Source organism: Chanodichthys erythropterus, chromosome 13, assembly GCF_024489055.1.
Source record: "Chanodichthys erythropterus isolate Z2021 chromosome 13, ASM2448905v1, whole genome shotgun sequence".
Taxonomy (NCBI): Eukaryota; Metazoa; Chordata; class Actinopteri; order Cypriniformes; family Xenocyprididae; genus Chanodichthys; species Chanodichthys erythropterus.
In genome coordinates this window covers 13,848,543-13,969,810 of record NC_090233.1, presented here as the reverse complement: position 1 = coordinate 13,969,810, position 121,268 = coordinate 13,848,543, and the positions used below count along the sequence as shown (strand labels likewise).

The following is a 121,268-nucleotide window of genomic DNA, read 5'->3' as shown; positions in this document are numbered from 1 at the left end:
GAGTGCCTTGACACAAGGAATGCGACAGCTGAAACCCATGTGTTGCATACGTCTGTGCGTGGTGGTTCTTGAAGCACTGACTCCAGCTGCAGTCCACTCTTTGTGAATCTCCCCCACATTTTTGAATGGGTTTTGTTTCACAATCCTCTCCAGTGTGCGGTTATCCCTATTGCTTGTACAATTTTTTCTACCACATCTTTTCCTTCCCTTCACCTCTCTATTAATGTGCTTGGACACAGAGCTCTGTGAACAGCCAGCCTCTTTTGCAATGACCTTTTGTGTCTTGCCCTCCTTGTGCAAGGTGTCAATGGCCATCTTTTGGACAACTGTCAAGTCAACAGTCTTCCCCATGATTGTGTAGCCTACAGAACTAGACTGAGAGACCATTTAAAGGCCTTTGCAGGTGTTTTGAGTTAATTAGCTGATTAGAGTGTGGCACCAGGTGTCTTCAATATTGAACCTTTTCACAATATTCTAATTTTCTGAGATACTGAATTTGGGATTTTCCTTAGTTGTCAGTTATAATCATCAAAATTAAAAGAAATAAACATTTGAAATATATCAGTCTGTGTGTAATGAATGAATATAATATACAAGTTTCACTTTTTGATGATATTCTAATTATATGACCAGCACCTTTATGATTCCAGACTTTATTGGTTGATTGGCAAGATTGTGATTCCTATTTCATTACAATGCAAACTTAGTGGACATTACACACATTCCATGCCAGATATTTATGGAATGAAACGTGCATGTCTGACAGTTTTTGATTGAATTAATCATTTTGCATATGATGGCTCACTCAATGAAAGAATGTTTGGAAGTTGTGAAGAGTTTGACAGTTTCACTGAGAATCAACTCATCAGTTTTGATCAACAAGCCCTGTGTGCATTAACTTAACACAAGTTCTTAAGTGAATCTGACTTAACCTTTTTAATTGACTGTTACCTATTTCTGATGAACCTTCACATTCTTCACATATGGAGAAAACAAGGATATGTCCACTCGGTATTTAGAAACGACGTGGTTGTTTTACAGACATAAAAGTGAGTTTGTGTGACCTTCAGTCTTCAAAGCTGCTTCTGATGTACGTAGACAAACAACATGAAGCCGCATTCTGCACGTATCCCGTCCACACACGGTCAATCACAGGAAACGCTGCTCTGTCTGTCTGTCTGAATGCGGCTTCCAGCGCGGTGCCACTTGTTTCCATGTCATCAGCAAACAACACATTAAACAAAGGGAAAGTGTCTGCGCGAGGTCCTAGATTTCCTTATGGCCCTCAGAGGATCCGGGGAAGGACGTGAGCGACAGGCAGGAATTTACTCCTGATGTGTCTGTTTAGACTGAGGTCACACTGAGCCTGTTTACTGATGCTGATTTATGATTTACTCACTATAAGACTGAGAACTCATGTATGTTAACGCAGTTTTCTTGACCCATGAGGTCATCGCATGCTGTGGCAAGGAATAAACTTGAGTTATATGTACATGTTAGAGACAAAAGACGTGTTGATTTTCAGTTTTTCAGTAAGGTAGTAACAAAAAAAAAAAAAAAAACATTGTTGAGGCTAAATTCCCCGTGAAAACCATTTGAATAATTACGTTTCATTGTTTAAAATGTTCAATAATTATATATCTTGCTTCATGAAAAGTATTTGCAAAATAGTGATGCATTTTCTTTCATTTAGCACTAATCTATGCAGTGGCAATGGATACATTTGAGTTGCAAAACCCTGAAATTATCAAATACTGTATATTTTTGAGACAAAAGATTGTTGATTTTCAGTCTCACTGATGTTGGAGCAGTTTTTAGTAAGGATGCATAAATAAAGACACCTTCAAAAACATCCAACGGTGCCCCAAAACACTCTTTTATTTGTTTTCACCATAATGTTTCATTGTTTAAAATGTTCAATCATTTTATATCTTGCGTTATGAAAGGTATTTGCAAATGGTGACACATTTTGTCCATCAGAACTAATAATAAGCTGCATCTTTCATGCAGTATGTTGTTGTGGACACACACACACACACACACACACACACACACACACACACACACACACACACACACACACACACACTTCGTTCCTGGATGTTTTCAGGTATCCGTCTATGAGGATGTGACATTCCACACATAACCTGCTGTGCTGTAAAAATGCCTACAGACATTTGTTCAGGACACATCCTCCTGTTCTCCTGTTTTCCTCCTCAGAGTATATACCGGATACCTGTGGAGAAGTGTTGTTCAGCTCACGGGAAGCATGCGAATGAAGTGTGAGGAGCCTGTGATGATTTCAGCAGCCTCTGCTGTCCTCTACGACAGATGTGTTCAAGCTTTGGAGGTAAACAACTGGATCCTGTGTTTTCAAAACCCACGTGTGTTCAGGTTGAGTCTAGAGAAACCCTGTAGTAGTAGCAGGAGGCATCATGAGCACGTTTTGTGTTGTTTGGACAACTTGGGTCTCATTATCATCAGGAACTTCTGCAGTTCTGTGAGCAGATTTGTCCACTAGAGAGCAGCGCTGACACCAGAGCAGCAGTTATTATTGTTCACTAAAACTAAAACCATTAAAAAAATCATTACTTGAAATAGAGTTAACTTTAACTGAAGTAAAACAAAGTTTCAGCTACTTACATCATTTCTCATTTTCATTTAGTTTATTTTGATGCACCAAAAGAACAAACTAAAACTGAATTAAAATAATAAAAACAACATTAATCCAAGTATATATATATATACGGAAGAGGATTAGGGCCAAGCAATAATAAAAAAATAAAAACATCTCGAGATTAAAGTTGTTAAATTTAGAGAAAAAACTCGAAATAAAATGTTGAGAATAAACTCGTTAAATTACGAGAAAAAACTCGTTAAATTTTGAGAAAAATGTCGAGATAAAATGTTGAGAATAAAGTCATTAAATTACGAGAAAAAGTTGTTAAATTATGAAAACAAATTTGTTAAATTATGAGAAAAATGTAATGAAATTTTGAGAAAAAAGTCGAGATAAAATGTTGAGAATAAACTCGTTAAATTACGAGAAAAAAGTTGTTAAATTACGAGAACAAATTAGTTAAATTATGAGAAAAAATGTCGTTAAATTTAGAGAAAAAAGTCGAGACAAAATGTTGAGAATAAACTCGTTAAATTACGAGAAAAAACTAGTTAAATTTAGAGAAAAATGTCGAGATAAAATGTTGAGAATAAAAAAGTCGTTAATTACGAGAACAAATTTGTTAAATTATGACTTTTTTCTCGTAATTTAATGGCTTTATTCTCATAATTTAATGAGTTTATTCTCAACATTTTATCTCGACTTTTTTCTGGAAATTTAACAACATTTTTCTCATAATTTAACAACTTTTTTTCTCGTAATTTAATGACTTTATTCTCAACATTATATCTCGACTTTTTTCTCTAAATTTAACGACATTTTTTCTCATAATTTAACGAATTTGTTCGCGAAATTTAACAACTTTTTTCTCGTAATTTAATGACTTTATTCTCAACATTATATCTCGACTTTTTTCTCTAAATTTAACGACATTTTTTCTCATAATTTAACGAATTTGTTCTCGAAATTTAACAACTTTAATCTCGAGATGGTTTTATTTTTTTATTATTGCTTGGCCCTAATCCTCTTCCGTATATAAATATATATATATATATATATATATATATATATATATATATATATATATATATATATATATATATATATATATATATATATATATATATATACATATATACAGTCAAACCAAAATTTATTCAGACACCTTGAACATTTCATTAATTAACACAGTTTATTAGTTTAAAAAATGGTAATAAAATATGACAAGATCTCAGAGTTAAACTGTGTCAGAAAAAAATAATCTTAATTATGTCAGATAACACTTAAACAAGACATGGTCAGGTCAAAGTGTCTGAATTATTTTCGGTTCCAAATTTTTATCAATTTTACTGGTAGTCCACTGTATGAATAATTTTTGGGGTATAATATGTCACAGTTTACTTTATTTTGCGATCCTCACTTACATAAATGAACTATAGTGTCCTGCACCCACTAGTAAAAATATATCATATATATATATATAAAATATTAAATATGTATCTACTTAAATTATTTAGTTTTTATTAATATTTTATAATTTATTTTTATTAAAATGTATTATTTTTAAGCATGATTATTTTAAAAACAAGTTGAAATATTGCAAACGAATGGCTTCAACAAAAGCATATGCCATTGATAAACAGCCTCAGAGCTCACAGGGCCGCCTTTAAAGGTTTATAAGTGGTGAATGCTCAATTTCCTTATGGAGTTTTTACTTCTGGAACCAACTGTTATGCTGTATAGAGTAGGCCTATTTCGTGACAGCTTCAAACACGACTCATAATCAAGGAATGGGACTATCCGTTTTATAACTATCAAACCATAGAGATGTTTTTCAAGAACTTGTGAAGGTAATACTTGAATAAAGTCTGGATCGTGTGTTTGACCACTCAGAGAAAAGGGCATTTCTGAATGTCAGCTTGACAAAAATGTATGTAAAGGTTTTTAAAAAACGTTTAAAAGTCTGAAGGTTCTATAGTTTGAAGGGAGTTACGTTTTCTATAGGTTCTATAAAGGCAGCGATAACGAGTATATAAAAGAGAAAAAGCAAAGGAAACTAGGGTTTGTTGTCACGTGTTTTTACTTCAGCTCATCAATAGCTTTTTCAACAATTGCAAACACTTCATCCACTGGCAGCTCAGAGTTTATCTGGAGGAGGAGAGAGAAATCATTCATTGGGTTAAAGAGAGAACAGTTCAGCACTGAGAACTGCTGTGAATCATATTTCCATTAGTATTTCGAGTCTCTCTCACCTTCCTGACGATGCCGCGATTCTCGTAGTAAGCGATGACGGGCTCGGTGGCTTTGTAATACAGATCCAGACGCTTCTTGATGGTCTCCTCGTTGTCGTCGGCGCGGCCGCTGGTCTCTCCGCGCTTCACCAGCCTCGCCACCATGGTCTCGGCCTTTGCGTCAATGTACAGCAGCAGAGCTGGAGCACCGATCTGACCGGGAGAGACGGACACGGCAATATGAGCGTCTTCACATGCAGTCAGATTACACTCAATCTGTGGGTCAATCTCAGGACTGAGAGAACTAACAACATAACAAAACAAAATTGAACACTTGATATGGACACAAATGTGAAATAAAATTTCAATTTTTAAACATTTGTTTTTTGCCTGAAATTTCCATCATTCTTTAATGGGTGTATAGAATCGAATTAGATATAAATGTAGAAATTAGAATCTGAGTTTAGTTTTATATGCATTAAAGTTTGGGGTCAGTCAGAAGGCTGCATTTATTTAATCAAAAATACAGTAAAGTCAGAATTGCATGATATAAAGTCAGAATTGTGAGATATAAAGTCAGAATTGCGATATAAAGTCAGAATTGCGAGATATAAAGTCAGAATTGCGAGATATAAAGTCAATTGCATGATATAAAGTCAGAATTGTGAGATATAAAGTCAGAATTGCGAGTTATAAAGTCAGAATTGTGAGATATAAAGTCAGAATTGCGATATAAAGTCAGAATTGCGAGATATAAAGTCAGAATTGCGTGATATAAAGTCAGAATTGCGAGATATAAAGTCAGAATTGCGTGATATAAAGTCAGAATTGCGAGATATAAAGTCAGAATTGCGTGATATGAAGTCAGAATTGCGATATAAAGTCAGAATTGTGATATAAAGTCAGAATTGCGAGATATAAAGTCAGAATTGCAAGATATAAAGTCAGAATTGTGGTGTATAGAATCGAATTAGATATAAATGTAGAAATTAGAATCGGAGTTTAGTTTTATGTGCATTAAAGATTGGGGTCAGTCAGAAGGCTACATTTATTTGATCAAAAATACAGTAAAGTCAGAATTGCGTGATATAAAGTCAGAATTACGGGATATAAAGTCAGAATTACAAAATATAAAGTCAGAATTGCGAGTTATAAAGTCAGAATTGCGAAATATAAAGTCAGAATTGTGAGATATAAAGTCAGAATTGCAAGATATAAAGTCATAATTGCGATATAAAGTCATAATTGCAAGATATAAAGTCATAATTGCAAGATATAAAGTCAGAATTGCGATATAAAGTCATAATTGCAAGAAATAAAGTCAGAATTGCAAGATATAAAGTCATAATTGTGTGATATAAAGTCAGAATTGCGATATAAAGTCAGAATTGCGAGATATAAAGTCAGAATTGGGATATAAAGTCAGAATTGCGAGATATAAAGTCAGAATTGCTATATATAATGTCAGAATTGCGATATAAAGTCAGAATTGCAAGATATAAAGTCAGAATTGGGATATAAAGTCAGAATTGTGAGATATAAAGTCAGAATTGCGTGATATAAAGTCAGAATTGCTATATATAATGTCAGAATTGCGATATAAAGTCAGAATTGGGATATAAAGTCAGAATTGTGAGATATAAAGTCAGAATTGCGTGATATAAAGTCAGAATTGGGATATAAAGTCAGAATTGGGATATAAAGTCAGAATTGCGATATAAAGTCAGAATTGCGAGATATAAAGTCAGAATTGCGATATAAAGTCAGAATTGGGATATAAAGTCAGAATTGGGATATAAAGTCAGAATTGCTGGACATAAAGTCAGAATTGGGATATAAAGTCAGAACTGCGAGATATAAAAACAGAATTGCGATATAAAGTCAGAATTGCGAGATATAAAGTCAGAATTGCGAGATATAAAGTCAGAATTGGGATATAAAGTCAGAATTGCGATATAAAGTCAGAATTGCGAGATATAAAGTCAGAATTGCGAGATATAAAGTCAGAATTGGGATATAAAGTCAGAATTGCGAGATATAAAGTCAGAATTGGGATATAAAGTCAGAATTGTGAGATATAAACTCAGAATTGCGATATAAAGTCAGAATTGCGATATAAAGTCAGAATTTGGATATAAAGTCAGAATTGCGAGATATAAAGTCAGAATTGCGATATAAAGTCAGAATTGGGAGATATAAAAACAGAATTGCGATATAAAGTCAGAATTGCGAGATATAAAGTCAGAATTGGGATATAAAGTCAAAATTGCTATATAAAGTCAGAATTGGAATATAAAGTCAGAATTGGGATATAAAGCCAGAATTGCGATATAAAGCCAGAATTGGGATATAAAGTCAGAATTGCTGGACATAAAGTCAGAATTGGGATATAAAGTCAGAATTGCGAGATATAAAAACAGAATTGCGATATAAAGTCAGAATTGCGATATAAAGTCAGAATTGCGAGATATAAAGTCAGAATTGCGAGATATAAAGTCAGAATTGGGATATAAAGTCAGAATTGCTATATAAAGTCAGAATTGGAATATAAAGTCAGAATTGGGATATAAAGTCAGAATTGCTATATATAATGTCAGAATTGCGATATAAAGTCAGAATTGGGATATAAAGTCAGAATTGTGAGATATAAAGTCAGAATTGCGTGATATAAAGTCAGAATTGGGATATAAAGTCAGAATTGGGATATAAAGTCAGAATTGCGATATAAAGTCAGAATTGCGAGATATAAAGTCAGAATTAAGATATAAAGTCAGAATTGGGATATAAAGTCAGAATTGGGATATAAAGTCAGAATTGCTGGACATAAAGTCAGAATTGGGATATAAAGTCAGAACTGCGAGATATAAAAACAGAATTGCGATATAAAGTCAGAATTGCGAGATATAAAGTCAGAATTGCGAGATATAAAGTCAGAATTGGGATATAAAGTCAGAATTGCGATATAAAGTCAGAATTGCGAGATATAAAGTCAGAATTGCGAGATATAAAGTCAGAATTGGGATATAAAGTCAGAATTGCGAGATATAAAGTCAGAATTGGGATATAAAGTCAGAATTGTGAGATATAAACTCAGAATTGCGATATAAAGTCAGAATTGCGATATAAAGTCAGAATTTGGATATAAAGTCAGAATTGCGAGATATAAAGTCAGAATTGCGATATAAAGTCAGAATTGGGAGATATAAAAACAGAATTGCGATATAAAGTCAGAATTGCGAGATATAAAGTCAGAATTGGGATATAAAGTCAAAATTGCTATATAAAGTCAGAATTGGAATATAAAGTCAGAATTGGGATATAAAGCCAGAATTGCGATATAAAGCCAGAATTGGGATATAAAGTCAGAATTGCTGGACATAAAGTCAGAATTGGGATATAAAGTCAGAATTGCGAGATATAAAAACAGAATTGCGATATAAAGTCAGAATTGCGATATAAAGTCAGAATTGCGAGATATAAAGTCAGAATTGCGAGATATAAAGTCAGAATTGGGATATAAAGTCAGAATTGCTATATAAAGTCAGAATTGGAATATAAAGTCAGAATTGGGATATAAAGCCAGAATTGCGATATAAAGCCAGAATTGGGATATAAAGTCAGAATTGCGACATATAAAGTCAGAATAGCGAGATATAAAGTCAGAATTGCGATATAAAGTCAGAATTGGGATATAAAGTCAGAATTGCTGGACATAAAGTCAGAATTGGGATATAAAGTCAGAATTGCAAGATATAAAAACAGAATTGCGATATAAAGTCAGAATTGCGATATAAAGTCAGAATTGCGAGATATAAAGTCAGAATTGGGATATAAAGTCAGAATTGCGATATAAAGTCAGAATTGCGAGATAAAGTCAGAATTGGGATATAAAGTCAGAATTGCGAGATATAAAGTCAGAATTGGGATATAAAGTCAGAATTGTGAGATATAAACTCAGAATTGCGATATAAACTCAGAATTGCGATATAAAGCCAGAATTGGGATATAAAGTCAGAATTGCGAGATATAAAGTCAGAATTGGGATATAAAGTCAGAATTGTGAGATATAAACTCAGAATTGCGATATAAACTCAGAATTGCGATATAAAGCCAGAATTGGGATATAAAGTCAGAATTGCGAGATATAAAGTCAGAATTGCGAGATATAAAGTCAGAATTGTGATATAAAGTCAGAATTGGGATATAAAGTCAGAATTGCGAGATATAAAGTCAGAATTGTGATATAAAGTCAGAATTGGGATATAAAGTCAGAATTGGGATATAAAGTCAGAATTGTGAGATATAAACTCAGAATTGCGATATAAAGTCAGAATTGCGATATAAAGTCAGAATTTGGATATAAAGTCAGAATTGCGAGATATAAAGTCAGAATTGCGATATAAAGTCAGAATTGGGAGATATAAAAACAGAATTGCGATATAAAGTCAGAATTGCGAGATATAAAGTCAGAATTGGGATATAAAGTCAAAATTGCTATATAAAGTCAGAATTGGAATATAAAGTCAGAATTGGGATATAAAGCCAGAATTGCGATATAAAGCCAGAATTGGGATATAAAGTCAGAATTGCTGGACATAAAGTCAGAATTGGGATATAAAGTCAGAATTGCGAGATATAAAAACAGAATTGCGATATAAAGTCAGAATTGCGATATAAAGTCAGAATTGCGAGATATAAAGTCAGAATTGCGAGATATAAAGTCAGAATTGGGATATAAAGTCAGAATTGCTATATAAAGTCAGAATTGGAATATAAAGTCAGAATTGGGATATAAAGCCAGAATTGCGATATAAAGCCAGAATTGGGATATAAAGTCAGAATTGCGACATATAAAGTCAGAATAGCGAGATATAAAGTCAGAATTGCGATATAAAGTCAGAATTGGGATATAAAGTCAGAATTGCTGGACATAAAGTCAGAATTGGGATATAAAGTCAGAATTGCGAGATATAAAAACAGAATTGCGATATAAAGTCAGAATAGCGAGATATAAAGTCAGAATTGCGAGATATAAAGTCAGAATTGGGATATAAAGTCAGAATTGCGATATAAAGTCAGAATTGCGAGATAAAGTCAGAATTGGGATATAAAGTCAGAATTGCGAGATATAAAGTCAGAATTGGGATATAAAGTCAGAATTGTGAGATATAAACTCAGAATTGCGATATAAACTCAGAATTGCGATATAAAGCCAGAATTGGGATATAAAGTCAGAATTGCGAGATATAAAGTCAGAATTGCGAGATATAAAGTCAGAATTGTGATATAAAGTCAGAATTGGGATATAAAGTCAGAATTGCGATATAAAGTCAGAATTGCGAGATATAAAGTCAGAATTGGGATATAAAGTCAGAATTGGGATATAAAGTCAGAATTGGGATATAAAGTCTGAATTGCGAGATATAAAGTCAGAATTGGGATATAAAGTCAGAATTGTGAGATATAAACTCAGAATTGCGATATAAACTCAGAATTGCGATATAAAGCCAGAATTGGGATATAAAGTCAGAATTGCGAGATATAAAGTCAGAATTGGGATATAAAGTCAGAATTGTGAGATATAAACTCAGAATTGCGATATAAACTCAGAATTGCGATATAAAGCCAGAATTGGGATATAAAGTCAGAATTGCGAGATATAAAGTCAGAATTGGGATATAAAGTCAGAATTGTGAGATATAAATCAGAATTGCGATATAAACTCAGAATTGCGATATAAAGCCAGAATTGGGATATAAAGTCAGAATTGCGAGATATAAAGTCAGAATTGCGAGATATAAAGTCAGAATTGTGATATAAAGTCAGAATTGGGATATAAAGTCAGAATTGCGATATAAAGTCAGAATTGCGAGATATAAAGTCAGAATTGGGATATAAAGTCAGAATTGGGATATAAAGTCAGAATTGGGATATAAAGTCTGAATTGTGAGACATAAAGTCAGAATTATGAGTTTTAATGTCAGAATTGCGAGATATAAAGTCAAAATTCCAAAACAAAAAAAGAAAAGAAAAAGGTTTGGTTTAACCCTGTTATGCAGTGAAATTTCTGCTATATTCAATGATATTTTGTGGTTTATTACAATACACAACAAAACTGATTGATAATAGAATTTACTTAGTTATCGATTCAAATTCAAAGTTCCAAACCTAAAATAATGTAGCGCTTTAGGTTTGGGTTTTAATTACTGTCTAATGTGAATATCTGAATGTTAATGTGTCTCTCCACACTGACATCAAAATGACACTCGTCCCTGAGATTGACCTGTATGAATAAATTAGTTTGTGTGCTGTTGTTCTTCTACCTTCTTCTCAAACTCCTCTCCCTGTTTGACTTCACGAGGGTAGCCGTCGATCAGGTAACCCTTCGAGACATCAGCCTTGGCGATCATGGCGTCTTTAATCATGTCCAGAACTGTGTCCTGCGGGAACCAGAATATCGTCAGAATGTGTCAGTGTTCGTTGATCAGCATCAGAACAGATCTGGACTGACCAGAGGCACGAGTTCTCCCTTCTGCATGATGGCCTGCAGCTGTTTGCCCCTCTCTGAGCCGGATGCCACCTCTGCACGCAGCAGGTCACCTGAGGACAGGTGAGTGTAGCCGTACTTCGCCACGATCTTCTCACACTGTGTGCCCTTTCCTGAGCCGGGACCGCCTGATGAGAGGACACTGGTTGTTTGCTAATGTAACACTGGTTTGATTATTTTTATTAAATATTTTAAAATATTTAAAATGTTTTTTGGGTCTCTTCTGCTCTCCAAGACTGCCTTTATTTAATCAAAAATACAGTAAAAATGGTGAAATATTATTATGGTTTAAATCAGCTGTTTTCTATGTGAATATATAGTAAAGTGTAATTTATTCCTGTGATCAAAGCTGAATTTTCAGCATCATTACTCCAGTCTTCAGTGTCACATGATCCTTCAGAAATCATTCTGATATGATGATTTGATGCTCAAGAAACATTTATGATTATTATCAATGTTATTATCATGTTTTTGTGGAAACTGTGATACATTAGCATTAAAAGGTCTGGGGTCAGTAAGATATAAGAAAAAGAAAGAAAGAAATGAATACTTTTATTCAGTGAGAATGCATTAAACTGGTCAAAAGTGACAGTAAAGACATTTATAATGTTACAAAAGACTCTATTTCAAATAAATGCTGTTCTTTTTAACTTTTGTTCATCAAAGAATCCTGAAAAATAAAGGGGCGGTTTCCCGGACAGGGTTTAAATTAAGACGGGATAGGCCTTAATCCAGAATAGTTAATCGTGGCTTAAAAAATGGCTTTCTGAAACACAGATTAAGTTAAACTAAAACCTGGTATTAGTTTATTACTAAAACCTGGACTATGGAGTCTTGAATTAAACTAAATCTGAATTAGAGAGGTTGCCTGTAAAACATGGAATGAACCAAGAAAAGCTTAAAATTGCATGGAACTGAGAAGCAAATCCACGGAAAACAATGGCAGCAAAAAAGACTCCAATATAAAAACTTAGCTAAACAAGAGACATTTATTTTAAAGCAAGCAAAATGCATCATACATCAGCTGTGAAAAAAAAAAGAAATGCCTGGAAATCTGTTTGTAATGAATAGATGCATTTTATATATTTAATAATCATATGATTATTAATGCTTTTGTTTTGTCCTTTACATTGCATCAAAATAAACATAACTATTTACACATGTGATGATCAGTGTTGGCAGTCTAGAAATGATACTGGTTTGACCCAAAGCACTATCATAGTGGTTGCTTCATCATATTTATTTATTTATTTTATTTAAAAAAACACACATTTTTTGTTAGCAGGTCCTCAACCCAAGCACAAGCTCTACACTTCACCACAATGGTAATCTCCAAAAAACATTAACATAACAAAAACATTTACATAATAGAACATTAAACAGTAAGAAGTCTCTCCATATTCTCATCTTTCTAAAAAATGCATAAAATAACACTTTTTCAACATTTACTCTCCCACTTCAGCTCGGTGCAAAGCATGATGGGAAGTGAAAGTCCTGTTTGATTGAGTTACTTGACTGAAAAATGTTACTTCAAAATCATTTCAAAATGTAATTTCATTACCATATTAAGCATTTCAAGTCAATTTAACATGAAGCAATCACATTTGAACCAGAAACAATGGTGTTAAATCAAAATAAATTGTTTAAATAAAGTGAACAGCACCATATATATATACATACATATACATACATACATACATATACATACAGTGTATATAAATATCGATATATATCCAAGTAATACATGCGTCTTCTTTGAACCACAACGTCAATCTGAAGTTAAACCTCCTCCTGGTAGGTTTAATTTAAGCCTCAGTTTAGTCCTGGAGTAGCTCTAGTCTTCCTCCAGGAAATCAGCTTATTAAATTCTGGACTATTTTAAACCATGACAGAGAAAGCAGATTTAAAGGGCATTTTATTCTAGGACTAGGCTTAATCTCTGTCCGGGAAATGTATCACAGTTTCCACAAAAATATCACTGTTTTCAACAATGATAATAATCATAAATGAGCAGCAAATCATCATATTAGAATGATTTCTGAAGGATCATGTGACACTGAAGACTGGAGAAATGATGCTGAAAATTCAGCTTTGATCACTGGATATAAATTACACTTTACTATATATTCACATAGAAAATAGCTGTTTTAAATTGTAATAATATTCCACTATTTTTACTGTATTTCTAATCAAATAAATGTAACTTTGGTGAGCAGCAGAAGAGAATTCTTTTAAAAACATTACGAAATCTTAATTATTCCAAATGTTTGAACAGTAGCATTACAAAAATCACGGAGAGCTGCATGTTTACTACAGTTTTCATGTGACATTTGCACTTCATCAGCAAACAAATAGAATAGAAAAGCAGTGCATTATTTGAAACTTACAGTTATAAATTCAAGCACACTGAAAAAATAAAGTGGGTTATACTTTACAAAGTCACAAAATGTAAAGTAACTCGACTTACCCACGACAAAGACGATCTTAGCATTTTTAATTTTATCTGTGAAATAACAAAAACATTCATATTAGTCAAAATGTAACATCTGAATCAACTATTATTATTATTATTATGTGAAATTAAAGATAATTTGCTCTCTGAGATCTCAGTCCTATCAAACTCGCTTGGGTTCTGAAGTTTCATGTTTTGCTTCAGATATTCTGGCCAAATACTTTACCATCTGGCCTCACCACAGCGACTGCTGATTTACTCAAGCACCCTGACCCCATTTCTGACCAGAGACTTTCTTGTGCTGTTTCCTGCAGTGAGATCCGAATGCTTGTGGTCGCCATGGCAACTGTTGCCAACATCTCACATTGACTGGAGAGCTTCATAAAAGGTTTGATCCTGAACTATTAATGTAAACATGATGACATGTGAGCATTGCTGCGGCCCATACAATATATTCCTGTTTATTTATTTATTATTATTTTCCTAACGACATATGAAGTCACGTTTACCGTTGCTCGTCACGCGATGCCGTCATTACAGTAAATGAGAGATGACAGTTGTTTTTACAGTTTAGCTCCAACAAAGTTGAGTTCTGAAAGTTACAAAATGCTTACATTACATTCCCATTAAAGGGATAGTTCACCCAAAAAAAATGACAATTCTGTCATTTTCTCACCCTCAAGTAGTTATAATCCTGTATTACATTTTTGACGCTGTACTTTTAGCTGTTCACATCCACGGATTTGGACAATGAACACGTTTCTCTTGCACTATTAACTCCAAAATAAATCTGCATTGGTCACGTGGTACAAGTCATAACTAAAGTTGTAACTATAGTTTTGTAATCACGTGAATGCTTTTTAAAATTTCGCTCATTCAAATGATCACTTATGCTGTGATTCATATATTGCTGACAAAATCACGCAAAATTTCACTAATGTGACCGCACCTGATGTTATTATTATTACAATTTTATCGGTCACTCTTAAACTGTTTCAAACGTGAGTTCAATGTGTATTTTCTTCCTCGTTCTCATTACTTTCTTAATTATTACTACTACATAATATCAATGCCTACTGTAAGAGCCTTTTGCAGTTCAATGAATGTCCACATGAGGTCATCAGAGACCATAAAATGTTGATGAATGATGACGTTGATTCGTGTGGTCATACTGACCATCTGTTTATTATTCGTTGGCATCTATTCATCAGTTCGAGATATTTCTGTTTGACAATGAGTTAAATTCCCTCAGTGATCGGTGTGTAAGTGTGTGTAAAGGTCAGTGCTGCTGTTCGTCTCCATCTGCCTGTAGGAGACTCGTGTTTGGCTCGTCCTGCAGGAACAGAATTGTGTTTCCTCACACGTCCAGCTCCAGTCTGCTTTAACAATCTCTCTCTGCCATTTACTTCAGTTTCATTCATGTAAATAATCTTTCAAAACATAAAATATTGTAGATGAAAGAATTTCTGCTCACCTGCCATGGTTATCTGTTATGGGAGAGATTATCCTGCAATAAAAAAAGACAAAGATTAGTCCAAACAGAGGCTATTGTTGATTTGATGTCCTGTCACTCATTCTCAAGAACAGATCGGAGCGTTCAAAATCATTTCTGATGTGAAAGAGCTTTTTTATGCTGCCGTGCCTTCAATGCTGCACTAACTTCCCGCTCTAGTAGGGATAAACAATAATACTACAGAACATTGTTTTGGTTGTGCTTCGGCTCTGTCAGCTCCTCTGCGCGGAAGAATGTACGGTGTTACACGTGACTGGGATACGACACATCTAATGGACACAAGCAGATGGACACAAACACAACATTTTGATTTGTTTTTACAGCCGGAGGTTTTGAATGGTGCGTGGTCAATTCTTCTCCTTCATTACAGATTTTCAGCTTCACGCGACCTACAGCATATCACGTGACCCGCGCGTTTGTATACAGTTTCCCGCGAAATACGCCCCGACAGCTCTAAAATATAAATCATTATTATAGGTTTATGAAGGTGTATTTGAAGACATGATTTGGAATATGGACTTTTTTATATATCATTTTGCTATTTTTATTAAGTGTAGCGTCTCATTTCATCTGCTCAGATCGTCTGATGATCATCACGTACAGATAAGAACAGCACAAGCTTTCACACATTTTACCACATTTGACTCGTCATTAGTGCTTCTGCTGATACAGCAGCACATGTGCTCAAGCGTTGACATGCAACGGGTTGTTTTTACAGTTTAGCTCCAACAAAGTTCTGAAAGTTACAAAATGCTTACATTACATTCCCATTAAAGGGATAGTTCACCCAAAAAAAATGACAATTCTGTCATTTTCTCACCCTCAAGTAGTTATAATCCTGTATACATTTATTTTTTTTTCTGCTGTACACAAAGGAAAATATTTGGAAGAATGTTTGTAACCCAGCAGATCTCACCCCCCATTTACTACCGTAGTATTATTATTATTATTTTTATTTTTTTTTTTCTTTCTTAATGGTAGTCAATGGGGATCTACTTGGTTACAAACATTCCAAATATCTTCCTTTGTGTACAGCAGGAAAAAAATAAATAAATTTATAGTAAATAATGACAAAATTTTCATTTTCATCAAGTTTTAAAAGCGTTATTTCTGAATGTTCTCTGAACGTTTAAAACTTCCAGTTTTAGTTATACAAACTTTAAATGAACTTTGCATTTTGCAAAATTGGGAATGTTACTTTTGAATGTTCTTTGAACGCTCTGAAACAAGTAGTAACATTAAAAAAAAAAAAAAAATTAGACAAACGTCCAACTAAAATGTTTCAGGGAAAAAAAGCATTCCATGAATTATATATAGATAGTGTTTTTGTGCTAATGTTTGGTGAACATTATTACAGACCAGATAACTTTGAACAAATGTTCTATTAACGTTACTGGAAGAACGTTTGTTCATAACTTTGAGGGAACCTTTGCAGAACGTTCCCTGTTATCTGGGTACGTATCTTCACATCAAACACTAGATTAAAACCACAATGTGTACATTTCCGCCGCTAGAGGTCGCTTATTCAAAACAAAGGCGTAGCTTGATGATGCCTTGATTTCGCGGAAACATGGAAGGTGTTGTCTTAACGTCTACAGCTGTTGAAAAGGAATCGGGATGGGACTCGGGCAGAAATCATGTTCATGGATGAGATTATTAACGTTTCTGTAGTATGAAGCAGGGTGTGACTGAAAGCCGTCAGAGCGATTGCTAATGATAGACGAGCGTGACACATGGCTCGAGACTAGCGGAACTTTTATTATGCAGCAGAAGCCGCTTTGCTTCTTCCAGTCAAGCGTACGTGGGGTAAAACAATGCTGTTTTATCATATTAGATACATTTGTTTGTTCAAAGTTGTCTACTCTGTGTTCGATCGGCAGCTGCTATGAGACACTTGTTGCACTGCGGTAAGCTAGATCGATATTAATCATGGTAAAACATGGTATTCGCAGTAAATCAAGAAAACTAAATTTAAACAATAAGACTGTGTTGAGCTATACTAGTTTTCTGACGATAAATGTATCCAAACAGTTGCTCACCTGTCTAATAAAACACAATATACTAAAGTGTTTTTGGTGTTTTCATGGTTTCTACAAAAAAACGAAAATCGAGGGTAACGCAGGTATGATGTCTTTGATAGGCGATGCCTGGATACGCTTATTTCTCTGGATTTAAACATTCTTGGAAACATTTGAGATAACATAAGTACACAAGTCAGCAAAATATATAGCATTGTTCAAGTGGTTTTTGGTTATTTTAAGAGGCATTATGAGAAGGTTGTGGACACTTATAAATGAACCGACGAGCCTCACAGCTGTGAAGTATGTGAGTTGTCACTTTGACGGGTCACGCCTCAGCCCAAAACCAGAACAGGAACCCTGTGCTCATAGATATAGAGCCATTACTGCCTGACACTATAAACAGCATAAAGTTGACTGGAATTCAAAACTCTCAAACGCTTTATTTATTTACATTTATTTATATCCCCAGTTATTGCCGCAAAGGTATTTTTTGGTCTCAAGAGTGAGTTGTAGTCAGTGACATGTTCATGCATGTCATTCTACTTCATCACAACCACAGCATGCATATAGACTTAGAACTGCTGTGCATGTTATAAACTGCATAAGTCAGTTGAAGTCTAGGTTAGTGACACTCAGACGACACACCCACCACAACGACTGTCTCTCTCCAGACAGGACTTATGAAAGCATAAAGACTCTAAACACTCAAGCAGAGAGAGTAGGTTATAAAGATTGTATCTTACTGTTCTGTGAGCTCTGCAGCAAGGATGAAATACTGAAATGTCTTGCCACGTCTGGATGGCAAGTGTAAACAGATTCCCTTTTTCTTGTGACGGCACAGTTGGTCATGTGATCTGCATATGCAAATGATGTGTTCTCAAAGACGGGTACTTCTGGTATTTGGTTTAAGTTTGAAACCGCAGTACTACATTATGTTTCCTTATGAAGATGAGTATTTGAGAGCAGATCGTCTTGTATTCATGCCAGAGATCTCTGTTCACTGTTGGAGCATTTGCTGTGGCTTTGAGCCAATTGTATCTAAGGTTTTACAGACTGATTTTCCTATTACAAGAGTTAGGGTTAGTCAAACAAAGGTGACTGTAATGTGCTCAGCTCTGTTGTTAGCTCTGACCTTCAACCTCAACATAGTTTAAATGCAACATTGGCACAAAATATGATCATTAATTTGTTTTTTTATTATTATTATTATTATGATGATGTGTCATGTCTTACCAGGCACATTCCCAACAAACAAAAATATGTTTTTGCATGCTGAAGCACGTGTCAAAACACGTCAAAGACATCCGGCGGCAACAGCCTATTAACATTCTGGAAGAACGATTGTTTCTAACTTTGAGGGAACCTTGACAGAATGTTAGCCAAGTTCTGAGAATGTTCCCTGTTAGCTGGGATTATGCAAGGTATAAAAAAAAATTATTCAAATCTTAAAATTACTTAGTTATTAAGAGACTTATTGGCTCAAACACATTTCAAAGCATATGCTTACAAAATGTAGGTTGTGGCTGACTAAATGAACCTAGAACTAAAACTGAGCTGAAGCCACAAGTCTGGTCATGTTTCCTTTCAAATATTGAAATTTTGAAACATTTTCTAACACCATGTCACTCCCATCTGCTCCATTGTCTAGTGTCGATTTTGCCAAGCCAACATAATAACTATGGCATGCATTGAAACCAAGTGACAGTATCAAATTCATAGGGTACAAAGGTCTGAGTTTCCACTGATCAGGCAGCTTTGCCATCAGGAAAAGACTAGGTTTCTGAAAAGCATTGTATTCCACTTCAGCTGTTGGTTTGCAACTGTCCAATTGTAAATGCATTTGGTTGTTCAAGATACTTTTGCAGATTTGCTGCGCAGTGTAGCACATATCTGCGTTTTGTGCAGTGAAGTTTTATGTAATGCATGCACTGATCTTTCTCCAGTGTCTTTGGCTCTGCAGTCAGATGGTTTATGAGGCGGGTGACCCTGTGTCATGGTAAAGGTCACCCAAAGGCCTGAATCAGCACTGGACGCTTTAGGACTCCCGCTCTGGCCAATTATGGTGATTTGGTAGGGACTCTATGCCATGTGAGACTGCTGTTCTTGTGTTTACTGGACACTAACTGGGCTGGTATGTATGGCCTACATGTGTGTAATATATGACGTTGTAGATTTGACCAATTAAAAAAGCCAAAAGCTCAGATTCTTATTTCTACTGACATAAAGCATCATGATGGAAAGCATTAGCTGAGAATCATAGCCACTTGAAATGGCCTGTGTTCATTCTTGTATTATTTAGAGTTCAGACTTATAAAGTACAGTACAGTATGTGGGTCATTCTCAGGAAACTGTGCCATTTGTGCCCCATTTATGTCCCAATGACTTACTGCTTGTGTAATTAACGGGATACTGAACAGTCATTATTTGAAAGATTTGAAAGTTTAGTGTGTCATGCAAAAGACGTTTACAAACAAAGCAGTCATTTTAGCTTTAAATATTTGTTTTACATTGGAATATCAGCCAATATGTCCACATTTATCTGCTTCTTAAGCATTTGGTAAGGGGAGCATAAATGACATAAAAAATAAGCAAAAAAGATTTCTGCTTATTTTCTAAGACACATTTGCACCACTTTCTATCTTCGTCAAGCCACTGTAACTATGGTATTTATGCAGAAACAATGTCAAAAAGTAATGCTAAAGATGCAATTAGGTGTCACTGTGTGTAACAAAATCATTAGAATGGACTTAGATTATATAACATTATGTAAAGTGATTATGTAACACTTTAGTTTTTGGTTACTAGACAGCATAACTGCAGTTTCATGTCAGCGTCTATCAGACACGAGGGCACAAATGCAATTTGAGGTGCACAGAGCTGTTTGTAATAGTTTCTATTAAAAGCCGGTGTAAATATGAGCCCGTGTCTCAGCAGCTGCTGCTCGGTGTTTCCCATCACCAGCGTTTAGTCCTGCCACAAATGAAGTGTGCATTATAGATTTCAATTCAGATTTCAGTCATGCCATTAAACTTTGTGCATTTTAAGTAATTGTTTTAAACTTATTTATGGCATTGTCATTGTAGTGCACACATTTTACCACTATTTTCCCCTCTAAAAATCGTTGATGTACAGTAAGTGACATAATTGCACCTTTTCTACTGAATATCTAACCATGTTCTCAGTTTTTACTCAATTTGTGTTGTTTACTGCATTTTCCAAGTTATTGAAAGAAAAATGATCAAACCAATAATTCAATTTAATAGAAGTAAATGAATGAACAAAGTAACATTTACTCCTACATTATAATATAATATAAAATGAAAAGTTCATTTAAATATTGTAAATAAATTTAATTTTATATATATATATATATATATATATATATATATATATATATATATATATAATGTTTTTTTTTTTTTTTTTTTAGCTGTAGAAACATGATGGTTGCAAAATGTGGTTTAAAAAATGGCAAATGTCATATCAAATAAATATAAAATTACATAGTAACATATAAAATTTTCTGCTTTCAAGTCATATTTTGAATCTTGTTCAAAATGTGGAAAATTTTATTAATGTGTTTCTGTGGAAAAACTAAAATTTTAGGAATGCTTCCACCAGACTAGATTAAATTTCATGCGTGACCTCATAAATCAAAATTTAGAAGAAGCTGCATGTGTTTTAATAAGACTCAGCATCAGGTGACGCATCTGTGACACCTTGTACTCGCAGCACAGTTACTAGAGGGTGACATTGATACGGGGAACCTCGATACTGTCCTGTCATCTAGATTCATAACCCACCCGCTCAACTAACTAACCAACCTAAAAAAAGATGTTCCTTTGCAGCAGCTGTCCAACACACTCTTAAAAATGAAGGCTACAAAAGGGGATTTTTTTAAATGACTCAAACAATTTTGGGAATGTTTCAGTGATCAGTTCTTAAAAGAACCATTCTTTCATAGTGTACAGAAAATTTCTCCACTATAAAGAACCTTTTGTGCATTGAAAAGATTCCATGGAACTTCAAGGTTCTTTATTGGACCTTCAAAGCCAATAAAGAACCTTTACGTTTAAGAGTGTACAATTACCAGAGCCGAGAGCTCTTTATATTCCCAAACCCGATAGACCTCCGGAAAACCGCAGGATGTTGGCCATTCCCGCTGTTGCCATAGCGACCCTGTGCCGCTGTAGCTTTAAGAGAGCAGCTCTGTTTGTTTGACGTAAACGAGGCTGTGTTTACGAGGGAGAACATGCTACTGATTCCATCAGTGTGTTTATTCCTCAGCGGAAGTGGCTTCGGCTCATTACTGCTCTCATGATCTCAAGCATCAGAAGCAGAGCTGAATTTGTCCGTTTGACATTGCAGCTGTCAAAACACAGAACTGACTCTGATTCTCATGCAACAGGGATCTGAATAAGCACAGCAAGACTTTAAAGAGCTTAACTCTCTCTCTCTCACACACACACACACACACACATTAAGGCCAATCTCCTTTTTCTCATTGCACTTCCTCTACTGACCTGTCTCTCTCTCTCAGAGGGTGTCCAGTGAAGCTGAAAGTGTCCGGCTCCTGTCTGTATGCGTGACCCGCTGCACAGCAGCCCTCCCTCTGCCCACCACCGCTTTATATAGAGCTCTGACAGCTCCGGCTGACGCACGGCACCCTGGGAAGTCTTTGGGCTGCTTGGAGGGACTGGAGGAATGCAGTGGTGGATCAGGATTGGTTACTTCTCTCTTCCTGGTGTTAATTCCAGGTTTAACATTCTCAAGATTTTCACAACAGTTTGGTGGATTTCAGACTGAGGAGGTTTGTTGAAAAAAAAAAAAATTTTTTATTTATTTATTTTTTTTTTTGTTTGTCGGAGGGAGAAAATATGTCTATCATAAGAACACACTGGTCAAGCTCAGGCTAGTTTAACCTAATAATCCTGACCAAATAGTTCACGTATAAAAGCTCATAAAGCCCATTACTAGCTAGGGAAGAACAAAAAGCTATAGAAATTGAATAGGTATATACAATCTATTTAAAAATTAAACATTTTCTTACAGTAGCGCGTGGAACACGACAGGGCTGCCCGCTCTCCCTTTGCTATTTACCCTGGCTATTGATTGTCAATTGCTTTACGGTCTGCTTTGTCATTTAAAGGAATTTTTCGCTCGGATATTGAAATTAAATTGACGATTTGTTGTTATACGTTTGTAACCCGATCACAGCTGCTCCTTCAGTTTTATCTAAGTTGAACAAATTTGGCTCCTTTTCCAGTTATAAAATACATTTTCAAAAGATTGAGTGTTACCCTGTAAATGCTTTGACCCTGATGTTCCATTTAGGTTGAGTAGGTCTGGTTTTAAATATCTTGGGATTAATGTCACTAGATCTCTATCTTCTCTCCTTTCTGCCAATTATACCCCTTTGTTGGCTCAAACTAAGTCTTATTTTCAAAGGTGTCGCAATCTTCCCTTAACTTTAATTGGAAGAATCAACATAGTGAAGATGAATGTCCTTCCTACATTTCTCTTCTTATTTCAGTGTATTCTGTTGTTTTTGCCTAACAGTTTATTGACCATCCTTTTCTATGGAATGGTAAAGTGCCCAGAATTCGTAAAGCAGTACTCCAAAACTGCAAACTTAGTGGTGGGCTATCTTTACCTAACTTTAAGTTCTATTTCTGGTCAACTAATATTCATAAGATGACATATGTTCAACTCATCTAATGCTCCCTGGTGCAGACTGGAGGCAAAATCATGTTTCTCCACTTCTTTACAGGCCTTACTCACTGCCTCCTTGCCTATTAACCCTTCTAACTTTACAGATAATTTAGTAGTCATTTCTACTTTTAGGATATGGTCCCAATTTAGGCGATATTTTAAAGGTGCCCTAGAATGCTTTTTCACAAGATGTAATATAAGTCTAAGGTGTCCCCTGAATGTGTCTGTGAAGTTTCAGCTCAAAATACCCCATAGATTTTGATTTTTTTTTAATTCATTTTTTTAACTGCCTATTTTGGGGCATCATTATAAATGCGCCGATTCAGTGCATGTCCCCTTTAAATTCTCGCGCTCCCTGCCCCTGAGCTCGTTATAAACAAAGTTCACACAGCTAATATAACCCTCAAAATGGATCTTTACAAAATGTTCGTCATGCAGCATGTCTAATCACGTAAGTACAGTATTTATTTGGATGTTTACATTTGATTCTGAATGAGTTTGATAGTGCTCCGTGGCTAAAGCTAACATTACTCACTGTTGGAGAGATTTATAAAGAATAAAGTTGTGTTTATGAATTATACAGACTGCAAGTGTTTAAAAATGAAAATAGCAACGGCTCTCTTGTCTCCATGAATACAGTAAGAAACGATGGTAACTTTAACCACATTTAACAGTACATTAGCAACATGCTAACGAAACATTTAGAAAGACAATTTACAAATATCACAAAAAATATCATGATATCATGGATCATGTCAGTTATTATTGCTCCATCTGCCATTTTTCGCTATTGTTCTTGCTTGCTTACCTAGTCTGATGATTCAGCTGTGCACAGATCCAGACGTTAATACTGGCTTGTCTAATGCCTTGATCATGGGCTGGCATATGCAAATATTGGGGGTGTACATATTAATGATCCCGACTGTTACGTAATGTTGAGATTCGCCTGTTCCTCAGAGGTCTTTTAAACAAATGAGATTTATATAAGAAGGAGGAAACAATGGAGTTTGAGACTCACTGTATGTCATTTCCATGTACTGAACTCTTGTTATTCAACTATGCCGAGGTAAATTAAATTTTCAATTCTATGGCACCTTTAAGTTTATCTCTGCCTCCCCTTCAATGCCATTATTTATGAATCACTCATTTCCCCCATCAATCACAGACTCTGTTTTTCTGATGTGGCGTGATAAAGGATTAAGATATTTCAGAGATTTATATAAGGATGGTACCTTCTGCAGTTTTGCTGTATTGTCTACTGAATTTGAACTGCCATCGTCCCACCTCTTTCGCTACTTTCAGGCTAGGCACGGATCGGCTTCTTCACTTCCAAACTTCCTTGTTTACCACCTGAGCTGGTTTGGGAAGACTTTCTTGGTATTGATTCTTTTCAAAAGTCACTTATCTCCAGGATCTATTGTCAGCTTATAGATTTAGAGGACTGCACTATTATAAAAGCTAAAAGTGCCTGGGAACATGAATTAAACATGAACATGAACATGAACATGGGGGAAGAGTTTGCGGACGATTGTTGGACAAGTGAGTTACACAAGTTCAATATGTACTCGGCTTGCTATCATACAGTTTAAAATATTACATAGGGTTCATTACTCCGAAGCTCGGCTTCCTGCAATTTACTCTAATGTTGATGACAGTTGTGACAGATGTCACGTCACCCTGTAATCTGAGTCATATGGGTTTTTTTCTGTCCAAAGCTTTTTAATTATTGGAACAACTATTTTGAGACTATGTCTAAAATATTTAAAACCAAGGTTGATGTCTGCCCTAATACTGCAATCTTTGGGGTTCCTAAAGTTTGGACTCGGTTTACATTTAAACAGTTAGATGTACTTGCTTTTACATCTCTATTGGCTAGACGATGGATTTTGTTTCTTTGGAGGTCCACCAAGCCACTGGGTTTTTCAAAGTGGCTTGCAGATGTTATGTATTTTTTGAAGCTGGAAAAGATGAGATGCTCTCGGTATCCCCGTTATGGGTGCTTTGATGATAAATGGCAACCTTTTATAACATATTTTCACTCTCTTCAAATTTTACCCGTTGACTGAATTTTTTATGTCACTGCCATTCCTCCTCCCCGGGTTTTTTTTTTTTTTTTTCCCTTGTGTTGTTTTTCCTTGTTGTCAACGTTTAAAAATGTGGAATGTCCTCATTATGTCTTTTTTTCCACTGAATAAAAAAATTTTGAACATAAAATATAAACATTTTCATTTTCAATATAAATCGACACAACAGGGTGGACATGTTATGTTGAAAACAAGGAAATGTTGAAAATGAGGAAAATAAAAAAAGGTTATAACTGATTCTTACTTTGTTCTTGCAGTTGCTTTCCCTCCAAGGAAATAATGTCACTTCTAACAAGTCATGTGATTTGCATATGCTTACGATTTTAAAGGGTAAGTAACACCAATGTAACAGGGTGGACTGGAGTTTAAGGGACATAAACTAATAGTTTTCAGGTACAGAAATGGAATAAATTAGGCTAATCAAATGTAAAATAACACTGCATAGTCTCCACAGTGTACATTAAACATAGAATGATCCTTATTAAAGTTACTAACATTATTCATTCAAGAGCAGGGAGTGTTTTTTACCATTAAGGAGGTTTGTTGGAAAAAAATATTAAAATTCATTTTTTAATCTTGTAAAGGGGGGAAAATGAAAATATTAAAATTAAATTTAATAATTTTTTTGTCTTGTCAGAGGGAGAAAATGTGTCTATCATAAGAACACTCTGGTCAAGCTCAGGCTAGTTTAAACTTTATTTAACAGTATGCAAATTAGTAACATAAAGATGAAATGATAAAGTTCTTTGGCGTAGGCCCCGACCACAGTCCAAATTTGAAGGCTTGCAGATACTTGCAGTTCCTGCCTGAAGATGGAGGCAGGGGTGGAGCCTTTACCCAAAAGAACTGAGAAAGCTGGAAAAGATGAGATGCTCTCGGTATCCCCGTTATGGGTGCTTTGATGATAAATGGCAACCTTTTATAACATATTTTCACTCTCTTCAAATTTTACCTGTTGACTGAATTCCTTTATGTCACTGCCATTCCTCCTCCCAGGGTTTTTTTTTTTTTTTTTGTTTTCCTTGTTGTAAACGTTTAAAAATGTGGAATGTCCTTGTTATGTCAGTTGTTTCAGTTATGTCTTTTTTTCCACTCAATAAATTTTTTTGAACATAACAAAAAATAAACATTTTCATTTTCAATATAAATCGACACAACAGGGTGGACATGTTATGTTAAATGCTCTTCTGAAAATGAGGAAAATAAAAAAAGTTTATAGTTGATTCTTACTTTGTTCTTGCAGTTGCTTTCCCTCCAAGGAAATAATGTCACTTCTAGCAAGTCATGTGATTTGCATATGCTTACAATTTTAAAGGGTAAGTAACACCAATGTAACAGGGTGGACTGGAGTTTAAGGGACATAAACTAATAGTTTTCAGGTACAGAAATGGAATAAATTACACTAATCAAATGTAAAATAACACTGCATATTCTCCACAGTGTACATTAAACATAGAAATATCCTTATTAAAGTTATTAACGTTATTCATTCAAGAGCAGGGAGTGTTTTTTACCATTAAAAACGCAGAAGGCATTAGTTCACATGTGGTCGAAGATGTTTGTCCACCCTGTTACATGACATTTTTACGATGCCGTGTGTAACAGGGTGGATGTTTCAAGATAAATCCCATCACAAGCTAGGAAAGAACAACATGTTATAGAATTTTAATAGATATATAAAATCTATTATTTTAACAATAAACATTTTCATGTCTAGTATAAATCGACACAACAGGGTGGACATGTTATGTTATACACTCTTCTAAAAATGAGGAAAAGAGAAAAGTTTATAATTGATTCTTACTTTGTTGCTTTCCCTTCAAGGAAATAATGTCACTTCTAGCAAGCATGTGCATGTGATTTGCATATGCTTACGATTTTAAAGGGTAAATAACACCAATGTAACAGGGTGGACTGGAGTTTGAGGGACATAAACTAATTTAATGGTTTCAGGAATAGAAATGGAATAAATGAGGCTAATCTCAAGTGAAATAACACTGCATAGTCTTCACTGTGTACATTAAACAAAGATAGATCCTTATTAAAGTTACTAAAGTCATTCAGTTAAGAGCAGGGACTGTTTTTAACATTAAAAATGCAGATGGCAGCAGATATATTAGGCTGCTGTCACTTTAAGACTGAATGCACGGATCCAATATACTGTTACACATATGTTGTCTTTCTCGACTGTTTACATTCACTCAAGCCATAACCGACTGTGTTTACTAGGACTCTCGCAGAGATGTTGCTTCTTTCATCTTGATGTTAATTACAGGTTTAACATTCCCAAGATTTTCACAACAGTTTGGTGGATTTCAGATTAAGGAGGTTTGTTGAAAAAAAAATATTAAAATTCATTTTTTAGTCTTGTTCAGAGGGAGAAAATGAAAATATTAAAATTAAATTTAATTATTTTTTTGTCTTGTCGAAGGGAGAAAATGTGTCTATCATAAGCTTTATTTAACAGTATGCAAATTAGTAACATAAAGATGAAATGATAAAGTTCTTTGGCGTAGGCCCCGACCACAGTCCAAATTTGAAGGCTTGCAGATACTTGCAGTTCCTGCCTGAAGATGGATGCAGGGGCAGACATTGACATCATTAAACAGAGGGAATCATTAGATCGTTGCCTAAAGTGTTGTGAGGAATGCTGTGTAGGCATTGAAAGATTGTCACGATAGGCTGTGGTACGAGAAGCTGCATAGGCTGTGTATGCTGCCATGATAGACCGAGGCATAAGAATGGCTGCATAGGCCATGAAGAAGTCTGCATAGGCATTGAAAGAGGTCTATGTTAGGTTGTGTTGTGGAAAAGACTGTGTTTGTGCGTGATTAAGTTATCTTGTGTGTTGCGGAAGAGGAGGGGAGTAATGTATAATGTGATTTAGGCCTGAGGTTCAGTATATAGAGTCACGTTAGACTGATGAGCATGAAGACCACATGTGAGACCCTCAGCCCATAGAGTTAGAAGGGGCGCTCAGGCCCTGAGTGGGGTAGGAGTGGAAATTAAAGCAATTCAATTTTTTAGAAGCATATGAAAATGAATTTTTGAGCCACATTTTGCTCAGGCAGTTCTCTTGATTTTCTCATGAGTTTCCTGGACTTGCATGTGGAGCTGAGAATTTTAGTTGAATGGATTATTTCAAAAAAAGTAAACATAGTTTTAGCATGAAATTATATCTTAACTTCTGTTGTTTATAGATTCGTAACATGGTTTTGTATGTTTGAACATTTTATGCTAAAAAAATGTCTGACAAAAATATGCTCTTTTAGAGTGAAATATGCTCTAATAGCGTAGTCTCAAAGGATAGCCACAAGCAATATATATATATTGCATATCACATCTTCCTCTTCACAATACCCCACAGATTTTCTATGGGGTTAAGGTCAGGCAAGTTTGCTGGCCAATTAAGAACAGGGATACCATGGTCCTTAAACCAGGTACTGGTAGCTTTGGCACTGTGTGCAGGTGCCAAGTCCTGTTGGAAAATGAAATCTGCATCTCTATAAAGTTGGTCAGCAGCAGGAAGCATGAAGTGCTCTAAAACTTCCTGGTATACGGCTGCGTTGACCTTGGACCTCAGAAAACACAGTGAACCAACACCAGCAGATGACATGGCACCCCAAACCATCACTGACTGTGGAAACTTTACACTGGACCTCAAGCAACATGGTTTGTGTGCCTCTCCTCTCTTCCTCCAGACTCTGGGACCCTGATTTCCAAAGGAAATGCAAAATTTACTTTCATCAGAGAACATAACTTTGGACCACTCAGCAGCAGTCCAGTCCTTTTTGTCTTTAGACGCTTCTGACGCTGTCTGTTGTTCAAGAGTGGCTTGACACAAGGAATGCGACAGCTGAAACCCATGTCTTGCATACGTCTGTGCGTGGTGGTTCTTGAAGCACTGACTCCAGCTGCAGTCCACTCTTTGTGAATCTCCCCCACATTTTTGAATGGGTTTTGTTTCACAATCCTCTCCAGGGTGCGGTTATCCCTATCGCTTGTACACTTTTTTTCTACCACATCTTGTCCTTCCCTTCGCCTCTCTATTAATGTGCTTGGACACAGAGCTCTGTGAACAGCCAGCCTCTTTTGCAATGACCTTTTGTGTCTTGCCCTCCTTGTGCAAGGTGTCAATGATCGTCTTTTGGACAAATGTCAAGTCAGCAGTCTTCCCCATGAATGTGTAGCCTACAGAACTAGACTGAGAGACCATTTAAAGGCCTTTGCAGGTGTTTTGAGTTAATTAGCTGATTAGAGTGTGGCACCAGGTGTCTTCAATATTGAACCTTTTCACAATATTCTAATTTTCTGAGATACTGAATTTGGGATTTTCCTTAGTTGTCAGTTATAATCATCAAAATTAAAAGAAATAAATATTTGAAATATATCAGTCTGGGTGTAATGAATGAATATAATGTATATGTATATATAGTGGAATTCAGTCAGAGATATCTTACAATTTCAATAGGAAGAAGTTAATCAGAGATGCTTGAATTAGAATTATACTTACAAACACAATCAATTTCTAATGTAAATCCATTGAAATGACTAGACAGAATTTAGATATCTTTGAATTAGTTGTAAAATCGCAGTATTAATATCTTTCAAAACTTAATCATGACTTGTAAAGTCGATGACAGTAAATGAAAGTGACAGTGTAATGAAATAAGAAGTGAGAGTCTCAAAGAAATCTGAACTCAAGCAGTCAAAGGACATGCATTTGAAACACACGTTAATAACAGGACCATTTCTCTTTTTATCTTTTCCAGTCAAGTCAGATCTCAGGATAATGCTGGTTGGTGAAACTGGATCTGGAAAGAGTTCATCAGGAAACACCATCCTGGGAGAAAAGGTGTTTGAAGAAAAAAATTCTTCTGAATCTGTGACTAATAAATGCCAGAAACATCAGAGGAAGGTTGAAGGTAGAAGCATCTCAGTGATTGACACTCCAGGAATATTTGATAAATCAGTGAAAAACAGCTGAAGGATGAGATTAAGAAATGTGTCGAAATGTCTGTTCCTGGTCCTCATGCATTTCTGCTGGTCATCAGACTGGACATGAGATTCACAGACGAGGAGAAAAAAACAATGAAATGGATTCAGGAGAACTTTGGAGAAAAAGCTGCTGATAACTCCATCATTCTGTTCACTAGAGGAGCTCAGGAAGATAAATCTGTAGAGGAGTTTATCGCTGAAAACAGGCAGATTAAAGAGCTTGTTAGACAGTGTAAATCCAGGTATCATGTTTTCAATAACACAGATGAAAATCCATCACAGGTGTATGAACTGTTGGATAAGATAGACACATTGGTTATGGAGAATGGAGGAGAACATTATACAAATGAGATGTACAAGGAAGTTGAGGAGAGGAAGAGAAAGTCAAAAGTGATATATTATTATGCATTTGTAGTAATATCATTAGTACTAATTAGAATTTTTCAGGAGTTACAACTACTCGGGTTACTATAATGAAGTAGTTTTTTTCCGGGTACTTGTTATTTTTTTTGAGTACATTTTTAACCTTCTACTGCACACATGTTGATGGCACATGAACAAAAAAAATCAAAATTGTTGCCCCTCCCCCCCCACCCCAAAATATTTTGCAACAATTATATAGAATCATAGAGAAAATTATCATAAGACGATGCTCAGAGAGCAATGCAAAATCACATTTAAAAAAAAAAAGTCAGGAAATCATTAAGTAAAAAGGGAAAAAGCATTGAAACGCATTGATATGTTGGATTTAAACGTGCATATGTTTCTATCATGTAGTGTGTCATGTCATATAATGTGCTTCATGTATAGATTTCACTCCGTATGAAACTTCAAAAAACAGTTCTTCTCTGCTGTGAAATAGAGCAGGTTTTTGTTCTTCAAATGCTTCAGGAAATCTTATTGGCTGTAAGTGAAATTCACCAGAAAGTCTTTCTACAACCAAAGGTGGATCTTTAATTTATTTACAAACAGTGGTGTAGTCCTAATAAAAGAAGTGGTGTACTATTACCCTTTTACTTTTATTATGTTTTCTTTATCTTTCTATCGTTGTTAAATTTTTATGTGTTCTGATGTCATTGAATATATTCTTGATCATATTGTGTATTTTATACAAAGTTGTATGTCATTAATGTCATCTCCTACTGTTCATAAGCATAATAATACATTTTTTTTAAAAAAATTCACACTTTTTCCTGGAGTTTAAAGCACTTGTGAGACATCACTGTCGTTGTCAGAGCGCAATCAGACCTCACTAACCGGATGCTGAACGCAGGTGGACTTAGAGGTGTATTAGAGGTAAAAAATGATATAAATACTTCACGAGTTCAGTTTCTCACACAAACTGATGATTTCATGTCTTAGGACATCAATGTGTCGTCACGAGCCACAGGGTTAAATTTGGATTTGTCTGTGCATGTTTTATTTACTCTTTTAGACGAAGTTCCCATTGACACGCATTATACGACTGACAGACCACAGCGGTTGCAGTTAAAAATCATCATTTGTGTTCTACTGAAGAAACAAAGTCACCTACATCTTGGATGCCCTGGAGGTAAGCAGATAAATATCAAATTCATTTTTGGGTGAACTATCCCTTTAAGGACTAGTGTAAATTATACACCATCAGAGTTGCAATTTTATTTCATTTTCACAATTATTATCAACAACTTTAAAGCTGAACGCATAAATTCAGTAATTATAATCTAAGCAATATTCTGGAATGTGTCATTCTGAACTTTTGATGTCTTGGGTTTAGGAAAACAGTGTGATCAAAATAGACTATTATTGTAGGTGATCCAAGATCTGGTCTTCAGACTAATTTTATATTTCTTCCCTCACTCCAGAACCAGAAGCTTCTGTATTGTGTTGGAGTTCACAGGTGCTACACGTTAGATCACAATATGAACATGTACTCTGAATTTTATTCTTAATATTTTTCATGGAGCTACTATTCTGACAACCCAAAACTTCTGATTCAATTAGTGATGATGATGAACTGAAAAGATTATAGACCACTTCCTACAACATAATAGCAATGCCATTAATAAAAGGTATAGCATAATTAATTTATTATTCAGGATTTGCTAATTTCACTGAGTTATCTTTTCTCGCATGTAAGAGAACAATTTCATCAAACTCCAAATTAAGCAAAGTAGAAATCATACTAAATATCATGACATTGAACACAAAATAAAAACAAAACACAATAGAAACGTGTCTCTTAAATGAGTCAAAACTCACCAAAACACACCACTGATTTGATTTTATTGTTATTTTCATAGCAATAGCCTGCAGATTAATTGAAATCACCACCTGTTAAATAAAACATTACGAAATTAGAAATAAATTAATTAAAATAAACTTTAAAAGATTACAAAAATAAGGATAAATGATTCACAGATAACACATCTCATAGCCGCCTTAGCAGCTAGCAACAACAGTCATTTAAAATGCAGAAATTAAATATTATAATCATTAAAGATTATTCGATGTTTAAAAAATAGATGGCTAAAAAATAGAGGAACGAGGAGGCTTTCCCGAGGAGTCATGAGCGAGGATACACAGGTGCATCCTTTGCAGAAGTCTTTCTCGTCGAGAAACCTGACGCACGTATACATTCTCCTCCCCCTTCATATCTGTCACAATAATTTAAATGTATTCTTTACTTTTGTAGTTTAAATAAATATTTAAATGGGGCATCATTTAAAATAACCAAACTTTAACAACATGTTGGTAGATCCCTCGAGTCGACGCTAAAGGGAGCGAGGATATATCATTACACTTGATTCAATTCCTCCATCCTCGAGTCTTTTCCTTGCATCCTTCCCTCACATTCTGAAGGGGTGGAGCTGAGATGCGAGGAAAGGAAACGAGGAAAGGAAACAAGCATGCACAAATAAGAATCGAGAAGCACCTCTTGTTTTTGACCTTGTCTCCTTGTTCCTTGCCTGTGTTCCTTATCTGTTTGCTGGTGTTTGACCTCTGCCTGTACGAATACTCTCTCCTGTATTTAAAGCCTGCATGTGGATCTCCAACTCCGTAGCCCCGTCTTGTATGTTACATACACAAATGATTACGATCAATCAATGCATTTATTTCCATTCAAAGGGATGGAAACCAACTTAATAACTTAAACTATTCCTAATCCTATGGCTCCCTCTAGTGGGCAACATTAATATCACAGCCTTCATCTTTCAGTTGCTGATACACCCTGTTTAGAACTTGCTGTTCTCCTCCTGAGCATCAGAAATTCATACATCTATTATAATTGCCCCTCTTTTTTGGTCAGAAGTTGTAACAAATTAAACTATCATTTTTACCATCACCTTTTTTACCATTTCTAGCATCACCTTTTGTTAAAACTTTCTGTAATATCTTATTTGCCTAAATAGATCAACTATACATGAAACATTTACATGTGACATGTATCGGGCATCTTGTAAGGCGACGTGCCTAGTTCAGACGGTTCAACCGGTTCTGCCCTTCGGTTCAACCGTCCGACACTTCAAAGGCCCCGTCCCTTTAGGGCACTTTGAAGCAGGCTGCTTTCACATTGGGACGCACCTAAAAAGTGCTGAACAAAATCATCTATGCTGCTAGATCTGATAACAATGAAAATGATTTCTTTCTGTAGGCCTGTGCCCTCTCTTTTGTGTCAGAATCAAATATAGGTAGTGTTGGGTCCGAGTCGAGTCCAAGTCCTTAACTAATCAAGTCTGAGTCCAGTCCGGTCGAGTCCGTCCGAGTCCAAAATGATTTGAAATTGCACAGACCCTCCCCTCTTAGTTACTTTTGCTATATCTGACAAGCCATGCCGCTCTCGTGCCACACATCATGTTCTCACGCAGTGAAAAATGCATTGTAAAGCAAAGAGGACACTGACAACGCACCAACAGACAAGAATGAAAAAGTCTTAGCTTTCAAATTTTGTCATTTTTAAGAGATTCAAACAATGCTGTTTTGTGGCAATTTAATATGTAGCATCTCAGTTCAAGCAGCACGTGAACTGATCATCTCTTCTAGTTATAGCACGAATTTAACATCAGAACTGCAAAAACTGACGTTAATCTGTTAACTGGTTTGGTTTGTCAGGCAAAATGCATTGTGACTGGTCAGTTCGCCTGTCAATCAAACTCCAGTGAAAGGTCAATTGTAAACTCAATACTGAGCTCTTAAATTAATATTTTAACCAAAACAATTGCAATGTACAGTTGCAGTCATACGTTTACCTAATGTACACTTTGCAGAATCTGCATGGTAAATGCTCAAGAAGGCAAAAAACCGTTTTTAAATGGTTAGTTAACCCAGAAATTAAATTTCTGTCATTAATTGCTCACTCATTTGTCGTTCCAAACCTGTAAGACCTTCATTCATTTACGGAAATCAAATGAAGATGAAATCTGAGATTCAGTGCAACTACTACTTTCAAGCCCCAAAAGGTAGTAAAGACATCCTTAAAGTAATCCATGTGACTCCAGTGATTTAACCTTATGAAGTGTGTTTTGTTTGCGCAAAAAAAACCCTTAATTTACCACTTTATTTACAAAATAATATTATCCAAAGCATGTTCACACAACAATGTCAGCTCTCGCATGAACACAAAACCCATGTGTCATGATGCTCTTGTGAATGCATGTTGTAGATCAATATTTTTTTGTACATAAAGTGGTAAATTATATTCTTTTTTTGTGCAAACAAAGCACACTTCATAAAATAATAACAGAGGTTAAACCACCGGAGTCACATTGAGTACTTTAATGATGTCTTCCCTACTTTTCTGGACCTTGAAAGTGGTAGTTGCGTTGGATCTCTATAGAGGTACAGAAACCTCTTGGATTTCATTAAAAATAACTTCATTTGTGTTCAGAATGACCTTATGGGTTGCGAACGACACAAAGGTGAGTGCTAAAGAGGCAGGCTATATGTAAAAGTATGATCGTATTAGAATGATTTCTGAAGGATCATGTGACACAATGATGCTGAAAATTCAGCTTTGATCACAGGAATAAATGACACTTTGCTATATATTCACATAAAACAGCTGATTTAAATTGTAATAATATTTGACTGTTTTTACAGTATTTTTATCAAATAAATGCAGCCTTGATGAGCAGAAGAGACTCTTTTAGAAACATTAAATATTTTACAGAACTCTCTTACATTGTTAGTCATGTCCCCAAATTACGGTGTTAGACATGTTATTATAATGTGTATTAACAACTATATGTATTTATATTAAAATACACTTAGGCTACTAGGTTTACACTGTAATGATTGTTCCTTTATTCCCTGTGGCATTTGCAGTGCATGTTGGATTGTAATCACACTAAAGATGGTTTTTAAAATGTGTTTTAGGAGAGAAGTGCCTCGTGTCCTGTATTTCCACACCAACATTTCTCAAGAAGAAGACGAGTGCTTAATATAATTCATCAACATTTTATTAAAAGCAAGGGATTCATTCCCATGTCCATTGAACAGAAAATAAATATAAAACAGTTATGTACATTGGGGCAGTGGCTTTCACACCCATTCACACATCATTACAGCACATGGAAGGCAAATCATAACATAGGGAGGGAATCATTCGGATGCACTTTATCTTACAGTACGTGTACTTAGTGTATTTACCTAAGAAAGCACTGAGTAATCTAAGGTAACTACATGGTTTAAGGTTAGGTTCAGGGTTAGTACCTAGTTATTACCCAGTTATTGCAATAATAAGTACATAGTATGTATGGCAGGACTGTGAAATAAAGTGCTACCGATAATTCAGGGCTAGGAAATATTCTGTTAAGCCATGACAAATTAAATATATATTTTTAATAATTTACTATTCTGTATTTAACATCATCATGTCATCATCAGATCATTATGAATCTAGTACATACTTCTAATATTTGACTGATTTGCTCACGTAAGATCAAGTCATTTGAGTATTAGAAATGAGGGCTAGTTTTAGTTACAAGCATCATACATCTGTAGAAACATATTAATCGATATGAATCAGCTGTTTAGATTCTTAAAACAAAACTTCATAAATATTTAAAAAATTATACATAATGAATAACACTTTCTCCAGTAAAAAAAAAAAAAAAATCAAAAAATTATGGCATTTGCTTATTTCTGCCACAAGATGGCAGTGAATTGACTTGAAGTATTTTAATTCCCTCCAAAACTAGACATGAAAAAAAAAAAAAAAAAAACTATTAAACTTGCTCAAATTGCTCTACTTCCAAAATACTGCAGATTTATACTTCAAAATGACTTTTAGTGCTTCTAAAACATTAGTCTGCTGATCATCGGCCGCAAATGACTAAAATATTGACCGACTAAAGTCAATTCAGAGACTCTGAGCCAATTACGGAAAACTCACTAATCACTCGTTTGTTTTTGGAAGTAAAAGCAGCTTCAGTCGATTCAATCAAACCGCAGTGAAGCGCGAAAGTGGGACCTTAAATTAGCTTTTGTGCACATGAACATTCACATACTTTTAATTTTCCCACAATTAACAATACTTAAAAACTCTTTTCACATTTTTTTACAGATATTTCTCAACACTTTCAATAAATACATCTGTGGATTTACAATATCCTCGAATTCAAAAGAGACAAAGAGAGATGGTAAGAAGGTAAGCAGCCCTAATGTCAGTCAGCAGCTCAATGAAAACGCCATTTAAAGCCGAACCGAAATGCACTTGCGATTAAGAAGGTCAAAGAGACTGGGAATACTGTCAATAACACACACCAAACCAGAACAATACTGCTCGAGTGCTGCGGAAACACAATATCAAAGAATACAATCAGAGTCTGCGGGTCGAATTAAGGCAGTGGACGAGAAACACGTGACAATGAGGAGGTTGTTCTGGAGGTCTGAAACAACAGGGCGAATTCACTGAAGGATCACACGGCATTATCTACTGTCCCGCCGTCTGTTTATACACTAATATGAGGATTAATATAGAACCAACCAGATTCACAAAGGCCAGCAACATTTGCATGTAATAGTTAAAGCCCAAAGTATACTTCACTTTTTACGCGTATGCGAGGGTCAGCGTACAGACGCGAATTTCAAGTGATCCCATTGTTAAAATAGGTTATAATTAATCAGGACATCACGATAACAACTTTTGATCAGGCATTGCCGCCTGGGTCCTAAAGGAGACCTGATTCCTGGGGGGACTTTTGATTTTTGTAACCGGTTGCACATGTGCATCTAATTTTATTTTTTGCAGTAATTAGTTTATCCACAAGGTGGCAACCGTGCCCTGGGGCGTCGATTCACAAGGTAATCAAAGAAAGCCTGCATAAACAGAACAGACGGGAACACATGCAAGCTACAGCGACAAAGATTGTGCGAAGAGGTCAGAAATCCTCATTTGTACAACTCTAACATGAAAGAATACAAAGATGTCTGCATGGGATGTAACTCGTGGCAAGAGATTGCTGAAAAACTGTGTATGTGAGTCAAATGAAGTATACTTTGTAAGGCTGTGCGTTCGACTGTGAGTATATTCAGGGCTTAATACTGTGCAATTCCCAACAAAAATATATTCTAAGAACATTTTGCTAACTTAAGTTATATTATTACTAAAAAATAAGGTTTTCTTGGTTATGTGAACGTTACGGGAACATTCTTTCATCCAAATGAACATGAACATTCCATTTTATCATTCTTCAAACACTTTGTGAATGTTACTTTTGAATGTTCGCTGAACATTCCGAACAAGTAGCAACATTTAAAAATCATTAGATGAACGTCCAACTAAAACATTTCAGGAAAAACACTGCATGAACAATGTGTAAATGTTAATGTTTTGAGAATATTGGATAACTTTGAACGAATGTTCTATTAATGTTACTGGAAGAATGTTTGTTCAACGTTTGTTCTGAGAGAACCTTGCCAGAACGTTCCCTGTTAGCTGCAGAAAGCAGATGGTAAGTAGAGTTTAATATGTTACTAATGTGATGTTTGTTGATGATCAGATGGAGACGGTTGTTATAAGAGTGTCTGGATGCTGTATTGTTCCTGTATAACTACAGGGATGATGAATGGAGAAAAATGGCTTCAGAGTTTTTTAGCACTTTGAGATCGAGAGCTGCGGTGTGTAAACTGTGTTCATTTGTAGCATTTGTTTATCTGGTCATTTTAACCCCGAGAGGATTTCATTTTTCACGAAAATACTAGTTAATATTATTCTGTTGGAGTAAAACTTACTGATTTTGCTCTTGTGGGCAAACTTTCCACAATTGTTTTTGTACTTTCTGGGGCTTGCTCATGAATCTCATTATTATACTCTTTTATTGCCAAATACTGGAATTAATCTTTTTGTCAACTTGTTTTCTGTAAATAAGCACAGGTTTTGTATCTCCTTTTGGAACTGACTGATCGTAGGCTTCATGAATCATAGTAAGTGAACTTTCTTCATCTCAAACACTGAGGTGCATCCGCTCAGTTCCGTCCACCTATTTTGTATGCAAATTTTGGGATTTTGCATTTTTAAACAAACAAATACTGGATGAGATGCACCTAAATTCTAAAAATGCACATAAAATACCTATTTGCTCGATTGAGGCGGATCATTGTTTTAGCCGATGAGAAGACATGCACATAAACTATGTTGGAGACATATTTTCCGAATAAATCCCTCAATGCACAGCCAAAAACTCAGCAGAGGCTGTGATTGGATAACTGGACTAATGAGCAGACCAATAGCATCGCAGCATCTCAAATGTTGGTTCGGTGGTTCTGAAAGTCAGTCTGTCATCAGAATGATTTGGTTTGATGACAGAGTTTATTGTGTTTCTTCTCATTTATGATGGAGGAAAAAAGAGCTTCCATTAGTTAACGAAATTCCATTTTTAGTACTGATATTTTGTGCCAATTTCCCAGGAAGTGATGATTTTGTTCTCTTGAACAAATGGGATGGAAATGCTGCTTTATTCACAATTTTTTTCTGCCGTATTCCAATTTTGCAAAGTTAAATTCACAACTTTTGATAATGCTAATGAGGCCTAGAATCAATCGGTTCCAAAAAAGAAATCAAAAATCTGTGATAATTGAAAGTAAACAAGATGAATTCGATGATAAAGCACAGGGAGGAGAGATTTAGGCTGGTGATTTTTGAGTTTAGGTGAAGGATTTTCAGTAAATCTCAAGGGTTAATTCCTTCTGTTAATCGAGTGCTAACTAAACGACGGCATCAGTATCCGCAGCTGATTCTTAGTGAATTCGCCCAGTTTCTCTCATCATGGATCATTGGCTGTAAAGCACAGGAGGCGTAAACCTGCACCGTATACTGAGATGGCACTTGTGTTATTCATGCGTCTCTTTGTGCACATTTCTTCTCATCTCCTGAAAGAGTCAGTTTCTCCGGTCGTTCACCCAGAGTCCGCGTCTCCCAGCTCTCCCTCGGCCTCGTCCGGATCCTGTTCGTCGGACGGGAGATGCACGCGCTGCTCGTCCATCCGTTTGGCCTGAACCCTCTGTATGAGGCTGAAGAAGTCCTCGTCGGGGACGGTGGGGGCGCGCGGACCCCCTTCAGGAGGAGAGCAGCGCTGGTCGTCTATCCTGGAGGACTGAACACACACAGAAACAGACGGTGCTTAAAAGAGCTGGAGAGAAAATGACCAGCGCTGATGTCGTTAACTTAGCATCGTAGTTTTCCAGTGCTGTTTTGAATCACCGAAACGAACTTTGTTTAGCCTAGAGTTTCTTCTAAAGGATGTCTGTATTGTTAGTGTTACTATTTGTAACTGAAAATATGAAAAAAGCTAGTTTTCAACTTCATTTTTGTGATTTTATTTTTCTTTTCTTTTTTTTTTAATGTCTGTTTAGTTTTATTTCTATTTTAGTAATTTTAGTACTTCAAGTCAGCATTTAGTAATTTTGCTTTGTCTTTTTTGTATTTATATAATATATTATTTAATATATTTAATTGGATTTTTTTTTTTTGTAGTTTTAGTTCATTTGTTATGTGATTAGTTGTGTTTTTATTTCAATTATCTTCATTTTTATTTCAGTTTTAGTCATTTAAATAGTTCGACTTGAACTTATTTTATTTCAGTTACTTTTTCAATTTTCATTTTACTACTATTTTAAGATGTAGTCGTTTTGTTATGTGCTTTTGTCATTGTTATATTGTAGTATTATTTATATACTATTTTAAGTTTTCAAATTAAGTTTTAGCCATTTTGTCATGTACTTTTGTCATTTTTATATTTTGTATATTATTATTGTAGTATTTAACATTTTTAATTGGCTTTTATTTTTTACATTTGAATTTTTTTTGCATATTTTCAATTTTTGTTGTAATTACAGTTTAAGTTTTCGTTTTGTTTTGTGCATTTGTAATTTTTTATTGGGTTTTGTTTTTTAAGTATTTCTGTTTATCTTTATTTTCTTTCAGTTTTAGTTATAATATTTGTGTTTTATTGTTTTATTTATTATATACTATTATAGTACTTATTCATATTTTTATTTAACATTCAGTTTTCATTGCAATTTTAGTTTAAGATTCAATCATTTTGTTTTGTGCATTTGTAATTTTTTATTAAGTTTTAAGTATTTCTGTTCAGCTTTTCTTTTTCTTTTTTTTTCTCCAGTTTTAGTTTGAGTAATTTATTATTTCAACTTCAGTTTAAACTTATTCTATGTCAGTTATTTGCCAAGGCAAAATTTCTATTTTTTTTTTTTTTTCATCTAATATATATTTAGTTTCAGCTTTATTTTAACAATTCGTTTTAGTTACAGTGATAATGTCACAGGAATCATCACTGTGGGTTCAGAGCCAAACTAAAGTCACACCAGACGTTCAGTCGGCTCGGCTCTCACCTGGCACTTGATGAGCATGTTGAAGAAGTCGTCGCTGGGCTCCGCGGGGTCGCCCTCTCCACACAGGTGCCCCAGGTTATTGTGGGTAATTCTGAGTCCGGGCAGGTTACTGACGCTCACCCTCTGATCGTCCAGACGGCGACTCTGAGAGCTGGCGATCAGATCGAAGAGCTCTTCAGTTTGAGGAGACGAGAGGAGACTGGCGTCTGAGAATGACAGAGAGAACCCGTGATAAATCATCTTACACTGATTATCAAAATATTCCGATGCAAAACATCTATTTGCTTTGCCCCTCAATCACTGTAGTTGTATCTGAGACTGGAAGAGTTTGGTTCGTGTTGTTCATGTCGAGAAGATGTTTTCTGCTGCCAAAGCAAATCCACTTTGATGAGATCGATACAGTAAAACCGACGCCATCGTTACTGTTCGAATCACTGTGAATCAAGAGCTGAGATTCAGATATGATAATGAGCTTTTGGTTTCTGACCAATCACAGCAGAGCAGCTCTCAGAAAGGCGGGGTTTAGAGAGACTGAATCCTTGATCGAAGCGTTTCAGACACGGTGAAAAAAGAGCTGATGCTGCAGTGGATATTATGAGAAAATGAAAGTGTTTTTGACCTTGGATGAATGTAGGAGAACTTTAACAAAAAACTTGAAACTTTAAAAGAGCAAAATAGGGGCAATCTTGAGCATCAGAGAGCTGGTGTGACTGACCGATCATGTCGTTCAGGGTGTTTTCGTCCGCTCCTCCTGCATCCTCTCCATTGGGCGGCTCGTCCATCTGACAGCGCTGGTCATCCATACGGCTGCTCTGAAACTTACTCAACAGGTCGAAGAAGCAGTCTTCATCTGACGCGTCACGGCCCAGCTTCTGCAGAAACACACGTCAAAACGTCATGAGTAAAACAACAGCTCGCTTATGATTACAAAACCATCTGATGCTACTCATATACTTAACTAATCAGACATACGAGGACAATCATGGTGTGCACAATTCAAAGAGAAATCGTTTTTACAGCATTCAGAACTCTGAATGGAAAGAGCCTAAATCACGTTTTAGTACAAGCCAAACACAGCATATGGATATTAAAATAAAAAACACATGCACACAACAATAAATATATTACACCCAAAAAACTTAAAAAGACAGAAACAATTCTGAAACATTTTTTGCAAAAAGTAAAGGTTTTACATTTTTTTTTTTTTTTTTTGCATTGCAATATTTTTTAGTCATTTATATTCAGACCCCCAAAAGTCTCTTTAATTTCACTGTTTTATTTGTTGTAACTAAATATTTTACTGCATATTATAAAATTACTGTAACATTTTTTTTCTAAATTACCATAAATTTCAAGATACTATCATCTATGATATATAATACCATTATGTAAATACTTTACTATTTAATGCAACAAATCTTTAGTCAAATAAATATTATATATATATATATATATATATATATATATATATATATATATATATATATATATATATATATATATATATATATATTTTTTTTTTTTTTTTTTTTTTTTTTATTATATTTTTTATATTATATTGTGTTTTTTTTTGTTTTTTTTTTGTTACATTATTAAAAGAAAATGTAACATTGTATTATCAGTGCTCTTACAATACAAATGTAACATTTGAGTGAACCTCATGCTTTTGCAAAAGGTGGGGAAAATAAGGGAAAAACATTTCACACTCCCTCACCAAAGAAAGAAACAAAAAAAAAAGAAACAATGAATTAAACTTGCACTTAAACTTACTTTTTTTTTGCATTGTGACATTCTTTTCATGACAGTTAATTATATTTACACCAAACGTCTAGTTAATTCAATGTGTTCAGATTTTAGATGTTTAAATTCTTAGTCCTTTTTTTTTTAAATGTATACTTTAAGATTAATGTAATACAATACAATTCAAATTTTATATCCATTTCAAGATACTATCATGTATGATAAATAATGACATATATATATATATATATATATATATATATATATATATACACATCCCCTGTAACACTTATGGTGTTCCCAGTCCTGCAAAAAAAAAAAAAAAAAAAAAAAGTCATTTTTGACATTGAACACCACAAGTGTGACTTTTGTAGAAAATACAAGCATTTCAAAACAAATGTCCAGGTTAAACATTAAAGCACACTAGTGTGATAAATAGTGCATTTTTTTTTTTTTTTCATATTTTATGTAAAATTGACAAAATTATCCACAAATAACACTTTTTTCACTTAAAAACTGAGGTACATAAGCTCAGATAATAAAGCCTATGATTGATCATTTCCAAAAAAGAAATATAAAACCTGTCCTAATTGAAAGAAAACAAGTTGACAAAAAGATTGAATCCAATATTTGGTGATGATGTAGCATAACGAGAGATTTATACGCAATTTTTTGTGGACCGGTCATTTTTTACTGGGAAAAAGTTAAGTTACTTTAAAACTAAAGTACGTTTTTAGACTCTGGGTGAGTAAAGTCAGTAAATTTTAGTCCAATGCAATAACATTAACTAGCATTTTCAGGTATATATACAAACATTCATTTATTTTTTAACATAACAGTAATGAGGATTTGCATTGTGAAATTGTTTGTCACAAATATGTAAAACAAATCTTTACGATCCTAATCTTTTCAGGCCTGAAATATGACATGTTCTTGAGATATTTTGTTAGATTCACCACCCAACCATATTTGTAGAATAATGTGACAACGGCGTATTATAAGAGCTGGATCAACCGCGGGTTCCCGGAGTCTTGGTCTGGTCATGTGCTGCTGTAATCTGTCCTGACGTTACTGAACGCTCATGTGAGCTCTTATCTCAGTCTTGACGGCTCTGTATATCACAATGACCTTTCAGTGGCCAAACACACACACACACACAACTCACACACACACACACTCCATAGCAGGAGAATCAGAAACCAAACAACTGTAATGCCCACAAAACCAAATCAATATATCTGAGACTGATCAGAAGCCTCGACACAAATCTCAGTCCTCTTCATTCGAGTATCGCCTTAAAAACAAGCGGCACAAATGCTAATGTCCCGTTTCAGTGATCAGAGATCTATTAGAGGACAGACACAGTCGATAACGGTGTAAAAAGAGCTTGCGGAGCGACCCACCCCTGTTCAACAACAGCATTTTAACATGACAGAAACTCCTGTATCAGTATCCATATCATTCATGCATTTTCAGACATTCATCTAAAAAAGATTAACAATCACACTCAAACTCGTCAAGCAAATCAAACTGTGTCCTGAAATGCAATATAAATCCAGCCGATCACTATCACAGTGATACTAAATAATAAAGAATTATGAATACTTATGTAGCGATACATTAATCCACAGCTTTATCTGTCCATCTTTGTGTCTCACTGTGGGAAAACAACTCATTAATTGTGCTGTGATTATGGGGACGGACGGGGGGAGGAGGTGGATTTAGGGTCGTTACACAACCTATTTTAACACACCCTCAAATACACTTCAAACACACAAAAGCATTTAAATAGATTCAAATACAAAGTCATGCACAGTAAAGTCTCACATTCTTCAGCCTGAATGTTTGTCATCCTTCTTTCCACCGGGATCTCTTTCAGTGTCCGGTCTCTCCTACACCTTTCCTTTCCCTGCGAGACTGTCTCTGTTCAGCTGCTCATGCATTTAGTTCAATAATTCAGTTACACTGAGGGTGAGACACGGAGAGAGAGAGAGAGTGAATGGACCGTGAAAGGTCTTTGTCCAAATAACATCATCACGGTTTCCATAGAAACCCCTGACCCCAGTGTTACGGCCTTTGGTCACGTGCATAAACCCTAAAACGCTCGCCAACTGTGTCACAGGTGTCGAAGGTCAAGGACTGGGGTTTATTTTCGCACACCTGCATGTCACACAAATGACCCTGAAATTAGCTAAATGACGTGAGATAAAGCTGCAGGAATATATCAATGACACGAAACCTCTGCACAATTACTGCTTTTGTGTTGTTGAGAGATGAAAAGAAATTGATTAATATATGAGCAAGCTGTAATAAGAATCAGTCAATAAATGGTTGTATTAATTAGATCTCAATAGTAGTCTAAATCGATTGTTGTCAACACAACAAGTGCTCTTAAATACTCTTTTGTTTTTGCATTACAGCAACAGGAGTTGGGAAAATAATGTCACAATGCAATATAACTTGATAGTCCTAAACAAGCGTTCAGTGCAATGCACACGGTCATATTTCCATATATTCTTCGTCCTCTGGGAAAGTCACATGCACACAGATGCATTAGCAGCAGCGCAGCTGGTCTGTATTGATTGACAGAGGAACACAGAGAGCCGCGGCCATCAAGTGAAACCTTTAGTGAAGCACTTTAAAACACAGATTCGATTAAAGCCCTGTAGACAGACACATCTGCACACTTACTCTGTACTGTGACTGTCAGCAAAAACGTATTTGTCTCATTGAAACACTGATACACAAGAAACTTTCAAAACACTTTAGACAGATAGACAGACAGACACATAGATAGAGACAGATAGATAGACAGAGAGACAGACAGAAAGACAGACAGACACATAGACAGACACATAGATAGATAGATAGATAGATAGATAGATAGATAGATAGATAGATAGATAGATAGATAGATAGATAGATAGATAGATAGATAGATAGATAGATAGATAGATAGATAGATAGATAGATAAAAGTTAAAGGATTAGTTCACTTTCAAATTAAAATTTCCTGATAATTTACTCACCCTCATGTCATTCAAGATGTTCATGTCTTTCTTTCGTCAGTCTAAAATAAATTAAGGTTTTTGATGAAAACATTCCAGGATTTTTCTCCTTATAGTGGACTTTAATGGACTCCAAACGGTTGAAGGTCAAAATTAAAGTTTCAGTGCAGCTTCAAAGAGCTTTAAACGATACCAGACGAGGAATAAGTGTCTTATCTAGAGAAACCATCGCTCATTTTCTAAAAAAAAAAATTTTATGTTTTAACCATAAATGGTTGAACTAGCTCTCTTCTTCTTCTTCTCTATTTGAATTCCAGCAGTGGAGACACTGCTAAGTGTATTACTGCCCTCCACAGGTCAAAGTTTGAACTGTTATATTTTAAAGGTGCCGTAGAACCTCTTTATAAAAGATGTAATACAAGTCTAAGGTGTCCCCTGAATGTGTCTGAAGTTTCAGCTCAAAATACCACATAGATTTTTAATTCATTTTTTTAATTGCCTATTTTGGGGAATCATTATAAATGCGCTGATTCAGTGCATGTCCCCTTTAAATTACCGCGCTCCCCGCCCCCGAGCTCGTGACTCTAATACAGTGCATAAACAGTTCACACAGCTAATATAACCCTCAAAGTGGATCTTTACAAAGTGTTCGTCATGCATGTCTAATCGCGTAAGTATAGTATTTATTTGGATGTTTACATTTGATTCTGAATGAGTTTGATAGTGCTCCGTGGCTAAAGCTAACATTACACACTGTTGGAGATTTATAAAGAATGAAGTTGTGAAAATAACGACAGTCTTGTCTCCATGAATACAGTAAATAAACAATGGTAACTTTAACCACATTTAACAGTACATTAGCAACATGCTAACGAAACATTTAGAAAGACAATTTACAAATATCACTAAAAATATCATGATATCATGATCCCGACTGTTATGTAACAGTCAGTGTTATGTTGAGATTCGCCTGTTCTCCGGAGGTCTTTTAAACAAATGAGATTTATATAAGAAAGAGGAAACAATGGAGTTTGAGACTCACTGTATGTCATTTCCATGTACTGAACTCTTGTTATTCAACTATGCTGAGATAAATTCAATTTTTAATTCTAGGGCACCTTTAATCTTTAATTGTTATATACTTGCACTATTATATTGTATAAGACAGTAACTTAGACCTGTGGAGGGCAGTAATACACTTAGCAGCATCTACACTGCTGGAATTCAAATAGAGATGAAGAAGAATAGAGCTAGTTCAAGATGAGCATTTATGGTTAAAACATATATATATATTATATATATTTATGATTTTTTTTTTTTTTTCAAAAATGAGCAATGGTTTCTCTAGATAAGACTCTTATTCCTCGTTTGGTATCATTTAAAGCCCTTTGAAGCTGCAATTAAACTAATTTTGACTGTTTGGGCTCCATTGAAGTCCACTATAATGAGAATAATCCTGGAATGTTTTCATCAAAAACCTTAATTTCTTTTCAACTAAAGAAAGAAAGACATGAACATCTTGGATGACATGGAGGAGAGTAAATTATCAGGAAATTTTAATTTGAAAGTGAGCTAATCCTTTAACGATATATAATAGATCCTTGTGGCACTCCATAATTTATCTTAGATTTTTATATGTGTTAGGCCCTCTGTTGTTTTCAATATCTATGATAGATTGATAGAGGGAAGAACAGACAAACCTATAGATAGATGGACCAAACCCTAACAGACAGACAGATAAATAGACGAATGGACGGACGGGTGGATAATCACTCACTGGAGGTGTGACATGAACAGTGATGTCATCAGTGTCCACAGGCGAGTCGAGCCACTGTCTCTCATCTGACGACTGACTGTCTGCGTAACTTTTGCTTCTGTTGGTCTGAGACAGCAGGTTCCTTGACCTCCTCGAAACATCATCAACATCCTGAGCATCTCCGTTCTGCAGCCGACAGCACACATGAGCACGTACAGTCACGGCAAAACAACACGTCTGTGTTTCTAAACTGGGAGACCATGATTCTGCCGAGTAGGACATGTTCCTGGATGTGGCTCCAACATTTTTGATGTAAATTCTAGGGTTAGGGTTTGTTTGACAGGCATTTTGTTCAAAGACTAACAAAAGATTTTGACTCGTATTATACATGTCCTGCATGGCAAAGTCTTGGTCACCCAATCAGATGTTGAGCATGTGACCTTTTCAGAGTTGTACTTCCAGAGGTCGACACTCTCCATGCTGTTCTTCTTGCTGAATTTGGGTCTGGCTCCTGTTGGAGAAAACAAGTACAAGTTTATTATTAATCATGAAACATCAATTTACAGATCGCAGACATTTACTTCAGCACTGATTTGCTGTCAAACATTGTTAGGAAAGGTCTAGGGACCTTGGGGTGGTACTCGGTGTGTTTTAACTGCAGGAACCAGGGTCTAAATTAAGTTTCAGGTAAAAATTGGTCCCTGCGTGCAGTCAACCAATCAAAATGCTGCATGAACTCAACCAATTAGAATGTTCAGCGCCCGAAAGTCACACTCCCGAAAGTTCCTGAACTTTGAAAAATACTACCTCGTGAGCAGGGACTTTCTGTGGGGGAACTTTTTACCCTGAACTTCATTTAGTCCTTGGTTCCTGTGGTATAACATAAACGCATACCTCAACCTCGTTAACACGACAAATCCACCTTAAATAAAGACTTCTACTTCATGAACTAAGTTAGGCAAGTCTGGTGAAATGTTTAATGTATAGAGGAGGCTGGGGCTAGTTGTCGCATGAACTATATTGCATTTTAATCATATATATGTTGTGGAAGATGGCTCTTTTTTTAGTATATTTCAAACTAAAGTATTCTTTTAAAATCAATGAGCATATTCCCATTGCACAAAGACCATATAGTGGAATAGGTGATGTGTTTACCCTGGACTTTAAACTCTGACTCAGATGGAGAGAGATCACCCTCCTTCACCCCGAGAGCCTCCATCAGCTCTTCCACATTCATCCTGGCCGTCAGCTCTCCGTTTCTGTCCCCGATCTGAGAGCAAGCAGAGCAAATGTCTGAGTTACACATGAGCAAAGCAGGAGCAGCTGCTGGACGTCAGAGTCTGGCTTCACCTCTCTGGAGATGTCCAGGTGTCTCCGGGCGTAGTGCAGAGCTTGACGGTGGTTTCCCAATGATACGTAAGCGTTACCCAGACTCCAACAGGCCCGGCCCTCACCGACCCTACCGAAGACAGACAGCATGTTATTGGTCAAGCCGACTTTCCACTGCACATGAAAAATGGCGGCCGATGGAACGGAAGTCATTCGTTTCATATGGAGAGCCACACAGGGGCTGTGTGGGGTGCGGATCCGATTTGCACTTTGGATGCGTTTATTAAGCGACTACACTGTATGTGACACCGACCGGATGTGAAATATTCCAGTGCACTCCAATCAAATCAGTGTGTGCGAGGTGAAAATTAAAGGTGCAGTATGTAACAATTCTGTCCGCTAGAGGTCGCTAGATGTCTATTCAAAACAAAGGCGTAGCTTGATGACGCCAAGTTTGAGCGCGGAATCTTGGGACATGTGGTCTCCACCTCAACAGACGGTGGAATAGAATAGGAATTGGAATCGGGAAGAAATCATGTTCATGGATGTGATTATTAACGTTACTGTAGTGTGAAGCAGAGCAGGAGCGAGTGTTGTGGAGTTGAAAGAGGAGCTGGAGCGATTGATCAACACACGCCTCACGAGCAGCGGGACTTTTATTATGACACAGTCGCCGGCGCTGCTTCCGCTTTTCCGGTCATGAGTATGAGGTAACACAGCTCTGTTTATCATATTAGATACATTCGAGAGTGTTGAAAATGATGTTATAACGTTACTCTGTGCGTTCGCTCGGCGGCTGCTGTGAGACACTGTTACACACTGCAGTAAGATAGATCCATTTTACAATATCAGATTAAATGCTGGATGATTGTGTTGATAAATGGCATGTAATTAATTTTAAAACGTAATGTATGATGGAGGAAATGCTGTATTACTGTTACTAAAAATAAAGCTGCATCTGATTATGCTATGTTAGCTACTTCACAAAATAGTGTTTTTCTCTGAGGCATGGTAAAGCATGGTACTCAAAAAAAAAAAAAAAAAAAAAAAAATCAAGAAAATTAGATTTAAACAATAAGACTAAACGTGTTGAGCTATATAACAACGATTAGTTTTCTGTCTATAAATATATCAAAACAGTTGTTTTCGTCTATTAAAACATGTAAATATTAAAGCGTCTTTGGCGTTTCCATGGTTTCTACAAAATAAAAGCGGAAACCGAGGGTAACGCGGGTATGACGCAATTGACAGGCGACTCCTCACACGTCCCGCAGCCTTGATTAAAATTGCAATTTTCTCACGATTTACAAATAGATGCAAACATTTGGGATATTGAAAGTACTCAAGCGAACAAAATATATAACACTGGCCTAGTGGTTTTTGGATATTTTACTGTAAAATTCTTACATATTGCACCTTTAAAAATCTTTTTTTGTTCAAAGAGGCAATATTGAGTTCAAAGAGGATTCAAAACACGTCCTACTTCACTACCATTATAAATCTTGGTATAGCCAGGATTGTGTTCGTCTGAAAGAAGACAGTCATATACACCTAGGATGGCTTGGTGGCGAGTAGCCTAAATCATAGGATCATTTTCATTTTTGGGTGAATTATCCCTTTAATGTTACTGTAAAATGCAGAATAATACAACTGCATGGAAATGCTAGGCTAGATACACAGAGGCATCGATCATGTGATCATAATGAAAGTTCACAACGACGGCCACTAGAGGGCAAACGCAGACAGTCGTGTCTGAATGTTGTACGCAGTAGAAAGGCGGATGTGAGAGTGGTTTTGTGTGCGTTCACACCTGTCGTTGAGCTCTTGAGCGATGAGCAGGTGTTTGAGGTGATAGTCGATGGCACGCTCATACTCCTGCAGCAGCGTGTACGTGTTTCCCAGACTGTAACACGCTTGAGCTTCCATCACCTGATCCTTCAGTTGTCGAGAGAGCTGAAGAGTTTTCCTGGAGAGCAGAGAAAATCGAGGCTAGTTGCTTATATTCTGCTCTCTAGATATGGATTGGGTTCAATGTAAGAATATGAATACAAAGTTTGGGGTTTTAAGAGTCTCTTCTGCTCACCAAGGCTGCATTTATTTGCAGAAAAAATTGTGAAATATTTTTACAATGTAAAATAACAATTTTCTATGTGAATATATAGTAAAATGTAATTTATTCCTGTGATCAAAGGTGAATTTTCAGCATCTTCAGTGTCACATGATCCTTCAGAAATCATTCTAATATGATGATTTGCTGCTCAAGAAACATTTATGATTATATCAGTGTTTTTCCTCTTGCCTGTTACATGTGAAATCTTCTCTAGATGTTTGTACAGCATCTTTTCTGTTTCTTTAATAAAAAAAAAAAAAAACACCCACAGGCGTCCTGCATCCTCTAGATGGCGCTGTAGTCACGATTACCTGTAATACTCTGTTGCTGCATTGAACTGGCCCAGGAAAATGAGAGCGTTGCCTAGGTTACTGTATGCTCTCCGCTCGGCTGCCTTGTCGCCAAATTCCTTTGCAATGGAAAGACGCTGGAAACAACAAGGAGGGATTGTGTGTTACTTTGAAATGCAAATCCCTGTGAAATTCCAATGCAGAAAATGCAGATGAAATCAAATCAAGCGTATGAGAGCGCACAGTTTAAGCAAAAAGAGTTGTTTGTTGACATGAGGGTTTTACCTCTCTGTGGAACTTAATGGCCTCAACAAAATTACCCAGCAGGTAATGGGTGTTGCCAAGGTTACCGAAGGCTCTTCCCTGGGCAGCTCGGTCTCCCAACTCCTTCACCAGAGAGAGATTCATCCTAAAACAGAGTTAGGAGGACAGAAACAACCAATAATTAGCAGTTTGTTATTATTTATTATTATCAATAACATCTTTGTGATATGTATATATGTAGTCGAGCAATTCCACTGTATTCTTTTACAAATACTACTTTTTGTGCCACGAACTGTATTAAGATTTTTTAGGTGAGAATGTAGTTGTTTAGACCTGAAATATGCAACTCATATTTAATCATAGCACCTATTTTGCAATTTGTTTAGACGTTTTTGGAGATGTGAGCTCCAGGCTGTCAGCGGACATTCAGTGCTCGAGTACCCGCCGAGAACAGCTTCATCTCGGCCAGTGCTTCGGGTATTTGCCGCTGTCTCTTATAGTGGTTAAACATGAGATCCAATTTATTTTGGGTACATAAAATGAGCAATCTTTGGTCTTATTAATCTATTACTTGTTCCTGAGCAAATCAAATTGAGCTTTGTTAAATTTAATAATTTAATATTAAGGCTATATTTAACATCCTGTAGAGCACTGCTTTTGTACCTTTGAATGTTGTTGTTCAATAAATATTATTTTATTTAATCTTCAATAACATTTGATGGAGTATGATGAACAAGACAACGCACCAGGAAATCATACCAACAAACACCACATAACATAATCAAAACAGGACAAAAACTGGACTGAAACTGAAGGCTTAAATACAGAGCAAACAAGGGGTTAACGAGACTAAATTAACAAGACGCACCTGAACTGAGGACACTAATTAATCTGTAACCAAGACAACAAACAGACGGGCACATGAGGAGAACTGATACAATTCATAAACTAGAAAACTGACTAAGAAACTGAAGACAGAAACAAACTCAAAACATGACATATGATTTTGTACCGAATGTTGTGATTCATCTCGTAGCTGGTCACTTTGATTCAAGGAAGTTTATTCAAGAACTTTTTAAAAACAAAGGGAAAAAAATTCTTCCAGACAGAAGGCGGCTGAAAGAAATATTTAAGCTTATATTTAAAGATTTGAATTGCATATAAAATGTCCATGCATTTGGATTACACAGTGAACTTTAAGTGATGCATATTTGTCAGTCATGCATTAATGAAACCGGTCAGATTTGACTAATAATCTGAATGCATTTTACATAATAAACATTTTTTATATATTTATCATTTGATATGGTTTATTAAAGTAGTTTGCTGCATTTAGATCAGTTCATACTTTTTAACTAAAACGTAATTATTTTTGCAGGTTTATGCTGATTTGAATAAAAGCATTTTGAAAACATGATTATTTAATCAATAAAATGTGATGCGATTTCTCTGAGCGCAGAAATCTGCCCTGTTTCATTTATGCATGACTGAAGAATATGCATCACATGACGTTTATTAGTAAAATCGTGTGATCCAAACACAGATGTTTTCATATGAAACTTTATGAAATAAATTTAGGCTTAAGTATTTGTGAGCTCGGAAGCGCAGATTTCCCTGTTCTGCATGTTTTCAGAGTAAATGAGGGACTGTTTGAGGTCGTTTTTCCTCAGTCTGACACCTCTGGTCTCTCGGCGTCTCATTTATGTTCCGTTTAACCTTCTGGATCTGCTAAATGCGGCTGTTAATAATGAGCAGTCGAGCAAACGGGTCTCTGTGGGCTGGGTTTAATGATGCTGGGATACATCAGTAAACAATCCGAGTGTTGGACTCACTCGTAGAAGGCCGTGGCTCGCTGCAGCGTGTCTCTGACGTCGGAGGGAAGGTCTCCGGGATCTTGAGCGCTGCCCCACAGCTGCTGCTTCCCTTTGGCATGAAACACGTTCCCGATGTTATACAGAGCCCTGGCCTCTCCAACCTGCAGAAACACATTCAGGACATCAGCCGTTTGTACAAGTTTGTACTGTTTTTGCTTCATCTGAGTGGGATGACACTTGGTGACTTTTGTCGCATTAGCTATGTGAACACACACACACACACACACAAAAAACATGGACATGATTTGGATATGTTAAAGGGTCGGAGAAAAATAGTCACTTATCTCCTTCACGGTGCAAATGTGTGAAATAGTATCAATAATTCAGCCACAGAGCAGTAAAAAAAACAAACAGCAAGGAAGTGGTTACACAAGAGTACAAAAACAGACACACACTCTCACACACACACACAGACATACAGAGAGAGCACAATGAACTGGTTTAACAATATGGTAAAATTGAGCCAAAACACTCAAAATAATAGGTTGAAATCAGATCAGATTTCATAATTTAACAATTTTTGTTACATTTGAACATTTATTGAATTTTGATGTTGTGTGTAATAAAATGCCCTCATCTGTGTTCAGGTTTGATTAGTAAAATTAATGCAAAAACTGACACTTCAAATCAACATTTCAAAAACAACAAAAAAAATCTAAACCTTCACAAAAAGTAGTCTTTGAGAATGTCTAAAATCCACAACTTATAAGTATTTATATCTAAAAACCACTAGAGAATTTATAGTCCACATTACATAGAAGTATATTGGCATCTAGTGGTAACACCATGTCATTACATTAGTTTTTCTTTTTTTACTCCCACCAGATGGCACTAATCTACCTTTAAAATTGGATTTTAAATGCCTTGTCTCTATTTTAACATTAAATATTGCTGTAATTGAAAAATAGCTCAAAAATATATTAGAAAACAAATTGTTATTATTAGAAAAAAAAAATCTGTGTTATTTTCAATGGAGAAAAATAGCTAATAAAAATTTTATAAATATGCATAGTATCCTAAAATCCGCTCAAACTGTTAAATAATAATAAAAAAAAATATTATTGAACACAAATATATTAAATTGGTTTTCCCTGAAAAACAAAGAAATTACACGTTAAGCCTTCAGTCACTTTTGACCACGAAGGAGCCAGGTGTGACCAAACAAAGAAGACCAGTTACAATTTCACATCCTTTTTAATTCAACACACCAACCTTTCCAGCAGTGTTTACGAGAAATTTCACACTTACTCTGAAACCAAGAGACACTACTAGGAAAAAAACATTAACTGTGGTTCTAGAAGAACATTTTATGCCAAAAAGGTTCTAAGAAGAAATGTCTTAAATGATTGCATAATACTTTATTTTTTCTTAGTGATAAATTAAGTTTAGCTTTTAATTCTCAAAAATGAATCACAATAAAAATGAATTAAAACAAAATGAATTAATCGAAACAAAATGATCCCATGTTGGAAGCTCTGAAAGGTTCTATATATGATGCACCTGACGCAACACCTTAAGGTTCCATATAGAACCTTTTGTTATAAGATTGTATCAACAATTTATCTCGAGATGCATCATATTAAAGAGGTAACATGGCTTGCAAATGCTGCAAAAAAAATACTATGGTAGTCAATGGGGGCGAGATCTGCTTGGTTTGCTTTGGTCCAAAGCAAGTACAGTATAAACCTCCAATTATATATTTGCAGGTTGCTTGATTATCAAATCCAATGTGTGTCTCAATTTAGCAAGTGTAAAAATATATAAATAAAAAATAAAATAAGAGTAAAGTGAAATAACCCTGTTTTCATTCTCCATAATCTCAGACTGTCTGTGCATTAACCGTCTGATGAATAAAATCACAAAACTGGAAGTCACTTCCTCAATCTCGAGTCAGATGTAATGATGGTGTTTTTCTCACCTTGTCTCCTTGTTCTTGAGAAATGTCCAGGTGTCTCTGACAGCACACAGCTGCTTCATCATAGCGGCCCAAAACCTTCAGAGTGTTTCCCAGATTCCCACTGGCTTTCCCTTCACCGATCCGGTCCCCGATCGTCCTAGATTAAAATGCAACTCAGTTTGTTTTCTTTAGACAGATTTGTATGAAACTGAACTCACATCTGAAAGGATAATTTGACAGCAATCAGTCTGCGGCAGTGAGCTGTTAGTCCTCACCGAGCGAGAGTGAGATCGTGCCGATGGTACTCCAGCGCTTTGCCGTACTCCTTCAGGTAGAAGTAGCCGTTGCCCAGCTGGCTGTAGATGGCACTGAGGGTCTTGAGATCTTCTGTTCCCACCTGAACAGCAGCTTCGAAGAACGCTGTGCCACCTTTAAAATCTCCCGCTTTACACAGTCTCTCCCCCTCCAGCGCCAGCTCCAGACAAGAGGCTTCCATTCTGGAAAACACATTTGTGTGATTAATGAAACTGATGGGCTTTCTCAGGACAAATGGCATAATATAGTCAAGTTTGGTGAAAAGCCGAACATTGAATTGTTTGAGATGTTGCACAATAATAGGGATGGACTAGCCAGCTAACATATATGTTCTAAAAATGGTTTACTAGCATTCTCACTAGTCATCAAAAACGTTATTATGGGGTCAAGAGTGTAGCGCTGAAACCCTGTTGTAATTGTTCAAATTTCCAAGGATCAGCATTCTCCCCTAAAAGTGATCAGGCAGACCGAACCGTAAGTCATAGAGACTTGAAACTTTGAGGGCTGGTAGTACTCACACCATCTACAATGTCACCAAGGCTCGCCCCGATCCGCCTGACGGGGGCGCTACAGCGCTCAAGAGTTTTGAAAAACCTACTTTAGCGAACTAGTCCTAGGTTTTTGACCCAATCAGAACCAAACCAGTGCAGTGAGATTCTCTGGAGTCTGATTGTCAATAATTATCAAAAAAAAGTTTAAATTTCAATTCACGATCCCTAAGGTCAGCCAAAACGTTTGAAATGGGTGGAGCCACTTTTACTACAATGGCTATAACTCGTGAACGGAATGAAATATTTTCACCAAACTCAGCACACATGCTGTGAACTCATGAGCTCATTCTGTGGTCGCATGAAAAATGACATGGCCACTCGGTGGCGCTATAACAGCAAAAAAACATGAAAACGGCCATAACTACTTCACTGTTAGTCCAATTGACTTGAAAATTGGCTTGCAGTGTCTTTGTCCGAGGTACCATGATTGTCTGGACATTGACGTATCTCGAAAAACATGTCCGCCATCAACCAATGAATGACTTGCTGGGCCTGTATGAGAAATTCGAAAGAAATCAGCCACCGGGGGGGGCGCCTATGCATTTTTCACCTGCTTCAAATATCGTGTATCTTGTGATTTTTCACACATGCCCACGACATTCGTACCACATGGTAGAACTTCTTATTCTAAGCAACTTAAATATTGGAGATTATTTCAAAAACTGACTTTGGTGAACTAGTCCTAGGTTTTTGGTTCAACCTCGATAAAACCACTCCTGCGCAATTCTCGGGACTCTCGAGGTCAATAGTTATCAAAAAAAATGTCAAACTTTGGACTTTGTGTAGCTATAACAGGGTCTTTTAGAAAATGGACATGGCAAAATATACTCGAAAGCCTATATGAAAGCCTAAACGAAAACTCAGAACTTCACGAAAATAGGTAAGCGCATGTGACAGAAGATTCTAAACAAGCATGCAAACTTTTATGGAGATCTGATCATAGGTGGTGCTATAACTGTTTTTTAGCTTTAAAAAACATGTTTTCCTTAGTAAATAGCCTGTATTGGCTGTAAATGGTCTTTTCCATCTATCAAGATGGTTACATGCTTGCTAAATAAAATATAATACCTTTTTATGCACGTACTTAAAGGCCTTAAAGCACTTGAACCCTGATAATTGCTGCTCGCAGCTATATTTTCTGAATGCTTTTTAATCGTTCAAAACTGTACTTTTGAAAATGTTATGAAAATGTCACATTTAATTGTTCTTTCAACATATAAAACACCCATGATTCTATTTTAACAATGTTTCTTCTTGATTACGTGAACTTTAGAGCAGCATTGCATTCTAGTATTTTGAAAACTTTAAGAGAATGTTACATTTGAATGTTCTCTCAACCCATGTTTTTTAGATTTTAAGAATGTTTTCTCTCAACATGACGAGAATGTATTTCAAACATTCCATTTCAAACATTCCATAAACATTATTTTATGAATGTTTTGTCCTAACATTTTCATTTATGGGTATCATTCTCATTAAGAGCTTAGCTGGTGTAGATCATCCTCAGAGAGCAAATGAACCTGCTTGATTTACACACCTTAAGAACAGTCTGTAATCTGAGCATTCTGAACAATGGAGTGGCATAATGCCTGACTTTGTGCTTAATAGGTGATGTTTAGTAATTCTGATAAACAGGTTATTTATTATGCATTATATGTTCAGCCAGAAGTGAACGGAGCTGTTATTGTACAAGCAGGAAGAACAAAAAATATCTCTGCAGGACTTCAGATGGTCAAAGGGTGAGATTCATATACTTTAATGATGCCGGCTGGTTTCCATTCAGTTTATAGACTGACTAACTGCATGAAAAAACATATGACATATCACAATAGTTTCCACTTGTGTATAGATGGTGATGAAATTGAAAGACTAACACTTTTTTTAAGACTATTTTTATAGTCTTTCAATTTTTAGGTTTAGAATATAATTCAATATAGTATTACTGTAAAAATGTAGCACATTGCTTTCTTATTCATTTTTGTATTTATGTAACCATGTGCAAATTGGCCTGTAGGTTCATAGAGTTTTGGCTGCAGAGAAAAGAATTCAAGTCATTTGAAAGATGTCGTCAATGAGTGCATTTTGTGCCAAAGCAAAGATAAATGATCCAGAGTTTAATCCACACAGACTAATGATTTAGCAACATTTTAGTTAAGGACAGCCTGTTTCGCAAACTCACATTTTGATTGGCACATTTGACGCACAAACTTCCCACCCCTCGAAAAATGCAGCTAGGCTAAAGGTTTAATTATTTTTTTTTTTTTATGTTTAGAGGGCTAGATAATCGGTTACAGTTGAGGCTGTTTTGCATAAAATTATGCATCTGTTAAACGGGTTGCAATGAACACAGTTAATTCCTTTTGCTGGTGGTGGCGTCATGTCTGTGGTAAATCCCCTAAGACACATTTATATCTGGTTGTCTGAAATGTGTTTGTGTCATGGATATCGATGAGTTGAATTTTCGAATATGTTGGCCTTGGCAGTTTTCCTTTTTGTTTGGTTGGTTCTGCATTCCCTCACACTATACAAGTTTCAGAACATTCAGGCCGAGCACATGTTGTGATATTCAGCTTTGTTTCGATCAGTCTTGCATTCTCATTACAGTTAAATGTAAAACATATTTCCATCACGCTCTCGGAGCTTCGATGGTCTGAAAGCAATTATATCTAGCCATGCTTTGACAACAGCTCCCTCGTTTTGCTTCTTTTCCATTAATGTCTGAAACAGTCATGCTGTTGGTTTGGCTGCTCTAGAGCGAGAGAGATTTATTCAGTTCTGCGGTCTGGAAAGAATGTTGGCCCGAGCCGTAGATGGACCCACATCCACCTCTGCTTTGTTTTATACTGGGAGACGTTTCTTTCCTCTCTAAGGCAAGAAACACCACAAGATTTTTACATTTTCTGAAATGACATGAGTGGTTTCTAGATGGTTTCTTGCTGTCTGGCATGAAAAGATTTCTGCACCCTCGCATTTCTGCGATCTTCTGGTCTCTAGATGTGCAGCATCTGATCTTAGTAAATTAGCAGCACAACTCTCCTGTCAAGGACATGCCATTAATACTTCACATCTCTGAGCATCAGTAATAGACAAGTCAAGTCACCTATAGCATACAAATAGTTTCAAAGCAGCTTCACAGTAATAAACAGGAAAATAACAATGTTAACGTCATTAAATTAATCAATTATATTATATTATATTATGAAAATCTGACTTTTTCGATGATAATCGGGTTCCTGGTGCATCTACCAAGCATGTGAAAAAACGAGACGCTCAAATTTCGCTCCCCTTGTGAAGTATGAAGGGGATCTTATTATTATATTACCGCCTCTTAATCTACACGTTTCCACCCACACGCCGCCATTTTGTTTTCACAAGCGACACTGGTGTAGCAGTTCTAACGCCATGACAAACGTTGCATGCTAACTGTTCTGTCGTTGGCTGCACAGATCAGCACTGAACACTATTTAGAGTCTCGTTAACTTGGATGGCCTGAAGTTGATCCTGACAAGATCGATTGCTAAAAAAGAAGCGTTTCTGTCTGAGCCATATTTTGGAAAATATATTAGTCCATTCACAGCATTTGATAGCAGTCATAAAGTCTGGTGTGTATGGATCTGTTTGGCACACAGGAACTCTATGTATAGTGGGCGTCCATACGGGATTTGCACAAAAGATGAACATGACGGCACATGCTAGTGGATGAGTTGAATCAACTCCACAGCAACTACATCAATTTATCCACTAACCATTCAGAAACGTCTAAAAGTTGTAACTTCTTCCTGAGTCTCTCCATCAGTGTCGACTCCGGTTTGAACAATGTAAGGCTGAACACTTTCCTCATTTTGGCTGCGTGAGATTCTCCAGCTTTGTTGTTGTTGAGCTGTTAAAGCTCCGCCCTCTTCTGGAGCAGCAGCTCATTTGCATTTAAAGGGACACACACAAAAACGGCATGTTTTTGCTCACACCCAAATTTTACAAGCTATAATAAATGATCTGTGGGGGATTTTGAGCTGAAACTTCACAGACACATTCTGGAGACACCAGAGACTTATATTACATCTTGTGAAAGGAGCATTATAAGACTCCTTTTACAAATTCAATCTCAGCTGTAAAGTAGTTCAGTGTTGTTTCAAATCAGTTCAATAACAGTGATAATGTTGCAAAGTCAGCCTAATTCATTTTAAAATTTGTTTTCTACCTATAGTCTCATTGTATTTAAATATTACAGAATATTAGTTGTCTTTTAAACCCCACTAAAGGATATATCAAAACAGAGCAAAGAACAATAATAATATATTATAATATACATCTGTATAGAGTTTGTGCAGATTGATAAACTCATTAGTCTGAACTGGATTATAAAAAGAAAATCTGTAAACACAGCTAAAAATACATATATATTTTTTTATGTTTCCATTAAGTTATGAAAACATTATTTCTAAATGTTGTCTGCAAAATATAATTTATTTTTATCTTTATCTTTTATCTCTTTTCTTTATGTAAAGGTTAATGGAACATTCTATTTAAGCATTCTGCAAACATTATGTGAATGTTACTTCTGAATGTTCTGAAACAAGTAGTAACATTTAAAAATGTTAGAGGAACGTCCGACTGAAAATGCTCCATAAACGGTGTATAAACAATGTTTTTGTAACATTTTGAGAACATTATGGACCAGATAACTTTGAACGAATGCTCATAACTCAGAGAACTTTGCTAGAAAGTTCTGAGAACGTTCCCTGTTAGCTGGGAAAGCGTCCGCGTGTACCTGCATTTTGGTTTGGTGCGCGTCTTCTCAACATAGAGCCCGAGTTCCAGTTTCAGGGGTCTCAGTGTAGCCTGAGGTCTGGGGCCACGATGAACCAGACGACACATGGCTATCTGAGCCCCGCTCAGAGGAAACGCTTCAGTCGACATGATCCACAATTTTCAAAACTCACAGTCCTGACAAAAACTCCTTAAAGTCACAGTGATGAAGGTTTTGTTGATTAAAACTGGACTGACCACATTCCATGCATTTTTTTTCTGTGACCAGAGAATCATCTTTCAAATTAAATCTCAGGTTAATAACCAAGCAGAGTCCTCAGACTTCTTCAGTTGGATCCACTGAGCATCATGAACACTAGACTCTCCAAAAGCGCCAACAAGATTCTCTGAAACTCCCAATTTCAACTCCTCCTCAACTCCACATATCCATTATGATCAAAGAAATGCACCAAGCATGAACACGCCGAGACACTGACTGCTCCCGTGAGAGCTGGAAGCTGCCCTAATTCTCCTGAAGGACACCTAGAGCGCAGGACATGGCCAGCTAATCCTGTTCCTGCTGACCCAAAGAGCTCAAACCTCTGCAAATGCACAGTCAGTGCACCAATATATGACATAGTATAATTAATAAAGTTTTTATTCATTTTTTTTAGGTGAATAAAACTGATCTGATGTTGATTATAGATGTCTATGAATGATTTCTGACCTTGTGTTTTATTCTGAAAGCCAATTCACATGTCACAAACATAAAGCTCTGCATACAAAATCACCAGGATATCTCTAATAACAGATGATAAAGTAGAAATGATCCATCGCATTTCTCTCTGGTATACAAATTGCACAAACGTTACAGATCAAACATATAAACAACAGTTAGTTTCGTTCCTTGAATCTGATTGGTCGAACATCATTTAAACAGAACTGTTTGTACTAGAGATGCACCGATACTAAGTTTCTCCACTGACACCGATAACCGATAATTCAGAGTGATATCTGCCGATATTTGTTTATATCTTTTTTAAATATATGATAATTTCATTATAATTAATGATTTATAATTACATTTTTAATTATTATATTTTGAAAGAAATGCAAATAAAAACTTTATTCTCTACATTTCATCTACTTGTTTCAAACACATTACTCAAATTAATATTAACACACATTAACTAAATTCTGAATTACTATTAAATTAATTTTTCTTAACTTTCTGAATGTTATTAATTCATATAATTACTATTAATATTGAACATCAAACTGGTTTCTTAGCATTTTCTTTACACAAATCACAAATTCAGTGCATTTTCCTGCCCTCTTTTGATTGACAGGATATGATCAGCCGATAGACGATAGTGTGAAAATTTGCTTTTATTGGCTGATACTGATTATTGGCCAACAGATAATCCAGTAGTCATGATCCTGGTTTTGTATGGACTTTTATGTGTTCTTATGTTCCTCTTGTTTCTGTGTTCATTTCAGTGTCCTTTTCTTGTGGCCATGTTTGTAGTTTTTCTTGTTGATTAGTCTTCCCCAGGTTTGTCTTGTTATGCTTGTTTGCCCCTGTGTATTTGAACCCATGTGTTTCCCATGTTCTTGGTCTAGTGTTGCCAATTCATGGTTGTATTGTGTGCGTTTGCTGCAGAAAGACAGTCGACATTAAAGTCGACATTTATGTGTTTAAAGTCGAGTTGGCGTTGACTAGTCGTTGATGATGTCATTAATGAACAAATAAGGGGGGCGTTCACACAGAACACATTTTTCCATGCACTACTTTTCCATAGTTTTTCTATGTAAATATGCTAAAGACGGACTTGTATATGAGCGTCACATCGTGCATCTTTCGCAGGGTGTTGTCCAAGGAGTTGAACTTAGAGGTACTGATGGATCATGATTTGTTCGTGAAAACGTTCATACACAGATTTCACACACAAATTTGTGCGTATGCATGCTTAGAGAATGAGACCCACTGATTCATTAAGGAAAGAAACGAGCTGCATGCATGAGTCATCAAATCATTCACTCAAATGATTAGTTTCAAACACTGATTCATTAAAGAATGAGACAAGCTGCATGCACGAGTCACTGAATCATTCGCTCAACCGTTTTGTTTCAAACACTGATTCATTTAAGAATGAGACAAGCTGCATGCACGAGTCACTGAATCATTCACTCAACCGATTTGTTTCAAACACTGATTCATTTAAGAATGAGACAAGCTGCATGCACGAGTCACTGAATCATTCGCTCAACCGATTTGTTTCAAACATGGATTCATTAAGGAATGAGACAAGCTACATGCATGAGTCATTGAATCATTCGCTCAACCAATTAGTTTCAAAACACTGATTTATTAAAGAAAGACAAGCTGCATGCATGAGTCACTGAATCATTCGCTCAACCGATTTGTTTCAAACATGGATTCATTAAGGAATGAGACAAGCTGCATGCATGAGTCACTGAATCATTCGCTCAACCGATTTGTTTCAAAACACTGATTCTTTAAAGAATGAGACAAGCTGCATGCACGAGACACTGAATCATTCACTCAACCGATTTGTTTCAAACACTGATTCATTTAAGAATGAGACAAGCTGCATGCACGAGTCACTGAATCATTCGCTCAACCGTTTTGTTTCAAACATGAATTCATTAAGGAATGAGACAAGCTGCATGCATGAGTCACTGAATCATTCGCTCAACCAATTAGTTTCAAAACACTGATTTATTAAGGAATGAGATAAGCTGCATAAATGAGTCATTGAGTCTTTTACTCAGCATATTTGCAGAGTACTTTCTTACATGTAAATGTAAGTACCTTGAAATTAGCTTGTTTATTGAACAAGCAGGTTCTGTCTGTCTGTGATTACCTTGCGGCTTTGTGTCTACAGACAGCAGCGCTCAAACTCATGATGTGAGCAAGATATTATATTGCTTTATTAGCACCTGCAGACTTTGAAGTCTTTATATTGGGTGTATGGCAGGTCATGCAGTGCAGGAAGCTCATGTCAGGGAAAGGCCATCATTTCTCTGACATGCACACGTTTGATCTCAGCAGCGTAAGCGTGTGCGAGACATTCGTCTAGTGTGTCACAACCTCAGTCTCTCAATTAAGTTAAAGGCCGAGATCCTGCATGAATATTTAACACTCCACACCTCAGTACGAACATCAAACGAGAGACTTCATCACACTTACAGGGGGAAAAACTGGAAGATATCAGAGCTTATGAGGTGTTGTTGGGAGATTTAGCAGGCTATATTGTGAATGTGAATATTTGATGAATTCTACAGGTGTGGGATAAATTTGCTTTGGTTGCTTTTCTTTGATTAATCAGACACTGTTCTATGCAGCTGCTCTTTCTAATGGTCTTGTGGATTATTCGCTGGTTAATCCAGAATTACAGCTAATGAGATTTGGAACAACTAGGATTAAAGTAGAGCATTTAGTAATTAGCTGAGTGCTCTGACATGATCACATTCACCTCCTGAATGAAATAAGGTTATGCACTCACTGACACAGTAACCAACCAGCAACCCCTATAGCTGAATCTGAGCTGTTGTTTACTATGGAATATAAAAGCACAAGTATGTTTACTGTGCAAAATTACAGCGTGCATTGAATACCAGGAATATATTTGCCAAAATGTGCAGTATACAAAAGAACACACAGCGTTGACAGACGAGGAAGAATGTATCGTTAAAACAGAGTTTGCTGAGCACAGACTAATGACGTCACATGTCAGCAATGACATCATCACAGTGTGTCACATGCTCATCAGTGAGACGCTCTATTGGTTTATGCCCACTGTGCTACTAACCCTGTTCCATTCAGCTGCAAAAGAGTTAAAAAGAGTAAGGTCAAAGCCAAGGATTTAAACTCTAGTGTACCGGCCAAGTAAAATACCTCCCAAAAGCCATGTCGGCCAGCTCACAGGAAAAAAAAAAAAAATGGACTAAAGAAAATAAAAATAAATTCTGATTTAGACTTCTAGTTTCCACATGGTAGTCATAAGTCTGCAGTTTAAGTTTGCGTCACATTTAGTGCTAAAGGAAAGATTTTAAGCTTCGTTCACGGTAAATTTATGGGGTATGTCTGGTCAAAAAGGACCACAGCACACCAGGATTTAGGCATGGGCAAATGTTTGCCTTGCTCTCCCAATCAGAATTTAGGCACAGATAGTGTTAATCTGTTTTTTGAGATTAATCTGAGATGGGCTGTGTGTTCAGAAACACCAGAAAATTGAAAATTGCAGTATTTTTCTTTTATTGGCTGAAAGTAATGGCGTGTTATACACTTAAGCGGCGGCTTCAGTCTGAGCAAAAACGGGCAGAAATATTTGAGTGCTATCAAGGTGTGAATTAAAGGGAGTTTAATGTTGTATCTTCACGAATACTTGTAAATATGAATATACATTTATCTAGCTCTAACTAATTTTAAAATGTCATTTAGCCACCACTAAAATGGGTCATACCATGAGCGGTTGAAATACGCTAGAAAACCTTGCTCATTTAAGAACATCCATCCATCCTAGATATTGAAAACAACAGCGGGCCTAACACAGATCCTTGAGGCATTCCATAATTTACTGACGTTATCTTAGATTTTTCCATGTTGAAATATACAAAATGGTGACTATCAAATCTATCAATCTATCTATCTATCTAAAAAAATGTAATAGTTGTAAGCAAAGTATTGTAATTTTCCATTTCTGATTCTAAATTATGATTAAAAAAACAATAATGACAGTCTTTATGTCAGTCAGTTTAGATATCAAATGAACTATAACACATAAATCAACTCAACTCGAAACACTAATACATTTCTTTCTTTAAATGGACAGAAAACAGAAAGCCACAGACTCATTCCTGCGGTTGAACCTGTCATGGACTGAACCATTCAGAGTTCTGAACTCATTACTGCATAATGGAGTGATTCCAGCTCCGCCCATTGAGCTCTGTGGATATAAATATTGCTTTGTACCTCAAATTCAAGCAGGCCATTTCTTTCTGTCAGTGTGAATGATTCAAACTCAGTTTATAGCAGATGCAGAGATATTATAGAAAAGCTAAAATTACACCTGTGGGGGAGGACACATGGTTAATGCTCTATCGCGTTTGAAAATAACGTAGCACCTAAACTCCACACTAAACCTACCCGATGGTGTTACAAAAGCAAATGTGAGTGCGATGATGTACCAGGTGAGCTTCCGAGCAAGTTTACTACGAAAACGTCAAAATGTATTAGCTTATAAAAGGTTTCAGTGTTGAAGGTCAATCCAAACGTCAGTCCTTTCACATGATGAATTCTGGATTCTGTGCATGCTGCCGAGACTGTTTCCTGTGATGCTCAGACATCTGTAATGAATGAATGAAGCTCAGCCAGCAAACTTGAGTGATGACTCACTGCTCTGCGTGGAGAGAGAGAGATGTCTATAGTCACTATGAGATGTGACGTACACACATCCAGCGTCACAGAACCGGCGTTCATGATCTGCAAATGCACGGTGTGACGTCTTCATGTCTTGGAAGGTATTAGTGATTCTTATTCCTTATGATGACGCAATACTGTTACTGCATGTCAGCAATTAACATCATAATATATTCATCAGAAAGTTTCCTGAACGCTGACAGGAACAGAAACAGTGACATGTTTCTTTTTCCAAACTCATGAATTTCAAAATAGAATGCTTTTAAAAATAAAGTTTCCAGAAGGGGTTTTTACAGCAAAGAACCATTTTTGGTTTCCCAAAGAATCTTTCAGTGAGCAGTTCTTAAAATAATCAATCTTTCTTAGTGTGAAGTACATTTTAAAGGGATAGTTCACCCAAAAATGAAAATTTGATGTTTATCTGCTTACCCCCAGTGCATCCAAGATGACTTGGCTTCTTCAGTAGAACACAAATTATGATTTTTAACTCCAACCGCTGCCAACGACAGTAATGTCTCGCTCTCATTGAAGTATATGCGCGAGACATCACTGTCGTTGTCAGAGCGCGATCAGACCTTACTAACCGAGTGCTGAACGCAGTTGGACATAGTGGTGTATTAGAGGTAAAAAATCATATAAATACTGTTGGGTTTCTCGCACAAACCGATAGTTTCGTGTCTTAGGACATCAATGTGTCGTCACGAGCTGCAGGGTTTAATTTGGACTTGTCTATGCAAGTTTTATTTACTCTTATAGCAGAAGTTCCCATCCACTCGCATTATTTGACTGACAGATGGCAACGGTTGGAGTTAAAAATCATCATTTGTGTTCTACTGAAGAAACAAAGTCACCTACATCTTGGATGCACTGGGGGTAAGCAGATAAATATCAAATTTTCTATCACTTTAATAATCTAAAGAGCAATGGAAGGATTCCATGGATGACAAAAGGTTCTTCATGGACATTCAATCCCAATCAAGAACCTTTGAGAGAGAATGATCAAGGCATAACTCCACTGCATTATTGCTGAATAGAGCTGAAATTGTTCAAAGTCAGCGGTTTAAGAACATTGTTTGGGGAAAAAACAACCGTGGTTCATTCATGTTTTCTTGACTTTCATAACGCAGAGCTTTGTAACTGTATGCAAAGATCAGGGCAGAGGTGCAAACTGAACTGCTGAACATGCAAATATCTCGGCGAGTTGAATATTGCTTTCCTGCCGTGAGTGTGTCTAATCTATGACACAGAATGTTAACTTTGGACCCACTTTATATTAACGAGCCCCTATTATGCTATTTTAAAGGTTATGAAGGTCTCCTATGACAGGCTTACATGCATCCAAGGTCAAAAAACACTTTCACTTTCGCATAATAATCATTGTAGCATCAGCTCTTTTCTCACAGTGTCTGAAATGGTTTGATGAAAGATTCGGTTTCTCTAAACCCCGCCTTTCTGAGAGCCTGCTCTGCTCTGATTGGTCATATGACCCAGTCTTGGTGTGATTGGTCTACCCTGCTCTGATTGATCAGATGGCCCAGTCTGTTGTGATTGGGTGGAGCAAAGCAGACATTATTCAGCCATTGAAGACCATAGGCTGATATTATGCAAATGTGTTACAAACCTACATAGGTTCAGCAGGAAGTGAGACTCGAATTACTGATGACTCGTTTCAGTTCAGAATCGCTTCTTTCTTTTGAGAGACAAAAACTCCATTGATCTGCATTTAGATTCACAAAAAGCTATATTACACACTACAAGAAAGGGAATAACCCAAAAAGCATAATAAGTGTCTTAAAGTACTATGTACTAACATTTATATTAATCAATTGATACGGTGCACTTATTGTGTACATACATGTTTTTACATTGTACTTGTATTTAAAAATACCTGCATGCAATTACAGCTGTAATTAATTTCTGTAATTACATCTATAATTACACTTAACCCACCAAACCTGTCCTAACCGTACCCATATCCACCAGCAAGTGTTTGCAAAACATCATAAACACAGTAAATACATCATGCCTAACATTTTTTAATATGTAAAGATACCAAAAATAAAATTGCAGTCTTTCTACTTCACATGTTCATGTTTAATTCAATGCGTTATTTGCCATTTCTTTGTAATCATTTGTGAAATTACTAACAATTTCTGAGTGAACAATCATTTTTACTTCTCAGTGCATTGAAGTGTGTGGTTTGCGAAGGTGCAACAGCACACAGCGAGCCAAAACGGTGGCTTTGCCTTCTCAATCTGTGTCCTCTCACTCCCAGTAGAGCCGATCTGACAGCACCGTCTCCAAGATAATCATGCCCACGTCTACAAGCTCAAGACAGACAGGCCCTCCCTCCCTCTCTCACTCGCCGGCAGACCCTCTCCTCCTCCCGCTGATCATTTTCTTCCACCTCCCCCCATTAAGACCAGCTCTTTCTGTCTGTGTGCTGCAGTCCAGACCCCCGTCCCCCCAGTGCTCAGCTCCTACCTCGAGTGGAGCCTCTTGCTGGCCAGATCGGAGTCCGTGCTGCCCGCCGATTGAGCCATTGGTGAGCTGTAGGAGCCGTAGAGAAACTCCAGCTGCTCACTGCTTCCCTCTTCCTCTGAGGCTCTGAGCAGACGCACTTCAGTCCTCTGTGTGTGTGCGTGTGTGTGCATGTGTGTGTGTGTGTGTGTGTGTACAGCAATGGCAGCTGCCGAGGAAGTGAGGTATTGTGCAAATAGACCATAAAAGGCAAGTCCCTCCTCTCAGTGACGCTGGTGAGCAGGAAGCTGAATGTGAACGTGCCTCACTGCTACATACACACTCCATGCAAACATATCCTACCTCTTTTCTCATTCACATTCCCCTGCATAATTATATATTTGTACATGCAACAGTGTCTTTAAACTTTTCATGTATGAATTATGATAACTATAATTATGTTTTTATTGCTCTCTCAGGGCATGAAAAACAAGAATTGAAATGTAATTTTTTTTACACATATTTTCCAAAATATTTCCAGATTTCCACTACAGTGGACAGCATGCGTTTATGTTTTAAACTGAAGAGATACTGTGTTAAATATAGCACAGTAATAACACAGCGATATTCTGTGTATTTAACAAACTAATCAATACAATTATATAAAATCACGTGAAAACTATAAAATATACAAAAAATATATATAAATGCGAAATATTGCAAATGCAGTTGAAATTTATACAAGTTGAACTTTGCGTATCTTTGATGGAATCACGTCCCCATGTTCTGATATCAGAGATCTCTACAACCTGTTGAGGTAAAACTGTGGAAACCCAATTCAGATGCTCCCTCCAGAGTACCAGAGTATGTTGATTTACCCTCATTAGCTGATCATTCATTATGTTCAAGATGGACACATTTCTAACATAGCTCTCCTCTGAGAAAACCTCACGATCAGGTGTTTTCAATCTCATCATGAGCAGTGTTGGGGGTAACGCATTACAAGTAACATAACATGCATTGTGTAATCAGATTACTTTTTGGCGTTACGAGTAAAGTAATGCATTACAAGTAACATGCATAACGCAATTAGATTACTTTTTGATGTTACAGGTAAAGTAATGCATTACAAGTAACATGCATAACGCAATTAGATTACTTTTTGATGTTACAGGTAAAGTAATGCATTACAAGTAACATGCATTACGTATTCTAATTACTTTTCGGTCTAACAAGTAATGCATTACAAGTAACATAACATGCATTATGTAATCAGATTACTTTTTGGCATTACGAGTAAAGCAATGCATTACAAGTAACATGCATAACGCAATTAGATTACTTTTTGACGTTACGAGTAAAGCAATGCATTACAAGTAACATGCATAACGCAGTTAGATTACTTTTTGATGTTACAGTAAAAGTAACGCATTACAAGTAACATGCATAACGCAATTAGATTACTTTTTGATGTTACAGGTAAAGTAATGCATTACAAGTAACATGCATTACGTATTCTAATTACTTTTCGGTCTAACAAGTAATGCATTACAAGTAACATAACATGCATTATGTAATCAGATTACTTTTTGGCATTACGAGTAAAGCAATGCATTACAAGTAACATGCATAACGCAATTAGATTACTTTTTGATGTTACAGGTAAAGTAATGCATTACAAGTAACATGCATAACGCAATTAGATTACTTTTTGATGTTACAGGTAAAGTAATGCATTACAAGTAACATGCATTACGTATTCTAATTACTTTTCGGTCTAACAAGTAATGCATTACAAGTAACATAACATGCATTATGTAATCAGATTACTTTTTGGCATTACGAGTAAAGCAATGCATTACAAGTAACATGCATAACGCAATTAGATTACTTTTTGACGTTACGAGTAAAGCAATGCATTACAAGTAACATGCATAACGCAGTTAGATTACTTTTTGATGTTACAGTTAAAGTAACGCATTACAAGTAACATGCATAACGCAATTAGATTACTTTTTGATGTTACAGGTAAAGTAATGCATTACAAGTAACATGCATTACGTATTCTAATTACTTTTCGGTCTAACAAGTAATGCATTACAAGTAACATGCATTACGTATTCAAATTACTTTTCGGTCTAACAAGTAATGCATTACAAGTAACATAACATGCATTATGTAATCAGATTACTTTTTGGCATTACGAGTAAAGCAATGCATTACAAGTAACATGCATAACGCAATTAGATTACTTTTTGATGTTACAGGTAAAGTAATGCATTACAAGTAACATGCATTACGTATTCTAATTACTTTTCGGTCTAACAAGTAATGCATTACAAGTAACATGCATTACGTATTCAAATTACTTTTCGGTCTAACAAGTAATGCATTACAAGTAACATAACATGCATTATGTAATCAGATTACTTTTTGGCATTACGAGTAAAGCAATGCATTACAAGTAACATGCATAACGCAGTTAGATTACTTTTTGATGTTACAGTTAAAGTAACGCATTACAAGTAACATGCATAACGCAATTAGATTACTTTTTGATGTTACAGGTAAAGTAATGCATTACAAGTAACATGCATTACGTATTCTAATTACTTTTCGGTCTAACAAGTAATGCATTACAAGTAACATAACATGCATTATGTAATCAAATTACTTTTTGGCGTTACGAGTAAAGTAATGTGCATTACATAATTAGATTACTTTTTGACATTACAAGTAAAGCAATGCATTACAAGTAACGTGCATTACGTATTCTAATTACTTTTCGGTCTAACAAGTAATGCATTACAAGTAACATGCATAACGCAATTGGATTACTTTTTGATGTTACAGGTAAAGTAACGCATTACAAGTAACATGCATCACGTATTCAAATTACTTTTTGGTCTAACAAGTAGTGCATTACAAGTAATGTACATAACGTAATCAGATTACTTTTTGATGTTACAGGTAATGCGTTGCAAGTAACATGATTATGTAATCAGATTACTTGTGATCTAACGAGTAAAGTAATGCATTACAAGCAATGTGCATTACATAATCAAATAACTTTTTGGTTTAACAAGTAAAGTAGTGCATTAAAAGTGATGTGCATTATGTAATAAGATTACTTTTTGATGTTACAGGTAAAGTGACGCATTACAAGTAATATGCATTACGCATTCAAATTACTTTTTGGTCTAACAAGTAACAAGATATTGATTAATGCTACAACTTTTTTTTTTTTTTTTTTTTTTTTGGCCTGCAAGAGTCTCCTAGGATAGAAGGAATGGATGGATATTCCAGAGAAACTTGGCATTTCTGACTGGCCATTGACCATCTTGGTTTGGAGGAAATTTTTTGAATAACTGTTCACTCTACTATGTATTTACATCAATGAAATTGTTACACTCTTACAAATAAAGGTTCTTTATTGGTATTGATGGTCCATGAAGAACCTTTAAAATCCATGGAACCTTTCCAGGGTTCTTTAGATTATCAATATGTTCTTAAAATGGTTCTTCTATCACATCCATATCACAACACAATTTACATATTGTGTTGATGTTGTATTGCAAAACACGTGTGTTGCTTTTTAGGTAGATATGGGTAAGGTTAGGACAGGTTTGTTGGTTTAAGGCTGGGTTAAGGTAAAAGGGAAGTTCAACAGTGTAATTTGATGAAAAAATATGTACACAATAAGTGCATTGAATCAAATGATTCATTTAAATGTTAGTACATAGTGGAATGTCATAGTTGTTACTCACATCCAGAGGAACACTTTGTTGCTCAAATCAAAATGGTGTCACTGTTTACTAATAATCAGCCTCACATCCGGTGCATCTGTCAAATCTCATAAAATAGTGTGTCAGTGTGTTGCACCAACTTTGATTGCACCTGGTTCTTGCATTCAAATTATGTGGAATGAGATAGAGATTGGACTGAGCTTATGACTTCAGAACTCCTGGACTATAATGCACAAGTCATATCGGTTAATGTTATGATATTTTAATGGTGTTTTTGAGCTCAAGCTTAGTATTGAATGTAAAAGAGCTGAAGATTCTACAAAAGTTCTTATTTTGCATGCCACAGAAATAATGAGAGGTTCAGAATGACCTGAACGTAAATGAGAACATTTATTCTTGTGTGGACTATGGGTTTTTAAGTATCAGATGTCTCATAAAATGAGTCGATAGCTATTATAGCTCTCATATGACACTAATTTGAAGAGCTGCTCTGATCGTTTAAACTTGGGAGAATTTGATAAAAATCTAATTGAGTTCATACTGAGATCGCTGACTTTTGACATCGCTATCTTGGAAAGCTAACTGAGATCTAAAAGAGATCCCGGCTTCTGATATTGTCACGCAGATCTGTTGTGTTTAGTGTACACACTGACAAACCCTCATTCATGACACTTTCCTCCAACGCTCAGTTAAAAAATAAATCATCAAACGTTTGGTCTGTCAACAGATAAATGAGATGGAGAGAGGACACTAGCTCTTTGATTTCTGAAGCATATATTCATGGAAGCCCTCATGTCTGATCCAAAGGCGCTAATGTGACCTTGAGCTGATTTGTGTTTTAAAATGAAAGGTCAGGACGTTCTCAGGAAACTTGTTGCTTGTGCCTGAAAATCCTGAACAGATTCTTAAACTATGCTTACAGCCTTGCAAAGTACCTAGTTATTTATTGCTACTAACCATAAAACAGCCAAACCCTAAAGGCCCGTTCACACCAAGAACTATAACGATAAAGATATAGTTAGGGTGTGAATTACACAATGGCCTTCAGGGGGGTAAATAAATTTTTTTGGGTGTGATATTAGTGAGTTTTGGAGAGTTGTTTACACTATAATCCTGACGAGAAAGAAGTAACCTGGTCATCACTACTCTGTCATCACATCATTTGTCTTTGTTTTCCTTCTGGCTTTATTTTCTGCTCTTTCTGCTGTACAGGTACTGATTCCTCCGTTATTTCCGCTGAGAAACTGCAATTGCATCAGTAAAAAAATCTTCATCTCATGTGAGTGAAAAATACAAAATCACAATTTAGTTCTTAATGTTAAAACTTTTTTTTTTTAGCACCAAACAACTGAAGGCACCTTCACTGCAAAAAAATGCTGTTCCTACTTAGAGTTTTGTCTTATTTCTGGTCAAAATATCTTACAATTCTTAAATCAAGAAGCATTTTCTTGACAAGTAAAAATTATTTTCTTGTTTTCAGGAAAAATAAGTCAAAAATATTTTTATTTCAAACCAAAAATAAGATATATAATCATTAATTTCATTATATATAATAATATATAATATATAATATATAATTTTATATTATATAATAATAATTTTCAGTTTGGATTAAGATTTGTTACGGGTGGCTGGTAGAGAGATGAGGCAGATACGGATTTCCACGATAATAGAGACTTTACTTCAAACAATGGCAATGAACAACAGACAGACACCTTAACAAAACAGAACGGACGAGGAGTGAAGGGAGTGAGTGCAATATATGGGGAGTGCTGACAATAGAGTCCAGGTGCAGGTGATGAGTGACGATGAGGAGCAGACGAGGGAAGTGAGTGCAGGTGTGGAGAACAGGAGGATTCTGGGAAATGGAGTCCAGGGAAACAAGGGATCTGTAACAGTACCTCCCCCTCCCGGTAGGCGCGTCCCTCGCGCCGTAGATGTAACAACCGGGAGGGGGGCGGGCGCCCTGGAGACCTCAAACCGGAGCAGGGGAAGGAGTAAACTGGAGTGGAGGTCTCCAGGGCAGGTCCAAAAACCATGGCGGGTCAGGAGCCGTGGGCAGCCATGGGGGGTCAGGAGCCGTGGGCAGCCATGGGGGGTCAGGTGCAGCGGGCAGCCATGGCGGGTCAGGTGCAGCGGGCAGACATGCAGCGGGCATACATGGCGGGTCAGGTGCAGCGGGCAGCCATGGCGGGTCAGGTGCAGCGGGCAGCCATGGCGGGTCAGGAGCCGAAGCCTTCGAGGCGTTGAGCCCAGGCGTCGCTGAAGGACTGGCGGGTGATGGCGGAACCGAAGGCTCTGCCGACCGAAGCGCAGCCGGGGCTCCAGAAGGCCGCAATGAAAGCAGAAGGACAGCCAACAAAACGAACACCGGGGGGAGTGAGGAGGCCAACTGAATCCGAGGGACGGAGTGACGGAGCGGAGACGGAGGAGTGAAGTCCAGAGGGGAGGGCAGGCTGATGAATGACCAAGGTGTGAGTGGAGGCAGGATGGAGACTGGTGAAGCTGGAGGACTGATGGGCAACGGTGGAGCAGAGGGAGGTTGGAGCCGGGGTGAAGGTAATCGCCCAGAGGTCCGAGGTGGAGATCTGGGCGAGGGGGCTTGAGGTGGAGGTGCAGTATAGACATGACTTGGAGGCGGGAGAGGGAGGCAGGGAGGGAAAACAGTCTTTGGGCTGGAGAGTTCAATCACAGAGACCATACTAGGAGCGGCTGGCTCGGCGGCGGCGGCTGGAGCGGCAGGCTCGGCGGCGGCGGCTGGAGCGGCAGGCTCGGCGGCGGCGGCTGGAGCTGAGGGCTCGTAGGCGGCGGAGACTGGAGAACTTTGCTCGGCGGCGGAGACTGGAGAACTTTGCTCGGCGGCGGAGACTGGAGAACTTGGCTCGGAGGCGGAGACTGGAGAACTTGGCTCGGAGGCGGAGACTGGAGAACTTGGCTCGGAGGCGGAGACTGGAGAACTTGGCTCGGAGGCGGAGACTGGAGAACTTGGCTCGGAGGCGGAGACTGGAGAACTTGGCTCGGAGGCGGAGACTGGAGAACTTGGCTCGGAGGCGGAGACTGGAGAACTTGGCTCGGAGGCGGAGACTGGAGAACTTGGCTCGGCGGCGGAGACTGGAGAACTTGGCTCGGCGGCGGAGACTGGAGAACTTGGCTCGGAGGAGACTGGAGAACTTGGCTCGGAGGAGACTGGAGAACTTGGCTCGGAGGAGACTGGAGAACTTGGCTCGGAGGAGACTGGAGAACTTGGCTCGGCGGAGACTGGGGTTGAGGGCCATTTCATCCCCTCAAATACAATTAAAATCCCCACAGGCACTGGAGCTGGCTCTGTGGGGACTGGAGCTGGCTCTGGAGATACTGGAGCGGGCTCTGGAGATACTGGAGCGGGCTCTGGAGATACTGGAGCGGGCTCTGGAGATACTGGAGCGGGCTCTGGAGATACTGGAGCGGGCTCTGGAGATACTGGAGCGGGCTCTGGAGATACTGGAGCGGGCTCTGGAGATACTGGAGCGGGCTCTGGAGATACTGGAGCGGGCTCTGGAGATACTGGAGCGGGCTCTGGAGATACTGGAGCGGGCTCTGGAGATACTGGAGCGGGCTCTGGAGATACTGGAGCGGGCTCTGGAGATACTGGAGCGGGCTCTGGAGATACTGGAGCGGGCTCTGGAGACATTGGGGCCGCTTTCTTCCTCCTCCTCCGCTTACTGGGCCCAGTAGCGGAATATGGGTCCAGCCTGGGGCAGGCAGGGAGTTCGCTGGAGCGGTATGCGGAGGAAGCCGGAGGTTGACTGACTGGCCCGGCCAACCGTGTTTCTGGATGGACCGGACGACAACACTGATCCTGAACCTCTTTCACTAAGAATTTGGAGCCATTCAACCACAAAATTAAATTGATAGTTTCGCTTAAGGAGAAACAAAAAACAGGTTCATCAAAACGGATAGTGTCGTCATCCAATCCATCCAAAAACAGGGAGATCAACTGAGCGTCGGGCCAGTTAGACAAGTAAGCAAGCTCAACGAACTCCTCCACATACCTCTCCAGCGAACGTCCTACCTGCAGGAGCCCGATAATGCGTTCGCTGGCTGTTAGGTGAGAGGCGATGGAGGAGCTGGATCCAGGGAGCTGGGGAAAGTCTCCATTTTTTTTTTTTCGTGGAAAATCCGGTCGGTTTAGGTCCGTTCTTCTGTTACGGGTGGCTGGTAGAGAGATGAGGCAGATACGGATTTCCACGATAATAGAGACTTTACTTCAAACAATGGCAATGAACAACAGACAGACACCTTAACAAAACAGAGAACGGACGAGGAGTGAAGGGAGTGAGTGCAATATATGGGGAGTGCTGACAATAGAGTCCAGGTGCAGGTGATGAGTGACGATGAGGAGCAGACGAGGGAAGTGAGTGCAGGTGTGGAGAACAGGAGGATTCTGGGAAATGGAGTCCAGGGAAACAAGGGATCTGTAACAAGATTATTTTGCTTACCCCTTTGGCAGATTATTTTGCTTGTTTTAAGGAAAAACTCACTTAATTTTGACTTATTTTTCCTAAAAACAAGAAAATAATTTTTACTTGTCAAGAAAATGCTTCTTGATCTAAGAATTTTTAGATATTTGGACTGGAAACAAGACAAAAAAAAAAGTAAAAACAGCTTTTTTTGCAGTGTTTAATTCTATAAAGCCTATATTGAAATGAAATGGGGATGATGAATGTGAACATGCAAATTGGCTAACAAAAAGCAAACTAAAAATTAAAAATATAAAAATAAAAAATAATTAAATATATTAATGAAAACAATAATATTATATCAATGATATTGTGTTTAAAGTCCCCCTATAATCAATCATTGACAAAAAGAAAATCCTGTGAAAAAATGTCTTCATGCCTTAAAATAGCTTGAATGTAACTCTACACCATTGCCTCATTTACAGTTTTTTACAGACGCTAGGACACATTTCTCAATACTAAGGTCAGTTTTGCAAAACTCTTCACACAGTTCTCCTAACCAACTTTCAGCTTGGCAAAGCAGTTCATTTCACATCCAAAATGCACTACAACTACCAAAACACTTCATTCAGGTCTCAAATCAACTCATTCTTCCAGAACACTAGCAAAGGTTGACAGCCGACAAACACACTCTGTCACCCACAAAACAATGACCTAAAAAACACTAACAACATGTAGCATTATACAATGTTTTCTTGTGTAAAACAAGGACATATCTCTGTTTATAATTCACTGCAATATATGTTACTGGAATAAATCAGACATGATGCAGAATTCACCAATATTTTATGTTGTTTATTTATTTTTATTTTTTTGCACTGAGTAATTCCAAAATACAAGAATTTGTATACACTGATACAGATACAATTCAGTTGTTTTTATAGCATTTAATTTTAAGATTTAAAATATATTTTATTAAAATATTACTGTAGGTATTTAGCAAATTGCTGTCTTATTCAGTTTTGTATTAGGTGCCAAAGCGATGATAATTGATCCTCAGTTTAGCCCACATAGACTTCTGTTGTGCTCACTGTGTGAAGAGTTTCGCAAAAGTGACCTAAGTATTGAGAAATGTGTCCTAGCGTCTGTAAAAAACTGTAATATACATGGTACCATGAATATGCAAATTAGCCCCACCTCCACTGACTCGCACGAGCTCAGAGATCCACTCGGTCAATTTACTGAGGTAAACGCTGCACAATGCTATCGCCTTTTACAACGTCGGACACATAACAGTATTTAAAGGTCCCGTTTTTCGTGTTTTTTTGAAGCTTTGATTGTGTTTATAGTGTGCAATATAACATGTGTTCATGTTTCGCGTGTAAAAAATCACAGTATTTTTCACATAATTTACTTATCTGTATACCGCTGTTTCCACTGTCATTAAAACGGGCTGATGACTTCCTTGTTCTATGAAGTCCCTCCTTCAGAAATACGTAACGAGTTCTGATTGTGCCAGCGGTTCCTGTGTTGTGATTCGACAGCAGCTTAGCGCTCCTTGCCCGGAAAGGTCACGCCTCTTACCATAACATGTGCTGCACATAGTTTTACATGTGGATTATTGTGGTGTTGTGCCGAATGAACACAAAAGACAATAATTCCCGAGAGACTGAACTCTTTAATCTCCACAAGCAGCGACAGAAAATGTACAACGTTAGCACTCACTCAGAAGAGTACCTCATACGGAAAACAGATATACACATAAACATAGTCCCCTCGTGTGGCCATTATGTGCACTGCAGTCCAACATTAACTATTGCAGTAAGGATACCACAATTATAATTTTCGGGAACCAAGTTAAACATAAACTGTAACCATTGATCTCTAAGTACAGCGTCCCTGGGAAGGCCAAACAAAGGTGACTGGACTGCGGGATGAAAATAACAGGGTTTCGACGACATGGCGACAAACACACTCTACAAACGCAACTCTTGCTCTTCTCCGTGGGAGCGCAACAAGACCACGCCCCCTTTTTTGTGTAGTCCTGTGGGAGGAGGTTAGTCAAAAAACTGTTTTAGTGACGTCATTAAAGAAGGAAGTAGAGGGATGTAGTCCAAACTGGCCGTTCGATGTAGGCGACTTCTGTTAAATAAAATATCTCGCCTGGCATTGAACTTTGAGCTTTAAAATTTTACAGATTTTATTTATACTCTAATAACAACATTACACACTAACTAAAGTTTGAAACATGGGATCACGAAGAACGGGACCTTTAATATGATTAGCCTTTTGCTTGACTACATTATCAAACAGCTAATAATGTGATGCTAATGTTACACGACTCCCTTCAGAGCGGTTATAGGTAAGGATATGCTAAAGTCCGCCGGCACGTTGACATGATTGATCGCAAGGTAGTTTGTGATGTAAGAAACACCAGCGATTTCATATCACATTTGTGAAACGATCCCTGCGTCCCAATGTCCATGCTATCCATTCTAAATAGTACACTCAAAAAAAATGCTGGGTTGTTTCAGCCCAAGTTTGGGTCAAAAATGGACAAACTTCTTAAATTTTTAAATGCATTTTTTAACCCAACAGTTGGGTTTGTCCATATTTGACCCAAATTTGGGTTGAAACAACCCAGCATTTTTTAGAGTGTATGTTTCCCAAAGCATAGTATGTTGAAAAGAGTAAGTCCCTGAATGGTCTACTATTTCTGGTAGTTTTTCGAGGTGTGGATCCGTGCACACTATAAAAGGTTAATATTGCACACAACCCACTGCTTTGGAGGAGCGTTCAGTTCAGAACTACAAACATGAGTAAAAAGTGTTTAAAAAACTACAAAACATGGCGGATATTCGCGACCGACGGTAATGGTTTAGAATTTAGATAAAGGTTTGAGTGACTAATAATCAGTTTAACCTGATAAAAAAAAAAAAAAAATATATATATATATATATATATATATATATATATATATATATATATATATATATATATATATATATATATAATGTTATTTGTGTTATATTTATTCTGCAATAACAATGTGAACCTTCATAAAGATCAATTTGGCCATAGACTTTTAAATGCATCCTTTAGGATAAGTAGGTGAATTGCAGTTTTAAGGAGAAAATCCTCAGCAATGGTGTTGTTGACATATGAATTTGCACATGGTTTGTCTTAAAGCATATTAAAAACACCACATTGATATATAAACAACATTAAAAACGTGATTTTCACCACAGGGGGACTTTAAATAAATAAATAAAATTATGTTTAAAATAATCTGACTAGAACAGAGTTGATCATTAAGCGCCATCTAGTGTGAACAAGTGAAAATTCATTTGGATGAAGATAAAACTGTTCAGTTGGCAGTTTGTAGAGAACCATAAATTGAGGTCCCCATTAGGAAACAAGCTTAAAAATCATGCAGTGTGTGTGTGTGTGTGTGTGTGTGTGTGTGTGTGTGTGTGTGTGTGTGTGTGTGTGTGTGTGTGTGTGTGTGTGTGTGTGTGTGTGTGTGTGTGTGTGTGTGTGTGTTCTTGTATGGTTTATGAGGACACAAATGTGTATAATAACATGGGTATTACAGCGTTAACATGGTTTATGAGGACACTTCCTGAGTAATTAATGAAGTGTTTTGAAAATATAAAAATGCAGACAGATTTCTGTGATGGTTAGGTTTAGGTGTATGGTTAGTATATACAGTTTGTACAGTCTAAAAAAACATTATGTCTATGGAGATTCCCCAAAAAACATGAAAATCTAATCCTCTTTACAATGAAACATTAAACTTCTAGATTACTGCAGGTTTTGAGTGCAGCAGATCCTCTCACTGTATTTACAGTATGTGATTTCTAGGCTGTTTAATGTCAGTATGCTGTTTCTCGTTTTCTCTGCTGTCAGGGCTTGAATTTGACATGTATTCACTTATAATGTTGGCTTCAGACAGCAAAATGTCTGTGGTGTTCAGAGGCTGTGGGCCTTTTTCTTTGAATTGTCACGGATCAGGGATTTTCCTGCAGGAATTCAGGAGAACAACACACATCTTTGTGTACGTTATGAACGTTTGGGTGGTGTGGCTGAATGTGTGGCTCTTTATGTTCTGGTGTGTGTGTGTGTGCTTTTGTTTATATTACATTGTGGGGACCAAATGTCCCCATGATGTAATATAAACCTGAGTTCACCTACATCGTGGGGACCAGCCAGCGGTCCCCACAATGTAAATGGGTTTATAAATCATATAGAATGAGTTTTTGTGAAAAAGTAAAAGTTTGCACAGTTTCCTGTGAGGGTTAGGTTTAGGGGTAGGGGCAGGGTAGGGGGATAGAATGTACAGTTTGTTCAGTGTAAAATGCATTGAAGTCTATGGAAAGTCCCCACAATTCACAAAAACAAACATGTGTGTGTGTGTGTGTGTGTGTGTGTGTGTGTGTGTGTGTGTGTGTGTGTGTGTGTGTGTGTGTGTGTGTGTGTGTGTGTGTGTTATCCACTAGAGGGCGCAATGGATCTGTACAAACCATTGTTTTTCTCCCAAGACTAACCTTGATTGTGTTAATGTATATAAAGACAATAACAAAGTATAATGCATACACATTTTCCTGGTTAAATGAACATTACTCTGAATTACATCAAAAAATGTATTTTGTAATTTTACATTAACAATGTAATTGTTTTCTAAAACCCAAAACAGTCTCATCAAGTTAGTGTTTTAAGTAATTTTACATTTATTCCAAAATAATTTAAATATATATTTTATTTGTGTATTGATGTTCAGCTGCTCTTTTTAATAATCAACTTGTTTTCGGATCATCAGTCATGTTTGGTAAACTGATTGCTGATTGCTCATTTAAAAAACCTACAGATCTTTTCAAGATTCAAGATTGAAAAATGAAACACTTCATTCAAAACTTTACATTAATTTAACAAAACCCAACTTTGACACTGTAAGGAACACATGGTTCATACAATCTGATTCTGTTTGATTCATTTACACACTGTTGTGCTCAATCTTAAACACTTGTAACTTTTATACTTTTCTAATGATATAGTCTGGGTTTAATTTTTTCAGAGATATTGTTATAATGCACATGAATATATTAAAAATTTTTTACAGACGCTAGGACACATTTCTCAATACTTAGGTCACTTTTGCAAAGCTCTTCACACACACACACACACACACATATATATATATATATATATATAATAATTTATAGCCAAAAATGAAAAAACAAATCATAACAAGCTAATTGCAATTTTAGCTGAAATTCCACCCGCTCCAGTGCAAGAGAGAGAGCAGACTAGAACATCACTGTAATTTACTGTAATGAACAACTGCACATGTTGTTACAGTAATGCGTAGAATGTATTTTATTTATTCTTTTTTTATTATCATTGCAGCCCTGGAGTTTTTTCCCTCTTTTTTCACCTTTTGGTTATAATTTTCAAGTACTATATTCATATAAAAAAGTGACATTTTGATTCATTTCTGATTCATTCGTGTTACAAATGCTTTCAGTAAAGTGAAATTGTGTTACAGTATTCTATATGAAGAACTGATTTATGTGGAAAATCATTGAAACTTTAAAAAAGAAAAGTTCATCAATGATGTAATGCTTCCTGTTGTTAGTGTGTTTTAGGTCAGTGTGAATGAAATGTGTGTTTTCTGAATGAGTGTTATGTTGGTCTGAGTGAGTTTTGTAGGTGAGATGAACTGTTTGGCCAACATTCATTCTGGTATTCATGCATGACTGTGTGAAGAGTTTTGAAAATGTGGTTTCAGTATTGAACAATGCTTGTTAGCAACTGAAAAAAACTGTAAGCACCTAAGTATCTGCACACCTGACAGCCGTGTTTGATCAGTTGGTGGTATTTTAGACAGCAATGTCTTGAAAAGGCAAAGAAGTGACATTATGTTAGATTTCTCTGTCTGATGTAGAGAAGTGTGTTTAGTGTTTTGCAAAAAGTGTGAAGCTGAGAATGAGCTTATAGTTGTGCAGATCTGGGCTACGGTTTTGCTCCTTGAGTGTAAGGTTTCAGTAACTGTGTGTTATTTTTAATTTTAGTAAGCAATCGTAAAAAAAAAAAAACTGTACAATTTTCATTTATACAAATTAAAAATACCACTTATGACTGATGTTTGACTAGTGAAAGTAACTTTTAAGGGTCAGATGAAAATGTAGCAGTGAAATAGTGTAACACTGGGTTACTGGTTTTCTTCAGTAAATCTTAACACATGGTGAATCACATTCACTGTCTGTCACGTTACATCTGTAAACTTCAGATTCAGTTTTGGGAGATTCAGACACTAAACACAGACGATGCAGTGATTTAGTGTGTGTTTAAAGCATGTGTCTGTGGACAGACGATACACTGTAAAAAATGGCAGTGATTTTAACAGTAAAAGACTGTAAAAATGCTGCGGTGAAAAACTGTAAATTGGTTTACAGAAAGTTTCCGTACTATATACTATGGAAACCCGTTTCCGCCACTAAAAAAAAAAAAAACTCCACTAAAAAATAAATAAATAAAAAGCCACAAAAAAATATATCACTTTATATCACGCAATTACAACTTTATATCACGCAATTACAACTTTATATCACGCAATTACAACTTTATATCACGCAATTACAACTTTATATCACGCAATTGCAACTTTATATCACGCAATTACAACTTTATATCACGCAATTGCAACTTTATATCACACAATTACAACTTTGTATCTTGCAATTGCAACTTTATATCACGCAATTGCAACTTTATATCACGCAATTACAACCTTATATCACGCAATTGCAACTTTATATCACGCAATTGCGACTTTATATCACGCAATTGCAACTTTATATCACGCAATTACAACTTTATATCACACAATTGCAACTTTATATCACGCAATTGCGACTTTATATCTTGCAATTGCAACTTTATATCACGCAATTGCGACTTTATATCACGCAATTACAACTTTATATCACGCAATTACAACTTTATATCACGCAATTACAACTTTATATCACGCAATTGCAACTTTATATCACGCAATTGCGACTTTATATCACGCAATTGCAACTTTATATCACAGAACTCTGACTTTATATCACGCAATTGCAACTTTATATCACGCAATTGCGACTTTATATCACGCAATTGCAACTTTATATCACGCAATTGCGACTTTATATCACGCAATTGCGACTTTATATCACGCAATTGCAACTTTATATCACGCAATTACAACTTTATATCACGCAATTGCAACTTTATATCACGCAATTGTGACTTTATATCTTGCAATTGCAACTTTATATCACGCAATTGCGACTTTATATCACGCAATTGCAACTTTATATCACGCAATTGCGACTTTATATCACGCAATTGCAACTTTATATCACGCAATTGCGACTTTATATCACGCAATTGCGACTTTATATCACGCAATTGCAACTTTATATCACGCAATTACAACTTTATATCACGCAATTGCAACTTTATATCACGCAATTGCGACTTTATATCACGCAATTGCAACTTTATATCACGCAATTGCGACTTTATATCACGCAATTGCAACTTTATATCACGCAATTACAACTTTATATCACGCAATTGCAACTTTATATCACGCAATTGCGACTTTATATCTTGCAATTGCAACTTTATATCACGCAATTGCGACTTTATATCACGCAATTACAACTTTATATCACGCAATTACAACTTTATATCACGCAATTACAACTTTATATCACGCAATTGCAACTTTATATCACGCAATTGCGACTTTATATCACGCAATTGCAACTTTATATCACAGAATTCTGACTTTATATCACGCAATTGCAACTTTATATCACGCAATTGCAACTTTATATCACGCAATTGCGACTTTATATCACGCAATTACAACTTTATATCACGCAATTACAACTTTATATCACGCAATTACAACTTTATATCACGCAATTACAACTTTATATCACGCAATTGCAACTTTATATCACGCAATTGCGACTTTATATCACGCAATTGCAACTTTATATCACAGAACTCTGACTTTATATCACGCAATTGCAACTTTATATCACAGAATTCTGACTTTATATCACGCAATTGCAACTTTATATCACAGAACTCTGACTTTATATCACGCAATTGCAACTTTATATCACAGAATTCTGACTTTATATCACGCAATTGCAACTTTATATCACGCAATTGCGACTTTATATCACGCAATTGCAACTTTATATCACGCAATTGCGACTTTATATCACGCAATTACAACTTTATATCACGCAATTACAACTTTATATCACGCAATTGCAACTTTATATCACGCAATTGCGACTTTATATCACGCAATTGCAACTTTATATCACGCAATTGCGACTTTATATCACGCAATTACAACTTTATATCACGCAATTACAACTTTATATCACGCAATTGCAACTTTATATCACGCAATTGCGACTTTATATCACGCAATTGCAACTTTATATCACAGAATTCTGACTTTATATCACGCAATTGCGACTTAATATCACGCAATTGCAACTTTATATCACGCAATTGCGACTTTATATCTCGCAATTCTGACTTTATATCTCAGAATTCTGACTTTATAACTCGCAATTGTGAGTTTATATCTCACAATTGCGAGTTAAAAAGTCAGAATTCTGAGATAAAAAGTCACAATTCATCTTTTTTTTTTTTGTGGCGGAAACGGGCTTACATAATATACAGTGAATAACTGTAATAGATCTAACGGTACTTTTACCGTTAAATTCACAGTTTTTGGAAGTCAGAAATAACAATTAATTGTAAAATTTACAGTGAAAAACCTTAAATTGACATTCCCACAATTCCCTGCGTGACACTTCACATTTGATATATTTTCGTTGAAATAACTCTGTTTCTTCTTAGTTTTTCTCATTTTTTTCTAATCAGTTATGTACATTAGGGTTTTATGTTACATCTAATGTTGTTAAATTAATGTTTATTGCATTTTTTAAAATTTCATGCATGTTACCATGATGGTGTTTAGTGTGTGTGTGAATGACCTTCTATATATTAGTATTGTACTCCTCAGCTTGTGGAAAAGCTGCTTGTGATGAACTTTGATTCATCATGTGACTCTTATCGCCACTGTGTTTGGTGACTGTCAGTGTATTATAAAGGTACAAAACAGATATTAGTACCTCATTAGGTTGGTAAATTAACATTATATCAGTTAATGAAATACGTTATTTTACCGTAAATTTAACAGATTTTTTTTTACGTTGCTACTGTATTTTTTACTGTAAAGTTCTGGCAACCACCGCTGCCGTTTTTTTACTGTAAATTTAACTGGGATTTTTCTGCTCTCCTCCATTTCATGTGTCTTTCTGATTTCTCAGTCTGGTTCCTCTCTCGTGTCCTGAATGGATGTGTTGTTGGAGTCTCTGTGAGTCTGTTTGTCATCTCTCTGTGGGACAGGCTGGAGTCTGCCCCTCTCTCTCTCTCACACACACACACACACACACTCTCTCTCTCTCACACACACACAGATTAGTCATATGCAGTTTATGTCCGCATGAGCCTCAACAATGACACACTTCATGTTCTGGAGAGATGTGGGGGGGTGTTAGTAAGGAGATTGTCTTTCACTCTGAGAAATAACATGGTCCCGCTAGGGTTCAATCTGTCGTGGCGCGTGGCGTGCCGGCAGTCCTATTGTTTCAGCGCGCAGCATCTTGTGACACTGACCTCTCGACCTCAAATCACCCTCTCTCCCCCATCATAAGGAAATAATTATTGTATATGTTTGACGATAATCTGCTCTCGTAGCCTATCAGTCAGAGTGGCCGACAGGATAGCAGGGGTTTAAAGATCTCTTTATTTAATGAATCTTAAGAGGAATCAAATCATCTGTTCTTTTAGCAACAGCAGGATTTTGGAGAGACCTGTTCTTTTAATACCCTGCATTTAAGAAAATCGAGGCTGCGAATGCAGGGCAAACATGCATATGTGAGCAGCTTGAGCTTAAGGGATCATTATTTAATGAGCCTGTGAAAATGCAGGTCTTCCTGGACTTTTGTCATCTAATAAAGACCAGAACAGTATGTTTTGAGGGATTTTCATTGAACTTTCTGCACTGAGTTCAAATAGATTTAAGTCGTTTAAGTGAACCCTTCACAGATTTCAAACATCTGCGCATTCAAGAAAAGTTGCTTTTGGAAACTTCTGCACACGTTCACACAAAAACACTGATCTAATCTGCGCTGTTACAAACAAGCTGAGGAAGTAATCTCTTTAAGATTAGAGTTTAGTTTAATGCTGCAGTTTTAGCATTATTAAAAATGTCATAAATTTGATGCCTTAATGATTTTTATATTATTGTCCTACAAAGAGAAAGAACAAAGACATCAGCAAACAAACATGTCAGACATAGTGAAATGTAAAATATCTGCTTAATGTATTTAAATATCCACAATATTTATTATCTGTACTCTATATTGAACATCACAGACACTATAAAGATGTGTTATTGACACTTTAACACAAGTTATAAGAGCTGTCAGACCCACAGTGATTTGTAATATGTTTTATTACTTATCATTATCAAGAAATAATGCCTTCATTTAATTTTAATCTTCAATAGTGCTTTATACATAGTGGCAATGACCATTTATGCTTAAATTGTGCAGCTACTCCAAAATTGTGTCTGCAGACAGTATAAAGGTGATTTTACATTGTTTTATTTATTGTTTATTTATTTATTATTGTTTATCGTGTCTCAAATATTATGTAAAACACATCCCCATAACTATTTTGATATTATTTATTTATAGAATTGCAAAAATTACATACATACACACCCACCCACATACACACACACACACACACACACACACATATATATATATATATATGGGTGGCATTTTACATTGGTGCAAACTGCATTCTCACAATAATATTTAAAATATCAGTAAGCTTAATATATATAAAATCATCATTTATTGGGTACTATCAATTGGGAGGTGGCTGTCCCGAACCATAACCCCTAAATTTAAACTTGTGAAAATATTGAAAATGTATTTGCAATTTTTTCCATTGTTGTTTTAAAAAAATATATATTTTAGATTTCTTTTTGTTTTGTGTGTGAAGTTATTAAATATTTCTTTATATTTTATTTTTAAATTATGAAACTTTATGTAAAAAAAAAATCACTACTGAAACAGTGTGTCCATTAGACTGATTTTAACACACAACTACATTTTTGATCAGAAAATATTCCTGTGTCTCTCGACTCTCTTTCACAGCAGATAGGTCATCATTTTGAGTTAAATGTGTTCAAAAGTCTGAAAATCTGTGTGTAACCTTAAGGAACGTCACTACCAAACACCTTTTTTCTTCAGTTAAGCAAACTTTTTTTGGATGTTATTCCATAAAATGTAGTTTTTATGTGTGTATATCTGTTCAGAACTGTGCTAGATAACCATGTGCTGATTATCATCTCTGAGCGGCTCAAAAGTGTCTAAAATTGTCACGACCGAAACAACATCATTGTTTTGGTAGTGACAAAAGGAACACATAATCATTTATTTGGGGGAAACAAACAACATTTTAGTACAGTTATGCAAATAATTAGTATTTTAATATGTTTTAGTATGAGAGTGAAATTGTGTAACGTGATGTGGTCACTACCAACACATTACTGTCACTACTGAAAATGTGCAGTCACGACCGAAACATGGGATGATTTGTCAAAAATAAAGTATATTGATGTTATTATAGTGTTTGGTTCAATTCAAACTAATGAATCCTTCACTTTGAAATCAGTATGATAAACTTTATGCCTTTTACAAAGAAAGATTGGATTCAAAATACAACAAATCTTATAAATTACACTTGAAATATTGTTAAAACTGTAATTGTTATTGATTACTTACAAAATCATCAACGTCAATGTCATTTTACCCCTTCTTATTAAATTATTTATTGTGTTATTATTGTGACAAATTTGCCGAGAGGAAAAATATTCTAAAACTTTTTTGTGAAAATACAATGAGAATTAACTGAGTAATGAACACAATCACTAGAAATGTGTACCTTGGATATTATATTTGCGTACATACAAAATTTGTGGAAAAAGACTTTTTTTTTTCTAGACGTTTCCGACTCTGACTTTGAACCAATTCTATAGAATGTCCCATATATATATATATGTGTGTGTGTGTGTGTATGTGTTTATTTATAACAGTTATATTATATTATATTATATTATATTATATTATATTATATTATATTATATTTATTATATTATATTATATTATATTATATTATATTATATTATATTATATTATATTATATTATATTATATTATATTATACTATATTATATCATATTATATTATATGTCCATGAGTTTATATTATAACTATTTGTCACACAGAAAATGTCCTTATTTATCTTTAGATAAGAATTCCTGACTTGCGTTCTGGATTTGTTTTCTGACACGATGTCTAGAAAGAAAAGAAAAACAGGCTGTTTTCCCATCAGTCGTATCTGTTAATCCACAGCTTGTGTATTGTGTCACATCACGATGGCACAGCTTATTACTGTACAGAGCAAGAAGAAAAACCCAAGACAAAATGAGATTTCAGTAAGCTGCTTGGAGGTTTAAAATGGTCAACTGATTTTTTTATTTCATTTTTTTTACTGTCCAGTAAAAAACTGAACCATCTGTCCTTGTTACTTTTCTTTTAATGCTTATCTCTTGTTGTTGTGTTTCTTCGGATCATATTTCTAGTAATATTGTGTTTTGGGATATGAGTCCAATATTTAGAGCGATTAAAGTTACATTCTTGAAAGATAAACAAGTCACATTATATGTATTTTATTTAGGCAATACATTTCCAAACTGTCCATCTGAACCACTGATCTGTTTCGTCAGGTGGGTCTGATTTACATCTAAACATGCACAAACACATGTAGGCTGCTTTAGTGCTTTTTATAGCATGTTTCCACCTTATTTTTTAGGAAATAGCAGTGCCACCATTTAACTTAAATGTGCTTCCGGTGTCATTCACTTCCAGTTACCTGTACAAAAACTGACTGTAAAGCCCAAAGTATACTTCAGGTTTTAGTGTATGCGAGCATCAGCGTACAGTGCACGAATTTCGTCATCAGAAGAGTACCCGTGTTCTGTACACGCACCGCCAGACATTTGTAACCTTGCAGGTCACACATACGCATTTAGTTGTTTGCAGTAATTGGTTTATCCACAAGGTGGCAACAGCGCCCTGGGGTGTTGATTCGCAAGGTAGTCAAAGAAAAACTGCATAAACTGAACAGACTGGAACCCATGCAAGCTACAGCGACAATGAAGGCCTATCCAGATGAGAGAAGGTTTCTCAACTGTTGGCAAAGCAAGGTGCCAATTTCAATTTTTTTGTTTTATCTTTCAAATAAATCCAATGATGTTCTGCAGCAGCTAAAAACATTTTGAAATGCCAAGGCAGGCACTGCTCTCAATACATTCAACATCCGATGATCTCTTGAAGCACTTGTTTCATTTGCTCTGTATACACTCAAAAAAATGCTGGGTTAAAAAAAAACACAAGCTGGGTTGAAAATGGACAAACCCAGTGATTAGGTTGTTTTAACCCAGCGGTTGGGTTAAATATTTGCTCAGCCTGCTGGGTAGTTTTATTAAACTCACTAAAAAATGCTGGGTTAAAAACAACCCAAGTTGGGTTAAATATGGACAAACCCAGCGGGTTGGGTTAAAGGGCATCTATTATGCCCTCTTTCACAAGATGTAATATAAGTCTTTGGTCTGGTCAAGTTTTGGCTTAAAATACCCCACAAATTTGCCCCTATTTGGGGGTGAGCAAAAACATGCCTTTTACTATATTACTATATTGCTGGCTAAAAAAATAAATCCAAAATTGGTTAAAAAAAATTGGCTGGGTGAAAACAACCCAATCCCTGGGTTTGTCCATATTTAACCCAGCATTTCTTAGAGTGCAAATTTAAAAATGAAAAATGAACCCAAAGTATGTTGGAAATTAACATTTATTAATATGTTTATGTAAAAAAGTTTAATGAATAATAATTAAATATTAAACATTTATTAAATTGCTCGCACAGTAAAAAAACGTTATTTTATTAACCCAACCGTTGGGTTACACATATTGGGTCACTATGTTGGGTTATTTACCAAAAATGTTGGGTCATTTTTAACATTGTTGGGTTATTTTTATTAATAACCCATCCGTTGGGTTATTTTTCTAACCCAACTGGCTTTTAACCCAACCATTGGGTTAAAAATAACCCACAGTTGGGAAGGTGCTATGTTAACCCATAGTTGGGTTACTTGTTGGGTTATTTTCTAACATTTGTTAGTGAGTTATTCATAAATGTTCATCTTTTGATTGTTATTATTGTTGCCTCTAGTAATTATAAAATAATTTGAAATTTCCAACCATTTTAAATCAGCCATACAGTCATTTTTAAACAATAGTTGAGTTAAATAAAACTACCCAGCAGGTTGTGCAAACATTTAACCCAACGGCTGGGTTTGTCCATTTTCAACGCAACTTGGGTTGTTTTTAACCCAGCACTTTTAGAGTGTAGAGAGGACACGATATGCATCAAATGTCACTGGTCAAGCCGAGCGCATCGGAAGCCACCAAACCAATTTACCTAATGAGAAAGTTACAAATCCTTTGCAAAGCCCCGCTGCCGGACCAAAGCCGCAGAGAGGAAGGGAGGGACTCCGGGCGATGAGCTGGCAAATCCGTGGCATTGCTCCGCACATATTTGGGATCCGCTCGCGCGCAAGACTTTTAGCTCTCCTCTAAAACCTTTTAAAACTCCCACCCAAGTTCACAATCCCAAGACAATTCCTCTGACCGGCAGACAAGCTCCTTAGGCTAATGGCCATTCTGCCTTGACTTCCAGTGCGGTTTAGCCTCGCGGTAATGCGTGTTATGTCGTTCGGACCGCTGCAGTAAAGCTGACTAGAGAAGTTTTGTGCATTGAGAAGATATTGACCCTTGTGTGGGAAAGAAAAATATACTGGACATGGGGATCAGCGTCGGAGGGGATGGATTTCAAATGCTGTGGCGTGATTTATTCATCTTAACATAATCCGTATAGTTTTTACTTTATTGTATTATGCTTATTGTTTTGCTTCCTTGTGTTTGTTTTTCTGCCTCTTGTTTTTATGGGCTGCAAAACAAGAAGGAATGATGTCATATCTTGATACCATCACAAAACCTGACCGCTGTCCTTTGTTATCAGAGGCTGTAATATGACTCAAGAGTAGATTTACCACTGACACAAGGTGAATAATGTAAATGATGATTCTGATGGGTCACAAACAACAGAGAGAAAAAAACAAAACTAAACAAAAATAATAATAATATGCAACAAATCATGCAGAATCCCAGCTAACAGGGAACGTTCTCAGAACTTTGGCAAGGTTCTCTCAAAGTTATGAACAAACATTATTTCAGTAATGTTAATAAAACATTTGTTCGAAGTTATCTGGTCAATAATAGCATTATCAAAATTTGTATACATTGTTTAACATTTAAATGTGACTACTTGTTTCAGAACTTTCAGCGAACATTCAAAACTAACATTTTCATTACTTGGGAATAGCAAACAAAAGCTGGGATAGCAAAAAAATTTTTTAAAAAATTAGTAGCATGTAAAAGGACAGAAAAAATCACCACTGGCAGGTTGTGTGATGCCATTTTCAGAACCATGAATAAAACTACACAAGCTTAAAGGCAATATGACAACATTAAAGGATTAGTTCACTTCAGAATTCAAATTTCCTGATAATTTACTCTCCTCCATGTCATCCAAGATGTTCATGTCTTTCTTTCTTCAGTCGTAAAGAAATGAAGGTTTTTGAGGAAAACATTCCAGGATTTTTCTCCATATAGTGGACTTCACTGGGGTTCAACGGGTTGAAGGTCCAAATGTCAGTTTCAGTGCAGCTTCAAAGAGCTCTACATGAGGAAAAAGAGTCTGATCTAGAGAAACCATTTTCTTTAAAACCATAAAATCGGTAGTTTCTTTAACCCTTAAATGCATGACTGTTTCGCCAATCATTCTTACATATTCGGGTCTTTATCGACCCGGATCTATATCTAACACAGAAGGATCTCTACCTGTCGCGATAATATAAAACTCCTCTGATATTAGAGAAACAATTACAGAAGAATAAAATAAATCGTATTTTGTTACCTTTTGGAGCTTGAAAGGGCTCCGTTTGAGCAGATGTTTTATGCCATCATCACTGTCCTCGTCAGAGCTCATTTCCCAGTTAGTTCAGCAAATAATGGGCTAGTTTTATGTTTCAGGTCACGAATATGAACCCATTCGCGATCTCAAACGTATTCTCAAAACTATATAATTTTCAACATCTTCAAAATCAATATTTCGATCGCTAACAGCTTCACCAGATCCATCCAGTAACAGTTACAGTCATATCTGATTGCGTTCAGTACTTGTTTTGCAGTAAATTGCTGAGCCATTTCATGTTTTTCTTATTATTTAGTTTTCTGTCTGAATGAGTCGTCACTTCATCATTGTGTATCAGACATTGCCACCTTGTGGAATAAAGGTGAATTGCACTTATTCCGTCATCTAAGATTCAATTATTGTTGTGCAGAAAAACTTACATACACTAATACACACCTCGGGTCGTTTGTGACCCTATACAATTTTTACACAAAATGAATACAAAATAGGCATTCTTTTATGATTTTTTTTCTTGTTATATTCTTTATAATTAATTGATTGAGGAATACCAAGAAGGTTGATGTCTAACTTTAAAAAATGAACGAGGAGGAGGGTAGTGAATGATGTCCCAGGTCACTAAAGACCCGATGTATGCATTTAAGGGTTAAAAAAAAAAAAAAAAAAAAAATCATGTTGGAAAGGTCATGCGTGACATAGGCAGATCCTGGGCAAAATCCTGGAATGATTTCCTCAAAAACCTTAATTTCTTTTCCAGTGAAGAAAGAAAGACATGAACATCTTGGATGACATGGAGGAGAGAAAATTATCAGGAATTTTGAATTCTGAAGTGAACTAATCCTTTAATACTTGAAATAGGGATCAACATGGTTTGACTACTATGTGTTTTGTGCTGTGAATTATTGGCTGCCGAGAGCCTGAAAACATTGAAATTCAAGAGATATTTAGAAAACAAAAATTGTCAGTCTATGACTTTTTTTTTTTTTTTTGCAATAAACAATTGGATCACCTCTTGATGTTCAGCATAAAATTTCTAAGCAAAACCTGCCACTGTCTTTATAAAAAGGAAGAAACAATGGCACTTTCATTCCACTCGATGCATACTCTGATTTGCTAGGGTTTCACGAATCCCAGCTGTCTGTGTTTACATGGGAATTGACCAAGGATACTTCTCAAATGAAAGGCTGCATCCTAGTAAGGCCGCATATCACAGCTGCATGTCATCAAGTGCTACTGAAGGCCATTTCAATTTGCAGGATCCTTGGAAGGCAGCATTCATTTTGTGCCCTTCATTCAGCTCATTTTAAAGGATGCATCATATCTTTCACGTCCTTCAATCACCCACAATCTTTTGCACACATTCAAATTCATGAAAAAGACATAAAACAAGTAGTTTTCCATTTCAGAAGCAACCCAAGTCAATTAAAGCCAATATAAAGCAATATAAACCCCGCCCACTCCATGTAAACGAATGGGACACCAGTTAATGAAAAGATCCAATTACACTTCAAATAATTTTTTCCCCGGAGATGGTTTCTGTTGCTGATGTGTTCAAGTATCCAATATGTTTGGTTTTAGTTAGTCATTTGATGCTATAAAAACGAGGTGTTACGTCACGATTAGTCTCAGCCTCAGACGGACCGTTGGCTGAACGTCTAGCTAGAAACACTTCAGGATTTTCAAAGTCGTCATCTGATTGGTTGAATTCTACAGGATGTCCGGGGGACGTGTGTGTCTGAAACATATGAAGCATATACAGTGTATTTTTTTTCGAAAATGACAGATCGTTTCTCTAGATCCCTCATCTGGGATCATTTAAAGCTCTTTGAAGCTGCACTGAAACTGTAATTTTGACCTTCCACCATTCGGAGTCCATTGAAGTCCACTATAAGGAGAATGTTTTCATCAAAAACCTTAATTTCTTTTCGACTGAAGAAAGAAAGATATGAACATCTTTCATGACATGGAGGAGAGTAAATTATCAGGAAATTTTTATTCAAAAGTGAACTAATCCTTTAAAACCATTTAGCGGGATCCTCCCCCTAGTGGGCGGTGTCAGATTTCGCATTTTACAAAATTTACTGCACTGTTTTTCAATTAAATCTTTGAAAATGGCTGCGACTCAAGGTTTCATATTTGGCCACTGTTTTGTGATAGAAGTGATATTGTGACTAAAATGCACTTTCTGAGGGCGAGTAAAACAGTTTCTAAATGCAATTTCAGTGAGTTGATCTCTGGACAACAATATGTGTGTTGGGAAAACACTTGTTAAAGCAAGTGATGCAATCGTGAGTTTAGGAATGAAACTCTAATCCATATAAAGCGTGTGGCAGTGTGGAGGACTCATGGCTTCATGGCAAATCGCCATGTATCAAACTGCCATTTTAAAAGCCACCACCATACGTTTCCAGTATAGATAAATCCCTTTAAAGAGTCTTTTCACCAGTATTCAGGCAAGGAAGAGGAGCAGATGATCTCAATGCAGCTTTTTACTTCTGTTTACCAAAAAATAACAGCACTGACAAGAAACTACGGGTGCTTTCGAAACATTTGCGAATCTTCCTTTTGGAACCATTGATTCGGAGCGTGTGTCACGTGATTTCAGTAAACGAGGCTTCCTTACATCATAGCTGTTTTTGAAACGTTTAGAAATTTCAGTTGTTCTCCACTAGGGGCGATGATCTCTGTGAAGTGAACCCATAAACATGTATGCTTTCTAAAACATTTGATAAATTTGTAGACATTTTAATGACACATTTGTATAATAAAAACTATAGTTTTAGTTAGAAGTCTCTTTTTGGCCTGATGAACCAGCCCTCCATAAAACAATCCCTACAATTTATTAATAATAATAACATTATAAAGACACTTTATATTTATTTGTTTTGACTGAGTTTTCAATGCATTTACACTGTTTTGGCCAGCAGGCATCTTCAGCGTGTGGCATTTAAACTGCTTCGAATCCATGATTCATTTTGCGAAGCAACTGTTTCAACTGATTCAAAGTTTCTAAAATCTTTATTTTCCCCATCAAACTGAACACAGGAGAAAACCAAACACAACAGCTTTGTGCAAAGACAATCCAAGCTACCGGACAACAAACCAAGCAATCCAAGGGCACTAAATACACAGGACAACGAGAAACTCAACAAGACACAGGTGAACAACATAATCAGTAACCATGGAAACAAGCTAAACAAAATGTTAAAATTTACACTGAAAAAAAGTTGATTTAGAAACAATTTTCACTCAAAAACGAGTAAATATTACAAATAATTACAAAGAAGAGGCAAGTAACACACTGAATAAAGTGTGAAATTTCAAAGTAGAAAGACTGATATAACATTTTCTTTACAGTGTAGTTATTCCTTCACAGTCTCATGCAGTGTATTCCATGATTTATTCCTCTGCCATCGGATGTTTTCTGTAAAATTAGACAATTCACAGATGTATCATTAAAAACAATAAGACCTTGAGATTGCAGGTACATTTTTTTGCGTGTCTTGCGTTAGGCTACCTGTTGAGAAGAACAGATGCTGAAGAGAGGCCGACTGCCGCTCCACTGGGATACTAGGATACGGTTACCTCTGTTACCATGGCAGCAGGTTTGCCATCACAAAAGTAACCTTCCGACAAACTCAGGTTTCAGCAGATGGAGCCAAATCAGCACAGCTACATCTTCAACTTACCAATACTCCTGTCAGCTCATCTGTGTTTTTTATGGTTTATTAAAGCTATATATATATATATATATATATATATATATATATATATATATATATATATATATATATATATATATAATATATATGTATATATATATATATATATATATATATATATATATATATATATATATATATATATAAAATGTAGTAATATACTAATTTTATTTCCATTTTAGTTATATTAGTATAATATTTTACTAATAAATATATTAGTATTTTTTAATATTTAATTTATTTAATGTATATTTTATTTATTTTCTGTTTATCAAATTTATATATATATATATATATATATATATATATATATATATATATATATATATATATATATATATATATATATATATATATATATAAAATAAACATTAACTAAAATAAAATCAAATATTAAAAATATACTAATATAATTATTTTTTCCTAATAATTATATTAGTATTTTTATATTTTATTTTAAGTATATTTTATTTATATTTTGTTTATCAAATTTCTAGATATATATATATAAAATAAACATTAACTAAAATAAAATCAAATATTAAAAAAATACTAATATAATTATTTTTTCCTAATAATTATATTATTATTTTTATATTTTATTTTATGTATATTTTATTTATTTTTTGTTTATCAAATTTCTAGATATATATATATATATATATATATATATATATATATATATATATATATATATATATATATATATATATAAAATAAACATTAACTAAAATAAAATCAAATATTAAAAAAATACTAATATAATTATTGGTAAAAAAAAATATTATACTAATAGAACTAAAATGGAAATAAAACAGGAAATATAAAAATAAAAAGTATCATTCAAAATAAAAGGGAAAAACATAATAGTATCTCAATGATACTAAAAGAAAAAAAATGAGTAACTGAAATAAAGCTGAAATGAATTAAATATAAATATTAGATGATAAACTTAAGCTTAAAAAATGTAAACAAATATTTTGCCTTTGGCAATTAACTGAAATAAATACGTTTTAGTTGAAGTACTAAAATGACTAAAACTGAAATCAAAATAAAGCTAAAAAGAAATGTTTAAAAAATAATAAAATAGCAAAAATTATTAAAAGTTGAACACTTTTTTTTGTCAGACAAATGTATTAATTTCAAGCACAGTGCAAGCTGTGTGGTTTTGCTGGACTGTATCATAAATCAAAGGCTAGAGCTGCATGTTTTTAACAAAAAGACAAAGATGTGCCACACAAACCAGAATCACCTTCATGGCCAGAGCTGATCTGAGCTCAGGTTGTTTTCTCTTGGCCTACTTTAAGCTGAGTTGGATCAGGGTCAGGATTATACCGCAGACACTTACAGTCTGCCACGGGACGAGGAACACACACCAGAGTTCAAAGCAGCATGTCGCCGCTGTTTGTCTTGTGCCTGTCCCATTTCCATAAAGAAGTGTCCAGTCTTTTATCCGTTTATGTCAATGGATGATCCGTGCTAAATGCTGGATTATAAGAAGGAATTGAATGGGATCTGAGAAATCCACACTCCTCAGGTTTATGAGCTTTGCTCAGCACTGAACTGCTTCAGTAGATCCAGCAGAAACATCAGCATCATAACACTGTGAATACTTTTAATGATGTACAGCTCAGGGTAACACTTTATTTTACATGAATAATGCAAATTCCTTGCATTGCTTTGTATGAATGCACACATGTAATTATCAATCAGATGTGTTTGATCTCAAAGACGAGGTTATAGAAGTCAGGAGTTTTATAGGATGCAGCAAGAACAGAAACAGTTAAATGACCCTTGCAGATCCTGGTTTTGTCTCCTGACCCCCTGCCCTCCCCGTTTGAGCTCCACGCCGGCCGATCATCCGTGCATCTCCTCCAGGAAAGTGGGTCATGAGTCTGAGACTGTGGGATTATGGGCCGGGAGACGTGTGATTCCTAAATCCTGCCTCCCATGAAAAGAAAAGAAAACACACAGCATGTCCCCCTCTTAACCTAGACCACCTCCCCTTCCCAAAACACGTCCCAGAGTCCTCTAGTCCGCATGAAAGACATCAGTCAATCTCCCACGAAAACAATGACGGATGTCGTCCGCTCGACTGCGACCTGCATTTACACCTGTGTGATTTGCGGAGTGCTGGATGAATTGTTTTCTAATCAGCAATAATGACATATAATAATGACACGGTGATAAATGCGGGCTTTTGAGCGCATGACCCCTGAGCTCTTCATGGCAGCCCATTTGTCCAGGATGCACTGACACTCAACGTGATTAAGAAGCAGATAAATTACAAATAATAAATACATTAATTTCGGAGCTGATTCGTTACATCCATCATTATATATTAGTTTGCCCTGCTCAGATGACATTGGCTGGATGCTGATGCTGGAGGTTAAAAAGCACTGGATGTATCACATGTTATGCGCTTTTGCTTTAAAACATGATTTATGTACAAATCCTAAACATACTAAAAGTAAATGGATGAATGATAATGCATTTGGATGATTTTATGTGTAACAGGGTTATCTAAGACATTTTTGCATTTCACTTTAGACCAACAAATGAGACCTAATCACATGACGGACCTGCAGAATCAGGCACACGCATGTTCATGAAAACACATACTGAGATGTGTTCCAGTGTAATCCAGTGTGACTTTAGTGTCACTGATATCATTTTTGTTAATGTTTCACATTAGATTTTACTTTTTGTACTTTCTGTTTAAAGTTATTATTCTTAAAGTTATTATTGTTAAAAACAACCCAATTTAGGGCTGGGTAAATATAGGACAGAACACACGTTGGGTTAATTTTTTCCCAGCGTAATGGGTTTATTCATTTTTACTGTTATAGTTCCCTTCATACATGAATTAATGTTTACAGATATTTTTAAATACCCCACACAGATACTGGTTTTTCCTTTATTTTCAATCATATTTTACACTATAACATTTTTTAATACACATTGCCTACATTTAAGCTAATTTAGCAAATATTAGAATTAAAAAATAAACATCTCGTAAATCGAGGGTGCAAAAAGCCCACAATAAATAACTCAACCCCTGCGTGAGATTCTCCAGCTTTGTTGTTTTTGAGCTGTTAAAGCTCCGCCCTCTTCTGGAGCAGCAGCTCATTTGCATTTAAAGGGACACACACAAAAACGGCGTGTTTTTGCTCACACCCAAATAGAGGCAAATTTGACAAGCTATAATAAATGATCTGTGGGGGATTTTGAGCTGAAACTTCACACACACATTCTGGAAACACCAGAGACTGATATTACATCTAGTGAAAAGGGGAATTATAGGTCCTCTTTAAAGTTTTTTATATTTTATTACAGTTCAAATTTAATTTGTTTCAAGTAACAAAAATTTTTTTTTATGGTTTTACTTGTAGCTAACGAGAATATTCCTCTTTTAGTCCCACGTGATCTTAGAGAAGATAAAGAAGCTTGAAATGTAATTGACATCATATTTGACCCAGAAATCAAAAGATTGTTTTCAATCGTGACATTATTTTATGACATTTAAGAAAATCCCCCCCAACTACTTTTAATTAATACTGATTTAAATAAACATCAATGTAATACAGTAATAATAATCTATTGGCAATTACAAATAATCAGAATATGAAAGTAAACATCCAGAGGAGGGTTTGCTGAACTGCCATTAAAATAATTGGCCCTAAAATAGCCTTAATTATCTTTATGCATTCTGATTTCTTTTTGAAAATAAAAATTCCTTTTTTAGAGTGAAATATGATCTGGACATCAGTCACACAAACAGCAAAATAGTAAGAAGTGATGGCAGTAGATTGACTTTTAACATTCGCTGTTTGTTTTCTGCAGGTAAGTGATCAGACCACCTAGACGGAGCAGGTCAGCAGAAGGATGTGTTAACTTCTCCTAAGGGCTTTGAACTTTGACCTCTCATAATGTGTCTGACCTGACGCGCGTTGTCTTTGCTCTTTTAGACAAACCTCACAAAATAAAGAATAGGGTCTTAAGGGTCACTCAAAGAGGCAAGAAATATGGGACAGTTGCACGGAGGAATAAAAAGACCTGACGAGAGCTCAGAGATTCCTCAAGGATGGACAGTTGTTGCTTCTTGTTGTTGGAGGATGAAGCAAGCGACACATGCTGGGCTGTAAATGTGTCGGGTCGTGAGCTAAAGGCTATTGTTCTGGAGGCCAGTTGTGGCATTCTGCCTTTTGTGCCATTATGTGCTTCAGCATTAGCATCTCAATATTAGGAGGTTGATGCAGGAGAAGTGCAGTCGCCCTCTGATCCGAGACACAAACCAGTTCGTCAAGAGTCTGTAAATAAAGGTCAGGGATTGATGTTGGCGTTGTGATGTTGTTTTGCACATAATTGTGTCGATGTTTTGTTTTTATGTAATGTAGGGTTTATTTACATGAAAACGATGTACAAAAAACTAAAAAGTTTTTCCTTTGCATTTTATCCCTGTTCACATGGATCTGCAAAAACGATTGAAACCGCTGTATTATTTATGCCAGGCCAGTAGTTGGCGATGTTGCTTTGTTAAAAAACACTACGCGCCTATAGAAGAGGTAATGCACGTGACATCACCGTTTTCACAAATGAGTGTTTTTTTTTACATGAAAACGATAATGGAATCGTTTTCAAAAAAGTGCACTTTGAATCCCGTCTTCAAACCCCAAAAAACACAGTTAAAACACATTAAAAGTTTTCTGTTTTTAGTTGAAAATAGTGATTTTCATTATCAATTACTTTTTGCAGCCCTAGTAAGTCTGAACACTGTTACTGACAATCCTCATTTTGGCTGCGTGAGATTCTCCAGCTTTGTTGTTGTTGAGCTGTTAAAGCTCCGCCCTCTTCTGGAAAGGGGGCGGGAGCAGCAGCTCATTTGCATTTAAAGGGACACACACAAAAACGTCATTTTTAGTTTTTTAGTTGAAAATAGTGACGTGTAAACAGCCCGATTAATGGCTCTTCTGCTTGCCGAGGCTAAATATATTTGATGAAAATGCAATAAAATCAGTAAAAATTGTGAAATAATTTTACAATTTAAAATAGCCGTTGTGTTAAAATGTAATTTATATCCTGTGATCAAAGCTGAATTTTCAGCATCATTACTCCAGTCTTCAGTGTCACATGATCCTTCAGAAATCATTCTAATATGATGGTTTGCTGCTCAGGAAACATTTCTGATTATTTTCAATGTTGAAAACAGTTCATGTGAATTTTGCATTTTTCACCCTGTCTGGCAGCTGTTGTTGCCAGAACTTTACCGTAAAAAAATACAGTAGCAACGTAAAAAAAATCTGTTAAATTTACGGTAAAATAACGTATTTCATTAACTGATATAATGTTAATTTACCAACCTAATGAAGTACTAATATCTGTTTTGTACCTTTTTAATACACTGATAGTCACCAAACACAGTGGCGATAAGAGTCACATGATGAATCAAAGTTCATCACAAGCAGATTTTCCACAAGCTGAGGAGGACAACACTAACATATAGAAGGTCATTCACACACACACTAAACACCATCATGGTAACATGCATGACATTTTAAAAATGCAATAAACATTAATTTAACAACATTAGATGTAACATAAAACCCTAATGTACATAACTGATTAGAAAAAAATGAGAAAAACTAAGAAGAAACAGAGTTATTTCAACGAAAATATATCAAATGTGAAGTGTCATGCAGGGAATTGTGGGAATGTCAATTTAAGGTTTTTCACTGTAAATTTTTCAATTAATTGTTATTTTTCACTTCCAAAAACTGTGAATTTAACGGTATTTTACCGTAAAATTACATTAAATGTACCGTTAGATCTATTACAGTTATTCACGGTATATAGTACAGAAACTTTCTGTAAACCAGTTGACAGTTTTTCACCGCAGCATTTTACAGTCTTTTACTGTTAAAATCACGGTAATTTTTTACAGTGCAGGATTCTTTGATGAATAGAAAGTGCAAACAAACAGCATTTATTTCAAATAGAAGCTTTTGCGACATTATAGGCCCTAAATGTCTTGACTATCACTTTTGATCAATTTAATGTGTCCTTACTGAATAAAGGTACTCATTTCTTAACCAACAAAACAAAAGCATATGCAAAAGACCAAATGCAAAAAACACTTTGATACAAATAAACGATTAATCACATCGGTGATCAATGACTGAACCGGTATCACTATCTCCACTGACTCGGTTTAACAGGGTTGTACAGCACAGCTAATCACATTCAGACAGTTACAGTAGGACACCAGCGAACAAAAGGCTCAATGGTGTCGCCCGTCCAGACCCGCCGCGGCCCGCTGACCCTCTGAATGGTCAGCGCACTCTGGACGGCAGTTGGGCGGTCAGGACCACGCAGAGGAGAGCGGTTGGACAGTTTCGCCAGCTGCTCGGGAAGCCAATGCAACCTGCCAGATGGACACACTTTCAGAACAATGAGAGTTTACTGCGCTAGCGGCTAGCCAGACACTCAGCCGAGGGCCGCACAGGTCAACAAAGCCTCGACGTGAAGACAAACGTCCTGCTCGGACTGGGACGAGTCTCTCTCGAAGCCTCTTTGTGGTTGTGGAGTAAGAAAGTAACTTCCGAAATAACGCAGTCTTCCGAACCTTCTCAAAGACTCCCAGACTACTTGGTGTTCCTGCAGACGGTCCTGGGATCACGGCTACATTGAGTAACCAAGCCTGTTTAATGAGGCGTGTGATTGGTGCCCTCCTTCCCTGCACAAGACACTCCATTCAGACGCGTGATTGATTATGACAGACGCACAATGGAGAGCTGGTGTCAGGACCAGTGCGCTCAACCTCTGACCAGCGAACGACACACATCCACCTGTTTACATGCTTCTGAATGCATGCAAATGCTTATGTGAATATGACGCATGAAATGCACTAAGACTTTACGATAAGGTCTTGTTTGTTAACATTATGTAGTGTATGAACTAACAATGAGCGATATGTTTTTACAGCATCTGTTAACACATACAACTTTTGACCTTAAATTTCAGTAAATGTCGACATTAACGTTAACTAAGATTAAATAAGTATTGTTCATTCGTTCATACTAACGTAGAAAATGAAACCAGACGCACTTTAGCTTAGAGTCCAATTCTCACTATTATCTATTAACTACGACTTTTGCCTCAATAAACTCTTAATTACTGCTTATTAATAGTTAGTAAGGTAGTTGTTATTTTTAGGTAGGATTAAGGGATAAGGTCATTCAGAATAAGGCATTAATATGTGCTTAATAAATGCATGCTAATAAGCAATTAGTTAAAGGATTAGTTCACAATGTCCTGATAATTTACTCACCCCCATGTCATCCAAGATGTTCATGTCTTTCTTTCTTCAGTTGAAAAGAAATGAAGGTTTTTGAGGAAAACATTCCAGGATTTTTCTCCATATAGTGGACTTCACTGGGGTTCAACGGGTTGAAGGTCCAAATGTCAGTTTCAGTGCAGCTTCAAAGAGCTCTACATGATCCCAGACGAGGAATAAGAGTCTTATCTAGAGAAACCATTGGCCATTTTCTAACATCTTGGATGACACTGGAGTGAGTAAATTATCAGTAAATTTGAAGTCTGAAGTGAACTAATCCTGTAATAGCGAGAGCCTTATTGTAAAGTGTTACCAATTCTTTTACTTGCTTTGTTTGCATCTAAAGATTTGCAAAATTGCATATTGTCAGTAATTGCTTCTTTTTCTTTATTTATCTCTGGCCAATAATGTTTCTCTGAAATGCTGTGCAAGACATACTACCTTTTTCCTGTGGTGCACTTACTACATAGTCTTCATATAATTTATTTTGAGCTAAAGATTTGCATAAATATTGTTTTGCATTCATGGATGAATTGTATTGTGACTACTATTTTGAAAAGTGTTGTGTTCTGACATAATGTGTGTGAGAATGGAAGTGAAGAATAAACAAGATGGATGAGGTTTGTGTGCTTTATTGCTTGATAACTCCAGACAGACAGCACATATATTGGCATTGCATGTTATTCTGTAATTATCCTCTTAGGCTCTCATTGAAATTTTCTTCTTTTACTCCAGCTATGTAACAAATGCAATGCTAGCTTATGTTTTGCTGCACAGTACATACTGTAAACAGCCTATAGTTAAAAAAAGGAACAATAATGCATTGTTATGCAACAATAAACATGTCAAACAGTTACGTGTTATGTTGCATGTTTCATTCAACAAGTAGTAAGAATGGTTATTTCACTTTTTGTACAATTTTTTGAGATGTTAATGAGATATTAAAGCATCGCACTTGATATTGCTTCATTTGTCACACTGGGAATCAAAAACTTTTAGCATGTTTTTACTGTTACAGCTCTTAAGGTTTACTAATCATGAAAAGTGTTGATTATAGCATTATATTCAGATTTATGGCATTATATTTAGATCGTGGCATGAAAGGTTGCAGTGATGAACATTGTAGTTGATCACAGACATGTTGTTGAGCTCATGAAAGCAGTGATCTCGTATTAGAAACACATTAACGAATGCTTTCATCATAACTAACAGTGCAAACACCATATAAATAAGAGATTTGTTGAATAAAACGGGAGTTTTGGCTCGAGTCCAGAACTCAGTCACTGATAAACTCACTCTGTTTGATTGACAGCTCCAGTGATTGTAAAGGGAGCGTTCTTTGATTACTTTCTATATATAATTTAATCACCATATAAATAACAGATTATGTTCATCCTACTAAGAGTAACAAGGTGAAGTTGAGCGTTTAGTCGCTGGTTTGATTTACTGACACACACACACACATTTAATAAATAAATCTCAACTGAGACATTCACATTGCTGAAAATAAATAATCATATTCCTGCATATGGATCCTTTGAAAGGTAATGTTATTTTAGTCCTGTATCGCTCTTCTCTCCTCCTCATCTCACTAACACACCAGTGGGCGGGGCTAATGCTGCAACAATGAAGTAGGCGTTGATTTCTTCTGAGGAGGCGGAGTTTCACCATCTATAGACACATTCCAGGATCAGTCGTTCGCTGGTTCTGGTGTCAATAAAAGCTGTTATATTTATCAAAAGCTCAAGGAAAAGTTGATTTCTCAATTCATGACCCTTTAACAATCAGGCTCTGGTCTGACCTTGAAAGCAAATGTGCTCAATTATAATCAGATATTTTCTGGAGAATGTTCTGGGGGTTTTTTTCACTGTTGTTGGCAGCTCTTATCTTCACCATGTTACTGCACATGCTCTGTTCCTCAAGCATGCCGTAAATTCATAACGAGTCTGCAATCAATATACGCATGCAGTAATGCGCCGCTTACGTATGCAAAGAAGCTCCGCGCCTCACTTTGAATTTACAGAGCAAATCAAGCTTTTCTTAGCGAACTCGTTAATCTTGTTTAGGATGTTTAGAGCACATATACATTAGCCAAGTAAAGGAATGGAAATCATCATATTTCAAATGTGCCTTTCAATGCACACAGGTCATCGTTACAGATTGTTAACTTGATTTGTGGCCTGTGCTTCAGGGCACCTGCTGTTTTATATTAAGCATATTTATTTTCAACACTATGCTATGATGATGCATTTCAAAACATTAGCAGATTTAGAATAGGCTGGACGGAATTTAGGACTTGCAACAACACTTACAGATGAGAGCGTGTGTTACAAAGGATTTCCATCTCTGTGCATGCAAATGGGTTTAGTTTATATTGCTCATAAACCCAGCACATCTGAATAACTGTGTAGGAAAGAAACTTGCAAATCACACTGCCACCGAATTTCTGGCCTGGCTTTTACTCCACAGAGCGGATGGCATTCATTTATTCACAATATGATGCATACACTTTCATCTGGTCCCTGTTTCTCCAGACGACTCTATCAAAGAGATGTATGCGCAGACCATTGATGTTCATAGCCCTTAAATGCACAATCATTTAAAAAAGCTGGACATTGCACTCCAGAATGATATATAGTTTTGATCTGCTGTGTCCTCCTCACAACACAAGGAGCTTCAAGTGTTCGAGAGCTGTGAGGATGTGCTGTTCCCTGCCTGCGTGCGATGAGCTCGACCTCCGCCACCAGGCCACGCGCACTGGAGCAAATGCCACAGAGGTCTATTAAAGCCTGATTGAAATGGCCCTGTAAGTGGGCCCCAGGTGCATTAACACTTTAGCAATTTACTGAAATGAGAGGCACAGCGCAGACACAAGAGCTGATATCGAGAGAGATGGTCTATTGAGGGAGTGTGTTGGTAGGATGCGTCTGAGTATGTGTGTGTGTCGTGGGGTTATAGATGCCACCAAAGGCCATTTTAAAAAAAAAAAAGTTATCAAATGATCATTTATTACTGCCAGTATAATATTGTTATACCATAATTGTCTGATACCATGATGTCTGATATTTAAAGTATATTTTAATTGTATTTGTATTATAGGAATTAATCTATCATGTACTTATATATATATATCATGTACTCATAAACGTCTGTCTTCTCTTGTATCTGTGGTTGTTTCTTTTTTGATTTTCTCAAAAATATATGCAATAATGCCTTATTTACATTTATTTGATTGTATAAATTTTATTTTTGCTTTTTGTTTTTGTTTTTTGACGCGTGTGATGTCCCATACTCAGAATTTGTGCTCTGCATTTCACTCATCCCAGTGCGCACACACACACACACAGCAGTGCAGTATTGAACACACACACTGTGAACACACACCTGGAGCAGTGGGCAGTCGTTTATAGTTGTAGAAGCATCATTTTTGCTTTAACTTTTAATAATCATAATTTAACCTTAAAACTTAAGTTTATAGATAGATAGATAGATAGATAGATAGATAGATAGATAGATAGATAGATAGATAGATAGATAGATAGATAGATAGATAGATAGATAGATAGATAGATAGATAGATAGATAGACAGATAGACAGATAGATAGATAGATAGATAGATAGATAGATAGATAGATAGATAGACATATAGATAGATAGATAGATAGATAGATAGATAGATAGATAGATAGATAGATAGATAGATAGATAGATAGATAGATAGATAGATAGATAGACAGACATATAGATAGATAGATAGATAGACATATAGATATATAGATAGATAGATAGATAGATAGATAGATAGATAGATAGATAGATAGATAGATAGATAGATAGATAGATAGATAGATAGATAGATAGATAGATAGACATATAGAGATAGATAGATAGATAGATAGATAGATAGATAGATAGATAGATAGATAGATAGATAGATAGATAGATAGATAGATAGATAGATAGATAGATAGATAGATAGATAGACAGACATATAGATAGATAGATAGATAGATAGATAGATAGATAGATAGATAGATAGACAGACATATAGATAGATAGATAGATAGATAGATAGATAGATAGATAGATAGATAGATAGATAGATAGATAGATAGATAGATAGATAGATAGATAGATAGATAGATAGATAGATAGATAGATAGATAGATAGATAGATAGATAGATAGATAGATAGATAGATAGCCCATGCTGTATATGGAAGTGAGGTTTGGGGTTCACTCAGTGATCAGAGCTACAGATGGGACAGACCTCCAACAGAAGCTCTACACACAGAATTCTGCAAAACGATCCTAAAAACTAGGAATAAAAACTGTCTAAAACTACAAAGAAGAACACTCAGTAATGCATGTAGGGCAGAATTAGGTCATTGATTATTAATATGCAAAAAAGATAAGATAAGATAAGATAAGATAAGATAAGATAAGATAAGATAAGATAAGATAAGATAAGATAAAATAAGATAAGATAAGATAAGATAAGATAAGATAAGACAGTCCTTGAATCGGTCCAGGAATCAGAACTCTTTATCTGACTCTGATGGTCCCGGGATGTTTTAGCTCCAGTCAGATGGACTCGTACCGTTTGAATCGCTCGGGAGGAGCGTCGGGCTCGGAGACGCGCGTGGAGGCGGGGTGATCTGCTGCTGCTGCTGCTGCTGGTGTGTTCACGCCTCCAGGAACTCCTTCAGCACCGCGGACAGAGACACATAAACACACACACTCACACACACACACACGCGCAGAGCTCCGGCGCTTTGTGATGCTAAACAACTGCAGGTCATCAGGATTCCTCCTCCTCAGACCTCCAGAACAACACAACGATCCAGTCGAGACATTTGAAAAGTTAGAGCAAACAGAAACACCGAGGAACCGTGTCGTTTTCTATGCATTATTTTGCTGGGCATTTTGACCGCGCATTCCCCCTCTCCTTTCATTCAAATATATTTTTTTGCTTTCCTTTATCATAATTATTTTTGGTCTCCTGTTAGTGTATTTGTGCCAGAATGTTGTTAGAACATCCAGGATCAAGTTGTCAAAATGCAGGAAATTACACCAGATACAGCTCGAGTCAAGGTAAGAGAGCTATACTTTATTTCCTTCGCGCTATTTAACATGGAAATTGTTTGGAAAATTGACAATGTAAAAACACAAGAGCAACAATCCGCCTTTAAACAGCGATTAAAGCGCTTCACAGCGGGTAACATGTGTCATTATGTCGGCCTGTTCGAGTGGAAATTGTGCATTTCCCCGCAAAAATGTTCGTGTTTTCATATGCACTAATAATAATTTAATTTTAATAACTAACTGAATAATTAAAGCCTGAGGTAGTTATATGCACTCTTAAAAAGGGGGGTTTTCTTTAGTTCTCATTAACAATTCTTGGAACATTTTTTTTTTTTTTTCTTGCAAAGAACATTTTAAAAATATTTATCCGCTATAAAGAAGCTTCTGTGCAATGAAAAGATTCCAATGATTCTTAATGAAACGAACCTTTTTTTAAGAGTGAAGAACCTCTTTCTTATTTATTATACTTATTAATTCCTTATTTTTAACAAGCCAGAACTGTGATCTTCAGAGTTAATAACACCAAACACTTTTTAATTGTTAATCTTTTTTAACTTTCCTAAGTTGTCTTTTTCGACTGTTAACATTCGTCTGACGAACGCCGTATGAATATGTAATGAGCAACATTGTTAGCGCTTGGAACAGATGTTAAGCGCGTGCTGTCACGGTTGCTATGAGAGACCCACGAGTGGACCGAAGCTCCATCCACGCGCCCTTTAAACAACCCGACAGGTATCGGGTTCCCCTCAACAGGTGCAGCACCTGAACCACCGAGACCCTGCTTGAGTTTAATTCAATTACTGCTGCTAGTGTAAGGCGTGTTTGTGTGTTTCTGAACGCGTTCTGTTCATTTGAGACGGAAATATCCTCACATCGTGTGGTGAGGGGGAGAGGTTTTCTTTTGATAACGTTATTTTATAATGTGAATAATTATTAATTACCAACATGTAGCTTAAGAAGTACAACAAATTAATTCCATTAATTCGCTAAAACACAGCAAAATATTTCAACCTTTTTAAAACATTTAAAAAATGAGAAGTGATGTTGCGCCATGGAGCCAAAATGGTTGACAAAAAAAAAAAAAAAAAAAGCGCTTTTTTTCCCCGTCAGATTTTGCTACATCAAAGGTCAATGTGACATAAAAATGATCAAGCTGAAAGTAAGCAGCACCTTTCACCGACACGTGCTTCATAAAGTCAGAAAACCCAGGCAAATGTGGCATTGATTTTGAGTTTATCATGTGTCGGGCCGCAGCGGCACTAAAGCTGATTTCCCAAGGCACAGCAGATCAGTGTCAATAAAATTCATCTGGATGTTGATCAGCTCGATCAGCATTTCACACAACTGTCTTTTCTTTTTCCTAAAGCAAACAGTTGTCCGATTCGAATCAGTGTAGAGAAATTGGAACGATCTGGATTTGAAAGTTCACAGGTTATGTGCATCTCAAATGCGTTTTTCGCTTTGAAGAAGTAAAAGCGTTGCGCCGAATCGGATTCAGTTGTATTTTTGAAAAGGTCGCTGTAATAATCATTCGTTTTGCATTTAAATTTTGCATTTATTAAACATATTTAATAAACTAAATAAGATTTATTGTCCGCCACAAGTACGCTGTAAAAAAAAAAATAAGCTTAAAAAGAGAAAGTTACCTGGTTGCGTTAAAATTTTGAGTTCATTGAAATTACAAAATTTGAGTGGATTCAATGAAGGCGATTGATTTAATCAACAGAAACTCAAAATATTATGTTATCTGAATCACATTTATTATCTAACTTGATATGACCAAAGAAAAAAATGTGATAACAAATCATGAAAATATGTTTACAGTGAAGATACAATTGTATCATTCACTTAAGTATAAAAAATAATAATATTAATAATAATGCATGAAAATTGCTTGATTTAAATAACCTCAATTTCATCGTGCAATGTGTGCTATTTGAAGAAAATGTCTGAAAATAATTCAGAGACTGATAAAATGTGTAGTTTTTGACAAAATATATGAATGCATTTTCCCATTAGAAATGTGTCTTCTTCATGAACTGCATCTGTTTCACACGTGCTACATGGTGTATTTTGAACAGTTCACGTTCATGAAACACTCTCCACCATTCACAACTACTTAGTTGAATGCATCATAAGACACATTTATGGCATATCGTGTGATTGGGGAATACAAATCTACGCGATTCTGTGCATGATGAAACATTTTATGGACGTTTAACTCCGTGAGGCTTCTGGTGTTGCTTTTGCTGTGTGGTTTTGTCCAGGTGATGGTCATCTGTTTTATCAGTCACCAGAGTAACGGGGCGGCGTTTCTGTCGCGCGTCAAGAGCCACAAGGCGCAGAAACCCAAGGCGCGCGATGCATCTGTCTCTGGCACGCGCGCTACTACTTCTTCTTCTTGCTCCTCCAGTTCATGTAACTCTCATATAGTTATCATCGCATGCATTTGTCGGAATAATGAAAACGGCGCAGAATAAGGCTCGGGACTCGCCGGAGATGCTCTTGGCTTTACTCACGCAGAGAGAGGAGTTACGGAGAGGTACAGCCGACATCAAACTCCTGCTGATTTTCATTTGCAGTTATGCGTTTGATTTGAGTCGAATACAAAGCGCCCCATGTTGATTTGCGCGAGCTGCCGACAGTATTAACCTTAACTTTGATAGGTAATTATATCTGATTTAACTGCAAAGGATCTTTTCTCCGTAGAATTCGCATCTCTCCCTGTGACGCTTTCCGCGCGGCTCTAATACTGCGGATTAGGAATGATTGTGTGTCGGTGGGATTAAATCTGAAACAGCGGCTCAAAACAACATATGTCTGCTTCAGCAAATCTGACGCGCATGACAGATATTAAGGTGCAAAATCAGTGCTTGAGTTGTTCTTGGTTTATTTATGGAAATGAATGTTGAGAAATAATGACAATTTTCCGCCGTTCTGAGTGCAGCTGCAGCAGGACAGAAACTCTTTCAAGAGACTGTTTGAAGGAGAAACAGTGGAGATTTATAGACTAATCATTAGAGATGCTGCTTGATTGAATAATTGATACTCGTGCACCTGTTCGTGACGTGTCCGGTGATGTCAGAGAGGACCTGCACGCGCAAACACACTCGATTCGTGAGATAAAACGCGATGCGGCCTTTATTCTTTAATTGTTATAGAAAACAAGCAGGATATCTCGAGTGGACATTCAAATATTCATCTGAATTTAATCAGATATGATACAGTAGAAATGATTTAATCAAAGCTGTGTTTATGATTATTATTATTTTTTTATTTATTTTTTGATGGGCTTTAATTAGAACAAAAACAACAACAAATATTATTATTAATGCGTTGTATTTATTATTGTTATATTTATTCAAGCTGTTTTTATTTTATGTGCTTTATGTACCTGTGCAATGGAAAGGTTGTTGCTTTTAATACATACTTTAGCTGTACATCATAAATACTTGAACACAAAGTGAGCGCGTTCTCAGTTTTACGCTATTAAAGAGAATGATTACTGTAATAAAGAGATCGTCTGTTTACCAGTGGAGTTTACTGTGACCTTGAGTTACAGTGTGATTTATCACTGAGACATGCTGGAATATTGTATGATAATAATAATAATAATAATAATAATAATAATAATAATAATAATAATAATAATAATAATAATGGGCTACATTAAATATCCTATTATAACTAATTAAAAATAATAATAATAATACAGTTTGCATAAATACGGCTTTATTATTACTATTATTCATTTAATTTATTTAATTAATATAATAACAATAATATTCTTAATAATAATAATAATAAAAATATATTTCGCTGGAATTATGTTTATGTCGTATCCAGGTTCAAAGTTTCGTTAAATTCCAGCAATTTCTTGTCGTCTTGTAGTTCTCTGAGTTTATTTTTGGTGCTCTTTTGATATTAAACGGAATAGTTATAATAATTTCCCGGTGAAGGGTGTGTTCATATATGGGTTATATATACATTCACATGGGTTATATATATATATATATATATATATATATATATATATATATATATATATATATATATATATATATATATATATATATATATGGGTTGAAAATGGACAAACCCAGCGGTTGGGTTAGATGTTTGTTCAACCTGCTGGGTAGTTTTATTTAATTGAACTATTGTTTAAAAATTATTGTATTTCTTGCTTAATATGAACCCAAAGTATGTTAGAAATTAACATTTATTAATATGTTTAATAAATGAACATTTATTAATACGTTTAATTAATAATGAAACAATAAACCTTTATTAAATTGCTTATTAATAAAGGTTAACCTTTTGATTATTATTGTTGCCTCTAGTAATTATGTGTCTGGTTTAAAATTCCAACATATTTTGGTTTCATTTTAAGCCATGTCATACAATCATTTGTAAATAATAGTTGGGTTAAATAAAACTGGCTCGCATGTTGGTCAAACATTTAACCCAATCGCTGGGTTTGTCCATTTTCAACACAACTTGGGTTGTTTTTAACCCAGCATTTTTTTTTAAAGCATCTAATAACCGCGTTCTTGTTTCCCAGATATCCCTGTTTGCGCGGGCTGTAATCAGCACATCGTGGATCGCTTCATCCTGAAGGTTCTGGATCGACACTGGCACAGCAAATGCCTGAAATGCAGCGACTGTCAGTCTCAGTTGGCCGAGAAATGCTTCAGTCGGGGCGACAGCGTCTACTGCAAAGACGACTTCTTCAAGTGAGTTCCTCACGCTCGAGCTCTTTCCTCACACTTCGGATGGCATCTGATCTGACCAGTGTTTGTCCGCAGGAGGTTCGGCACCAAGTGCGCGGCGTGTCAGCAGGGTATCCCGCCGACACAGGTGGTCCGGAGGGCGCAGGACTTCGTGTATCACCTGCACTGCTTCGCCTGTATCGTGTGTAAGAGGCAGCTGGCCACAGGTGACGAGTATTACCTGATGGAGGACAGTCGACTGGTGTGTAAAGCCGATTACGAGACCGCCAAACAGAGAGGTACATCATCATCCACATGCTGCTTTATTCAGCAGATGAGACAATCAGAGAAGTTCTGTTTGAGCAAGCACAGTTCTCAAAGTCTTAATTGTTTTACTTCTTTCATTCAATGGCCTCGCATTGATTGGCTGCTTTTAACGCTGAACTTAATCTTGCTGGTCGTGCGCTCGTCCATAAACATCTGACCCGGCTCAGGTAATTGCGAACCCGCCAGCCTCCGGATCGATAAGTGCCAGAGCCGCATAGAGCAGCGGCAGAGCCGAACAGAGAGACGGACACGATCTGCATTCGGGGCAGTTTTCAGCCGGATTCAGCGCTTTAATACGAATCGGGTAGTGATTTATTTGGAAATGGAGTCTGGGAAGGAGTTAGAGTCATCCATTGAGAAGATGAACTTACACTGAACACCGCTGAATGTGTAAATGTTTAATACAGAGGTTAAAGTACTGACATCATAGAATAGAATAGAATAGAATAGAATAGAATAGAATAGAATAGAATAGAATAGAATAGACATTTAAAAATAAAGGTTCCATTAGGAGAAGAACCATTTTGGAATAAAACCTTTCAATACACAGTTCTTAAAAGAAACATTTTTTATAGTTCGAATTACATTTTAATAATCCGATTTTTTCCCCCACTATTAAAACCATTTGTGCAATGGAAAAATCTTCTTAATGGAATAAGAGTGTAGAATAGAATAGAACAGTACACTCTAAAAATACAGTGATTGGGTTGGTTAACCCAGCGGTTGGGTTAAATATTTGCCGAACCTGCTGGGTAGTTTTATTTAACCCAATTATTGATTAAAAATTACTATATTTCTTGCTTAAAATGAACCAAAAGTATGTTGGAAATTGAAAAAAAAAAAAAAAAAAAACATTTATTAATATGTTTAATAAATTAACATTTATTAATACGTTCAATGAATAATAGTTAAATAATAAACATTTATTAAATTGCTTATTATTAAATGTTCAACTTTTGATTATTAATGTTGCCTCTAGTAATTATGTGTCTGATTTTTAATTTCCAACCTATTTTGGGTTCATTTTAAGCCAGACATCATTTTTAAACAATAGTTGAGTTAAATAAAACTACCCAGCATGTTGAAAAAACATTTAACCCAACCACTTCTATTAAAACAACCCAATCGCTGGGTTTGTCCATTTTCAACCCAACTTGGGTTGTTTGTAACCCAGCATTAGAATAGAATAGATGTTAAAATAGGCATGTGTTATGTGTAAAATACATTTTAGTAACTAATAAGAAATACATTTGTTCCGTTAAATTAAATTATATACCATTTTAAATAACATTTCTCACATCACAGAGACGGAAGGTTCGTTGTGAATCATTGAGGACTGTGACCCTTGAGATGAACTACATCACACTGAATAACTGCATTCGAAATGTTTAATGCCTTCACTTCACCAACGTTCCATTTAGAATAGAATAGAATAGTGATGTGCGATTATTTAAGAATCTATTTGGACTTGACCTTTTGTTCCTAAAAATAATGATTTTCTATATTTCAACTAACATGCTGTTACCCTCACAAAACAGAATAGAACAGAATATCGTCGTCATGATATTTTAGAAGCGCGTTACACCTCAAATACGCCTCTTTTCCAGGCAATGTATGTGGAATAAGACATATATTCCTTTTTACTCAAACTATGTTTTTTCTTTCCTTTTTAATTTAACAGAGGCGGATTCGACTGCAAAACGACCCCGCACAACAATCACCGCCAAACAGCTGGAGACGCTGAAGAACGCGTACAATAACTCGCCGAAACCCGCGCGACACGTGCGCGAGCAGCTGTCATCAGAGACCGGCCTCGACATGCGGGTGGTGCAGGTAACATCTGCAGTATCATTTCATATTCATTAAAACACAACTACACCGCGACAACGTGGGGGTGTTTATCTGACCCTGAAAAATAACTTCCAGTCTGATATTAAATCAAACGATGCATATTTTTTGTTTAGGTTAGCTGACGATTAAATTTACTGAAATCAACTGAAAAAAATCTACTGGGTATATATCATTATGTTTCCCTATTATACACATGTAGCTTATGCATATTCTCTGTTATTATTTCATGTAGAATATTTTGCACTAAATTTCGCGCATGGAATGTACAGGTCACATGATTGATTACGCTTGATAAAAGTGTGCATACATTTATCCAGTATGTCATCATGCTTTGTATCTGTGTTGATGCTAATCATATAAAGAAAAATAAAAAAATAAATAAAATAATAATTTCAGTTTTGTGTCAAAACCAACAAAAATCATTTAAGGCTCAGGTCAGCTTTTTACTTTACTACAACTTTTTTTTTTTTTTTTTTACAGTGGTTCCCCCAATGTGTTTGTAAGATCAGGTTGGGATGGAGTGAAAACTGACCCATGTTTCTGCGCAGGTCTGGTTTCAAAACAGAAGAGCGAAGGAGAAAAGACTGAAAAAAGACGCGGGCAGACAGAGATGGGGTCAGTATTTCAGAAACATGAAGAGGTCGCGCGGCAGCTCCAAATCAGATAAAGACAGCACTCAGGAGGAGGGCATGGACAGCGACGCTGAAGTCTCCTTCACAGGTGTGTTTGACCCCCCAAAAAACACTATCAGCGCATATTCATCACTCTAAAGTGTTCCTGAATCAAGTGTTGCAATGCTGAACATTTGATTCAAGGCTTTATTGAATCGTTTTCTGAAAAGCCTATTTAGAGAATGAATGGGGAAAGTGAGCGTTTGAGTGCCAGGTTTTTTTTTTTTTCAGTGAGACTTTTGGTCGTAATTCAAGGGATTTTTAAGATAATTAAATTGTTGCATCATGAATTTCTTTAGACTGTTAACCGTCGTGTTAACCCTTTTTGAGCTCAGATCTGAACTGAAATGGTTTTATTTCAAGAATGTTTTGAAATACAGACCTAAGGTTGGTCTCTTTTTGAAGACACTCAGCAGATTATTTAAGATGTGAAAGCACTTAAAAAAAAAAAGGTTCTAGAAGTTTGTTTACTGTAAAGCAAATCTAACACTTCACAATTAGGTCTCATCTGTTAACATTATTTAATGCATTAACTATCATGAACAGCATTTATAAATGTTCATGTTCATGTTAGTTCAAAGTACATTAACACATGTTAACACATAAAACTTTTGATTTTAATAATGCTTAAAAATTAACATTAACTAAGATTAATTAATGCTATAGGCTAGGTATTGCTAATTACAAAATATTGTAAAGTGTTATTGTAAGGTGTTACCTTAATTTTATACAAAATGTTGAATATGTGATAGGAAAAAAAGTTTCCTGAATTAAAGGTTCTACAGTATGTAACTAGGAATGTGTTAAATGACTGCTTTCACGCTTAACAGGTGATTTCAGCGGATATATTCTCGAACTGTTTAATACAATTATTTTTGCTGGTTAATACAACTATTTTTAAGATTAAAAAAATACTTCTGAGCCCGATCTCATGAAAGTGCGTATCAATTGCACGTTTTGTGTTTCAATTTGGCGTGCTATTTATACTCAGAAGTTACCATTGGCTTGCATATGATACGCACGTGTTTGACGTGCATGCACTTTTCATGTGCATATGATGCACAATTTTCTGAATATGACATGCACTTTTCGGCGTGTATATGATCCGCATGTTTTTGGCGTACATATAATATGCCTCTATCCCACACCATCCACTAATCCTACCCATTGCTATCATATGCAAGCAAAAACTAATTTCAGCGTGTAAATAGCGCGCTAAATACAAACATAAACTTGCGCTATTGATACGCAGTACTAGGAGATCGTGTTGAAATACGGAAAACCGGATGCTGCGTAATTTGCTAAACATTTTTAAACATTTTTAATCGCATTCGTTAAAAATATATATCTCAATTAGCAGCATCAGTTTTTCCGTCATCCTTTAGCTAACATTACATGTGATCACACTCTTATTCATGCAAATGCTTTTAAACCATTCGAGACACAAAATGGCTCATCTGTGTGTGACACACACACACACACACACACGCACAGGACTCGTGCACACAGAAAGCCGCTTCAAACAGCGCGCCAGCGTGATCTGACGAATAATGTTAACTATCAGATTGTGCTACCAACAATATAATTGCATTGTTTTAAGGGTAGGGTAGGTAAAGACATCATTAAAGCCTCAAACCACATTAATATGAAGCTGATAGCGCAATCTGAGAGGTAGCATTTTTCGCTATCAAATTGTGCAACTTACTGTTTTAATAGAAGGTAGCAAAATCTGAGCAGACAAAAACTTTTTTTATTTATGCCTTTTTATCGAGAATCCTTTTAAACACAGTCTTAAGAAAACACAAAGAGTTCGGACTCAGATCCGCATCACATGGGGCAGGTCTTAAAGTGACAGCAGCCTAATAAACCATCTAAACCAGTCTGTCATTAATGTTAATCAAATTACAAAAGAAAAAGAAAATCACCCACTGCTCTGAATAACTTTTGTAGCTTTATTAAAAACTCATCTATAATCTAATCTAAATTATGCCATGAAGACTGAATAAGTGCTTTGATTCTGGACATGTTCTACCTGTTAAAACAAAAAAATTAAAATCATACTGTTTTATGTTTCTACATTATTTGGAGATTAAATATGAAATTAGGGCTGCACAATATATATCGCACAATATGAAAAATAACATTGAACTTGAACACGATTATCGCTTAAACGCGATTCTTAGTGCGATTATGAAATCGCAAAGGCTGGGATTGTTTTTATGCGCAGCTTGTCAATGAAATATGGCTTCAAATGCTAATCCATCTGAAAGCACTGCGAGTTTGAGTCGCTTATAATGTACATTTGAAAAAGCAAGCATTTATTAACATCTTGTTTAACAAAAGACAACATTTAATAACATGTTTTTACTCCAAACTCACTTCATAAAGACAGTTGAGCACCCTTCTGTGAGATGATGTGGCTTCTTACACAGAATAAGGCAGTTGTGTGTTTATTAGTCATGTTTAATTAATCAAAGCATTTCAGTCTTCTGTTTATTCAGCTACAGCGTGTGTTATCTTCTTCTGCTGCAGGGCATATTTTGATTTTCTGCGCAACAGCGCCCTCTGGCTTTCAGATGGAGAAGCATTTACTACTGATCACAGAGCCGTAAAGCTCTGACAAACCACGCATTAATCGCAGCCTTTGCCATATCACGTGCGATTTTATCGTGATAAATCGTGCAGCCCTATATGAAATTATTACAATATAAAATATATTAAAAATTGACAGCATTACCAAATCCAAAATGTGATCCCAAGATGGGAACCTCCTAAAAGGTTCTATATATGAAGTGCCTTACGAAACACTTTAAGCTTCTATATCATCGCTATCTCACGATCAATTCGTACGTATTTTACGAGGTGGCTAATTTGTATGAATTCTTACGACCTCACTCGTACGAATTCGTAGGATTTGTCTAAACTCCAGTGACGGGTAAATTTAGGGGCGGGGTTAGGGGTAGGTAATTCGTAAGAATTCACACAAATTTGGCAACTCGTAAAACATGTACGATTTAGCAAAAAAACATGCAAATACAAGGGAGGTCATATGAATTCATACAAATTAGCCACCTCATAAAATACGTACAAATTGCCGTGAGATCGTGTTGTCTATATAAATCCTTTTCTGCTGACAGTAAACTGCCATGATCCACCACTCACTGTGATTTCTGTCCTGTTCTGTGCACAGACGAGCCGCCCATGTCTGATCTGGGTCACTCCAACGGCATTTACAGCAGTCTGAGCGAAAGTTCTCCGGCTCTGAGTCGTCAGGGCGGAGGTCATCCGCCGTTCCCCCTGGAACACGGCGCCATCATCCCCTCGCAGGAGCAGTACCACGACATCCAGGCCAGCAGCCCCTACAGCCTTCCGCAGTCTCCAGGCTCGCTACAGGCTCTTCCCAGACACCAGCCCCTCATCTCCAGCCTGGTCTACCCAGAGTCCGGCCTGCCCATGGTAGCTCAGAGCGGAGGCCAGAACATGACTCGAATGATGGCCGGGGGAAACGGGCCGAGCTCTGATTTGTCCACGGGGAGCAGCGGTGGGTATCCGGACTTCCCCGCCAGCCCGGCGTCCTGGTTGGATGAGGTGGATCATGCACAGTTCTGATGCACATTTGGGAAGAGACTGTCTTGTATAGACAGTGGCGGGGAATGGGAATTACTCAGTGGATGGCTGAACCTTGAATATTCTCGATTTTTCCGTAGAGTTGAACATTTGGAAATTGGTTAGCAATGGATCCAAGACTTGAGTCTCGCCAAGGACTTCTGTTTGGTTTCTACAAGGACACGACATTGTGAGGAGCTTTTACCACACTAAAGGCCCGTTCACACAAAGGACAATAAAGATATAGTTCTAAAAAATTGTTCTAAATATATAAGAATAGGCGAGTCCACACACACCACAACTGTAACGATAACGGCACAGTGAAACGATATTGTTGGAATCACTTTCAGCTGATGAACACTGACAGCAAGTCAGAATCAATCTTGCTTTTAAGAGCGACATTCGACAGAATGAATGTGGACGCTAGTATTGGTGTGAACAGGCCTTTAGACCATAATTTTTAATTATACAACGTTTTTTTTTTCTTATCTCCAAATGAGAATTATGGTAGACCAAGATGCTCGTCAGATGAAATTTCCACCAGTCATCATCCATCATTGCTGTTACCGATGTGTATAAATGTGATATCACCAGTTTTGGTCATTGCCAAATGTCTATGTACATTATATAACATTTTATCAATGTGGAGTCTTTATTTTTATACAACCCCCTTGGACAATACGATCACAGAGACATTAGGACTTTG

General features: G+C 36.2%; 3 protein-coding genes and 1 pseudogene across 5 annotated transcripts; 2 read left to right on the top strand and 2 right to left on the bottom strand.

Moving 5' to 3' along the window:
- Nucleotides 1–4,615: 4,615 nt before the first annotated feature.
- ak1 (adenylate kinase 1) lies at nt 4,616–22,001 on the bottom strand. Of its 2 annotated transcripts, none has more exons than XM_067408034.1 (7): nt 21,908–22,001; nt 15,325–15,357; nt 13,866–13,901; nt 11,363–11,526; nt 11,175–11,291; nt 4,873–5,064; nt 4,616–4,768 (listed from the first exon to the last, which is right to left on the bottom strand). In XM_067408034.1, the coding sequence occupies exons 2-7, from the start codon at nt 15,329–15,331 to the stop codon at nt 4,700–4,702; spliced, it is 585 nt and encodes a 194-aa protein (XP_067264135.1). In that variant the 5' UTR covers nt 15,332–15,357; nt 21,908–22,001; the 3' UTR covers nt 4,616–4,699. The 2 variants fall into 2 exon arrangements, with proteins under 2 accessions (XP_067264135.1, XP_067264136.1); XM_067408035.1 differs by lacking the exon at nt 21,908–22,001 and adding an exon at nt 18,128–18,209.
- Nucleotides 22,002–22,060: 59 nt separating this feature from the next.
- LOC137034939 (GTPase IMAP family member 9-like) lies at nt 22,061–32,071 on the top strand (annotated as a pseudogene).
- Nucleotides 32,072–35,494: 3,423 nt separating this feature from the next.
- Nucleotides 35,495–68,978, bottom strand: gpsm1b (G protein signaling modulator 1b). Its single transcript, XM_067407065.1, has 14 exons — nt 68,818–68,978; nt 55,551–55,772; nt 55,297–55,432; nt 53,337–53,479; nt 51,526–51,649; nt 51,262–51,377; nt 50,651–50,806; nt 48,862–48,970; nt 48,667–48,781; nt 47,952–48,022; nt 47,533–47,697; nt 41,724–41,880; nt 41,009–41,214; nt 35,495–39,753 (listed from the first exon to the last, which is right to left on the bottom strand). The coding sequence occupies exons 1-14, from the start codon at nt 68,874–68,876 to the stop codon at nt 39,556–39,558; spliced, it is 1,977 nt and encodes a 658-aa protein (XP_067263166.1). The 5' UTR covers nt 68,877–68,978; the 3' UTR covers nt 35,495–39,555.
- Nucleotides 68,979–109,337: 40,359 nt separating this feature from the next.
- On the top strand, nt 109,338–120,565 carry lhx3 (LIM homeobox 3). 2 transcript variants are annotated; one of them, XM_067407688.1, is made up of 6 exons: nt 109,338–109,407; nt 113,960–114,131; nt 114,204–114,406; nt 116,116–116,267; nt 116,834–117,005; nt 120,147–120,565. In XM_067407688.1, exons 1-6 carry the CDS (start codon nt 109,338–109,340, stop codon nt 120,563–120,565), a joined length of 1,188 nt encoding a protein of 395 aa, XP_067263789.1. The 2 variants fall into 2 exon arrangements, with proteins under 2 accessions (XP_067263789.1, XP_067263790.1); XM_067407689.1 differs by lacking the exon at nt 109,338–109,407 and adding an exon at nt 111,898–111,940.
- Nucleotides 120,566–121,268: the final 703 nt, after the last annotated feature.

Excerpts from the sequence above, each read along its gene's own strand:
- gpsm1b (XM_067407065.1), bottom strand. The coding sequence starts at position 68,876 with ATGGCTCAATCGGCGGGCAGCACGGACTCCGATCTGGCCAGCAAGAGG. Across the intron at positions 51,378-51,525 it reads CCATTAAGTTCCACAGAGAG|CGTCTTTCCATTGCAAAGGA; the intron begins GTAAAACCCTCA and ends TGTTGTTTCCAG. Across the intron at positions 48,971-50,650 it reads GCTCAAGAGCTCAACGACAG|GGTCGGTGAGGGCCGGGCCT; the intron begins GTGTGAACGCAC and ends TGTCTTCGGTAG.
- lhx3 (XM_067407688.1), top strand. The coding sequence starts at position 109,338 with ATGTTGTTAGAACATCCAGGATCAAGTTGTCAAAATGCAGGAAATTAC. Across the intron at positions 109,408-113,959 it reads CAGATACAGCTCGAGTCAAG|ATATCCCTGTTTGCGCGGGC; the intron begins GTAAGAGAGCTA and ends CTTGTTTCCCAG. Across the intron at positions 117,006-120,146 it reads CGCTGAAGTCTCCTTCACAG|ACGAGCCGCCCATGTCTGAT; the intron begins GTGTGTTTGACC and ends TTCTGTGCACAG.
- ak1 (XM_067408034.1), bottom strand. Across the intron at positions 11,292-11,362 it reads AGGGAGAACTCGTGCCTCTG|GACACAGTTCTGGACATGAT; the intron begins GTCAGTCCAGAT and ends TGGTTCCCGCAG. Across the intron at positions 5,065-11,174 it reads GAGAGGAGTTTGAGAAGAAG|ATCGGTGCTCCAGCTCTGCT; the intron begins GTAGAAGAACAA and ends TCTCCCGGTCAG.